Consider the following 144179-nt stretch of genomic DNA (forward strand, 5'->3'; position numbering starts at 1 on the left):
AATATTAAAAGTCTACCTGAACCGAGCAGCAGCATATCTCATGCCAAAAAGGGAAACTAAAATGTCCTGTCACGACGTTCCTTGCACGCTTCTGACAGTACGTAGACGTTTAGAGAAAGTTCTCACAACCACTGCCTACAGAACAAAATGATGTTGTTGTTTGAAAAACTATATTCGTCCTCTGACACCAATAAATGTTAAAATCACCCTGTGTTCTTCCTCATGTTCTGTGCCGTGTATAAGATGTATTTAAGCGCCCCCTCTGTTGGACTGTAGAATTGCAGTAGGGGGAAAAAGTGTACATTTTAAGGGGAGAGGGTTGGCACACTTTTGGCTATTCCGAATATTTAAGAGCATGATTCTTAAATTATTAAGCTAATTTCTTTAAAGCCACCCACCTTAAAGTGTGTCGAACATTTCCACTGCAACTATACATTTACATAAATACTGTCCATTGAACACACATTGACCTTGTGACAACATACAGGTGATGAAATGAAATTAAATCTGTCTATTTTAACCTTTTTAATGAAATGTTAAATATATTAAACACTCATTAAAATGTAAAACAATTCTTGACACAACAAATATAAAGGTAACATAAAAGCCATACCATTGTTTGGACTAACAGATGTTGTAATTAATAATTGTATAAATAAAATGAATGATAAATAATTCAATTAAATAAATTACATACTATATTAATTATATATGTGACATTTACAACACATGACAACTTGCCCCAACTAGCGCTGACCTGACAATTATTCTTAGAACATAGTTCAGGCAATTATAGTTAATCTGACTTCATTATATAGTTGACTCTCACCTGTGCACTGAGGCGTCGCTAGGGATAAATATTCAGGGTTCCAACCTCGACCGACCCACCCCATACTGCCAAAGGTCCAGAATTTAAGTCCTTTTTTTTCTTCTAAATAAACAAGTGTTCTTTTAAATAACGACATTTAAACCCATAAAAAATATTAAATACCTAAAAACATTAATTATAATTTCAAGAGGTCTTAAATTTGGGGAAGGAAAGACAAGAATCGCGCTAGGATTAAATGTGCTAGTCATTACTATGGTAGCCCGTTTCCGCCACTGAACAAAAAATAAAAAAAGCTAATTGTGACTTTTTATCTCACAATTCTGACTTTTTTTTCTCTCAGAATTGCGTGATATAAACTCGCAATTGCGAGTTATAAAGTCATAATTGTGAGATATAAACTCGCAATTGCGAGACATAGGCCCGGTTTCTCAGTCGGGGTTTAGTTTAAGCTAGGACTAGGCCTTAGTTCAATTAAGATATTTAAGCAGCTTTTATGACAATGCCTTAGAAGAAAACGTTACATGTGTGCATCTTGAGACAGAACAATGTAACTGACATATTTTAAGATAAGTTTGAGCAAGATATTTTCAGTTGAGACAGCTCAAACATGCATTTTAGTCTGGGACTAGCCTTAAACCTGGTCTGAGAAACCGGGGAATAAAGTCACAATTCTGAGAAATAAAGTCAGAATTGCGAGATATAAGAATTCTGACTTTTTTAATATAAACTAAAAGATATAAAAAAGTCAGAATTGCGAGATAAAAAGTCGCAATAACCTTTTTTTATCTTTTATTCAGTGGCGGAAACGGGCTTCCATACATTTCCGCTAGGAACATATTCTTGTTTTACTGTAACACTACTGCACCATGGTATTGTGGCAGAAATGAGGGATATATCGAATTGTATTGGTATATTTTTAATGTAGACATGTATTAAAGGAGTTAGAGTAATGGAATATAATTACAGTATTTTGTGATTAAGCTAGTTTGTGCATTTATACTAAAAGTATTAGACCACTATTCTTCATACAAATACCTAGAACCATGTCCAAGTTCATTTTTATACCATGGAATTGAGGTGCTATAGGCCTGTGTTTTGACTGGTTATCATTATGTATGCTATATGGAAGGGTTCATTTTAATAACTCAAAAAGTCAGAATAATTACATTTCACCATATAAAAATGAGGTTGTTATATTTATTATCCACCTTTTTCTTCAATGCGGAAGTAAGCCTATGTTTGAGTTGTCTGGTTCATTAGTCGCTATAGGTAAATAATGTGCAGTAAATGGTAAAACTGTTTGCACTGCAAACTAGTGTGTTCATAATTAAGACAATACATTAAAATAATATGGTAAAACACACCACTTTTCAATATCAAGCAGCAAAACAAACTGTTTTGTATAGCTAAAAATAGCTAGACGCGGATGAGACCGGAAGTTAGACCCATAGAATTTACAAATGCCATGCCCATTTTTACGGGAAGAAAAAGGTGGATAGATGTTACTTATTTTGATAATGAACATGAATTTACATTTGCATCCTAACAGATGTAATCCTGCATCCTCAAGCTACTGTCAAATGTGAATTTTTAAGAGACAAAAAGTAATATTACTAATATTGCAGCCTGCACTGCAAACTTAGTTCCAACTTGCCTCAACACCACCAGCCAGGAAATTTCTAGTATAACTAGCAAGACCTTGATTAGCTGATTCAGGTGTATTTAAACTCTGCAGGACACCGGTGCTCCAGGACCAAGTGTGGTGGTGACCAAGTGTGGTGGCAAAGTTTTAATGCTATTTTCATTTAATGCCTGATAAAGTAGCATTTATGAACACTGCGCCTCTTTGCGTGCAGCCGAAACCGCTGTATTTCTGCGTCCAAACGATGCCAGAGACCTATTGACAGAGAATGAATGTGCATTTGCAATAAGCCTGCTTGTTGAGGAATACGGAAATCCACCCATGATTTTATGCAGCAAACACGCAGAGCTGTACATTTGAAAGAAAAAAAATGGTTTAAAGGCTGAAATGTGATGTTTATTTTATAAAACTTTTTTTTTTTTTTTTTTGTGAAAACCTGTATCTGAGCTGTAAATCATGATATCGGTTTAATATGTTACTAGACATTACTCTATCCTGCTCATACCATAGAAATTAAATTTCTGCAGGTAACAAATTGACCCTGGACACCCCTAGAGGGAAACTGGCCCACCCACCACTGCCTCACTAAGTCTTACATGAGCATGATATGAAAGTTACCTTCCTTAACCACATTCACACAAACCTTGTATTCTTCCGCACAAGTGGGTGGTGTGCATTTATACTTCCTTTGTCTTACCAGAAACTGTTTATCTTCTAAATAGCCCTTGCTTTTTTAAAACCTATTTTTAAACACTAGCTATTGATGTGTTCACATCCTTTAGAAACATTTGAAGGTGTAATAATATAAAAGTATTTGTAAACCATTAAATAACATGCAAGCCAGCATAGACATGCCTGTGCATGCATGCAAGAGAAAAAATGCTCTGACAGGCCAATTAAAGGGACAGCTCACTCAAAAATGACATCTACTGATCCTCATGTTGTTCCAAACATGAATGACTTTGTTACACACACACACACACACACACACACACACACACACACACACACAAAGAGACTTTAGATAGAATATTAACCACTGACAGTCTCAGTCACCATTCACTTCCACTGCATCTTACGCAACTCAATGAAAGTGAATGGAGACTGTCATTCTGTCTGTCATCTTATTCCGTATTTCACAGCTTAAAGAAACTCATACAGGTTTCGAACAACATACATTTTTGTAGTATCCTGCTACTGAAATACACACACGCTCGCGCCACCCAGGTGCTTCCTGGTGTTTTATTGCAGGATCACAGGCAGGGGAACCGAAACGGTCCGCAGCGCGTTGAGGAAGCGTCGCCGACACAGAAAAATGCAGCAGTATCCGAGACTCTCCGTCAGGTAGCCGCGAAACTAGAAGGTTCGCAGGCAGCGCGCGACGGTGTTTTATTTTCCCGCCGTCGGCGCGAGCTGCTGCTGACGCTATGCTTTAGCAATGGACAGCAGGATAAAGTAAGTCCACACTTGTTTACATTCCTCCGGTTTGTCACGCTAAGCGTTATCAGTCTCCGTAATAAAAGTCTCTTGTATGGTTGAAATGAAGATAGCGGATATTGCAAATCCATTAACGTTAGCTCATTTGGCTAATGAGAGGAGATATGACAGGTTAGCTGTTTACCTCAGACATGCTAACTAGCCTAGCCGTATTCATTTACAGCCATTTAAACTTGACAGCTGCACATATCTCATTTTGAAGGAATTAGACGCTGTAAACATGTCTCACTATTTGCATTTATTCATTTGTTGTGTAATGTAGCACACTGAAAGACTATATCATGAATTCTCAGGAGCATACTGATTACATACTATATTCTCTAATGACATGTCGAGCTTTTAACGGGGATATGTTAGTTCACGCAGTTTTGTTGTATGGAAAATATGCAATGAGAGTGAATGGGGACAGAGACTGTCACTTTTTTGTATTCTTAACAATTGGTTTGGAAGAACACGAGAGAGTAAATAATAATTTTGTGCGAACTGTTTCTTGAACAGTCTCAAATAGTTGTTTTTAAGTTGCTAAGTTAGTGAGTTCGACTTGTATTTCCTCTTTCAGCGAGAAACCTGCGAGAACTTTTGATTTGGCACTTCAGATTGCTTGTCCATCATCTGAAAATGAAGGTGAGCCTCCATTTCTCAATTTGTTATTTGTTTTGTTAGTTAATTTGCTTCAAAGTTCATAAACAGTTATGTTAGAGAGACATGTTTATGCTTTGAAATGGCATGAAAGACATGTTTATACATGCTCATGTAACACTGCTCATATTTCATGGCTTTTAAGTAATATGTGGTGTTTGTGTTTTAGAAAGATGTATGACCATTTTGCCATTTTTCACAATTTTAAGTTTAGCGTCAGTGATAATGTACAGAGCAGGGTGACTGATGTATGATATAATGGCAATATACATTATGCAATACTGTCTAATAATGCAGCAAATGAGACAAACAACACTTCTGAAATAATAAAAAAACTTTTATTATGAATACAATTATAAAAATTCATAAAAAGAGACAAAAATGGTGAATATTCGAATATACGTTAGATAATACCATCTCAAAATGAGGCAAATGAGACGAACATGTTTTGTATGTGTCCCTCTAGTTTTGGGCTGATGTGCTTAGCTGTTTTCCGTGGTTGAAATGGACGAGTAAATGTTGTGTTTTGTGTTTAGGGGAGTCACAGGAAGGAAATTATTGCTGTAGATTCTTAAAGTGGCCAGATCTGATGTTCAGATCTTCTGATGGGCTGGCTTTGGTGCGTTTCCATTTTAGATCAGCACTCGTACGGTTTGCATTTACCTTGTAGATAAACCTGCAGATGTATTTGGTGTAAGAAGTAGGTTGATTGGCAGTGATATCGATCTCGGTTTGTCAATCTCTTCGTATACTTTGAGCTCTGCAAGGTTGAATAGAAACCACGCAGCTTTAACGGACCGAGTAACGACTGCTGTGCTGTGAAGTGAGACCATTATGAAAGAAACATTCCCATGTTTTGATTCAATAAGAGGTAAATCGATATGAAAAACTGCTTGTTATATGGTCAGCATATCTAATATCACCAATTTTTGTTCCTACACAGCAAAATCAACTGCTCAGATTACATATTGTCCCAATCTACAGTGTGTTAAAGTAACATTGAAGTAAAGTTACCACTGTTGAGGATTATGAGAAGTTTTCATGTCTAAAAGCCAGAGCAGTAGTTGTTCATCTTCAACATTGTTAACAGCGGGTTTTCTTTTGTAATGCTCAGGCATCACTTAATTAATCGCTTAATTATCCCATTAACTTTAACTCTGCTTCAGTGTTACTTTAACACTCTGTAGATTGGGACAATATGTACTCTGAGCAGAGTTGATTTAACTCTGGGGATTTTGTTGTGTACCCTGAAACTACCATTATTCTTTCTGTTTGACATTGAAGAGGTGAGGAGCAGGTGGTTCACAGAAGCAGCTGTTGCTCTGACCGAAAAAGGAAAATATTCCCGGTCCAGCCGCTGACGTGAAAGTTGAAATAAGCTATAACCCACTTCCCTTATCATCATACGTTGGCGATCGTCTCATTTCCTGACTCCGACTCTCAGGATTACAGCATCATTTTAACCCTCATGTTGTGTTCTCATCATTCTGACCCAAAAGGGATTATTTTTATTTTTTTATTGCATTGGACTAAAGCCTACTGCCTACAGACAACAACTTCCTAACTTGTTTTACGACTTTTGTTTTCCCAGTCAAAAATGGCATGCCTACAAAATTGCTTATGATATATTATTAATATATTATATATTTTTTTAATATTATTACAACAAAATATTAGATTCAATCATTTTGTCAACTTGTTTCTTTAAATTATCACAGGCTTTATATTTCTTTTTGGAACTGACTGATCATAGGCCTTATTGAGGTGAGCTCATTAGGGGTTGACTGATATGTGTTTTTCAGGGCTGATACTGATTTTTACAGATCAAGTAGTTGATAACTGATATTTTGAACTAGGACTGGACAATATGGCCGAAATTGACTTACCTTATTAAAAAACATGTTGCTGGAGACGGGCTTACTGAAAATGCAAAATCATTCTCTGCCAGCAGGAGGCGCTTTTGTAGCAGTAGTTACAGTGGTTTCCCCGATATCAGCTGTATACAAAGCAGCTTTCCACTCATACACGCTGCTTTATCAAATAAAATGAAAATGCCATCGAAATTTTTCTGAAGACAGTTGGTTCCCTTCAAAGATACAGCTATTTATATAAAACAGCCGTTCTGCGTTTTGATTCTGAAATGTGCAGTGCTCATCATGTTTACTCGAAGTCAACCGCCACAAATAAATCAATGCATAGGAAACACTGGTAATGTATACCGAGATATTGGAAATGTGTTTAAAAATCATATCACTGTTATTTAACTTCTTTTTTTATAGAGATATATATTGATATTGAATAATTGTCCAGCACTATTTTGAACCAATATACAGTAGGGCTGCATGATATATCGCATGCGACATTTAATGTGCATCTAGTCAGTAAAGCCGGTTCTGTAAACAGTGGTAAATTTCCATCACGTGCGTGATTTCACATGGATATGTGTAGTGTAAAAATTTAAATTAATGTCAAAATGACAAGTGCTCTGAATTTTTTTTTTTTTATTATCCAATTTTAAATTATTTGAATAATTAATTCGGTCTCTAAAAAGGCCAATCTCAAAAAACTGATCTCAAGAGGTTTGGCACGACATGCAGCGGCACAGTCTCAGTCTCTGTCCGGGGCGGGCGAAATAATTATAATGCTGAACGTGAGGTACAATTCATATTTCTTCATTAAATAACTTATAAAGTAATTTGAAAACTTTCTGTGAGGCATAATTTCAAAAAAGGCCTTTTTCTCTCTCAAAATGTGCAAATGGCATCAAATGGCATCTGCATTATAAGCGAGCTGCACAGTTGACACAGGAATTGTCACTTGCACAATCGAGGCAGTGTCGCATTGTCAATAAAGTTTATAAATTGCATTTCTTTTTAATTCTTGCCAATGTTAAACCATTCAGAGCTCGCTTGCTCTCCTGGAGACTGTGCGCACATGCACACTCGCAGTGCACACATGTAATGCCAGGTTCACATTACTCCGTTAGCAGTGCGTATGTGGTGCATATTTTTTCCGCGCTCATGTTAACGGTTTAAAGCGTTCGCACTGCACACGGTTGCGGTCTGACACTGTGTTCCAGGAGTGGTGCGTCTGCTGCAGTGCAGAGATCGTTTCCACACCGAGTCTATTTTTACTGTGCTGCACGTGCTGAATTAAAGTAACAGCGCATTGTTTGTGGTAAATATGAACATGGATTGACACGAAAATGTAGTAATTACACCATAAATACTTATAATTAAAGTCTGCTGTGTTTCACAGTCAACACATATGGCTTTTTGGCTAGGTTTAAAGAAAAATAACACTTTTAGATAAACAAGGCAATAATAGATGGCACTCGTGGAGGTATAGGAAAACCAAGTTCTTTGAACCGCAGGACTGCTTGTAATAAAGATTTAAATGCTAAAGAAAAAGCAGTAGAACGGACTTTTTCTGTCAGAGGTACGTTTTAATTTAGAATGTTTGTGATAATGAAAGAAAACTAGTTTAAATGTTTTGCCAATTGCTTGAGCAACTTAAAATATAAATCTAGAAGTAAAAAGCATTGAATAATGTGTTTCTCATATTTATAACGTTTTAAACGCGCCTATGAATGATTGTATAACTGGACTGAGTAAAAAAGAAAAAAGCATTTTAAGCAGCAATGTTTGGATTTGAAATCAAAATAATGGATAAATGTTGTCTGTAGTAAACAGCCACGGATCAGTTGCATATGTACTGCAAACGGAGTATGTGTAAACCTGGTGTAGGCCACCTCACATACAGCTCATGAAATCTTGTGCTGTGTGTAAGCTATTGTGCAACAATTGCACGATTGTCAAAACAAAAATGCAGTGCATGATCAAACATTTAGGTGAAATAAATATATATTTTAGAAAAATGTCAAAAAAATGCCACCCTCCAGCCCTCAAATTAAAAAAATCCCCTTCACAAGTCACCTAAGAGGGGAATTCATTTTCAAAAATTTAATTCAGGCCCTGAATAAATGTCTAAAATCTTGATTGGATCATCACTATAAAAAAATCTACATAATAAAAATAAGGCTTTAATCAGATTGGTATCGGTGATCGGATCAGCAGATACTGCTTTCTGTGGTCAGCGATTGGTGATCAGCCTCAAAAATCCTGATCTGAGCACCCCTAACCATAAACATGCTTAATATTGGTGCCGATAATCGCCTCAGTTTTTGAATAAATACTGCAAAAATTATCCACAAATAATGCTTTTTTCAGTCAAAAACTAAGGTGCATAAACTCAGCTCAATGAAGCATATGATCAGTCAGTTTCAAAAAGAAACTGATACAAGATATACAGGTCCTTCTCAAAACATTTGCATATTGTGATAAAGTTCATTATTTTCTGTAATGTACTGATAAACATTAGACTTTCATATATTTTAGATTCATTACAACACAACTGAAGTAGTTCAAGCCTTTTATTGTTTTAATATTGATGATTTTGGCATACAGCTCATGAAATCTCAAAAAATTAGCATATTTCATCCGACCAATAAAAGAATGGCCATTATGTTCATTTATGCACTCAATACTTGGTCGGGAATCCTTTTGCAGAAATGACTGCTTCAATGCGGCGTGGCATGGAGGCAATCAGCCTGTGGCACTGCGGAGGTGTTATGGAGGCCCAGGATGCTTCGATAGCGGCCTTAAGCTCATCCAGAGTGTTGGGTCTTGCGTCTCTCAACTTTCTCTTCACAATATCCCACAGATTCTCTATGGGGTTCAGGTCAGGAGAGTTGGCAGGCCAATTGAGCACAGTAATACCATGGTCAGTAAACCATTTACCAGTGGTTTTGGCACTGTGAGCAGGTGCCAGGTCGTGCTGAAAAATGAAATCATCTCCATAAAGCTTTTCAGCAGATGGAAGCATGAAGTGCTCCAAAATCTCCTGATAGCTAGCTGCATTGACCCTGCCCTTGATAAAACACAGTGGACCAACACCAGCAGCCGACATGGCACCCCAGACCATCACTGACTGTGGGTACTTGACACTGGACTTCAGGCATTTTGGCATTTCCCTCTCCCCAGTCTTCCTCCAGACTCTGGCACCTTGATTTCCGAATGACATGCAAAATTTGCTTTCATCCGAAAAAAGTACTTTGGACCACTGAGCAACAGTCCAGTGCTGCTTCTCTGTAGCCCAGGTCAGGCGCTTCTGCCGCTGTTTCTGGTTCAAAAGTGGCTTGACCTGGGGAATGCGGCACCTGTAGCCCATTTCCTGCACACGCCTGTACACGGTGGCTCTGGATGTTTCTACTCCAGACTCAGTCCACTGCTTCCGCAGGTCCCCCAAGGTCTGGAATCGGTCCTTCTCCACAATCTTCCTCAGGGTCCGGTCACCTCTTCTCGTTGTGCTGCGTTTTCTGCCACACTTTTTCCTTCCCACAGACTTCCCACTGAGGTGCCTTGATACAGCACTCTGGGAACAGCCTATTCGTTCAGAAATGTCTTTCTGTGTCTTACCCTCTTGCTTGAGGGTGTCAATGATGGCCTTCTGGACAGCAGTCAGGTCGGCAGTCTTACCCATGATTGCGGTTTTGAATAATGAACCAGGCTGGGAGTTTTTAAAAGCCTCAGGAATCTTTTGCAGGTGTTTAGAGTTAATTAGTTGATTCAGATGATTAGGTTAATAGCTCGTTTAGAGAACCTTTTCATGATATGCTAATTTTTTGAGATAGGAATTTTGGGTTTTCATGAGCTGTATGCCAAAATCATCAATATTAAAACAATAAAAGGCTTGAACTACTTCAGTTGTGTTGTAATGAATCTAAAATATATGAAAGTCTAATGTTTATCAGTACATTACAGAAAATAATGAACTTTATCACAATATGCTGATTTTTTGAGAAGGACCTGTATGTATACAAGATATGATTTAAAAGGCCAGCCATTTATGACTGGGAACACTGGGAATTGTTTTAACACCGCACAAGGGTCAAGTGGCTTTAGGGCCAAACAGAAGTTCTTCAAGGACAGGAACCAACTCCAACCTGAGATAACAGACAGGTTTTTAACCTTAGACAATATCTTGTTGCAAATTTAATGTTGTGGTTTACACAATAACAGATCTTTTCCTGTTTCCAATTGAAGCATGTGATTGACTGCTCTCTGCCCAGTTCTTGAGTTTCATGCTGTTCAAACATGAGGGATCTTGGTTAGCATATTCCTGTAGCCAAATGGGGTGATTCTAGAGCAGTTGTGGTAACATGAAACATTCAAGGGCATTTGTTGTATCTCATCAAACATTCTGCCTCTGTACTCACCTCATGTGTCATAAGGCCTAATTTGATATTTGATCAGCTCAGTTTCTCTAGAGGAAAAGTGAAGCCAGACAAATCAAATGGACCTATATGTACATTTCAGTTGCATTATATGTCATTTTATCAGTTCGTGGGACTCTAACCCTTGACCTTGTCGTGTGAGCTACAGTGACCAATAAAAGTGGTAGGGTGTTTTTTGGTGTTTAGTTATGGCGCTTTTCCACTGCATGCTACGACTCAGCTTGGCACGGCTCAGAACAGCATGACACGGCTCTGTTCGGCTCGGGTTGTGCTTCCACTGCAGTTTAGTACCGCTTTACAGTGGGCAGGATTATTCATATGTCGTTATAGTTGCGCCGCCTCTACTGCCGTGACTCCTGAAAAACCTTTTAATTCCGCATCGCTCCATTAAGCTTTCGCTGGATCCGCTCCTTGGCTATCAACGAGAGGAACGTCTGTACTTCTTCAACAGACAAAGAAAGGGGCGCTCATTCAAAACAGTTGCGTTCGATCCTTCACTGGCTGTGCTGATTTAAATCTAGTGGGTCTGTTGTGTCTCATGCTGCAAGTTCAATGACGCAGGCAGTGACGATTTTCTTCGGCCAATCAGTGATCAGCAGAGTTTACACATCATGTTTTGGTAACGGTACGGCTCGCTTAGAACCTCGGCCGAGGTGTTACTAAAAAAAAGTACCAGGTACTGTACCCAGTGGAAAACCCCCCAAAGTGAGCCGTACTGAACCGTACTGTGCTGTACATGCAGTAGAAAAGCGCCATTAGTGTTGGTCAGTTTATTACTAGATGCTAGCATGGTTAGAGGAAACCACCCTCTGCTTTTGTGTCATCTTTCATTTCCCTTTCTGTCCACACAAGTTTACTCTGGAATGCATTTTCTAGTAGTGATGCATTTCAGTTTCACAACATCATGTTGTCTTGCAAACTATATAGGGAGTTTTTTATTTTATTTCAAAGGCTGGAAAAAAATAGTCATCTAAAAGTTTGACGTTATATATTAGTTAGGCTGCTAGACAGTGTGTACAGTGAAACTTTTGTGTCGTTAAATAAAATTTCCCTTTAAAGCACCGCTGCTGCAACAATACACTTAACCACTGTGTTGCATCTTGCACTTTTTCAGCATCCTGCTATGAACAATGTGTTTGAATTGTCTATTGAATTGTCACATTTTCTAACATTTTTTTAATGCTGAAGTTTGAGGTGGATAACATTTGTTTTTGAAGTCTCTCTTGCTCACCAAGGCTGCATTTATTTGATGATGAATTAGAGGTGACGATTAGATATGACGATTTTTGATCGTGGACGATAAAAATGTCTCCACGATCTGCTTTTGAAGAAATATCGTAGTATTGTGCTAAAGCGCACATTGTCAAATACAGTTCTGGCTCCTCCGTCTCTATATACTGTACAACACGACATACAGCAGTAGAGTTACTCTGACAGGACACTGCACTTATTCGTGATCGCAAAAGTACATTATTTGCACACAAGCCTTGCTGGTTAAATGTTTCATTCGCGCGCTGGTCTGACGTGCACTTTTTCTGAGCGCAAACACCTGAAGCACGCGCACTAAAAAGCCTGTCTAACAGCTCCTGATTATTCAACTAACTTATTTTTTGCGCTAATACTGTCAAAACGCACAATGTTTACATACAGACTCAGTTGGTTATCTCTAAAATGAAAGTAAATAGTTAAGAGAGAAACGGATGCGTGCCTGTATATTAGATGCGTGCAGCTCTTAAAGGGGCAGGACACTAAACATGCTGTCGACTGTCATTAAAGGGATAGTTCACCCTAAAATTTAATTTCTGTCATTGTTTACTCACTCACATGTTTCCCAAACCTCTATTAATTTCTTGTGCTGAACCCAAAAGAAGATATTTTGAAGAATGAGGGTAACCAAACAGTTGCTGGTCTACATTGACTTTGATAGGAAAGAAAAATGAGGACCAGCAACTGTTTGGTTACCCACCCTCTTCAAAATATAATTTATGTTCAGCAGAAGAAAGAAACTCATTCAGGTTTAAAACAACTTTTGAGTAAATGATGGTATAAAAATAAAACATTATGACAGAATTAACAGACAGATGACTATTGGGGGAACTATTCATTTAACGTTAATAAAACAACAAAACGCAAAGAGAAAAATCACTCACTATATTCTTGACTGAAAAACTTTAATACAGTTGCTTTAGGAATCAGTCTATGTAGTGTTTTATTGTTATATTTGGTCATTGAATTTCATTGAATGCTCTGCTAAATACACCTATTGTACCTGAAAATAAAGCACTGTTTGTTCTATTTGTATATTATGTGTATCTTTGTTCTTATTTTTTAATAAGAAAGATAAAATGATGACACAGATTTTTATCTTCGCCCACTTTGGCCTAAATATCTGCCATGTCTTTTTTTTTTTTTTTTTTTTTTTTTTTTTTGTTACCTTGAAAGGCTTTGTCTTTCTAGTTTGGCTGTAATGCTCAGACAACTTGTAAAACCAAAATAGTAAAACCAACATGAAGAATTGTGAATCGTGATATTTCAAAAAAAAATTGTGATATGATATTTTTCCCATATCGCCCACCCCTATGATGAATACAGTAAAAAGGGTAATTTTGCAAAATATTATTACTATTTAAAAATAACTGTTGTAATTTATTCCTGTGATGCAAAGCTGAATTTTCAGCATCGTTACTCCAGTCTTCAGTGTCACATGATACTTCAGAAATAATTCTTATATGTTGATTTGGAAACATTTCTTATTATCAATGATAAAAACAGCCAAGCTCCTTAATATTTTAGTGGAAACCATGATACATTTTTTTTAGGATTTTTTGGATGATCATAAATTTCAAAAGAACAGCATTTATATGAAAGCATAAAAATCTCTGCTGTCACTTTTGAAAAAAATAATGCATACTTACTACACAAGTATTAATTTCTTTAAAACAAAATCTTACCCCAAACTTTTAGGGTCAAGTGAATAAAAAAATTACCTACTTCTACAGGATACTTTAAGGAGCCGTTTACACTAGTGCGTTTTTGTTTTAAAACGCATAACTTTTGCTATAGTTACGCTTATCGTTTACACTACTCCAGTGTTTTCGAGGTCGAGAACTGAGACTTTTGAAAACGCTGCAGACCCCGTTTTAGTTTGAAAACTCCAGGGTTGCGTTTCAGTGTAAACGGACCAAAACTGAGACTTTTGAAAACGATGGCGTGGCTGCCCACATTCGCACTGCGTATTCTTGACGACCGTGTAAATAATAACTTGCTCATTGTTGTACTCCTAGATATGTATGGGTAGATTCCCCATTTGACCACTCCAAGCACAGAGACGTGTTCGCCATCTAAAAGGGCATCTACCTATACATATCTGTGGTTTTACCTGCATGAATGGTCATGTGACATGCATTTTCGGTTGTGTAGTGTAAACAGAGAGCGTTTCTGAAACGCAGTGGAAACGCCAGTGTAAACGTTGATAGTTTTCATTCTAAAGTGCCGTTTTAATACAAAAATGCGCTAATGTAAACGGGGCCTAAGACAGTTGAGCAACCAACTGACTAATTCATTTAGAAAATATGTGTCTTTGCACATAAATAAAATGGCATGCATTTAGAAACTATAATTGTTTGAAGGATACTGTCATAGTTTCTTTCTCCAACACAGGTCTGGGGTTGACAGGCCCAGAGACTGAGAAGGTGACTTATTTTAGCAAACGTTAGAAGATGAATACTTTGCCAGATTGGATTAAGCATGACTGCCACGCTTGTGCTTGGCACTAGTGAGCCGCATTGATGTTTTTCATGCCCTGTGCCAAAGTCAGCAGATGATGCTGACTGTGCCAAGGCAGTAGGTGGAGACAGATGCTACCTGTCTTGCCTCCTCTTTTCATCCAGATTGCACCGAGTAATAAAGCAATAAAATATAATAGACCTGAAATTTACAACTACACTTGTGCTGCAATTAGCAAAGTGATTATCCACCGATGACCAACAGCTTTATTTCTCTTTCACACAGGCCACGTGTGTTTCATTCATTGGTGTTAAAAACCAGTTTGGCTAGGTGGTAAACTTTGGTGCTAAAACTTTTTTTTTTTTTTTTCGTCACCTGATGTAAAATGTTCCATTTATATAAAGTGTTATTTTTTCCGAACTATTTTTTAAAATGTTTTATTTAACTTTTTCTTTAGAAAATGTTAGTGCTTGTGGACAAGGGATGCTAGGGTGTTATGTGGCATTACTAGGTGATTGCTTACTGGTCAGAATCAAAAATTGTAAAAAGTAAAAAAATATAATATTTTCTATGATATTCTGGTCCCTAAATATGGGATTCTTAAATTCAAGTTAGATCAAAAAAAAAAAAAGGTGCTGTACATTTTACTGCTTTAATAGTATCATGAACCTGATCAGGAATTTCACGGAAGAACAAAATTTTCAGATTTCGCAGCAGGTTCAAGTTGATTTACAGAAAGCTACTTGGTTTAAAAGTTATTTTTTTGTATATGTGTTTGTGTGAGCTGTGATTCATACGTTGCTACACGATAAAAAATTGACAATGGACTATTTTTGCCTGTGAAATTTGTCAAAAGTTTGCTAATGTGATGATAGCACCTTATAGGGATAGTTCATCTCGTCAGTAAAGCCGGTTCCGTGATTGGCGGTAAATCTCCAAAAATCTCCTGTTTTCAGATGGAGCGGCAGTTAATACACAGAGCCATAGTTCACTGACAAGCTACGCGATATCGCGTTCATAATCGAATGCGATTCATCTGCGATATTGAACGCGATATTGCCTAGCTTGTCAGTGAACTACGGCTCTGTGTATTAACTGCCGCTCCATCTGAAAACAGGTGATGGAGATTTACCGCCAATCACGGAGCCGGCTTTACTGACGAGATGCGCATGAGAATCACATGCGATTAATTGCACAGCCCTAGAAGATATTTTGAAAAATGTTGGTAACCGAACACTTGTCTGTAGCCATTGACTTCTATAGTTTCTGCCATGCTATGGTAGTCAATGGCTACAGTCAACTGTTTGGTTACCAACATTTTGTGCTCAGAAGAAACAAACTCACACAGGAGCTGGAACAACATGAGGGTGATTAAAAATGGGGATGACAGAATTTCGCAGAACTCGACAAACTGTATAATTTGTGTATCGTTACATACAAAATGAAGTTGAATAATCAGGGTTCGTTTTCTTTACTTTCAGAATAATGAGCAATAGTAATAATGAAGCTTGTTTTAGCAAACATCTCTAATTGTTAGGTAAAAATAAGGTGATCCATGTATACGAGAAGTAGAGAGTTCCATCGAGATAATGTCCAACAAATTCACAGTCCAGGTTCGTCTGTCCATTGTGTGAGGAGGATTCCAACAGTTGGAAGGAAAAACATCTATCCCCAAGTACTTCAAGTTTTGAACCAATGGAATAGATATAGAAAGGGACATGGAATCAATTTTAGAATTGAGGGGTAATGTAATGACTTACTCCAGTTAATTTTAAACCCTGAGAGAGATCCAAAATTGTCAAATAAATTTAGCACATGAAGAATAGAATGTGACGGCTTCTCCAAAAACAATAAGATATCATCAGCAAACAAAGAAATATGATGATGAGTATTCCGTATATTTATGAGAGAAGTAATTACGGGCAACCCTGACGAGTACCTCGATGTATAAAGAATGGGTTTGAGCGAACAGCACCTGTGAGAACAGTGGCTGCTGGATTGGCATACAGAACTTTTATCATATTTATGAAACTCTATCCCAGATCCAGATGCTGTAGAACCGCCCATAAATAGTTCCATTCTATCTGGTCAAAAGCTTTCATCACATCTAGAGATAATACTGCACAAGGAGAGGACAAACTATTATTTGAATTAATAATATGATATAACCTGTGTACATTATCCGAAGCTGAGCGAGATTTAATGAATCCTGTTTGGTCATGATGAACTAGCCTTTTCATAAATTTCTCTAGACGAAGAGCATATAATTTAACATCAGTCCCTATCAAAGAAAGTGGCTGGTAACTAGAACAGGAAGTCAGATCTTTATCTTTTTTTAGCAAGAGAGAAATAACAGCTATATTAATAGATGGGTGAAATGAGCCTAATACAATGAAATGAGAGAAATACAATATTCCTATTCGCCACTATTGTTTTGTGTGTTATTCTACCATTTGTATCACAACCTTTCTCTAAAATAGTAATATTTAAAGTCCTCTGGACCAATATTAGGACACCCTTGGTTTTAGTATCCGAAGATGAGTGAGATACCACTTCATAAAACTTATTATTACACCTGCGTATATCCTCCTCTTTCAAATGGGATTCTTGAACTAACACTATATCAGTCTTTCTTCTTCGCAAAAAATCCAGAAAACCTGTATGTTTGGGAGGGCCATTTAGCCCATTAATATTACAACTCAGAATATTAAGGTCAGTCATAGGTATCAAATAGAATTACTGTATAATAAGACAAAATACAAGTTTAAAAATAAAACCAGTTGAGTCTACCATTAAACCACCCTCCACCCTCCCCGTTACCATTCAAAAAAACATAAACACATTCCCATGAACTATGGCAGATCAAACCTTGATCTGCCAGCACCCCTTAATATGGTCCGTGGCGTCAACAAAAACCTGCACATTACTGTAGCACCAACATTTGGCCCCATAGTCACATATTGACTAGGTAGTATTTCTATTTAAAAATAAAAAAGAGAGATAAAGAATACAACTAAAACAAATACAATATCATAATCAGTAAGCGATACTGTATGCACAATGAACTATGAATTAAGAAGTGAACATTAAAGTGAACAGTGAAACACAGTCACCTAACCATTTAGAGCATCTCTTCTCCGATTAGACAGCAAATGTCCAGCTGAAGCTTACTGAGAGTTGGTGGATGAATGGGATCTGAGGAAATCTCTTGCTTCTTCTGGGGAGTGTAGCATTTTAGGTCGGTGGCTTGGATTTCTTCTTAATGAAGCTGATGAAGACAACTCCAGGGCCCGTATTCATGAAAAGTCTTAGAAATGTGGGTGATTCCTCTTAAAATTAAAGAAAAGATCCTAGTAATTCAGAAAGCATCTTAACCCTTAAAAGAGGTCTTAAGGTCCAAAATTGTTAGGAGTACGGACGAGGACTTTTAAGGGGCTTAAGAGTTTCTTTAGCAGCAGAGAAAATGGACGAAACACGAAGAGCGAGAATAAATGTGTTGCACGCAATGCATGAATGTGAGTTAATAAGACGCTACACATTAGATCATGCAGGGATCATGCTTGTGACCGATCTTGCTAACATCTCCGACACTGCGCTGAAATGCCATAGCGCCAGAAATGGACGTAATCACTACATTAACATATTTGGCAACTGGAAAAATGCAACTATGCAGCAGTGATGATTTGGGTCTGCTACAGCACTTATTATGTTGCTGTTCATTTCCTATAAAATACATTAAGTATGACAGCATGGTAAATAAAAAATAAAGAATATATATACATATATAATGTGTGTGTGTGAGAGAGAGAGAGTACGGTAAAACAGGAAAAATTACAAGTGAAGGCTTATAATAAACCCTACTCTTATAAGCGCTCTTTTATTTCCTTTTTGGACAACAAACCAATCACAGTCTTCAAAAGACTGTGTCATAGCTAGCAACGGGGTCAGCCCCGCCTCCTTACTAAGATAAAAGTTTTTGTCTTTTCCTCGAGTTGCTCACAGATTGGGCCTGAATCACTTTTAAGCTAAGTTAAGTCCTAGTTAGAAATTTTTAAGCTAAAAAAAGATTCTTAGAATCTTTAGGAATACGGGCCCTGCTGTTTACGACTGCATGCCATCAGGTAAAGCATCACCAATGAATAAAACTTAAAACAAAATGAAAAAATCAGCAAAAAGAGGCCAAACGTACGGAGCTCTACTCGAGTGCGACTAGGTTCATGAGCACGTCACGTGACTCCCATTTTAAAATGTACCTGTAGCTATTTTTTTTTTCAAATGAGTGTCCTAGCACATTTATTTCCCTGACTCAAGTTTCACACACCAGCTTATGACAGGTCTGCGAGCCAAGGGTCTTTTTTTTGCCATTTGACCCCCACCTTGTTAAATGACCTGATTGGCGCTCAGCTGTGTCTTGGGTTCAGTGCCTCATGTGCTAACACTATGCTGGGGCTCCGCTGTCAGACTAACAATGCCGCTGTGCCTAAGATGGTGTTGATTGGTCATTACTCATAACGGCTACAGGCTAGTTTGTGCATGATTTTCTTTTACTTTATAGTCATGCAGATTCAATTCGGTTTGATCTGCCCTCATTATACTTGGGCAACTTCATCAAGCCTCCCCAGTCATCACCCAAAAATATAGCTTAATGATGGAAAAAACTTTAGTTTGAAGCCACGGAATAAGTTATCCCACCCACCCCTGCTCAGAAGTGAATTCAGATTGACCTCCAGTTCTGCAAGTTACGGATTTTCACTTCATGCTGCTTTTTTCTCGTCTCGCCGTGCTGAAGAGTCTCGTTAGTTGTGAAAAGTCTGAAGCCGTTCCACTGGGACAGTGAATATATGAATTTAAGATTATGATGGAAGTTTTGCCAAATTCACCAGCTCTGGATGGTTCGGCAGTTACCGATTCCTAAACTCCTTCATGTTGCAAATGGAGAAGCTTTTCAAATACGTTTTTTTTTTTTTTTTCAAATGATTGATTTTGATTGATATTTTAGCATTTTTTGCTCAGCATTTTTTACTACAGCTGGATGGCAAGGCCAGTAATGTAGTGTCCGGTGCTGGCGAGTGAAGATCAGCAGATGTGACAGGAACCGTCAGGCCCTGCAGGGTGGCGGCCTGTTTCTTCTCAGGTGGTTTGACCCACACAGCCTCCCTCTACACGGGACCGGTGTTTTGCGTGGACAAATCTGCTGTGTAATCTGAGAGGCAGCACTCCCAGCCATCCAGACTTCCTCGTTTAAGTGCAGCGTTGCAATCAGTCTGCTAGAACATGGAAAGACTTCTTGGGAAAGACATCTATTCTTGGGGTTGTGTAATGACATCGAAAGTGAGGATGTGGTAAATAATTAATCCTGTTGATTTAGATTTTCACGTTGTGTCATTTCAAACGCTGGAAATTGAACCGAGGGAAGAAGTTTGCCTTTACTTCAACAAATACCGAAAAGGCCAACTCTGAACAAAGATCTGCTAAAAGTTGCTTAGGTTCTTATTAGAGGTGTGCGATATGACGTTTTTTGATCGTGGACGAGAAAAATGTCTCCACGATCTGCTTTTGAAGAAATATCGTAGTATTGTGCTACAGCGCACATTATGTCAAATACAGTTCTGGTGCCTCCGTCTCTATATACTGTACAATACAACATACAGCAGTAGAGTTACTCTGACAGGACACTGCACTTATTCGCGATCGCAAAAGTACGTTATTTGCACACAAGCCTTGCTGGTTAAATGTTTCATTCGCGCGCTGGTCTGACATGCACTTTTTCAGAGCGCATACACCTGAAGCACGTGCACTAAAAAGCCTGTCTAACAGCTCCTGATTATTCAACTAAGTTATATTTGGCGCTAATACTGTCAAAACACACAATGTTTACATACAGACTCAGTTGGTTATCTCTAAAATGAAAGTAAATAGTTAAGAGAGAAACGGATGCGTGCCTGTATATTAGATGCGTGCAGCTCTTAAAGGGGCAGGACACTAAACATGCTGTCGACTGTCATTAAAGGGATAATTCACCCTAAAATTTAATTTCTGTCATTATTTACTCACTCACATGTTTCCCAAACCTCTATTAATTTCTTGTGCTGAACCCAAAAGAAGATATTTTAAAGAATGAGGGTAACCAAACAGTTGATGATCCACATTGAATTTGATAGGAAAGAAAAATCCTATGGAAGTCACTGAGGACCAGCAACTGCTTGGTTTTCCACCTTCTTCAAAATATAATTTATGTTCAGCAGAAGAAAGAAACTCATTCAGGTTTAAAACAACTTTGAGTAAATGATGGTATAAAAATAAAACATTATGACAAAAATATGAAAGAATATTTATTTTTGGGGGGGAACTATTCATTTAATGTTAATAAAACAACAAAATGCAAAGAGAAAAATCACTCACTATTCTTGACTGAAAAACTTTAATACAGTTGCTTTAGGAATCAGTCTATGTAGTGTTTTATTTTTATATTTGTTCATTGAATTTCATTGAATGCTCTGCTAAATACACCTATTGTACCTGAAAATAAAGCACTGTTTGTTTTATTTGTATATTATGTGTATCTTTGTTCTTATTTTTTAATAAGAAAGATAAAATCATGACACAGATTTTTATCTTCGCCCACTTTGGCCTAAATATCTGCCATGTCTTTTTTGTTTTTTTTTGTTACCTTTCTAGTTTGGCTGTAATGCTCAGACAACTTGTAAAACCAAAATAGTAAAACCAACATGAAGAATTGTGAATCGTGATATTTAAAAAAAATAAAATTGTGATATGATGTTTTTTTCCCATATCGCCCACCCCTAGTTCTTATAGGCTGCTTTGAGTAGAAAATGCATCGTATAATGATAATAATAATATTGATAATTGTGTGATTTGGGTATCACACACTACTAATGAAAATAATTATTTACATATAATAATGATTTAGGTAACGGTATGTGATATTTATTATTATGATGATATGTCTGATGATATGAATGATAGTTAATAACTCATATTAATTATATGTGTGTGTATGTGTGTATATATATATATATGCACGCACGCATGCACACACTCTCACACACACACACATAATGTAACCAAATTAGTGCTGTCAAATGATTCATTGTGATTAATTGCATCCACAAAAGTAATGTATAATATGTGTGTATGGTGTATATTTATTTTTATTATACATACACACATGTACAGTATATATTTTGAAAATATTTACATGTATATATTTATATTATATATAAATATATTTAATATAAAAACACAAGGTATTTCTCTGAAATATATACATGCATATGTGTTTATGTATGTATACATAATAAATATACACAGTACACAGATAAATTATGTAAACAAAAACTTTTATTTTGGATGTGATTAATCCTGGTTAATCGTTTGACAGCACTAAACCAAATGTGTTGTTATTACTAATAATATCAACAATAACAATTGTTAATATAATAATTGTTTAATATAATATATATTTGGTGTGTGTGTACGTAACATGATCAAATTTAGTGTTATTAAAATTACTACTACTAATAGTTACTTAAATAGAAATGTATTGGTATTATTAATGATTAATTTTCATCAATTTATATTATTAATTGTTAATAATTGTTTTATATAACTTTTTCAATTTATCCCTTTGAAAACGCCACTGCTACAGCCATACACATTCAGATGGACATCTTTGACCACTGCGTCTCACACTTTTTTTATTTGAGAAAGAAGTGTTGGGCATAAGTGTTGTGTCTCTGAGACAAAGTGTGAAGTTAGAAATAATCCAGTTTTTCTTTTTCTTAAGACCTTTAGTGTGCTGTTTCATTCTGTTGTGGGTTTAAATGCCTGTTTGGTTCATATTAGTTTGGGGTTTGGTTAAACTTACGGCTTCCTCTGTGAAATGTGAAATATTTAAATCAATTGATCTTACACTAGATGGATAATTTGTCTGTCTCTTTATTTGCTTATTTTTGCCAAACATTTGTAGGTGTGCATCGTTATATATGATTATTTTCTTGTAACCTTAAAAGCAGACTAGGCTTGTTGCATTAGCTCAGTTCTCATTTTTCAAACATTGCAAAATAGGCCTACCTCGGCTAAAAATGTTCCCGTGCAGAGTGACTTGTGGCAATTTTTGGTATCACAGTGCTGGCCTCTTTTTGGGCTCCAGCCCACTTTTCACCACTGAATGTAGGTCAGTCCCCACTGCTTGTCTTTGTGAGGGCTTTGCTGTGCTATTTGTCATTGAATATCATGTGACTCATCCATGAGGTCTTTGTTGTCACACATGGAACCGTGGTCTCTCACTTGATTGGACCTCGGCTCCTTCTCTGTCAGATGGAATTAGCATACAGTACTCTCATTAGTTAAGTACGTGAGCATGCCTCTCTCATCCTCAAACCATTCATCATTTCCTGTGAGAAATGCTTGTTAATGACGAGTTACACTAGCATTCTAAAGTTTAGGGTCGGTAAGATTTTAATGTTTTTGAAAAGTCTTTTCTCTATTTGATCAAAAAAACTGTAAAAATAGTAATATTGTGAAATATTATTACAATTTAGCTGTTTTCTATTTGAGTACATTTTAAAATGTAATTTATTTCTGTAACGCAAAGCTGTATTTTCAGCATCATTACTCCAGTCTTCAGTGTCACATGATCCTTCAAAAATCATTCTGATATGATGATTTGCTGCTCAAAAAACATTTACCGTCATTATCAATGCTAAAACATTTTTGTGGAAACTACGTCTTAATTAATTTTTTTGATGAACAACATTATAAATGTCTTATACTATCAATTTGATCCAATTTAGCTAATCTTTGCTGAATAAAAGTATTAATTTCCTTACAATAATTATTAAATTGACCTCTTTGTAGTTTTAAAATCTCTTGTTGACAATATTAGAATGTTGGGCATTCAAAATCTTACACATTTGCATTTTTTTTTTTTTTAAACACAGTTTGTAGTCTCCTTTAAATGCAAAGTTCCAGAGCACAGACCAAAATAGTCTTTAACTACATGTCATATGAACAATCAATCACTTATCCAGACTTAAGGTTCACAAATCTTAAAATACACAACATGTGCATCATTTCATGACAGCAATCAGTAAAAGTAATTATAAGTTGAAGTTGAATGAAGTGAGTCAGATTGATTCATTAACCGCTCTGACTGATTCAGTGATTCATTCTATGAAGGTCTGATTCAAGTCGGTCTTTAGAATGATTCACTAAAAGAATCGATCATAAGAGTCATTTGCTTATCAGACAGCATAGAACAGAAAACTGCTGTCTTGTTTTTCATAGTACCAAATCACATTCAGTTCAAAATTAACACTTTTGCTGAAACGAATCGCACATCATAACATATCACAGATACATCAGTTCAGAAAAATTCACACTTTTCTCTGTTTTTATCCCGGAAGAGTCGGTTTCCTGGAGGTCACTGCTGATCGCCTGAAGGTATAGGCACTACAAACGTGTACAGTACTTATAAAAACACCTTCTCTGTCCAATGCCTAATTGTCATATGCTTTAATAGATAATTGAGTTTTTCCTGCAAGGTAGCCCATTTTTAGATGTGTGTATGTGTTATGTGTGAGGCAGATGGTGCGAGCATATGGTTTGCAACTTGTGATTACCTGCTGCAGCCCCTTTCCAGCTTTTCTCCTCACGCACCCAAACCGGAGTCGCGGCTGCCCCCCTTTAAGAGGTAAAGACATTTTAATGTCCATGAGATGTAGCCTAGCTTGAGATAAGGCAGTTTGATGACTGATGTGATTAGCGAGCTTGGCAATACCTCCAGAACCCCCCCCCCCCCCCCCCTGCCGTGTCTGTACTGTGCATATAAATTACCCTTGAGTCAGGAGTTAAGGTGTGATTTGCGGGGCAGATTGTTTGAATGTTGTTTATTCTCTTTGTGGTGCGCTGGCTTTCTTTCCCGGCGTTGCATGCTAGCAATGAGCCCAACCAAATGGTATGCAAAAAAAAATTAATCTTTCACATGCAGACAGTTGATAAACATTCCCGCGATTGGACATGTATTGTGACAGACTGCGCTAATATACAGTGATATGCCGGGACTGTCACATAGCCGACATCCATATGCTGCTCCACTCAATCATGAAGCTGTGAAATTGGGTTGCACCCCAACTAGCTTCAAGATTTGTTTTTTTATTCCTCTCTCTCTTTCTCTGTGCTGTTTCCTAGCTGTTTTCTGAACTCTATAAGTGTATGTAAAATATGCAAATGAAGCCGCACAGGCTTTTGACAAATTGTCACACATTGCGATAAAACACGAGAATAATCAGCGTTTGATGTTTGCTGGAGAGCCCATTCTTTGCCTGGTTGGTGTATTACACCATACCAGTAACTGATCTGTATCACCTTTTAATCATAGTGCTTTAGGATTTATATATAAATATTATATATTTTATATATAAATGTTCACTTGCGTACAAATGAGACCGAATCGCTTTAAATCCATGGTTTCATATGACATACAAATGCAACATGCTTCAGGTTCACTTTGATATTAGTGTGATTGCGTCTTTGGGCGTCACAGGTGATTATAAAAAGCTAATGACACACAGAGGAGATTATGATGATGGCATATCTCCAAATTTAGAATGAGGAGCATTTGTTGAAAAATTAGCAAAATGTTTCAGCTACAAATAGACGCAATGCAGAATGACAGCTCGAGGGGTTTATACGAACCATCTTAAAATGTCACAAGAAATTAGGACAGGAATATAGGCCTATTGCTATTGCATAATACTGTATAATGAGTAGGGCTGTCAGCGTTAACGCATGCGATTTAATTATTATTATTTTTTTTACGCAAATTAATTGTTTGTTAAAGGGGTCCTATTATGCTTTTTCAATTTTTGAATTTTAGTCAGTGTGTATGTTTGGGCATAAAAAGATCTACAAAGTTACAAATCTTAAAGTCCACTCCAAAGGGAGATATTTTGTTTTTAAAAAATCCCTTTTCAAGAACTACAACGAATGGCTGGTTTGGACTACAAGGTTGTTTTCCTGTATTTTTGACATCACAAATTGGTCCATTAGAATATCATTAAAATAAATCTGGCCTACAGACATTCGAATGGTTGGCGGGCGGGGAGAACGCTTGGTTGAGCACTGCACGTTTCAAAATCGAAACACTTTGCTGGTATTTTTATATCACTGTATTCCTGATGGAAACCGACTGTTTTCAGAAAATTATGGATGTAAATTTAATTTAATCTTGCATGTAATGTCTGATAAAGCAGTGTTTGTGAGCTAGCTCTGCTTTGTGTACAGTGTTACCGGGGAAACCTCACTCTCTACCACTCCAACAGCGCCTCCCGCTGGCAGAGAATTAATTTGCATATATATATGCCGCCATAGTGTGTCTGTGGGAAACACTGGACTATGGTATGAATAAATTCTACTGTATAACAGTTTCACTGCAATTCATGTTATAATGTTAGAATTAAAGAACAATAAACAATGCATTACCGTTGCACTTATCTGTACGTAGTAAATGCAGTTATTGTAGCTGTTGTTGACATTCTATCTAAAACGCGATTTAGGCAACAAAAAAAAACAATAACGTTACCACTTCATTATGTCTTGCAATATCCGTGCGTGCAAAGGTTCTGCGCGATCCTCTTGTTCAATATTCTCGGGGTCTGAATTGATGTGGCAATATTGACGAACTTGCTGTTTTGGAAAGGGGCGAGGCAGTACTGAAACACCGTCTAAGCTGTTCGCCAATCACAACGCACTGAGACAGCTAACCAATTACAACACGTTTAATTTTTTTCTTCATCAAACCCAGAACTAATCGAGCCGTTTGTCTCAGACTGGGGAGAGAGGTATTGTAATAATGTAAATTATGTGACAAATAGTGCGATTTTTGAACCACCAAGCATGAGAGCATGTTCTTGTACACCCCCAAAACAAAATCAAGACTTTGTAAAAGGGCATAATAGGACCCCTTTAAGGTTTGACCCCAACTTCTTGCCATCATCGCCGCGAGGAAGGTAATCCATCATTTGCCTGCGTCCCAATGTGCACACTATCCATTCTAAATTCTATGTGATATTAGTAAGTTTCAGTTCTATTTAGGGAAGATAGGGTGGATATTATGCACATTGGAACGCAGGTGTGATTATGAGGCGCCGGGCTAGACAAAAGTGAAGCGAACTCAGAGAGCGAGAGTGAGCTTGTCCGAGAGAGAGAGCGCAACAGTGTGCGAGAGATATGTATACTCTTATGTGATAAGGGTACAGCGAGCCAGTGTTGCCAGGGTCGCGGTTTTCCCGCACAATTGGGCTATTTTGAAAATACAGTCGCAGGAAAAATTACAGAGCTGTGGGTTGTGGTTTTTCCTCACTGGGGATCTGTCTCTGGGGCTCATCTCAGTGTCCTGGTCTCCGCTGACGTTCAGGGCCGTAGAGGTCGTCTCTGGGTGCTGATCCACCATCTGATCTGGATACGGACTGGATCTGGTGACTGCAGTGACCATCTGGGCTGGATATGGACCGGATCGGGTGGCTACGGTGACTAGGGATATGTCCCCGGGGCTCATCCAGGTGTCCGGCCTCCCCCGACGATCAGGGCCAAATACATCATCTCCCGGCGCCGATCCACCATCTGATCCGGACACAGACTGAGAAACAGAATAGAAATAGACAAATATTAGCATAGATGCCATTCTTCTTTTGATGTAACGAGTACATCATGTGTTATGGGGAGTGTTCCCGGTTCCGGTAGATCTAATTAATGCAGCCTAACAATCCTTTAACGGATTTGAATAATAGAAGTGTATTAGTGTGTTATGTGTAAACCAGGTTAAAGAAATGTCTTTAATCTAGATTTAAACTGACCGAGTGTGTTTGCCTCCCGAACAGTATTAGGTAGATTGTTCCAGAGTTTGGGTGCTAAATGGGAAAAGGATCTGCCGCCTGCAGTCGATTTTGATATTCTAGGTATTATCAAATGGCAAGAGTTTTGAGAACGCAGCAGCCGTGGAGGACTATAATGTGATAAGAGCTCGCTCAAGTACTGAGGAGCTAAGCCATTCAGGGCTTTATAAGTAATTAACAAGATTTTAAAATCTATACGATGTTTGATGGGGAGCCAATGCAGTGTTGACAGAACCGGGCTAATATGGTTGTACTTCCTGGTTCTAGTAAGGACTCTAGCTGCTGCATTTTGCACCAACTGTAATTTGTTGATCAAGCGTGCAGAACAACCACCCAAAAAAGCATTACAATAGTCTAACCTTGAGGTCATAAACGCATGAATTAGTATTTCTGCATTTGACGTTGAGAGCATAGGTCGCAATTTAGATATGTTTTTGAGATGGAAAAACGCAGTTTTACAGATGCTAGAAACATGGCTTTCAAATGAAAGATTGCTATCAAACAACACACATAGGTTCCTAACTGATGAAGAAGAATTGACAAGCACAGTAACACCATGGTCATTGAACCAGCTTTTGGTACCTTTGGCGTGTGGGCAGGTGCCAAGTCCTGCTGGAAAATTAAATCATCATCTCCATAAAACTTGTCAGCAGAAGGAAGCATGAAGTGCTCTAAAAGTTCCTGGTAGATAGCTGCGTTGACTGTGGACTTCAGAAAACACAGTGGACCAACACCAGCAGATGACATGGCACCCCAAATCATCACTGACTGTGGAAACTTCACACTGGACTTCAAGCAACATGGATTCTGTGCCTCTCCACTCTTCCTCCAGACTCTGGGACCTTGATTTCCAAATGAAATGCAAAATTTACTTTCATCTGAAAAGAGGACTTTGGACCACGGAGCAACAGTCCAGTTCTTTTTCTCCACAGCCCAGGTAAGATGCTTCTGATGATGTTTCTGTTTCAGAAGTGGCTTGGTAGCCCTTTTCCTGAAGACGTCTGAGCGTGGTGACTCTTGATGCACTTACTCCAGCTTCAGTCCACTCCTTGTGAAACTCTCCCAAGTGTTTGAATCAGCTTTGCTTGACAGTATTCTCAAGCTTGCAATCATCCCTGTTGCTTGGGCACCTTTTCCTACCCAAATTTTTCCTTCCAGTCAACTTTGCATTTAATATGCTTTGATACAGCACTCTGTAAACAGCCACACCTTTCAGTAATGACCCTCTGTGACTTACCCTCTTTGTGGAGGCCGTCAATGTTCGTCCTCTGGATCATTGACAAATCAGCAGTCTTCTCCATTATTGTGGTTTCAAAGAACAAGAGATACCCAGAATTTATACTGTAGGGATGGTCATTAATTGAAACTCAAATGTAAATATTCTAATATTTTGAAATACTGATTTTTGAGTTTCATGAGCTGTAAGCTCTAATCATCAAAATTAAAACACAAAAACTTTTTAAGTGTTTTACTTTACATGCAATGAATCTAAAATATATGAAAGTTTCACTTTTTGAAATAACAAGAAAAAATTTACTTTTTCACGACATTCCAATTTATTGAGATGCACCTGTATAAACACACAGTATTAAAATATTAAGTATTAAATATTGTCATGAACACAGGCAAATACTTAATCAGACTTATGTGTATAGAGATGAAGTCATAATCGTGACAACAGACAGCTTCAATCGCTGCAACTTCTTGTAAACTTCCTAAACTTGTGATCTTGGCAGTTGCATGCTCAACTTCCAGGGTATATGTGAATTTTTGGGTTTCTCTTTTCACAGAGAAGTTCACAGGCAGTAAATGATCAGTGTGATACTTTAAAGAAGCATATCATTGCTGTAAAGCATATCCTTTTTTAAGGCTGTTGCCAGCTAAAGTAGCATGAAATGTAATGCTATTTGTGGCGTGTGAGGGGGAAAAAAAAACACATTTTAAAACGAGTGAGTGTTTTATTTCAGTTCAAGCTTGAAAGATGCCTGCTAATCTGCTTACCCTTTTAATTGTGAGATCTGGGGGCAGAGCTGCTCGAAGCTAGAATAAAGTTACTGATCCAGAAGTAAACTGATGACCACAGTTATTCCTTGCTTTTGGCTTCCAAACACTGGCCTCCCTCCCCTCTCCACTCCCCTTCATTCTGGAGGGGAAGAAAAAAGCTTTTTTTTTGCCATATGTTCGGTTGACATCTTCATCAGGTTCACAGCGGGTTACCTTAGTTAACGTTCACTCCACTGCTTGATGGGATTTTCTACCAGTTCCTTGAGTAGCTGGCTCAAAATCTAGACGAGCCCCCAAAGACAACCAGGACCCTTCCAGCATGCTAGGCACAATGGCATTATTGTGGACATCGAGGAGCTGTTGCTTCCTCTTTACATGGACCTGTTTGGGCACAAAGACAATGGCTTTGTTCTGGGGCATGGAGTGGGTTAATCCAGACCTCTACATACTGTGAAATAAATCTTTTATAGATGAGCGAAAAAAGGAGCGGAAGAAGAAAAGGTTTTGCCAAGGAGGTTGCGAGTTCAGCATTTTAACCTTTTGGCCGAGAATGAGACGAGAAGAGAAGGAGGCAAAGAGGGAGGGACAAAAAGGAAAGGCAGACAGGCAACAGATAGTCCTTCATCTCTGGATGAAGACAAAAACCACTGGTTTTCAGTGGGTTTGCACTCGTTTGTCCGGTCCAGAAGAGACTTTACTGTAAATATCTTGGATGCTTCTTACAACATGTAGCTATTGCAGTGAGTTAGTCTCATATGTTAAAGGCATCTTTTACCCCAAAATGTATTCATTCACTCACCCACATATACATATATAGGTTGTACATATTTAAAAAAAAATGACCCATTGTCCAGTGGCGACCCCTTTGGCTTTGATTTCATGGACAAAAACAGTCAAAACATTCTCTGGTGTACTTTTGTTTGTGCAGAAAAAAGAAACTCATACAGGTTTGGAATGATATGAGGTTGATATGAGTAAATGATGCCTTAATGTTCAAGTGTGGGTCAACTATCCCACACTTTGTGTGGGTCTTAAAAAGGTCTTAGAATGTCTTAGAATCACTCTTTCACAAATTAAGGCCTAAAAGGGTCTTAAATCGTGCCACAAATTAATATACGTCTCAATATTTTTTTGCTTTCCAATACAAATATCTAAACATCTTTAAATCAAGAGACGATCAAAATGCAAATTGGACAGATGAAGTCTTGTTTTCTGAGAAATTTAACAAAATTAAGGGAGTTTATGCTTAAACCAAGAACAATTATGTGTCAGTGAGATATGAAAACTTTGCTTTGAATTAAGCTAATTTTTGAGCCCATTGGCAGATATTTATTCTTGTTTTAAACAGAAACTCACTTCATTTTGATGAAATTCTCATAATACAAGACTTCTTATCTCATGTCATTTTGCTTCTCAAGTAACTGTATCTTAAGTTAAGAATCTTTAGAGATTTACTCTGGAAAACAAGACAAATAGATGAATAATGTCATGCTGTTGCAGTGTGATCAGAAGGTACAGTCAAAGTTATTTCCATATTCTAACGTTTTGTGCAATTAATTAAAAAGTAATGGAGATCTGTTGGAAGTTTAGTTTTTAAACTTTGAAGTTTTGCCAATAAAATACATTTATATTTGCAATATATATATACAATATTTGCGTATTGTCTTCCAATCGATATATTCCTTAAATTTTATTTTCTTAAAACAGTTTAAATTTACGTCCATAAAAAAACTGTATCCCTTTAAGACAGCGTAAAGGCCTGTTCACACCAAGAGCACTATCTATAAAGAAATGACAATAACTATATCGTCCACACCAACAAATAATATGGTTCTGTTTATTATAACCATGTGCTGCCGTTTTGTTGTCTGCTGCTTTAAATGCTTGAGCTCTTCAAAGCAGGGTGGATTCTGATTGGTTGTTAATATTGAAGCTGAAGGAGAAAAAAAAAACGTGAAAATAGTTCCAATGATAGCTGTGGTGTGGACTTCCTTATTCTCATAGAGTTAGAATGGTAATTAAAACCTTACAATTTTAATTTGTTATAGGTACCGTCCTTGGTATGAACGGGTCTTAAGAGGACCGTGATATGTAAGAAAGAATTACAGCCTTGTTTACATTGCCATACGATAATCATTACATTAACGAGTAATTTGCCTTTCCACACTGACAACGCAATGCTTTGATTCACAACAAATTAACGGCCAATCAGATGTTAGATATTAAGTCATGTGGACAAATGTCCTGTCACTTATCTTGCAGACTTTGTCCTCTTAGCCAGGTGCTAAAATCTGATTGTTTTGTCCTAGCCATTGACAAGTAATTTGTTTGTCCACACTTAGCGCACAAATTTTGCACATTGCGCCACAATAACAGCCAGTAAAAACGTATTTGATGTGATAATCAGTAATGCAGAGTGTTTTGGACGCCGCTTTTGTCGCTCACTGACTAGGACACCGCGTTATATTTAGTAATTTGACAGACCGTCTGCTTTGCCCTGCGGGTTGTACAGTTTAGACTCTACTTCGATACTACTTAATACTATGATTATGACACCTCACGTATTCACAATACTTGTTGACACAGTTTATTAAACACAGTTCGATCCCAAGGAGCCATTAAGGTATGTTGAGCTTTTCCATCAGTATACGATGACAGCTTGGCAACTCAATCGGCTCGGCGTGCGTTCGGTGTATTGGCTCTACACCCATCCCGTTCGCAGATAGACAGACAGAGGTGGTAAAAAGTGGTGTCAGCTGTGAGCTCTTTCCACCACTCACCTATTAACCTTCTTCCCCCCGGCCTCGGCTCTATCAAAGCGGCGTGTATCGACTTTTAAAGACAAGCATTCCCGGGACGTCAAAACATTGATTTGTGACTGACCCGCGCTGTCTGCGCTCGGGGCGGCGGCGTGTTGCCACGCAGCGGCGGTCCTGTCGAAGGTTAGCCGTGCACGAAGCCCAGGGGGAATCTCTGGAAGGGCCCTCCCAAGCCTGCCATCACCCACGGCCGGCTTCACATTGGGTGCGAAAGTAAAAAAGAAAAATAGCTCACTCCTCCGAGGTGATTTCAATTCAATTCTCACCCATTAGCTGGCGTTCGCTCCGCAGTCAAATTACTTGCCGGCTCTGATGCGAGCGGGCGAGATTGTTTTCCTTGCCGTCGACAGCAGCCGATGAGGTTTTAGACTTCTTCAAGGTGTTTTCAATGGTGGTGAGAAGAAAACAGTGACGGCACTACATTGAGCTGCCACCACCTTGACGTGTTACATCAGATTGAAAGTGCTGAGATGATTGGTAAAAGACAGTTGTAAACAGGCTTATGCTTTAAAAGCGTCATTTGAGACATTTAAATACTATTGAAATTCATCTTGTGTCTGTAGACTGTTTACCGTATGTCTGTCCAAGGTTGAAGTTTGGGATGGGTGGTATGACCAAAATCAAGTAATTTTCACTTGTATAGCTATTTTCTCTTGTAAAAATGCTGTTGGATATTAAATAACTGTGGTCATGATATTTACAAATGAAATACTTAAGCCACTGTAAAAGCCAATTGATTGCAGCAGTCCATTTTTTTGCAATTTCCAAAACTATTATTTTTTTTCTTCATTAATTTCCTCAAAAAAAGTAATTAAAATCAAACCGAAGCAAAAACGTATCTTAATCTTGGGAAAAAAGGTACAAGACTCTGTACTTATAATATTTTTACATGGGGAATAAAGCACAGTGAACCACAGTCCAGTGAAGTAATACAAATTACATAATCAAAGGAATCAAAAAAGATAAAAGGGAGACACAATAAATTTAGTTGTGAAGTCTTTTGTTGAGTATAAAAACAACATATTTTGAATTTATTGCAAAATATTCTAACCTGATACCACCTGATTAGTGTTATTTTATAATTAATTTATATACTCTTATAGTATTGATTTAATATTTACAAGTAGCTTTTATTTCTGTATTTCCAGTTATCATTTTAATTTAGGTTTTAGTGGTTGTTTTCCTTTTTTTCCATGTATTTCTATTTAGCTTTAACAGTTTTTTTTTTTATTTTTTTTATTTCAGTTTTAGTCATTTTGGTGCTTAAATTTGATTTAGTTGCCAATGCAACATTTCTAATTCTCATTTACTTTATTTCATTTACTTAAAACTTAAGTTTAATTTTAATTTTATTAAAACATTTTTTTTTTTATCAAAAACTATTTTTATTCTGTTGTATCAAGGTCTCAAAACACATTTTATTATAGTGTTCTGCTTTAAATGACACTTGAAAAAAAATAAAAAATACATGGCTATTTTTTACAAATGTTTCTCCTGTGAAAATATCAATTTTTATCAAATATCAAGCTGAAATATAATATTTTTTTATTTATTCACCCCCCCCCCCCCCTTTTTTAAATTGTATACAATTGAATCATTGTTATTTAAACTATTTTAAATATTGTTATTTTTTTAGGTTTGCCATGTATATAGCCTTTGATTCAAATATGGCATACAATGAAATATAAATAAATAAATGCTTCATAGGAGTGTGTTTGCTTCAATCCCCTGATTGGTGGATGATCTTTTTAGGATTATGGGTTGTGTGGTTCTTCACCTATATGTAAAAAAAAAAAAAAAGAGAAAAACAGATATCCTATCACGTCAGAGCTCACGGTACACCTTTCTCCCAGGGATTATAGAGATTCCTTAAATATCAAGTTCTCTGTGGAGAAAATGAGTTTCATTCTCCATACACACACCTGTGACTACGCATCAGCTGAATTTTATATGACTGTATGCATTGTGCCTAATACCTTTTATTCATCTTGATTTATATCACACATTAGACACATCCGCCTCTGTATTTCACATTTCTTCGCCAATCTCTCTACCGACTGACACGTTTCTCCCACTATATGTTCTATACTGCCCAGCTCTAGTTGAAACGTCTGTCAAGTTAGTCTGCCCCTCTTCCTGAGTGTGTGTGTGTGTGTGTGTGTGTGTCTATCTGTCTGTCTGTTTCCGTGTCTGTGTGTGCCCACTAGCTCGGGGTGCTTCGCAGACCTGCTGGGAATAGGAGCGGCCTCAGTGTGTCAAGCCCAGGAGGGGAGGCCGTTGGGGAGCGAGAGGGGCGAGAGGGGGATTAAGCAGCCCCAGGTCTGTCACGGTGACATTTCTCTCCCTGGCTCAGCAGCAGGGGTTGGGTTTACCCTCCTAACCTTCAACTTTCAGCCTTAACCCATTAATCCCTTTGTGTCTGCCCGCCCCGCGCAAACACACTCACAATATGGCAGCAGGAGGCTGTGGAGGCAAGGAGCCGGGGTCCCTTTGACAGCTTTTCACCCACAGACAGGGGCCTTCATCTCTCTACATTCCCCAGTGTACAAGCCTCCCCCCTACCAAAAAAGGGTGACAGTTGGTCAGCCAATCGGTCATTTTTGTACATTTTTCCAGTTTTGAAAACTGCATTTGGGAGGTTAATTGCTAAATAAGCTCATGTTTGAACGGAAACCCATCTTTATTTCTGACGTTGGTTGGAATTAGTGTTACCTGAGCGCGCTAGGTGCTGTCGTCTTTCTTAAAAAGTGACAAAACGTTTACATCTCCTCTTTGAATACTCCTACTAGATGGCAAATATTTGATTGCATTGCTCAGATTCGAAGCCGGATCTGGCTTGTTGTAGGGACAGAGCGAGTGTTAATAATAAAAGAGCTCATCTGAATTTTTGGGGCTTTTCATGTGAGCCCCCCCGTTATTCCAAAATCCCACCGGGATAGAGATTTGCAAGTCCTTTGCCTCTGTGTATGAATAAGCATGTGTCTCAAGGTATTTTTGAATCCGTAAGAACATGGGAGCCTTCAGGATATGCTGCACAGAAGGTGCGTGGTTGGAGGGCAATGCCCCTCTATTACCCCTCCCTCTCACCTATCGCTTTCTCTTCCCTCAATTTATGGCGTTGCATCTCTTTTTATTTATTACACTTTTTATTGTCTTTTCCCTCTTCTTTCTTTTTATATCAAAGCAGTTGACTCAAGAGCATTGACCGCAGTGTCCTGCACTGTGACATCTGTTTGAACATCAGTTTTCTGTCTTGTTTCGCTGTCATGCAGTTTATGATCACATGGTGTTGTTTTCTACCGTTCAAAAGTTTGGGAATTTATAATGTTTGAAAGAAGTGTCTTATATTCACCAAGGCTGCATTTATTTGATAAAAACACAGTAAAATTGTGAAATGTTTAACAAATTTAAAATAACGGTTTTCTATTTTAATATATTTTAAAATGATTAATTTATTTTGGTGATGCAAAGCTGAAATCGCTTTCAGTTTTGGTAAAAATTATGCATCTTTGCTTAATGCTTGCTTAAAACATTAATTAAAAAAAAAATAGTTGTCGGCGCTGATAGCCTTGTGGGCAGCGTGCTGACATATAGCGCAGTTGCACTTAAAGGGTCACGAGTTCGAATCCCATCTCGTGGACCTTTCCCAATCCCATCCCTCTCTGTCTCACTCGCTTTCTGTCAGATCTCCACTGCCCTATCAAGAAAAAAGTAAAAACGGCAAAAAATAAAACAAAACATTCTGACCCGAAACATTTAAATGGCTGAATGAATGGTGAATGAACAAATTAATAAACGAACAAACAAATGAGTGACTGAATAAAAGAGAGAGAGAGAGTAGAATGAATTAAACTGGCTCACAATTATGAATTAAACTGGCTCACAATTAACTGATTAATTTATTTGTGAATTGTTGACTCTCTGTATGTGCGAATTCAATACAAAGTTGCTGTTTTATTATATTATTGTCAATTTATTATTTTGTTGTCTCTCCCATATTGGGCAGAGTTCCAATCCTAATCTAGTTATTATGTTGTGATGAATCACTTTGTTTTGAAGCTTAACAGTGATTATGTTAAAAAAAACAACCCAGCACTTGGTGAAATATGGACAAACCCAGCGATTGGGTTAAATGTTTAATCCAGCCTTCTGGGTAGTTTTAACCCTCTGATGGTTTTCATTTCTGTCCACACTTGTTTTTTTTGGGGTCTCCAGAGACCCCAGACAATAACATTTAATTTTGTAACAAGATAATAGGTTTTTTTTTTTTTTTACAAATGTAATTTTACCCTGTTTGTTAATGTTTTTACTCAACATTTGTGCAGTTTTTGGAGGATTTATGATATCTTTTAAATTTCTATAAATAAATAAAGAAACATTTATTTAAATAGGCTTTTTACAAAAAAACAGCATTTAACTGTTCACTTTATAAAAGTGAACTTTTATAAAAACTTTCATTCATGGGGATAACATGGATCATTTTAAATGATTTAATGTAACATTTATACCCATTTTTTGGAAAATGCAGTTTTAAAATAAAAAAAATCACTTTAACCACTAGATGGCTATAGAGCTCCACTATATGCTATTTGCTATTTGACTACCTGAAAGATATCTTTTCACAAGTTGGATTCAGTTGGATTCATATCTAAATATTATAAAAATCACAATTATAACAAAAATAAAATATTTTTTGTCAAAGTTTAGTATTTTTTGTACTGAAAAACCCCCAGTTTTTCAATAATGTTACATTATAATTAGAATCAAACCTGAACAAAATGTTACAAAGAGAAATGTTGGAGTCTTAAGATTTTATCATTTATTTCAATTATCTATTTTTAATATAATTCTACAATTTTAATCAACATTTCAGTTACTAACTGTAACAGAACAAAAATGAACAGAAATGAACAGTTATATTACATATGAACACATGAACTGAACAGCAATAACAAGTGAGCAAATAAAGCAGTAAAAAGATAAAATTTAGTAAAAGAAATCAGTAAATGGGGAAAAAATCTAGCAACGAGGAACAATAAGTGTGTGTGTGTGAGAGAGAGAGTGTGTGAGTACACATTGTCGGTGTCAGTGTCACCACTTTATATTTGTGTTGGTTCTGCATTTTGTATGATTTTATTTGACAAATTATAGCCTTACAAATGTGTGTGTTTGTGTGTTTGTGTGTGTGTGAGTGTGCACATTTTCAATGTGTCAGTGTCACCAATTTATTTTTGTGGTGGTACTGCATTTTGGATGATTTTATTTTACAAATGATAAGAGAACAGTTTTTATAGTCTCAAAAATGTGTTCCTCTATATGTGTGTGTGTGTGTGTGTGTTGTGAGCAATATAATTTAGCATTGTGGATGTTTTTTGCATTGGTGGAAGTGTGCCACTTTATTTGTGCCATTTCTGTCGATGTGTTCTGCGTTGTTTCTGATTTTGATGATGAATTTTGTCTATTTTGATTGCGGGGTCTCCAGAAACCCCGAAAACCACGAGTGTCACAAATTTTGTCACGCTAACATAAAAACAGATATCATTCCAATTTTTTTTTTTTTTTTGTAGATCTAGAAAGTGTTGAGAGCCGTAGAAGGTTTCATACCATTTGGACAAAGGGAACATTTTTTTTTTAAATTGAGCAAAAGTCATTTGCGGGTCAAAAAGACCCCGCAAACCATCACAACTATTTCTTAAAAATTACTGTATTTCTTGCTTAAAATGAACCCAAAAGAGGTTGGAAATTAACATGTTCGATAAATTAACATTCACTAATAAGTTGAATAAATAATAAAGTATTAAACATTTTTTTAATTGCTTATTAATAAATGTTCAACTTTTGATTATTGCTGATGCCTCCATATAGCAATTTAGGCAAGTTAAATAAAACTACCCAGAAGGTTGAGTTCAGCATTTAGTCAAAACAACTCAATCGCTTGATTTGTCTATATTTCACCCAGCACTGTGTTGGTTTAACCAACATTTTTAAGAAGGTAAAATAAATAATGAGTAGTCACAGCATTTAAAATATACACTGTCATACATAGAAATTTTAACCTAAAATGTTAAAGATGTTATTGTCAGCTACCCATCATTCTCTCTGTCTCTGTGTGTATCTCTTCTTTCTGTTCTCTTTCCCTCTCTGTCCCTTGTGTTCTTCTTTCTCTCCCTGGCAGTGGTTCCCATCCTCTCACCCATAAAATCAGCATAAAATTGACCTGACTCTGCCAGATCAGATGGAGGAGTTGGGCTTCAGATCCCTGGGGAGAAGGAAATTCAGTCTTTGTAAAAATATTATAAGACAAGGTCCGTGAAATCTCACAATGGGATTATGTAATGCACCTTTGTCAGTCTTTTCACTTTCCCCCCCCCCTCCCTTTCCTCTCTGAACTCTGGTCAGCACCGGTGGAGAATATGTGGGCATATTTATGTTTGCCATGCAGTGCAGCAACTACGGTGGATTTGGAAGATACAAAAAAAAGAAAGGGTTGGGTTATGAAAAATGGAGAGAATCATCCGGCGAAGGAAGGTTGGAGGTTGAAGTTGGGTTCATGCCCGACATGCTAAATCATTAGAGCGTTCATTGTGCTAGTCACTGGTTCATCTGACATCAGTTCCAGCACAGCAGAACTGAATCATCAGCACTGTTGCTGTGGATTAGATCAGAATGCAGAAGTAAGACTTTCGGTTCAAATATGATGGGAAGTTCATATTGTTAGTCTCTAAATTGATGCTGACATGAAAGAGGAAACAGTTAACATGCAAATACTCTAAATTTAACTCGACTCATTGATCTGGTTCATTGATATAGCTGCTGTTTGTTTGTCGATATAACCTGAAACCTAAAAATATAAACTGCTGCAGCTAAATTTGGTTGTCAATTTACCTTTTAGTGCTTAATCCTGTTATGTACACACAGTTCAGTAATTTACAGGAGTAACATCCGCATTCTACAAAAGAACTGTGGAAAATGTAGGTAGTGGCAACCGCTTTTACAGAAATTCTACACAGCGTGTACAGAACCGATCTAAACAACGAGTTGTTTTTTTAAAAGCATATCAAAGTTGTATTTTTCTATAGATGTTTTTCCTGAATGTGGAAGTCCAAGGACGATAACGATAAAGATAACGATAAAGATATAGTTCTAAATGTCCACACTACAGCTGTAACAAAGGCACCGAGAAACAATATAGTTAGAATCACTTCCAGAACGATTTTTTTTCCAGCTGATGAATGATACAAACTTTGACACCCAATGAGAATCCATCCTGCTATCACAAGCTCGAGAATTTAAAGCAGCAGAGGAGTGTGCGCTTAGAATAAACAGACATATCGTCCGTTGGTGTGAACGCTAATATAGTCATCTTTATAGTTATCGTTCTTGGTGTGAACGGGGATGCTTTGCATTTCAGGTCTCCAGTGTTTCTAGTCATATTAGCGTATATTCAGAGCTGATAATCTAATGTTAAACCTATTAAAATATAAAAAAAATGCACATGGCTCCATAGCGCTATCACTTTACAGTGTTGCCATTTGTCAGTGTCTCACAAGTTTAATGAGTGTGTAGATGACACGAAGCTGGCACAGATGTTCACTATTTGAATGGGTTCCTATGGAGACCGAAACAGAAGAGCATCCAATCGGAAGCTAGAATTCGTAATGACGGCGCTCATCATTTACTCAGGAAAAAGGTCTATATGCACGGCTCAAGAAATCTCAGTGAGGGAAGCATGTCAAGAACAAGCCCCTAATCAACCAAAATTTCGTGACCTGCATGTGCCAGTTTTATTAAGTCCATAAACTGGTTTGCTTTATGAGCTGAGCCCAAACAACAAAGCCCAAAGACGCATAGTAAGCGTTGCTTAAAATAAGTGGACATGGCAACCCTATACGAAGTAGCCTTCCAAACATAAAAAGAACATTTAAAATCTGAACATAAAAACCCTTTTGTTGCTGTAATGTTACTTTGGTCAAAATTCGCAAATACTAAAAGTGAGATGCCAGATAATTGCTGTAGCAACCAGTGTCAATTTCGCAATTTCCGTACAAAACAGTTATTTAGGGTATTCACTCTGAAATTCATTCCTGAAACTTTGTATGTATGAGGCACTGCTAGAGTGTTCTAAGTGGTTTCTAGGTAGATTTGTTTTTGTTTTGTTTTTTGTATTTTTGCTTTAAGCATACTTTTAGTCCTTGCTTTGTTGGCTTGGTCTTAAGATTTCATATTATCAAAATTTTGGTGAAATTTTGCATTAAAAAAGTTCATTATCAACAGTGTAGTGATCTATGTAGCCGAGCTCACACACAAGTCACTTTCAAAGCAAGCAGCTTTCCGTTGGTTATCGCCCAAATTTGCTTGATCATCATGAAGTCTTTCACCCTTATGCAAAACTCCCAGTCGCATGATTTCTATTGACTGGATTCGCCTGTGCAATTTTGCTGAGCAACCGTAAATGTGACCACACATTGAGTCCTGCTTCATAGTTGTACTAGTTCTGTGTGACCATCTGATCTCTTGTAAGAGCATATATATCTTTCATCAAACAGGATATTTCAACTTCCTGTAACAGACCGGTCTTTGATGCAGGGTCATTCGTACTATAAATATTAACTCCCCTTAAGAAGATAACAGAGTGATGTGTAGCTATTTGCAGCTTTCGTTTTGGTTGCCAAATATTTTGTGTAGTTATATAGCAAACTGTTGATTCACTGTGTTTGATTCATTGATTCGTCTTAACTGCTTCTTTTGTATCTTCTTTTCTAAATTAAGAGTAAAGTTAAGAATATTTTGTTTCTTTACTAAAATGTTTCTTAGGATTGTTCTAAAGACAAAACTGCATTCCTGAAAACAGTATTCTTAAAAATATTGTGAATATAAGTTAGGATAACCTCCAACTTGTCTTAAATCCCCAAAGGTAAGATGTTAAATGACAAGTCAAGCCAGTAGTGATGTAAACTATGTGCACACTTACTATGATTATAGTAATCGGTGGACAGTGGACAAAGAACTGTTCTTCTGCAGGAATTGGCATGCAATCTGAAAACCCCAAAGCTTGTCATTTTTCTTTTCTTAAGAATAAAATTTTTCAGAACTTCTTAAGAATTGCACTTAGGAACAAACTTCTTAGAATGTATTTAGAAATTCCATAATTTCTTTCTTTAGGAGATTTTCACGAATCTGTCCCCTGGATTGATACATACAATAATTGGAATTCTAAATTAACAGTTAATATTCCTAGTTATTAAAAAATGTATGCTCAAGGGGAAAAAAAAGTTGCAAATAGAGGTGATTTCTTTGCAGTGTTTATAGCACACAATACTGAATAGAAATCTAATTGAGTTGTGAAGAGAGCAAATATTTTCACCGCTATTGTTATAATATGGAGGTGCTAGATCAGAAGTACCTTTCACACCCCTCATATGAGACTGTTTGTGTGGGTCTGTGCACAAACTCATTGTCTAGTTTCAGGGTCCTCTCGTTGACCTTCAGCAGACATTGAGTTGTTGTTTTGTGGTCCAAGCTGATCTTTTTAGAGTGACTCATAGCGGAGGTGTCTTGTGTGTCACAAGCCGTATTGTTTTTAAAGTCTGCACACAGTTATTTATGACAGATTATGGCGTTAAACCAAAAATCAAAACAGTTTTGAGCTGTCATGGCTATCATGATACTGAGTTAATGTTAAGTTAGTAACTCCTAAACCGTGGTTAGCACACATGCTGTGACAGATATATGTACCTTTTAACAAAAAGAAAGCTAACTGGAATAGTTTTCATTTTAATTAAACAAAGAAAATATATAAATAATTTTAATGTAAACTGTATAATATTTTAAGATTGAAATATAAGAAATATAATAATAATAATAATAATAATAATAATATTTTTTTACCCTGCACATATATAAACAAAAATGCTGTATAATAATAATAATAATAATAATAATACAAATTATAATAATATTATAAAACGTGTTGTTCAAATAAAAATCCATTAATTATAATAAGAATGATTATTAATTTATTTTATGTTTTATAAATATATTTGCATTGCATATAAAAATTTCAAATATTAATAATTATGAATCTTTCCTCTGAAATGATACATACAATGATTGGAATTTTAAATTAACAATTAATAATCCTAGTTATTGAAAAATATGCTGTGAAAAAATATTGTTACACACGCGCGCATAGGTGTATATATTTATATATATGTGTATGTATATGTGTATATAAATAATATTATTATTACTACTACTACTAATAATGTTTAAAACTAAATAAATTAATACATTATTATTACTAATATTACTATTTTATTTGTTTATATATAACTATATTTTACGTTAAAAATGAATAATAATCAAATAATTCAAAATATAGCCTATAACATAAATACATTTATAAATTAATTTATGTTTTCAGTTGGTACATTATTTTTAATGACTGCAGTAAAGGCTTTCCTTTTAACACATTTAGGTGTGAAATATTAATGCAGCGCCACACATCTGCTGTTTCTGCAGGTAGTGGAGTATTGTCTGTGTCTCTCTGAGTTTCTAAAGGCCTCTATCTAACCGGATGACATTTGCATATGCAGAACGTTCCATGCCTGCGCTCGCTGCCGCGGTGTGCCGACACATTGGAGAATCCACCCTTGCCCCCACCCCCTTCATTAATATGTATGTGTTCTGAACGGTGCGTGGTTGCTGATTAATGCTGTCTGTCAATTTCTTACAGATCCGACAGTGCTATGGAAGTTCCCTCAGGACTTTGGAGACCAGGTTGGAGACAGACGAACTTTTTTTTTCTTTCTCTCCGTACACCCCCCCCCCCCCCCCCCCCCCACCAGCACCACATCCACGACCCCTCCTGCTCCTAAAGGCCTCCCTCCTTCCTCTCTTCCTTCCTTTTCTCTATCTCTCTCTCTCTCCCTCTGCCATGCGGTGTGATGTTGCTGATAATGAAAAGCAGTGAGCAGGTCTTCAATAAGCGTTGTTCTGGTAATTATCAGCTGGCTGTGATGTGAATGGGTGCGGATTGAGCAGCTTCGTACGCCCACCGCTGTATCTCACACCAGTACAGCTGTGTGTCGCTTATGAGTTGGTACTATATCACACTAGTAAGGCATAACAATATTTACTGAAAAGAAACTAATAAACCAGCATAATCAGTTGATATTTGGCTGTTTTGAGATTGTCACATCTCATTCTACCTAGTGCGACACACGGGTAGAATGAGACTCAAAAAATATATAATTTTTTAAAATTGTTAAAAATATATTTAGAAAATATTTTAAAAATAATTAAATGAACATTAATAGTTTTTATAAAGGCATGCATTTTAAAATAAATATGTTAAGAGTTAAAAATTAAACAAATATATCATTTTCTTTGAATGCTATGTAAAATGTATTGATTCAGCAGTTTTGAGTACATCTTAATAAATAATTACATTGGAAATGTAAAGATGGATGGACATTTTCTTTTATTTAAATGCTTATTTAAATATGAAATGTTACAAATATTCAAATTATTATTAATGCTTTTCATTTTTTACAGCTTTAAATATCAGTATTTAAAACATTTAAATTAAATGAAATCTGTAAAATAAAATGTATATACTTATTTCGATATGTTAAAATTAATATCTATAAATAGATGAATATGTATTTGTAGCTAAAAGTGTATGTTTATTTATATATATATATATATATATATATATATATATATATATATATATAATCTCTCTATATATAATGTTCTATTATATTTTTAATTTTTAACATGTTTAAATATCATTATTAAACATTTACATGAACTATATGATATATTTTATTTTATTTTAAATATCTTTACTTATTAGCATGTTAAAATATTTGTATACAAATATAAAATGGATGAATTTGTAGCCAAAAAGATATATATACTAATCGAAAGTGCTTTAAAAACCTGAAAATCTTTCGAATTGATCAATTTATCTTCCTCTTAATTACACTTTTTTTTTTTTTTTTTTCTCTCTCTCTCTCCAAGTAGGCGTTGCAAAACTTGTAAAACTCTGATCAGTAAAAGAAGAATTGGGATGTTTGCATTTGTGTTGTTGGCTGGAGCTTGAGTGCAGATCAGGTCATGTGTGTTCTCTGCACAAGGAGAAGTGGGTCTGGTCCTGGGCCATAGTGCAGCGCTGCGGTTTTCACACTCTTTTTTTCTGCTCGCTCTGCCTCAAAGGTCTTCATGTACAAGCCTCTCCTCTTGCGCAAAGCAAATTGGACGCTTCATTACGAACTAAAATGAGAACGCAAGAAAGAAGACGTGACCATGTGCACTTTGCTCTTCATCAGGCTTTTGCAGCGATGCTTCAGAAACTCTTTCTTGGCCAGCAAGAACAAAAAGCCAGAAGGGTGATTTAAATAAAACGACTAAGAAAACTCTAGTCCTTGTTTGGTGACAAGATCGTATCTGGTTTAAGATGTGTACAGATGGATCGGCCTTTTCCACATCGACATAAAGGCTCTCATTGAGTCGCCTCATTACCAGGATTAGGCTCTTTTCGCCTCTTTGTACGGCTGCTCCCTCTCTAGTCGCTGAAATCCCTTTTTTCCCCCAAGTTAGCCAGCATATGGCAGCAGCAGCTCCGATCTCTACAGGCCTCCTTTGTTTATCCTCTTATTGTTGCGGCGCGTAATGACAGTTGTAGGCCGTAGATCAGGGTGGAGGGGTTACTTTACCCCAGGGGAGCGCGTGAGAGAGAGGGCGAGGGAAGAGACGGAGACAGACAGGACTGTGGATTATGGAAATATGAATTGATTTTTTATCCTCCTCTCTTCCACTAGCCGCTCTGCTCGAATAGGGACTCTAAATGAGGGGCGAACAGACTGGAGGCTGGCACAGAGGGCGGCGAAATATGAAGTGCGATCCCTCGGCCCCAGAGACTCGCCGTGGCCGCGGTCACCTACAGCTGCCATGTGGAGCGGCTCGAGCGCCGTATATATCTGAATCACAAGGAGGCCATTTTTTGCAAATGAAGCAGACAGATGGAAAAGCGAGACTTTATCGCCCCGATCCCTCTCAGATCATTTTCCGGATGTCAGTTTAAAGGGAGAAATAAAAGAAAATAAACAGATATGCATATGCGGGTTATTCTCTCTTTTTTCTCATTTCTGTGCTTGCATTTATTTGACATTATTTGAAGTTATTTGAAAGGATTTGCTATGAAGCGCCTCATGTTTTCATTGATGGAGGATTAAGGAGAGGCAGCTTGTAAATAACTGGAGATATTAGCTGTATTTGTCGTTTACAGTGAAAGTGCTATGAACCCTTTATAGTTTCGTGTGCTCGCCGGTTTGTGGTCGGTGTATGATCTCAACAGGAAGTTTCAATTATTGAGCAACACTAAGAAATCTCAAATCACTTTTTTTCTTGACGCTTCATAGCAGCGTGCAGCATATTACTGTTGCTTTTTATTAACAGGTGCAGTTAGGGTTATTAGCAGGCCCACATGGAATCTGTGCTCGCAGAGAGCTTGAAAGATTTCCATAGTATTTGTCTGTCGTACATATATTTTTACTCATTTTATCATGCTTTAAATATTAATAATATATTAAATAAGCTTATTTAATGTGTTCATTTTGTACATTATTGTTATTATTGTAATAGGGCAGTCAAATCGATTAATCGTGATTAATTCTATCCAAAATCAAAGTTTTTGTTTACATAATACATGGGTGTGTGCTTTGTATATTTATTATGTATATATAAATGCACACACATACAGTATATATTTTGAAAAAATTTACATGTATATATTTATATTCATATATTTTATTATTATTTATATAAATATATTTAATATGCAAACATAACATATTTTATATATGCATGTGTGTATTTATATAATAATAAATATCCACAGTACATAATAAATATACACAGTCCACACACACATTATGTAAACAAAATCATGTTTTGGATGCGATTAATCATTATTAATCGATTTGACAGCATTATATTATGTTGTATTATTATATTATTAATTTAAAATCAAATAATGATTACACTTAGCTTTATTTTTATTGCAAGATACACTCGATGGCGAACATGAAATTATGTGGAGAAGAGAAAGACATGTCAATACATTATTTAAAAGTAAATGATAGATAAATAAATCTCAAATTAAAATGTATTATTATTATTAATTTAAAATTACATGATCATTCCAGTGAGCTTTCCTTTTTAAGGGTAGGAAATGATGAAGAAAGTTAATAAATCAGACTAAACGCGTCATCTGAAATCTGATAGGGTGAGCCATTTAAAAAATTGTTGCAAAATAGCCCATTTCCAATGGCCACACATCAGACATCATGTTAATGTTGCTGGTTTCTACATGTGAGCTGTAATGAATGAGTGTGTTTATTGAATATTTATATCTACCATAGCGCTGTTTTATAAAAATAATGAACCATCAGAGGTCATGTTAAACTAGATTTGGGGTCAAGCAGGACCTGATATTCTGCATCTAGAAGATAATCATATCGTCTTGTTTATCTATCTCAAATTTAACCTTTAACCTTGACCTTATCATGCCCATCCTTGAGATCTACACAGTTCTCCAGCATTGCTTTCTATTCCACCGGGAATAGCGCAGCACTAACATCACATTCCAAGCCACCAGCAGAGTGTGTTTGACCTGATGGATGTTGGAGAGTTTCACAGGAGCCTCCAGATGTCACTCGGCCCTCCATCTCCTTAGTTAGGCGGCGAACCGGCATGCTGAGTGAAGCTACAGCTCATGTAACAAAGCGAGAAACTGCGTCCCCCGAGCCTCGCTGCGCAAATATTTGTCTAGTTTTGACACAGTGTACAATCATATGCCCCAAGCCTGACACTACATGATTGGTAGCCTTTCCCCCCAGCTTCACCCCCTCCTCTGCAGGACACGCACCAGCAGCCCGGGGGGGAAGGCCAGCCAGCGGTGCATCATCAAGGAGCACGAAGAGCGCCGTTGTGGTTTCAACGCTTTAACATAGAGGGCATGAGCCGTGATTGAGGAGAACATGGAGGAATGGTAAGGGGGGCCATGCCTTGCTCATGGGGTATCCCTTACTCGTCTCATTTTGGAGATTTTTCTTCAGTTCAGATCTCCAGAGAGCGGGTAATGTGAGGGCCGGGCCCAGTTAGCTGGCCTTTGCGTGAGGCTAGTCGAAACTCCCTCACTAAGGCCACGCTGTTGCCCGTGGCGTCTGATTACCCTGACCTTAGGGCTTTGAGAAAGGGAAAAAGCATTCTCCTCACGGTTTTATCTGTTAGCGGTGCCAGAAACGCTGGAGGGTGCTTGTAGGAAACAGTCTTCATTACATCGGATGTCTCAGACGTTGACTTATTCATCAAGAAAGGGACATCTTGCAAAAAATAAAAGGATATTTCTCTGTCACACATCCTCTTTTAATGTGGAACGGGATGATTGGTCACACGCCGGTTTTACTTCCCTCTGCAGCCACAGTTTCGGTCCACCTACTGAAGCGAAATTAAGAACTACATGGTGACCTTCCATTTTTTTAAACGTTGTCGATAAGTATCTTAAACAAGAGGTGTTTTTTTTTTTTTTTTTTTTAAGAACCTCAATCGAGGAAGGAAATGCTTGTCGTTGGTCTAAAGTGGAGGATGTCCTGGTTTGGTGGAGGACGAGATAGACGGAGAGAGAGAGAGCGTGAGGGGGTGGTGGTTGCGTTTCTCAGAGACTCCACACGCTTGATGTAGCTTCTAGCCACAGCTGAGAGAAAGATAGAGAGAGAGAGAGAGCGAGTGATCACGCGGTCCAATGGGAGTTGACAGCTTAAACGCAGAAAATCCCCCAGGCCACTTGGCACTCAATTAATGATGTTTCTGGCTCTGCGGTTCTCGGGCATATGTAGCTGAATCTCGGCTTGGCCCAGTAGAATATCAGTTGTGTATTCTGAAGAACAAAAAACGCTCATCCGTCACATTAATGTATTCATTTTAGAGCGTTTTGGAGAGTCTATCCTCCTGCGTTTGTTTTCAAAATTAAGCGAAACCTTGTTGTTTGCACACAGTTTTAGTAGCCTGAATATCATAGAGACTTGTGGATGGTCTTTTTCACTTGAACCACCTAGAAACGTCCTTCCAACTACGTAGTTATTGATTGCGCAAACTGGCTAATGAGCTAAATTGGATTGAATTTAGGCATTCATTTGGAATGTTAGGCATTAAAACAATTGTACACAATTTTTCCTCATTTAAATTTTACTACTTTTGTCTCGGAGGCCAGTTTTTGTTTTTCACACTATAAAACTCTGGTTTCTAGTGTCCACAGGCCTAGTGAAGTTGGTGTTGCAAGGCTTGGGGTGGTTAACGTGGAGGTTGTGTATCTACACTGCCCCGTGTCTCGTCCCAGCGGTCCTGTCACGCACTTGTCAGTTCTTTAAGTGGGCAGAGGATCAATACATCACCTGCTACATTTCCTTAAGCAGTCTCACACAGACGGCGTGTTTGCGCGGGAAAGAAATAACCTCTGTGCCAGCACACCGAATATTAGCTTCTTACCACCTAAGGGTCAGCGCAAGAAGCCGCGAAAATAAAAGGAAGACGAAAGCTAAAGAAGAGAAATCAACCACCTCCCGCTCTGTTCGGCTCGTTTCAAGTGAAAATGTAATGCCCTGTGTCAATTTGAAACTCTGGAAGAGCTACCCCTTTAGCACTTTTCCTCGGCCCAGGGGCGAAGTCGGCACTTATTAAAGGCGCGTAGTGCAGGGTCAAAAGTGGCAAGCCAGCAGCATACGATTAAAATGTAATGAAAGGAATCTCGGTTGGAGATTTGAGGGTCCAGAGAAGGCAAGAAGATTATTTTATCCCCATTGATGTGCTGTTGCATCAGACAGCGTTGCTAATAGAGAATATACGCTTTAAGCTACAAAACCTCAAAACTGCATGACCATTATATGGGTGGACCTGGCCTTGTGTGCTCATCTGGAATTAGGCATTATTCATTTTAGATTTTAATTTAAAGTTATATTTTACATTTAATCATTTAGTAGATGCTTTTACCCAAAGTAACTTGAGGAGAACAATAGAAGCAATCAGACCAACGAGAGAGCAACAGTCTAGCACAGTACACGCAGCTAGTTTTATTTTTTAATTTTTTATTTTGAATAGGATAGGTAAGTGCAAGTATTAATTGGCCAGGTGCTGGCGAAAAATATGTCTTTAGACGTTTTTTGAAAATGGTTGCTCAAATTTAGATAGGCAGGTCATTCCACCAGCTAGGAACAGTCCAGGAAAAGGTCAGTGAGAGTGATTGTGTGCCTCTTTGGGATGGCACCACAAGGTGTCGTTCACTTGCAGAAAGCAAGCTTCTGTAGGGCGCATAAGTTTGAACTAGCGAGTTTAGGTATATTGGTGCAGCGCCAGTTGTTATCTTGTAGGCAAACATCAGTCATTTGAATTTGATGCGAGCGGCTATTGGCAGCCAGTGTAAATTGATGAAGAGAGGTGTAACGTGAGCTTTTTTCGGCTTGTTAAAGACCACTCTCACTGTGGCATTTTGGATCAGAAGCTTGATAGTACATGCGGGAAGGCCGATTTAATATTATATGGTTGGCGATATAAAGTTTATTTCTAAATTGATTTTAATATTTGAATTTTAATTAAAGATTTGGTCTTTTTTTAAAATACCAATCTTAAAGACTAAAGAATAAATTGGCAGTTGTGCCAAAAAAGTCTTAAGTCTGATAACTAGTCGAAACAGGTGAACTTACAACATGCAAGGAATAAAGTTGCAAAAAAGGCATTGTGCCGAATAAAGTTGCAAATTTGAGTAGGTACAGTTAACCTTAATTAATTGTTTTTCTTTACCATTAATAATAATACAAAATAATACATTTTATTTATTTAAAAAATACATTAAGTAAAATCGCAATTGTGGGAAATAAATGTGCTTTTTTTTAAGGCTAAACCTTAAAGCATAGAGAATAAATTTACAGTTGTGCAAATAAATATTTAAGCAAATAAACTTAAATTTTAAAACTTAATTTAATTAATAATAAAAAAAAATCGCAATTGTGGGAAATACATTAGATTTGTTGTTGTTGTTTTTTAAAGACTAAACCGGCATAGAGAGTAAATATACAGTTTTGCAAATAAATAAGTAGACAGACAGACAGAAATAAATAAATACATCAAAATCATAATTGTAGGAAATAAATTTGAAATTACAAGAAATTTAGTCAAAGAAATGAGAAATGGTCTCGACTGTTAAAGTAGCGTTTCTGAGAAACAGCTTCAGTTTCGAGAAATAAAGTTGCAATTGTGAGAAAACACTGTTAAAAAAAAGTTTTTTAGAATTAGAAGCAATTTTAGAAATTTCAAATAGTCACAGTTGATGTTAATTAATGGTTTGAAGTAGTTACAGTTGACCTTAATTCGTGGTTTTTCCCTTAACCTTGAAGTTTTCTAAAGACATTTAGGCAATAAGAGTATTGATTGAGTGTTCTGATACACTGAGAACACTATATTCATATTGCAGATAAAAAATGGCATTAAAATCCCATAGATTAACATTGTAGGTGGAACCAGAGTCATATCTAGACCAAGATATCAGTAACCACATAGCGCTTTAAAACCACACCTTAGCAACAACATTCTAGCATCATGGTGGCGAATTTCGCACAGACGAGCAATACTCAAGTTTTCTTCTGAAAATGTAGAACTCTAGTTTTTATATGTAGTAGTAGTAGTAGAAGATGCATTTGATTTTAGACCCAGTAGCGTTTTCGTCATCATAACCACGGGGTGCTTCATGTGTTACGCCCGCATTCTCTGACACCCAGAGAGAGAGAGGGACATGGAGAAAGAAGCAGGGCTTAATTGGGGTTTGGGGGTACAGTGAACACTGACCTGTGGGGAGATTTGGTTTGAACCTGTCACTGGGATCTCGGTGCCGTCAGCATGGTGGCTCTGCCAATCTCTGTCTCTCTTTCTCTCTCTTTCCTCACACATACACAATCACACACTTCTCCCCTGCTGGAGACAGTTCCATAGCGCCGTGTAGACCTGCTGGCTGGCAGAATTTTTAAAGAGCATGGAGGTTTAAAGATAGAAACCCCTGGGGAGGAATCCCACCAGCTTGGAGAGAGAAAAGGGGGGAGTTTGCTGTCTCTCTCTCTCTTTCTCTATTCCTGTCTTTCTCTCACCTTATCTCTCTTTTCTCTATCTCCGTCTGTTGGTCTGTCTGCCTGGATGCCTGCCTGTCTATATCTCTGTTCTCATGCTTTATTTCCCTTTCCTTCCTTCTGCCTCTTTCTGTCCTTTTCTTTCTCCCTCTATTTCTCGCCACATATCTCTCGCGCCCCCCTCCCTGCTTCATCCCAGTATTGACAGAATGAAGAAATGCTTTTCACTAGCTCATCCGGAGCACCGCTTAGTTCCCACTCACAACATCTTTCTCTCTCCCTTTCCCTTTCTCTCTTTTTCTCCCTCCCTCCCTCCCTCCCATTCTTGTCTTGCTGTTCCCATCTAAATATTCAACTCTAACATTCACATCATCTAGTAACATTGGCTATGTTCATGCTGCAGCTGAATGTGGCCCGAATTGGATTTTTTTTCTCTCACAGATGTGACAGTTCAGGTTTTTTTTTTTTTTTTTTTTTCATGGAAGCCCGATTCGGAGTAAAAAAAAAAAAGTGTAGTTGTGGGAAAGTCGTGGTAACAAAAAGTTGTCACAATTGTTCGATAAAGTAGCATGTGTAAGAAACAGCTGCAATTATGAGAAATAAAGTATAGTTGTGAGATAAAAAGTCTCAATTAACGGAAAATTAACATTACATTTGTATAAAATGGTTTCAATTGTGTAAAATAAAGTCGCAATTGAGACATGAAGTTGAAATCATGAAAAATGGTTGCAGTTACCAGAAATAGGTGTAATTGTGAGTTATAAAGTCACAATTTTGAGAAATCAAGTCTACAGTTTTTACAGGACAGTTTGAAGAACAAAAATAACACTCAATATGGCATTTAAAATAATTCCAATCTGCCAATTATGAAAAAATAGGTTACAGTAATGTGAAAGTCACAATTGTTAAGTAGTTTATTATTAGTAATTGCTAAATTGATAAAGTAGCATTTATGAGAAACGGCTACAGTTGTGCAAAATATAGTTAAAATTTTGAAACATACTGTGCAAAAAATAAAGAAATAAAAACATTGCATTTGTGCAAAGTAGGTTTGAAGTTGTGGAAAAATAGTTGCAATTTTATAAAATAAATTTCCAATTGTGAAAAATAGTCGTAATTGTACAAAATGAAGTTGCAATTGAGAAATAGTTACAATTAGCAGACATAAATTTGCAATCATGAGACACATTCACAATCGCCAGAAATACTTGCAATAACCAGAAATTTTGAGAGTTATATACAATTTTGAGAAATAAAGGTGCAGTGTATATGTATACATTTATGTGTATATATATGTATATATATGTATATGTGTATAAATATATGTATATATATGTATATGTGTGTATATATGTATGTGTATATATATACTGCTTTCATTTTAGAAATAAATTGCAATAATAAAAAAAAAATCTTTATTTTTATTTATTTTTATTTTTTTTCAATTATTGTGTTGATCTAACTACTAGATGTTCATTGTAATTGCACTTTTGAAAGCAACTTTGTAGATGTCCTCAGGTATTTGAAGACCCTGTGTCTGTGTTGTGGTTTCACCATTTCTGGCTCTGATCGTGCACCCATACCATCAAAATCGGGCAGTTTGGCTTGGGGTAGGAACGTCATCATTATGCAGAAGCTGAGTGAAGCAGCACATCCCCTGATATCTGCTGCTGCTGCTGATGCCAGTGCTGGATCTTCTGCTCCCATCCAGCCCAGGAGAAGCTCCCTTCCTCTGCAGGGAGTTCAGAGAGGGAGCGGTAGTGTCTCCCGGTAGCGTGGGGTGGTAATAAATGCTGCTGGTGGAGGAGAGAGAGATAGTGATAGAGGAGAAGCTGTGATTGCAGGCCTCCGCAGTGGGACCAGGGGGGAATGGAGACTGCTGTCTCATTGAGTGATATCCCTGTCTCAACAGTAAATAAATAATGCAGCCTGCAGAGTTCACCCTGCCTCCTCCAGTGAGTTGTAAATGCATTAGCTGTTTTATATTCTTTTGTCTTGGGAAAATGGTTGGGAGGGAAGCAGGGAAAGGGGAAAAAACAGTACAACCAAACAACAGGAACGATAGTAACTCACGTTACACCTCTTCACACGATCCGAATCTCCTCCCAGAGCTCACTTTGGTATAGTCCCCTGATCACTTGAATGAATAGTAATAAAACGGTGAGAGGAAAAGGTGTGTAATGCTCATGCACACCAAGATTTAGAGCTACTAAAACATTATCGAGATCGAGGCGAATCGAGATAATTTTTCACTTGGATGCCAATGGATATGAATGGATTTGAAAATCACTTGTCAACATGAAATCAAATAAGTTTCTGGTACTTTTAGTATTTACATTTAATCTAAAGGCTTGTTCACACCAAGGACGATAACTATAAAGATAACGGTTAAGATATAGTTCTAAAAATCCTTCTCAGTATTAAAGAATAGCAATGACCACACCACAGCTATAACGATAAAGACACAGAGAAATGATATCGTTGGAATCACTTTCAGAACGATACAAACATTGACATCCAGTCAGAATCCGTCCTGCTATTAGGAGCTCGTGAATTTAAAGCGGTAGACGCGCGTGCGCTTAGAATAAACAGACGATAGCGTTCGCTGGTGTGGTGTTTGGCTGACGTTATCAATCTTTCATTCAAAGGGACGGTTAAACCAAAAAATGGAAATTCTGTCGTTTGCCTGCCTTTGTGTCATCCTAAACCTGTGTGACTGACTTCTGCAGAACGCATGTTTAGGCCCATACAATGAAAGTCAATGGGGTCCAATCTTGTTTTGGAACACATTTGGTGGGTTGCACCAACAAGGATTAAATTAAGCAAAGTTTAGAGCTAATCAAGGATTTGTTGATCTGGGTTTTATTTTAAACCGAGTTGTGTTGCACCGCTTAATCTTAAACTTAGATTAACAAATCGGTGATTAGAATTCTAACCTGCGATTAAAACCTCAATCTTCGATTAATTTTCTCTGCCTTGATGGATTTGTCATGGAATTAAACAGCAACAATGTTAATATTCCTTATCCTATGTCTCTGACAAGTTGCTTTTGTCGATAAAGGAAATAAACTTGTAAAAGTTCCGTCGTCTTTATAAACCTCTAACGTTATGTAGAGAGACCGTTGATCAAACAATGAAAACTTTGAAGCAGTGCATACGGATTTTAAAATCTCGGAAATATATTTAAAGTATCAATTAATGGTAGGGCTGCAACTAACGATTATTTTGATAATCGATTAGTTGGCCGATTATTCTTTCGATTAATCGATTAATCGGATTAAAAAATATTGACCAAAAAAAAACACTATTCCACATTCTGCCCAATGTTCTACAAACAAACGTGACAACTGAATGCTATGAAAACATACAGTGCTTAATTTATTAGAGCACTTATCATAATAAAGAGAAAACATATTTTAGAAATTTGTCAAAAATTTGTTTAAATTTAAAAATGTTATTGTCATTTATTGGACATAATAATAAAAAATGTCCTCATAACAGCTTGCATTCTTGCTGGTATTGTTTATGTACTTTTTGACTGCAATTGTGTATCGCGAAAAAAAATACTCAAATAAAAAATACAAAAAAAAATAAGTGCTCTGGTTTTCTTTCATAGATAACAGCAATAATGATATTATAGCATTAAAAATAGCCTACTACTGTTACTAAAGAGCTTACACATATTGGAGTACTAACCAGTACAGAAAGCCGAAAAATGATTTTGGTTATCACCAATACTGTTACTTTAGAGCAGCAGTGGCACAAACCTTACATAAACATATTGTTAAAAAACTTACATAAATTTGTTAAGCATTGTAAAAATTGAATATAGTTTAAACCTCTATTAAAAATTAAAATAATAAAGATAATAATAAAGACGAATAAAAACACAAACTCAGTGTTAACCAACAGGTAAGAGTAATGTTCTGCAGGAACTACTTTGATCACAGTCACCTCGTCATTTCTTTATCCTGTAAAAGGCCGTTATGGAGCGTCTCATGTTTATATTCAGACAGACAATTACACGCTGTTATCCCTTTAAAGTTCCTACTCTCATAAAATATTTTAATTTATTTTAAACCTTAAATTAACTTTCAACAACAGATAATTCAGCACAATAGATATGTTTGCGCTGAAAAGCCTATTAATTGTCTCCCTCTCTACTGTGTTCTGTCCGTCTGACGCGCGTGCGCGCGCCCGCCGCGCCGGCGCTCATTCGGTATTTTAAACTTAACACAGACTGTCAGGACGGACCTTTATGCAAAAATGGAAATGCTCGCGTGAATTTGTGGCATTTATAGATAAGGATATGACCGTAAACTGAACGTTTTTGCGCTGAGGACGCACACGCATCTGTCAAAGCGCCTGACAGGGCAAGCCATTACTCTTATGCATTAACTTAAAGCTTAAAATAAAGAATTATCATGTTTTGGGCAGCTTAGATCACGTGCTTCTCCGGCAGAATCTCATTCTGTTTCCTCCACTATTTTTAGATGCATTTTGTCCATAGAAATGCAGTATTCAGTGCCGTAATTTGACTAACCAGCTGAAGTTGGACGTGCACTGTGGGCAGACCCGATTAATCGATAATGAGAATCGTTGTCGATGATTTTCATAATCGATAATAATCGATTTTATCGATCAGTTGTTGCAGCCCTAATTAATGGAGAAGGCTATAGCTTATGACAAACAACCGAGATAAGAGAAAACAACTGCTATGATTCGCGGAGTACCTCCGCTCATGACGCTCCAGCACGCGTATGGAGCGGCCGTGAGAAATGAGAGGCGCAGCCGCGATCCTGTCGTCTTTTCTTTGTCGTACACTGAGATGCACCGAGATAAGCGACGGATTCACATCCCGGACTCAATATCAGATGCAAGTTTACCGCCACGACCCTCACAATCTGCCGGCTCAGTGCGCTTTAATTTTAATTTATAATAAACACCTCTCTGAGACCTGACAACACACCCACTTTTTCTGTCTTTGTTCATTCTGCCACATATTGTAACTGTAGATGAACTTTATTTTATTTAAACCTCCTCACCTGTAAATTTTAAATGAATCCATAATAGAGATTTAAATCGGAGTATTAAATTATGGCGCAAGAGGATTAAAGTTAATCTGTTTTAAATATAAAATAAATCCAGGATCAAAATGATGGTTTAAATATAAACCTGCTTATTTTTAAACAATGTTTAAAGTTTGGTGCAACAGAATTATTACATAAACCTTGATTTAATCTAGATTTAAACTTAATTCTTATTGGTGCAACCCACCCATTGACTTTTATTGCATGGACAAAACATTCTTCAAAATATCTTATTTTATTTTCCTCTCAGTTTGTCACATAAAGGCAGCTTTTTAGTTAAAATCAAGAACTGGAAACGCCATTTTATGTTGACGTCGAAGGTACCTAATAATTAATAATTATGGATTGCAGTTATTTATTTTTTTAGACCATTTTATTTGCATTATGAATGCATTCATTCAGCTTCATGTTGTTACAAATATCACCTTCCGTCTAGTCCGAATGCTATTTCCAGTGTGAATTTCATTGCAAGTTCCTGTCAAGCAACTCGGATTGACAGCAGGGACCAGCGCTGACTGGCGTCAAGCAGGCCAGACCCGCGACAACTTCTGCATCTGCGAAGGAGACAATTTTATTTGTGTAGCATCCGTTTGCATGCGCTTCTGCAAAAGCGTGGCAAAGCTTGGCATAAACACTGGGGGGGAGCGCCTATAGGAGTTAATGATAGTAGCAGTCACATACGGCAGCATCAGGCTTGCGTACGCGTGACAGCTTTACTGCCGTAGTCATCCGCCGCACCACGACACGGCGAGGATGTTTCTGCCGCTGCCAACGTTCCTCTCTCGCCTGCCAGAGCCTTCAATCTCCTCGCCGCTCTCTGTATTACATACTAACTCTCTCACTCTGTCTTCCCCCATCAGCACCACCGCCTCCCACCCAGAAAAACAGCAACCAGTCATCATCCGTGCCTGCATATATACGCAAACAAAAACAGACACCCTCGCACATATAGGCACGTTGAAATGATTAATTTCGTTTTAAAGGACATGTATGGGTATGGAAGCTGCATTTGAACTACCCAGCTGCCCCCAAACACTTCAATGCCATTCATTTGAATGGTCGCAGCTTGTTATACTTTGAGCAGAGGATCACTGGCAGTTCCTCATGGCTAGTCTACAGTACAGGACTGGCCAGACGTGGCTAACCCATATGGCTGTGGAAATCCATATGCTGCTGGTGCTAGGACTCTCCCTTTGGGGCTGTGCGGGAAGGTAAAACCCCAAAGGCTGGGCATCCTTTTGCCCCTCCTTCCTATCCTTCCCGCACCTCCTCTGAACCCTGGTGCTGCTCAGCCATTGTTCCAACAATCTGCCGTCACCTCCATCGTCCCCACACCTCAAGCGAAACGATCAATGAGCTAATGGCCACTAATTATTTTAGCCTCTGATCACCCTCCCTTTTACGTCAGTTTGATGTCGTTTCACTTTAAATTCATTTGTTTGCCAGCTACTGTTCTGCATAACGAATAGTTATTTGAATAGTTATTTCATTAGTTTGCTCTACAGATTGTGCAGTTTGTTGTTTTACTCTTCTAATCAATTTAGGATTTTCGTCTGGCAGACAAAAATCATGAGAAAATCCCTTAAACCGTACATTAGAGCCATATCTAGGGACCAGAATATTATAGAGATGTTGAAACCATATGCAGCTACCAAGCAACCACTTAGCAATGCAATTTAATTAAAACAACTGGCAGTGCACTAAAAATTTAAATATTTTTGTTTGGGGATTCGTTTGTCAGCTACTTTTCTACTTAATGTAGATTTAGCTGAAATGAGAAACCATGGAGTTTGAGAAAAAGTGCGCTTTTACGTTTCTAAACGATTGCACTTTCGTCTGGCGGACGAATCCCTTAGATTTACATTAGAGCTGTATCTAGGGACTAGAATATCATAGAAGTGTGGAGTGTTGTGGCTTTTTTGAATTGAGACAACAATACTTAGCAACCATTTAGTAATGTAGTTAAAAAATAATTTAATAATGTAATTCGTTTGCTCATTTGTTTGCCAGCTACTTTTCTGCTTAATAAATATTTATTTCAAACAGAGCCATTTGATCTGATTAACAGTTAGTACTACAAATCATGCAGTTTGTTGAGAAAAGATGCGTGTTTACTTTTCTAATCAATTGCACTTATGGTTTTCATCTGGCAAACGAAAAACTGGTGGCAAATCCGTTAGACTTACATTACAGCTGTATCTAGGGACCAGAATATCATAGAGACATGGATTTGGAGCTGTCTTTTGACTTGAGACAATACGCAACCATGAAAACACTTCATCAAATATTTTCAATGCAATAAAACATTTAGCAATGCACTATTAGCTTCAGTTCCATTTGTTTGCAAGCTTTTGTTCGGTTTTACGAGTATTTTTATTGCAACTAAACTGTTTCATTGGATTAACACAGTTTGCACTGTTAGCATGGATAATCCCTCAGATCATGCAGTTTGTTAAGAAAAAAGTGTGCTTTTACTTTTCAAATCAGTTGCATTTACAATATTTGTCTGGCAGACAAATGTAAAAACCTTTTTTTTTTTTTTTTTTTAAATTAGCATATTATGTCACAATCCTCTTCATCACATCATAGCCCGTCATAACCATTAATTAAGGCTTATCTTTGAATTAAATGTTTAACTAATATCAGTTAGTGAACAGTAACTTAATTTGAATGGCTCTTGTTTTGTTTCATTCTAGGAGGTCCTGCAGACAGTGCCTAAGTTCTGCTTCCCATTTGATGTCGAAAGGTAGGACGTCCTTCATGCTTCCGGAAAACAAGTTAATCGATGTGTGAATTGGGAAAATGAGGATGTTTGTTTATCCAACACGCATTCACACACACACAAGAGGCTGTCGTAAATAAATCACAGGGTGGAGCCGCACACCTCCTTTGCTTCTACTTCTGTTTCTAATGTCAGACCTTTCACTGAGAGGTCCGTAGAAATAAAGCACCTTTATAGAAATTAAGGGCTCCGCCCCCAGTAAACAATGTTTGTTTGCTTGTCTGTTCTAACTGGCATGATTGTAGACACGTCTCCTGAATAAATGTGTTCTTCTCACAGCGGTGTGTATGTGCGTGTGTTGGCTTGTTTGCTCTTGGAAATGAAAAATGGAAAGCTCTGTTGTATAGTTTATGTGCTGTGTGAGAAGTTCACTTCCTTCCAGCTGAAGCTTTGTTGCTGCCATCTAGTGGAGATAAACTACACTTTCACCCTTGGTTTAGTTTTTACAGCCTTAAATGTAATGTAAATTAAATTAGTGAATGCACGGAAATTTTTACAGCCTGTTATTAGTAACTTTTCAGAATTTTTACTCATATGAGAGTAAATTTGGCTTTTGAATGTGAAAATGCTCAAAGTTACAGACAATGTTTAAACACAGTGTTTCCATCAAATATAATTGAAGTTTATACTTTAATAATAAAGATTAATTAATTTTTTTCCCCTCTCTGTTTGGTGGGCTGCAGAGCGTCCCAGACTCAGGTGGGCCAGAACTTCACATTTGTGCTCACAGACATTGAGAGCAAGCAGAGGTTTGGTTTCTGTCGGCTGACGTCTGGCGGCAGGGTCTGCATCTGTTTGCTCAGGTAAGAGATCTTTATTGATGCTTTTTTATTCATTTATTTATTGCACTTTTTTAACTTTTGAAGTAAATTATTTTCTGGATTGCAATCATATTTTCATCTGCATGAATAATGGGAGATTTCACGCTCATAATACACTAGTAATATATCACAGAAATCAAGGGATTTGAAGCAAACAATACTTCACTTTAATGAAATAATAATAAGAATAAACAGACAGGAATGCCCTTTTTGTTTGTTTTTTACATCATAATATGATGGCAAATGCTTTCATATTTGCAGTCTGAGCTGTTCCACTGAGAATGGAAAGCTGGAGATTGAGGACTGCGTGTTACATAAACGATAAACCAGTGTATTTAATAATACAAATACATTTAGTAATTCAGAGCAGCTCAACTGGGAGATATCACATATTTTTTTCTCTCCGTCTACATGGTATTGATGGACAATCGCAGGTTTATCATTGTCATTATGAGCTCCTGTCGAGATCTCTCCTCCCACCCTGGCCAGGATGGCCTTTGTTTTTGTGTGTGTGTGTGTGTGTGTGTGTTTCTCTCTTTCTCTCCCCTCGTTATTCAGGCACAGAGGCATGCCGGAGACGGTTCACCAATAATTATGCATGAAGCCCTGCTGCCAATTAGCAAGAGTCTCCCCTGTCCCTTTCACTGAGTTTTACATGCTAATTCATTTGACATATGATGTATAAAATTCATTATGCATTCTGAGTAGTTTGCATGACTTCCTTCATTCATAATAAGAAATGCATTCAAAGTTTTGTTCCTTTTTTTTTTTTTTTTTTTTTTTAAGACCTCAGACTTGTTTTGTTTATGTCATATATTTGGAAAGAACATGGTCAAATGTAACAAAAGACCTAAAGAAAGTCCCCCCCCCCCTCTACAGATGGATAGGAAAATTTTATTATTTTAAGTGTATTTATTATAAAAATGTATGTATACATACGCGTGTGTGTGTGTGTGTATATATATATAGACGGTTGGCATGTTATGTAGATTTTAAAAATTATATATAATTTCTCTCTTTTCGATCTTCTAAGAACATAAATAACTTTATAAATTGTACAATTTTAGGTTTTTTGTTAGGGAGACTTTTTTCTTATTCACACACATTTACACTCTCTACCAGAATATAAAAGAAAAGTAATTAAAACAGTTTGTGTCCTTGTGATTGTTGAAGTGCTGGGACCGTAAAATTGTCACCTAAGCTTACATGAGGAAGTTGCCTAATGAGAGGGACAGTTTTATGTGGACAGCCCTTTGTAGCTTTGCAGGTTTAGCCCAGGCCAAATAGGCCAGGGTTCCTTCAGGCCAAACCACTTCAAAAACACAAGCGTTCCGTTTTACCCCACCCTCGCCTCCCATCCGGCCTTCGGTCACTCTGAGCGCATAGCCTTCGGACATATGCGAGACCCCAGATGAAATAGACCCCCTCTCACTCACGCTCTCTCGCCCGTTTTATTTGATGGCTGGGACCCGACTTGGCGTCTTCCTCAGACAGCAGAGGTTTTCTTCAGTTAGTGGCCATTTAGCGATATTTCTTTCCCTCTGCTGAACATAAAACTAAGGAAAAGTCTGGGTGTAATCGTATCTCATCTTGGGAAGGATACAAGGTGCAAGCTGACTTGCTTTTAAAGCTCCTAAATACCTCCAATGATTTAGGATGCATGTTGATTTAAGGGCCGATTAGGTCCTACAAGCGTATAAGGCCAGGCATGGAGTTTAAAACTTCAAAATAAATGCATAATATGACTTTAAACTGATTTATAGTGGAATTTTGAAATTTGAGACCACTAGTGAGATTTTTTTTATTTTTTTTTCTAAATCAGTAAAACACTTTTTTTTAATTATTATTTTTATAAAAAAATTATATAATCAGAATAAGTTTTAAAAATTAATTTTATGATTTTTCCACCCCTTTTGCTTTAATGACTGCAGCACTTTTCATTTTGATTAGTGACCTAGAAATAGTAAAGAGTGTTTAATTTTGTAATATTTTTATTAAAAAAAATATTTCCAGGTTTTAAATCCCTTATTTTCAGACTTTTCATTCTAAAAATAGATTAAAACCCAGCAGCTGTCTTGACCAAAGTTAAGTTTCGGCTCAGAAGTAGTACTCAAGTAGTTCACACTTAATTCTCGAAAACACAAATCTTTTCTAATCATGTCATGACCTACGCATTCTCTCATTCACTAGTGGTCAGTTTCTGTCTTTTTTTTTTTTTTTGCTGGCTATCAAACCATTTGCTGGAGCTTATCTGATGCTTCTGGCTGTGGAAGCAAGGAGCTCGAGTTTGTTAGGGATTGCCAGTAAGCCACAGATAAGTTGGTTTACTCTCCGAATAAACACGGCGCTAGAGAACCTAAAAGGGCCGTTGAGATTGGCTCGTCTCAGCACAGTTCAGCATGATGAATGTTCCTCTATCAGAGGATTTGCCGAATACAAACACATTTTTACTTACTAGCTGTGAAGAGATTGTGCTGGGGTGCTGTGCTCCCCTCTGCCTATTTATAAAAAGTTAAAACAAGAAGAAAAATTATGTGCTTCTGCTTTATGATTTAAAATAAAAAAAATTAATCGTGAAAGGTATTCCTCCCTGGATGTCTTCATAAACACAAGCCTGCTGTTTATAGAGCGGTGATTTATTTGACTTTAAAACAAAAGATTTACATGCTCTCATTTAAGAGTATAATGAGTGTTTGTGCTCTCTAAGACCTGCCGTGCCTTTCTGACAAGCAGAGGCTCCCATTTAAATCCCCTTCACATGTGAAAAATGAAGGATTATCATCCAGGAGTCTCGCATTTTAAACAAAGAGCGAGCGAGAGCGAGAGAGAGATAATGATTTTTCTTTGTTGTGCGATGCAGCTTGAGCAAGGTGTCGGTCGATTACGATATTTCAAACAACACGTCATGCTTACCAAAACACGATCATTTTTTTTTCTTTCTCATTCGTCTAGAAATTTGCATAGACGCGTTTAATTTGGAATAGTGTGACCTGGTTTACGAACGTCGTCGTACACGTCAAAATATTGGCATGTTAAGAGATGATTGTTTTAGGTTAATGGTCACCCAGACTTGAAAGTCTCATGCTTGAGCGCACATCCCTGGGAACTGCCGTACCACTGGCCCCTTATGGATTGGCAAATATGAAAATTTGCATTAGATACACTTAGTTGTGTTTTTTGTTGTCTGTTAATTCCAGTCTGCTGGAGAGCTCACTGACCCATGGAAGGATAAAAAGGGAAAAAAACTAAAAAACTGCTATGTGGTTCAACTGGGATCAGACGATAAGCTAGTTCTTCTTTCTTAAAAAGTACCGCATCTATTAATTCAAGCTGCTTCTTTTGCCAATTAAAGTAATCAAGCATTAGCGACAAACAAAAGTCGAAGTCCCGCGTTTGAAAAGAATAGCTGATGTAATCGCTCTCGGTTAAGTGTTAGATTTCAGACCGAGTCGAAATGCATGTTGTAATCACGCCTACATACCGGGAAAGAAAAAAGCCCACTAGCAGGCCGCATTTTTTTCACTAGATTGCATAACTAAATAAATGGTGTGTGTTCTTACAACCTTCAAGCCAAAACAACACATTGGCCACGTTCCATCTTTAAAGGCCTGTCAACTTTGCCAAGATTCTGTCAGGCGGCAACGCGCACAATGTTGCAGATACTCTTGGCTAGTCATTGTGCGATTAGTTAATACACATTGATAAGGTGTGAATTATTTCTTGTACTCCTGCTAGGAAATTAATTCTAGGGAGGAAAAAAAACAAAAAACGGTGACATATGTAGTACGACGATGAGGTTCAGGTTGTGCATCTGGGCGCAGCATGCTTGTAAACCATCCCATCCCTGGTTTATTACAGGCTACAGTGGACCACTCGTGTTTTTGTTGAAGAAACCAAATACTTTTATTTAGCCCGCTCCGTGGCTGGAATGTTTAAAATGCAAGTGTCAGCGAGTGCAAAGTATGTGATAATAAGGTTCACTGTAGCCAAAAATGCTCTAAAGCCAACCAGGTTAAAAGTCAAGGTGAGGAAGAATTGTCTGTGGTGGATTTGAGAAAATGATATCCACCCTTTTGACTGAGGCTACAGTGTTGTTTTATAGCTTTATCTTGTGAAGTGTTGTAATAAATAAATTAATGCGTTTTTTCTTCTCTTTTTTTTTTTTTGACAGCTATCTCCCATGGTTTGAGATTTATTATAAGCTGCTAAATTCCCTTGCAGACTACTTATCAAAACACCAGGTAAGTTAAGGGAAGTTTTCAACTTCTCTTCACATGGAAAAAATGAGCAGGTTTACAATACACAAGAATAAAAAGATTTACACAGAAATTTGCATTAAATCTTCAGTCATTTAAAACAGATAATTAATGTGATAATTTATTTAATAACAGATTTATGAACAATTTAGCACATTATCACATTTCATGCAGATTTTTCATGCAGTAACTTTAACCAGCTAGGTTAAAGTTACACATTTCTGAAAATTGTTTTATTATTTACACAAGAATATGCATTAAATGCTGCAATTTACACAGTAATTAATTGTTAATAAAACCGTTCTTAAATTATCACTTTTAATGCAAAATTTGAAATACTCTTACCCTTGGAAAAAAAGAGCAAAATTACAACACATAAGAATGAGTTTTTGAAAGGTTAACACAGACATTTGCATTAAATCTGATCGTTTATGTAAAACCATTTTTAAATACATTATTGCGTTTAAAGCAGATTTTTAAGAACAGCTCATTTGGAGTCTTCAAATTGTCCTCAATGAGCGCATATATATATATATATATATATATATATATATATATATATATTATTATATTTAATTTTTTTCTTATATGCCATTCCAAATTTCGCAGTTTATGCAAAAATGGTTTGCGATTTACACAAATTTGCATTAAATGCTATACTATAAATCGTTATGTAAATGTGTAAAATATGTAAAATCATTCATAAACATTTTTAAAATATCAAATTTAATGTTAATTTCTAAATAGACTACTTATCAAAGCATTAGATAAGTGAAAAGAAGTCTTCAACTTCACATGAAAAATAATTAGCAAAAATACATCCATTTATTAAATGTTTACACAAATTAATAAGTACATTAAATGTCACAATTTTTGTAAAATTAATGCACATTTTTAAATACCCGTGCAGATGAAAACGTTAGGAGACAAAACATAAATTAAGAGTTAAAATTTGAATATGTAAACAGATCAAACAGTATCTGTAGTAACTGTAAAAAAATAAAAAGTTTTCTCTGTGAGGTCACTGGCTGATTGCACCGTGCCGGACCCCCTATTGAGCTAACGGCTAATTCACAAATGGCATCAAAATTACTCATGTTCCTACCATCCAGCCTGTGAGCCAAAAGTGCCACTGCAAAGCAAAACTTGAGTGTTTTGTTTTGTGTAAAAACAAAAGAAAAAGAAAAACGTCATCTATAATCCGTCTCAGCGAAACAGGCACAGTTGGTTGGTTGCGCTTTGCTTTGCAGTGTTGTTGACATTTAACAGACCGAGCATCGAACAGGAAGTCAGTCCTTATGATATACGGGAAAACAAATTGTCAGGAAATACTGTGCCAAATCATTTTTTTTTCTGAAAGTTTCACAGCAGTAGGAGACGAAGAAAAGTTTGAATTAGGAAAAGGGGTTGAAATTATTAAGCTAACATCAAATGAAAAACAGAGTCTGTGTGGAGCCAGCGTCTAACTGAAGCGTTCGGAGTTTCTCTATCAGTCTGTTATCGTTCAGTTATGTGTAACGGAGCCGCTGAAAGAGAAGTGAGGAAGTCCAAGCCTCCTCTACACAAACAAATCATGGGCTGAGTACACTGGGAGTCACAGGGGTCGGGAATTAAGCCGTTAGATCCTCGGTGTCATCGACCCGTTCCATTACCAAAAGTATGCCTTTTAGTTTTCCCTCAGTCTTCACATTTCATTTTGTTCATTGTGTAGTACATTCTCTGTATGATTTTTATTTAAGGAATTTAGCAGATGCTTATTCAGTGCAACTTTCAAAAGTCATTTAGCTTCATTTATGAGACTGTAGCAGTCAACAGATGGTAAAACTGCAATTCAGAAAGTTTTCTTTTGGGAAAAGATACAAATAAACACAGTAAACATAATACAAACACATAAAAAGCCAGTAGAATATGTTTCTAAGCAGTAGGCACAGTGTATTGTTTAACTGTGCGATAATTTATCTACAATTGACTTTACAAACAATCGGCACCAAAATTTGCACTAAATATGAAAATCGATTTAGAAAGGATTTACATTATAAATGTGTACATTCGCATTGTTTATGACGATTTTATGTCAAAAATGTTTTTGGGGGGTACTATTTATTCAGACATTTGCGTTAAATGCAAATATTTATATCAGAAAGACATTTTTTGCTAATTATTAGATCAGAAATGTATGTAATATTTTTATTTGAATTTGATTTGTATCAGAGAATTTTAAATAAATTGTTTTTGCAAACAATTTAAACTGAAATTTGCATGAAATTTAAATAAAAATAAATGTGACAATTTAATTTAAAAATGGGCCTTATTCATGAAATGCGAACACAACAAATTCATAAAACTATTTTTAAATGCAGAAATTTTGATAAGAATGAACTTGCCCAGTGCTTTTTACAAACTATTTAGATAGACATTTGCATTGAATGTCAATATAAGAATGTTTTTGCTAATGTTTCAAGAATGAAACTATTTTAAAAGAATAATAATGAGAATATGTATTTATGTATACATGTTTATTTATTTATTTGCCAGTGTTTGGCAGCAGAGTAATAGACTAGTTAACTAAATCTGAAAAACAAAACTGAAACAATACAACAAGAAAAACTATTTTGGTACATGAAATAAATAAACATTACATGAAATAAAATATAAAAACTTCTTTATAGTAATTGCCAAGGCATCATTTCTGTTTTTAATTTTAGTTTAACTTGATGTACTAAAATAACTAAAACTGAAGCTGAAATAAAAAGTAAAAAAATAATAAAAATGTATGTAGACTAAAACAAAAAACAAACTAAAAATGACAAATATAAATAAATAAAAATAAAATAATTGCTCATATTGCAATAAGAACTGATTTTATATATATATATATATAATAAAATTGGACTTTTTTTTTTTTTCTTCCCTTACAAACTGTTAAAAAAACAACCCTGAACTCTAATACGCATAAATGAATTGTTTAAGCGAGTAAGCATGATCGGGTTGACTTTTGTCGTTGTATTCCAAGTGAGGCAGCTTTGACTGATGAGGAAGGACAAGAGCGCTGAAGGTTTATTGCGAGGGTAAATGAAGTGTTTCCTCAGGCTGTGTTACTGACCATGCGTGTGAGCATCCACGCTCTCGTGACAGCGACACACACACGCGCACACGCACACACACACACACACACACACACACGGCCATACATGCTGCAAGCTCTGGCCACACAGCTAATCTGGGAACTTGCTTACAAGGAAAGGGCAATCTAAATATGTGCCTAACTATTTGATGTTATAACGTGTTTTAACGGCAAAGGCATCGCTATTCTCCAGCAAGTTTGAGAGGGTAAATTGCACTCTTGTCATAAAAGCTCGTAAAAGCTCAGCGTTATCATCCTGAGGCCTGTTTTGTGGCAAAGCTTTTCTCCAATGGCTTCTTAAAGCCGCCCGCTCTGAGCAAGGACCTTTGGTTAATTACGAACAGCCAATGTTCGCCATAAATCATCCCCGGAATAATAAGCGTCTGCCGCAGCCTAGCTTACCGTCTCTTAACCTCAGGATCGCTCGTTAAATGTGTCAGTCGGATATATTTCTCTTCTGCAGACTGCTGTAGGAATACTTTACGCCGAGCACTTTAAATCATGGAAGCGCTTTGCTGTTCCGTTGTTTTTCTTTCGTGCTCCTTTGGTTGTGTTTTTTTAATTTGTTGGTTTTTCATATTTGCCTTTTTTGTCCTCACAGGAAGACGACTTGAACAACATGTTGGAAACGCTGCACAACCACCCCGTGCCAAAGCCGAATACGCCAGTGAATCTGAGTGTGGTAGGTGCTGGGGAGGACTGACGGTTTGTTTAGAAACAGAAGTGGGACCGCCGGCCTCTGGCTCTGATAGCAGACGCTGGACAGAGTTACACATGATCAACACTGCTGTGATTCATCAAACACCGCAGCAGCAATAGTGTAGATTCAACAACTGCCAGTCAATGACTATTTAGTCTGTCTGTCTATTGTTTAGTCATTCTATCTGTCTATCTGTCTGTCTGTCTGTCGTTCTATCTATCTATCTATCTATCTATCTATCTATCTATCTATCTATCTATCTATCTATCTATCTGTCTGTCTGTCTGTCTGTCTGTCTGTCTGTCTGTCTGTCTGTCTGTCTGTCTGTCTGTCTGTCTGTCTGTCTGTCTGTCTACCGTTCTGTCTATCGTTCTGTCTATCGTTCTGTCTACCGTTCTGTCTACCGTTCTGTCTACCGTTCTGTCTATCGTTCTGTCTATCGTTCTGTCTATCGTTCTGTCTACCGTTCTATCGTACTATATCTATCTATATCATTCTATCTATTGTTCTATCTATCTGTCTCTATCTATCTATCGATCTATCTATCGATCTATCGATCTATCGATCGTTCTATCGTTCTATCGTTCTATCTATATAAAGTTCTATCTACTGTTCTATCGTTCTATCTATCGTTCTGTCTCGTTCTGTCTGTCGTTTTATATTCATCTATCTATCTGTCTGTCTGTCTGTCATTCTATCTATCAATCGTTCTATTTATCTTTTTATCTATCGTTCTATCATTCTACTGGATCTATCATCATTCTGTCGTTCCATCTATTAATCATTTTATTAATCATTCTATTTATTAATCGTTCTTTCATTCTTTCTGTCCATCTGTCATTCTGTTGTTTCTTTCAGTCTGTAATTTTATCCTTCATTCTTTTACTCTGCATCTCATCCCATCCATCTGTCAATATTTTGCAGTCTATGTCAGTTTATTTTTTTTTATTTTTTTTACAGTCTGTCTATGTGTATGTCTGTTTGTCTGATCTCTCCATCTAATCCGTCTATATTCTTTCCTTCATTTTTGCAAGAGCAACCACTTACATTTTGCCAGTGGGCAAGTAGTGCAGGATCCAGGAAGCAGACAGTCGGTGAGTGGAGAGTGAGTGTGCTGAAGGGAGAGGGATGAAAAGAAAGAGAGAGAGAGAGAGAGAAAGGGGCAGTTCTGAAATTTGGAGCCGCTGCCCTAATCGCATGGGAGACAGCTCTCCAATTTTGCCAAATAAACCAGCTCTATTCTTTTTTAAAAAATATGGCAAAAAACCCATCCTGGTTTTTTTTTGTTTGTTTGTTTTTTTTTCTTTTCTGGAAAACAATCAAACTTGCTAAATGATTCATGCTCTTCCACACTGCTGTATTCTCTTTTCAAATATCAAAAGTTTTTTTTTAATTAAAAGCAAAAGGCAATTATGCTCAAGAAATCTCCTTGAAGCTCTGCCTATTAGCCTACATTTATCTTTTATTTAAATATGGAAAAAAAAAAAAACACTGCACCCTTGAATATCTACTCAAGAACATTGCATTAAAACATCATCCGGTGTTTTTTATTTAAGCTGTAATATTTTAATATCACACTTTAATATTATGTTCTGACTGTAATTTTTATATTTTTGTTCTTTACATTCACTGGATGTCATATAGTTATAAATTAATTAATATAATTAAACAATTAATAAACTCTGCATTATAAAACTAGTTACTGATATATATTTAAAATGTTATGTTTTATATTAACGTAACAATCATATATTGAATAAATCTACACACTACATTAAAGTAAGTTGACTCTAATGAACTTGACATCAATAGTTATAAAGCTTGCTGTTGCTCAGGATTAGTTATCAACAATTTGCCCTTAGCTTGTAATCTAAAAGCCCATCAGGTCATCCAAAGGGGTTTCTTGGAATTGTCTGTACCATCTCCCAGCAGGTGGTGGGTTCACTAATCACCGACATGTTCCTCTTTAACTTCTCTGAAGTTAAAATGATTGGCAACGTGAAATGTTTGTTCGCTATTGGAATTTGGGAAGAGGGTCTTGGTGATAGGAGAGGTTTCCATCAACACTGTGTGGGCAGTAATGTTTAAATCCGATATGTGTGTGTTGGGGAGTGGTGTTGGGTGCAGGGTCTGGGATTCTGATCACACTACAGGGAGCAGCAGACAGAGCGCGGTGATAACAAGCACTCTGATAATGTGTGATTTTTATAAACACGGCTGCAAAGTGTTGGCCACCGCCAGCTGGAACTGCAGTCCACGACACGGAGGGCAATCAGCTGCTCGGTATGGGAAAATAAACACATGTCAGCACATGAAGAAGAGAACTTGGTCAATCTGCTTTATTGATATCTTCAAACTGTTTATATTTGTGCGATTATAGCAAAAGCACTCTAGACACACACACAGAGTGCAGATAAATTGTTTCTGACATTGTACAGCACTTGGTTCGATTGCTGGAGTCATGTGATCACAGCATCCAAGATTAATATTTTAAAGCGGCTTTGAGTATTAGAGGATGCTAGTCGCACTTTGTATTTGTTTGTGGAACATACGCAAAGGCAGCAAAAGTTGAACCTATGTGTGGAGCAACAGATGGGTACTCTTTACACATGACAACTCGCGACCCAGCCTTGGGAAAGAGCAGAGCGCGCCACACAAGCAAACAAAAGTGCTAAAGTTAGCAGGCAGCGTGGGATCTTTGCTTTGGAGCCTCTTTGATCCAGACATTAAACTTGCTCGCCTGTTCAAACGTACGCCTGGCAGACCCCTCTGATACTGTCAGAACAGAGCAGTTGGCTTTTGTACCTTAATAAAGACTTTCTCTCCGATGCGGGGAGCCTCCTCCGGTAGTGTCCACAGGGGATCGGCGTTTGTTGACTTCATGTATCCGTATCTGTTGTCTGTATGTATGATGTTAACAAGCGCTGACATAGTTCAGGCCGATCACGGTTTATTTATTGGTTGTGGAACAGACAGTATGTTGGAGGTTCTATAAACACTAAATACTGGAAGGTTGTGTAATGGTGACCTTATCTTCATATTTTCTTGTCTGTTTTCTGCAGCATTCACACTTCATAGCTCCTGATATTATTGGACTCCCCACCATACCTGAAAGTGTGAGTATGTCACAAATACAGAGGCCTCAAATTTAAACCACACTTAATGTATGAGTGTCATTGCACTATATATCAGAGCAATTGATTATTAGTGAAACAAAGCAAAACGTAAAACAAAATATAAAAACAGAACATTAAAACAAACCACGAAGCAAAACAAAATCTAAAACAAAATATTAAAAACATGAAACAAAACAAAACATAAAACAAATAAAAAATGAAACAATACTAAATATAAAATAAAGCATTGAACTAAAACACAGAATATGAAGCAAAACAAAAGATTAAGAAATATAAAGCATAAAAACAGAACATTAAAACAATATATGACACGAAACAAAACATAAAACAAATTAAAAATTAAACAATAAAAAAATTAAACAGAACATGAAGCAAAACAAAACATGAAACAAAAATAAAAACATTAAAACAAAACATGAAACAAAACATTAAAAACATGCAACAAAACAAATTATAAAACAAAATGTTGAATCATAACATAAAGCATGAAGCAAAATAAAATGTAAAACAAAACATGAAACAAAAAATTAAACAAAACACAAAAAATAAAATGAAAAATAAAACATGAGACAAAATATATAATGAAATTGAATAAAATATTGACTGTGATGGCAATCAAACATTAAGTGTGACTTGTGTAAATACCATAATTTCTCTAAATCAACCATATTTTTTCCTCCTTCTAGAGAAATTTAACAGAGTACTTTGTAGCAGTGGATGTGAACAACATGTTGCACCTCTACGCCAGCATGCTACATGAGCGACGCATCATCATTACCTCTAGCAAGCTTAGCACTGTGAGTTTCTGCTGTCATTCTTATTTACACATCAGACAGCTTTCATGTTACTTAAAATATTAATATACATAGCATTATACATTTATACAATACATTTAAAATGAGTCTTTTGGGAACCACCAGGATTATTTTTGTATATACATAAATGTGTTTTTAATTTGTTTCTAATTAGCATAGTATGTGATGGACGTATTTATTTTTTGCTCCCAGGGCTTGAAACTTTTCACACCATTGGAAAGACATTCATAGACATTATTATGTAGATCTTATTACACTCCCTGCTCTCTAGGGCTACATATTGCCAAGTACCTCATGATACGTTGCACATCATAATAAGTTATTTAGATGACCTGCTTCTCATTAATTAAACGGTAAGAAAGAAAACATTTATACAATAAACTCAAAAATTAATGCACACTGATTCGGTTCTCTCTGTTTTGCCATTTTTTGGGGTGTTTCTCTGGGCTGAAGTCTGTTAGCTTTAAATTATCACTTATTGGATCCCTGACTCTTCCACATATTTTCTGCCTGGCTCTTCTTGCCTGAAAAAGGGAGTGGGCGCTTATCGCACGGGGGCGGACGATGGTCCAAACTTTCACGACAGCCGGTGTAGAAGCGGCGAGTGATGTCATTCGCTCCTTATCTCTCTCCAATTCCCCCCCGGAGCATCTGCGGTGCGCTCGCCGACAGTGTCGGAACAGAGGGGCTCACCTCAGACCCTCTGACTCTGGAGGAGGCTGTCAGAATGACCCTATCCGTGGAGTATTTCACTCCTCCGGGCTGCCGCCTTCATTCCGTGTGCTCACTGACACGAGGGGTTAGAATGTGCAAATCATTAGTCTCTTGGGTAAATTGTTTTTTTTTTTTACTCTCCCACAACTTGATTTACTGTTTTGCAAGATGGGAGCGTGAGCGACCTTGAGTTTATGAAACTAATATGCCAAAAGAGTTACTATGAAGACTAGTGATATTAAGGTTCCACCTCAGCGAAGACTTTCATCATCTCAAATCCAAAAACCATCCGTTGTCTTCTCAAGAGCTTTGGGAGTTCCAAGCAACTATAGGAAGACACACATGGTCAATTTTGCAAAGAATTTGTAGACGCAAGTGTAGACAAATGGCCAATTTCCTGAATTGTTCAGAGAGGGCATATGACAGTGGCCACGGTGTGGTCAGCCTACTACTACCGTTTCTCCAGCGAGCCAACGGGATAAAGACAGCGAAGGAAAGAGGAAGAGAGTGAATGCATTATGCATGCTGTCAGCGGACCCTGAGTGTTCAGGCCCCTAGTGAACCTGCTGTGTCAGTCTAGCAGAACATAGCCGCACACTTGCCTGTATTAGAAAGCAAAAGAATAAGTCATGATCTAACAACAATGCATCAGTTGACTTATTGCTGTTTTGTGACCAGAGGTAAGGAGTGTACCGCTGTTTTAAAACCATGTCGCAGACTCCGGGAGGCAGCCGCCCATGCAGTCTTGTCATATGCCAGTATAATTGTGCTGCATCAGGATCCCTCTAACTAGTCAACTGGGAGGCCCTGGTGCGTTTCATCTGCGAGACCCCCTCGGCCGACCCCGAGTCTTGACAGCCGCCTTCTCATCATGCTGTCAGTGGTATGCTAACAAGACCCGATCCCGTCTTGGCCTGTGGTGCTAGCCACTGAGGTTCCTTTCGGCCTCACACGCTCCGCTTTTTTTTAAAATCTACTCAGCAATGCCGTCTTATTTTCGCTCCTTCTTCAAGCATCTCTCTTACCACACCTTTAATAGACATTTTATCTTCCTCCGGCACTTCCTGTTCTCTTCTTTGTGGTATCGTGTTGCAGTGGGAGATGGATTAGTGGTGTTTGGCGCCCTGCGCCCTACCTCTACCTTTTCTTTTTTTAATGCCACCTCCTTGTTAGCGATACACCTGTGTCGGCGCCCTGCTCGGAGCCGTGCGTTTGTCAACAGGAGGGGAGAGCGAGGCTTGGTAATTGGGAAACAAGGAGAAGGCCAGGGGAGAGAAGTCTCGCAGGTAGCAGGAGTCAGCGCAGACTGCGGTGCTGTCACCCTTGTCAGGGGGAATCGCACCTCTAGTCTCCAGTCTGCCCCAATCACAGATTCCACTGTGAGCTTTGTTGTGCTTATCAAAGAATGGGACTTTTTTTTTTTTTGGTCTTTGTCTATTTTTGGAGAAGTTGCCATGGATATTTTTGAACCCCAGCTTCTGCCTAGATGTAGGGAATATGTTCGTCAACTTGTTTACATAGACAGGGCTCACTGGAAAGATGGTACAAAGCATATCTTTATACTTCATCTGTGGAATATATCTCAGCAAGGCAAAATGGTACAAATGTACTCCTAGAGATGAGTGTGAATGTGGTTTGATTGTGAAGTGAGAGTTCTGTGACTGTCACCTGATTGGGCAAATCCCAAGTTCACTGAACCAAGACAGCAAGATCCTTCTTTTTCCTTTCCTCTCAAGAGAAATTTGTTGGTCTATTTCAGGGCTTCTAGTGTGCTGCTTAGCAGTAAAACATTGTGTTGCGGATCTTGTTAGAGTCTTTCAACTTTTGCCTTGTCATTTTTTAATAAACAGGAGTTTAATTAATTTTTTAACAAATCAGCTCAACCTTGAGTGTCAGGAATTGTATGATTTCTTAAAGAAAATGTTATGGTATTATTAATATAATATTTTTTATATACTGGCCAGTATATGGTAACTACATGGCCTAAGGTTAGGTTAAAGTCCGGGACACACCAAGCTGTCTTCAAAGCACTAGCTGCAACAAAAACTGACGGTGTTGTCACCTCGGGTCGGCAGAGTCTGGATCAAAAAGCTGTGCTTGAACACAGCCGACTGCAAACTAGCGGGTGCGTTCTGCACCTGCGTGAGAAGAATTAGCTGTCTATATCAGCAGCTATTGATAGTATATATTCATTATTTAAAAAGAGAAACAAGGATATAAGAGATCTACGCAGATATACGAAATGTAAACCTATTTTGAATATCAGTTATGTTGGTAACGTTCTTCATTTTAAGCAGCTCATGTTGTTAGGAAAAATTTGCATATTGGAATGGTTGGGAAATATCATGTAACATTAGAACAGCTTTCTGCCTGTGCCGCCTTCATTTACTTGCCCGTTTTCATCACTGTTGCTTTAATTCTCCGGCACTGACTCCTTCTCTAAACTGAACATCCAATCATACCCCTTTTCCACCAAGGCAGTTTCAGTGCTGGTTCGGAGCCAGAGCCTAGTTTCAAACCGGTTCTTTGTTTTTCGACACCCAAAGCACCAGCTCCAAACCAGGAAAAGCGGTTCGTAAGTAGCACCAAAACATTGCTGGGCTAGAAGGAAGAACCGCTTGCGTCAGGGGCTGGGGGCGGGGTTACCGTAACCAACAAGACGAACAGAAACTTTGGACCGCCATATTTGAAATAGCAGCTAAACGCGAACACGTTTGATTCGTACCTAGTTATTACCCAGAGCTAGTCTATCACTAGTATTTGCATACGATAACGGTTTCATTTAGGCATTTTTTTTTAGAGAGATTTATCCTCAAAAAGTGTCTTAATGAAACCGTTGTAGAACAGACATTGCATTTGTTGGTTTTCATGTAAAGACCCCTTTTCATGAAATGATTGTTTCATGTGCTCTTTGGGATTCTTTAGAATGGCATTATGGTTTTTTTTTTTTGGTCTATTATATTTCCAAAGACTGATTCCTTTGTATAATAGAGAAGACCCCCACTTAACACGTCCCCAGCACACTCATTACCGCTAACGGCAGCGGTAGCTCACAGGTCTTGGCATGATCCAGCCCCGCATCCAAACAAACCGTAATCCAGCATTTGTTTTTGCAGATGACTTCTTCATTTAAAGGAATATCAAGCATACCTTGCCTTTTGTCGCCATTTGGCTTTCTTTTCATTTGGCATGTCTTCATTAATTATTCATAAGACCGCCAAATATTTTATTAGGAGCAGCACTCCAACAGTGCATTGTGGGTACAACTGGAGATTCAATGGCAGCGATACAGTTATTCTGAACTTTCTCTTTAATTGTCACAGAAAGGAGGTCATGAGTGATTTTCTTGCAGGATCGCGTACGCTGTGGTGAATCCCTCGTTTGCGAGCAAAACAGCTCGTGTGGGAAAAATATCAAGAGTTAATTTGTTTTTGAATTCCACCTTTTAATGTTTATCTAGGTTTTGCCACCTCCTTTTCATGCCCTCGTCTTTGAAAGAAGATGGCACGGCTTCACTTTCAAGTCAGGAATAAATCAAGCCAATTGGGCTTGTCTGCGGACATTGTTGAATTAATTGGAATGCGCCATTAGGCTTTTTTACTCATCTCTACATGGTACGGAAGGGTTCCCCTCTAAGAAACTAGACGACAGTCTGTTCGCACAGTCAAAGAAAAGTGTTTCTTTGCAGTGCGATGACCTCTCAGCATGATTCATTTATTGGACCTTGAGATAAAGGGATCTCGAACAGAACGGGTCTCAAAGCTTTGATATCAACCAAACTTCAGTTGGTGAGAAATGCCATAAATATTCATTTTTTTCTTCTAAATTGCCCGGACGAAATTAGATCTGTCACAACTAATGCTTTTCCTTTCTTTTCAGAGAACTGCACAACAAATTTGCATATGTTATAATGCACGGCACTAAATTACTGTTAATTAAAGCTGAGCTATTTCTTGACTCGATAGGTCACGTCTTATCCAGAGCAGTTGTGTTCGACCACAATGTCACAGAACTCAACAACAACAACACTCACCCATCACGGACGTATACAGAAGTGATTCGGGATTAAAGCTGAGCTCTTTGAAACTAGCTTTTGTACCACGGCCAAGCTTGGTTGGTTTCGGTGGTCAATTGTGATATTGTGTGTGTCAGTGAGCAGGGGGGTCTCTTGATACTTCCGAGCCATGGTTCACACATTACTGGAAGCTCCAATTGTCAAGACCCTTCTTCCAGCCCCTACTCCCCATGGTATTCCAACAGCTCACAGTCTCTCTTGGCTAACTCATGTTTCATTCTTTGGCAATTTGCCCTAATGAAGTCCCAGAGGAGCCTTCAGACCTCTGTTCTTTTTCCATATTTAATCATGTTATTTTAATCTGGAAGATGAGGAAGTTCCAGCGTGTGCGCGTGTGCCACACAGGTCATTACAACTGCTAGGTAGCCATGAGGGGGAATCAGGGTGTGGTGAGGGGTCGCTTGGGTGTTCACTCATTAAACATCCACACCAGCGTCGTAATTAAGTGCTCGCTTCTTGTAGAGTCTGATTATTTACTGTGTGTGTGTATAACAGTAATAAAGCATCATTAATTTTGTACCGCCGCTACACATTTGACACCTTGTGCTTTGGTGTATTTTTAGGCCCTCGATTGATGCCCTGATTTTGGGTTTGAACCTGCGCATTTAACATCAGAAAAGCAAAAAACAAAAGCGCGTGTTTAAACGGCTTGTGATGTTTAGATAAAACAAGTAACTGTCTAATGCTGCCTGCTCTCCTGGCCCACAATAAACGCAATCCCCTTAAGCATAACATATTAAACGGTGACATATGAAGGAGCTCACATGTCTGTTTTTTTTTTCTTGTCGTAGTTAACTGCATGCGTGCAAGGGTCCACCGCCATGCTCTACCCTATGAACTGGCAGCACATCTTCATCCCTGTACTTCCTCCTCACCTGCTGGATTACTGCTGGTAAGAGCCATGCTGGTCTCTCACACTTTCACAAATGTCTCATTTATATCTCACTCAAGCTTGGGCTGTGCTGCTTTCTGAGCTTTAGAAAGAGCTTTTTTCTGAGCTGATTTTGTGCTTTAGGCATTTTGAGTGAGTTTATCAAGCTTTTACATTGATGTTTGCTTTGATAAGTCTGAATAATTCATTTATTTGTATATTTATTTATTTATTGTAGATTAAATGTTTTAAATAAATGTTCTGTATCCATCCATCTCTCCATCCATCCAATACACACAAAATATTTTTTAATCTGTATATATAATTTATTATTATTATAAGTATGTAAATTTATAAAGTGTATATATATATATATATATATATATATATATATATATATATATATATATATATATATATAAATATAAATAAATAAATAAATAAATAAAACATGTGTATGTGTATATATAAAGTATGTGTATATGTATGTATGTATGTGTATATATGAGTTCATTTGCAAGAACCGATAAACGCCACTTGAATGAGCTGAGTGCCGTACATTATTCTCCACATATAGCTCGATCTGAACCCTAAGCACGTTTTGTCAAAAAAGCCAGTATTTTCCACTTTCAAGACATCGCAAGTTCATGTTTTACTGCAGAAGCCGACAAGCTCCCTTGTTGTTTTTGAACAAAATGAACAAGTTCATTTTAGCGCATTAGTGCGCTGTATTCAGGTCAGGTGACAAGGCTACTTTCATTTTGAAAAGACGTGCTAGCTGAGAGCAGTTTCATCAAAGCTGACTAAAAGTGATCGAGGATGGATAATTTTGACGAACTTGATGAACCTGTGATATCTTCAAGGCAAAAAAGGAAAATAAAAGCTGAAACGTTTTAATGGATCCTTGCGAAAGCAGCGCATGGTGAGGGAAAAGCTCTGTGTATTGCGTGTAATCACATCCATAATCTATGATCACAACAACAACAATGTTTGTCAGGCATCTACATTGTCATCTGAGGAAATTACAAAGATTAAACAAGTTTTTTTTTTAAACTCTAAAACATGAAATGTGGAGTTATCTGCTTTTGCTATAAAACTAACTTTTAATATGTAAAAAAAAAATACTTTCAATGAACTTTAATTTTTTTAATTACCTGTATTTGTTTAAGTTATTATTACTTAATCAAAACAACCCAACTGCAGTTTTAGTGATATTACCTGGAATGTGCAATAAAAAAAAACGTGATTTCTGAAAAAAATAAATAAAAATGGAGTTATCGGTGTGTGTGCGTATGTATGCATGCATGCATGTATATATGTATGCATGGGTATATGTATGCATGGGTATATGTATGCATGGGTATATGTGGGTATATGTATGCATGCGTATATGTGTATGTGTGTGTATATATTAATACAATTTAAATATGAATTACAATTTTAAATAATGTATAAATATGTAAATTGTCCCTTAAAATAAAAAATTCCCTTAAACTAAAAAAATATTTAAGTACAGGAAAATTAAATGGTCAGACTTCTGTTAATCGGCCAAGCAGGTACATTCTCAAAATTCGGCCAAACTTTAGGCCATTAATTGCCCTGTCCGATATATCGGCCCATCAATAGCATGGAGCTTCTGAACATGCAGTACTACTTTCTGAAATACCCCTCATTCTAATGAATATCTTTCACCATGTCTGCGATCTCAAAGAGTTTATGAAGGACATGATTTATTAGCACTAATGCCACCGCACCAAGTCCAGCATGCAAGCTTTTTTCTCCTTTCACCGATCAGGAACATATACGGCTTGAGAGGCAGACTGATTTCAGTATGCTGACTGTGGGCTAAAACCGTGACCACACTCTTAACTTACAGCCCTGCTCTATAGCTACCAGAACACCCTATACCCTTAAATTGACGGACTTGTGCTGCCATGCTTGACACCAGAGCTCCTCAGAAAATATTTGTGGTCCTTGATATAAATACAGCTTTAAGAGTAGCGCTGCTTTCCAGTCCAGAACAGACATCCGAGTCGATTTATCATATTTTAGCTATCTAATTATACAAAAAAAGCATTATCATATTATAAGACTGTGCATCGCTCATAATGAGCGCTATTCGAAATGATGGGAATTAGGCTGACATAACAAAGTTACACTCACGGACAACAATGACGTGACGGGGCTCACCCCGTGCATGTGCGTGCGCGTCTGCATGTCAGTGTGCCTGCATGTCAGTTAAATCCGTGGCCTTAACAGATGCAGGGAGGGAGACTGCAGCTTATTAGCCACATAACCTGATTGAGCGAGCACTGTAACGGCTACCCAAACCTATCTAATTACACGGCCCTGCCTCGCCCCGCTCAAAAGTGACGCTCGCCAATTACACTAATCACCTTCAGCACTCAAAAGAACTCGTTCCGGGAAACGGCCGAGAACGCTATTAAAGTTTCGCTTGTGATGCATGTCAATTTACGGCGATCCTTGTTTGTTATTATTTGCTTCTGGTGTTATATTTGTTCTGTGTTACTTTTTGGAATTATTAGTATTTTTAAAATACAAGAAAGCATTTTTATTTTGCTAATGACTGTGGTTTGTCTCTGTTTCCAGTGCGCCCATGCCATATTTGGTCGGAGTTCATCTCAGCCTTTTAGAGGTACGTCACATAAATCCACTGTCAGCAGCCTAAAATGTTTTATGAAACGTTTGATCAGAAGCACTACTGCTACCAGTCGCAGCTTCCGATATTACATAAACCATCGTTATTTATTTACTTTTTCACTCCGGGTCACTTAAAACAAGCCGTCCCTCTGGATTCAAACCATCTGAGATGCTAATAACGCCCATCTACTTTGATGCATCATCACCGAGCGCGGGGAAACCTACAAAAATTGACACATTGTTTTTTTTTGCTTTTCATCTCCCGGGCGCCCATGAGAAATGAAAGAGCCGGAGAAACAAAGAGATGGTGCGTTCGGTTATTGAGAAATGGCATGTTGGTTGGAGGTAGACCTATAGCTTCACGCGCAGATCTGATAGCGCTGACAGTTGCGGCGGTGCTGGTGTTTATCACACGTTCACCCGCTGACAGTCCCCCCTCCAACCCTCCCTCCCCATTCCGGCTACACGTAATTAGACCAAATCAGCACACGGGCCGCCGTAGCAGCGACTGTCAAAAATGACAAACCAGAAATTTTTTACACACTTGGCTGTTTCCCCCACCTGCACTGGAGGAATAATTATTGGATTTGACGCCACTACCGTGACTACCATTGTGTGGAAGCATTACACCTCTCAACACAGTGGTGCTTCATTCAACGTGCCTGAATAGTTTTATCATTTGGTTAGGCATTATGCATATATTTCATTGTTAAAATAGTTGCAACACTTGTCACAAATAAATACAAAACATATAATGAAATAACAAATGTGTGTGTGTGTGTACACACACGCACATTTTTTATTTCATTATGTTTCATTACACACACACACACACACACACACACATATATATATATATATATATATATATATATAGTGTTTTTTTTTATTTATTATTGATGACCGATTTCAGTAATATATATTTTTTTGACTTTTCAAGAATGATTCTGTGAACCTTTGTGGCTGCATATATGAATTTGGAGTAGGTTTGTTTTATTTTAGAGAAAATAACTCAAACTTCATCAGGTTTCATTTATGAGAATCTGGTTTTTGTTAACGCAATCTATTTAAGTCTTGTCTGCTTAGTCTTTACCTATAGGTTTTGACATTGTTGAAGGAAAAACTATTTAAATAATGTGCTCTGAATTTGTTTAGAATTTAACACTGAAAATTTATTTTAGCCTCACAGTGTTTTTATTCTGCAAAAATGTTAGTTTATTATAAAAATGCTTTAAATAAACTACTGTTGAAAAGAGTATTTATATATCACATTTAGGCTATTAAAATGGTTACAGAAAATAGGAATAGGCAGGGCGGTGTGTAACAAAGTGTGTTGCGTTTTCAGAGAGTAAAGAGCAGATACCTGGAGGATGTGGTCATTCTGAACGTGGACACAAACACCCTGGAAAGCCCCACAGACGACCTGCACAACCTGCCCAGTGACGTGGTGAGTGTCCCTAAACACAAACACACACATTTACCTAGAAATCTAAATGAAGACACCATAGACTTCTACTGTTTTTGTATAGACCTAATTACCTAACTATTACTACAGTTATTATTATACAATGCTAAAGAATGATGTGCATTTTTAGTATTAAAACAATATTTACTTAGAGCCCTTTTCCCAAATGACGACATCCCTAGATGTTCCCAGAATGAGGTTTTGTCAAATATATATTTGACAGAACCTCCTTTTGTAGTAGAGTGAGTAAAATAATGCATATAAATTTTATTTAAAACTAAATAGTTTTGTATTTAAAATTGAAAAAGAAAACATTTAAAAAAACATATCGTATAAAATATACAAATTGAATATAAATATAAAAAATTACTTTGAGGATTTCCCCAAATGGTAAATTTCCCCTAATTTAGCTTTACTTTAAAAGATAAAATTGTTTCCGGAAGTTAAAGTAAACCTACACACACTTACATTACCGATCTCACTGTTTTCTTTTGTTTTAAGCCCACTGTGCGAAACACACACACACAAGAACATGATTTTCATCATTTTCTCTCATTCTCTCCGTCTTTTTTTCACACATTTAAACAAACGGTCTTTCTCTGGTCAGAGGAACACACAGCACCTCTGTCCTCTCATCATTAGCAGATGCAGCCGCGGATTCCCAAAAACCGCGCTCTGTAAACTTGCCCCGTGACGTTAAACGGCTGTCGCAATTCGCCGGCCATCTCTGTGAATTTCAAACTCCTGCCTTCATCTCTTTTTTTTTTTATCTTTTCTTCTTTCTGCCTGCCCAGTGGCACATCTCTCTAGAAGTCCTGGATTTTCTGAAGGCGCGGGGAAGAAGGGGGCCAATTATTAGATCCTGCTTTTCTGCCACCTGCCTGCGCCTTCTCTCTCTAATTAATGTTTAGGTGGCACGGTCAGTGCAACAGGAAGCGCATCCAGCGTCGGGGTCAGAAACACGTCTGTCATCTGTCCCTTTGAACATAAAGAAACGTGTTTGTGTGTTTTTTTTTTTTTTTTTTCTTTCTGTCCCACTGGGGGGGTGTTTTAACACTCCTATATGACTCGGTGGATCCCGCTGCTATCTGTCCAAGCAGAAAAAGCCAGCCTGTTCTGTTATGCCATCTCAGCACTGGCATCCCATTTGTAAATTAAATTGCAAACCGAGAGTGTCGCAAGAAAAAAAAAAAGAGTCGGGTTTTTGAAACTGACGGAGGGGAAAGAAAAAACCTCTTTGTCTTCGTAGCGTGATAAATTAAGTGGCAGCTCCATGTTTGCTTTGATCCTCTCGCGCAATTTTTCATTGACTAATGATAGAACGTATTCTGCATATCATGTTAAATTACCCCACCTGAATGTAAATGTCACCTACAATAATATATTTATCACCGCAAAAATTCATTTTTCTCTCCCTCTGGTTATCATACCTTTGGGGATATTAAAATTCATAACTCAAAGAATGTGTTTAAATCGAGCAAAAGCTCTGGGTTTATTTTTCTTAAATTGTCTGTCACATGGCATTTGCTGCAAACGGGCGTTAAAAAAAAAAAAGTTGATTGAATAAATTAATTTGATTAACTTTTTTCTTTTCATTATTTAAATGCACATTTATTCTAGCCTCAAAAACAAATCAATGCATTTTACAACTATAAAGCAAAATATAATATAACTGACCCTGGAGCGTTTCTTTTTTCTTTTCTTTCCTCCCAAGTCTTTTATTGATTCAAGCCGAACCTTTTGAGATTCATCTAATTAAGTGTTTGAAGGCTTTTTTTTAAACCATGTGGACTTTATTATTCGGGGAGTCTGACCACTAGACCCTCTCTCAGATGGGTCAGGGGTGACAGTTGTCCTGAATTACCTGGCCCTTTTTTCAGACGGGACCCTATGCTGTGCTCTCCGCTGTCTGTCACTTAATGGCAGTTTTTCCCAATTTCACACATAATATTTTAGATTTATTGACTATTAGAAATGCTACCATGCCAGTAGCGATTCCGTTCGGCGCAAACCTACGGATTTTACAAATAGAGATAATAATTGAGAGGATGTGGCGAACGTTCGAGAGTGATTTCAAACATGCCTTTTTATTAGAAACATCAGATAGGACAGGGTTGAAAGTCCACGGATTGTGTTTTTGGGTTGCGCTTTTAATCACTGCGCTTTTTGAAAGTGTCACACAAAGGTTAGAAATAAATTTGACGCTTTAAATGTTACTTTTTAGTGTCGGTGAGTATAAAGTGACTTTGCGATCCAACGTATATATAAATATTGAAATAAAAATCGCTTTCATGTCTAACTTTATTTTTCTAACTAGATTTTCTTTGTTTTAGAAGATATTTGTTGCTGAAGTTTTCTAGTTGAATTTCTAAATATTTAGGAGATTTTAATGACGGGTGGTGGTTGAGTTTGCAAAAAAGCGAAAAAGAAAATAAATTATGTTAAAAGGAGAGTTTGCTCTCTCACAAATAAATGAAGGTGTTTTCCTCCTCAAACATTGTGAAACTGTTTCTTATTGTTTTTTTTATTCAATTATAATTGGATTTGGTAGCAGAGTATGGGGTGTTTGTGCAGTCATTAAAACTCTCTAAAAATAGAAAATTATGAATCCATTGTGCTACCAAACAGCGCTGGAGTCTTATTTGGATGCGATTCTCTGTGTTCACAGGTCCTGAGACAGTTTTGATAAAATATTCCTTTTGACTTTATTACTTTTGTTCGAGTTACGCCAGTTCTATTGTTTACTTTTCTTTGCTGCTTGTGTCATTCCGGTTGTCTCCCTTTTCGTCTCTTCCACACAACTTATATTTGTACTTCCTGCGTTTGATAGTTTACGTTCTCAATCAACAACGAAAATTTGAGTTTGCACACCCACCACGTGTATATTAAGCTACCAAATGAAGGTTAACAAATTAATCAGAGAGAGCGCAATATCCGCGCGCTTCCTCTGAGATCAGCCGGCGTGATGTTTAATTGGGATTCGAGAGAAAACAAAAACAAGCACTACATCAGCTGACACACCAAACAATTACTGTTTGGGGAAAGGGGGAATATTGCGTTCTTCAGCGCTCGTTCTATTTCCAGGGCGTCGCAAATCAAACCCATTCTGGAGCCTCTTAAAGCACCGGTTTGTTGGGCCGTAGTGTGCGGGACAGGTGGGGCTCATTTCCGGCCCGAGTGGACTAATGCAGTGTCCAGCCCTCAAGGCACTGCAGTTATTGGTCTGCTGATGAACAATAACTGTACTAGATTGGCACTTTTTTGCTTTAGACTCTGAAGGCGCTGTGTCAGACTGAAATCAAATGCAGATGTTTTAAAAATCATTCAAATGTACTTTTTACAGTCAGACTTTTTAGCATTTTAATGCAGTCAAAAGCAATAAAAAATACATTTTAGGAGGGTTTAATAGTTTTATTTTTTGCAGACTTGCTGTATATCTTCCACATGCCAAAATCGAGTAACTTGCACGTTCAGCATGCTTATGTTAGCATATGAAGTAGCAGTGATTGATGGAGTAATTTGCTTTGTGAATGCTAACTAGTGAACACTACTGAGTTGTCATTTGTATTACTGCTGCTTTCAGTTCAGTTCTTATTTATTTTGTAACTGTCTGATAAATGTCACATCATATTTGTGATCATATTTAATTTATTTTTGATTAAATGTTAATTTTATATTAGGTTTGTCATGTTATTTCTTATGTTATTTTATATTATAATATATATATTTTAAATGTTAGCTGTTTATTAAGAGACAACGTTCTGTATTTTTATCAGAAAACATTCCTAATTTGTTTAAAAAGTTGTATTTTATATTAAGTTATTTTATATATTTTTTTTTTTTAAATATATGTTGTATATTAATGTAAAAATTTATATATATATATACTTATAAGTATAAAATACTGACATGTATTTTATCAGAAATCTTTTAGCATTTTTAACTTATGTCTGATGTTTTATTTTATAAGTTTATTTTAAATGTGTTTTTTTATTTGTTATTTTTATTTATTTTTGATAAGTTTTATTTTACTATACTTCGTTCGTTCATTAGTTTGTTTGTTTGTTTATTTATTTATTTAAAATCTATGTTGTATATTAAGACGCTGACCTGGATTTTGTCCGAAATCTTTTAGTATTTTTGAATGATGTCTGAAAAAAAAGTTATATTTTATAACAAGTTTTTTTTAGTTTTTGTTTTTTTTTATTTATTTTAAATATGTTTTATATTAAGAAGACGACTCTGACCTGCGTTTTGTCAGCGATCCTTAAGCATTACAGTTGAAATACTGTCTTTGTGTTTTTCTAAAGGATGTGAATTCACTCAGCGTGTACATATACTGTTCAGCCTAGTGCACATCAAAAGAAAGCAGAAGATTTTCATATCTATTTCTTTTTTCTTTGTAGTCCTCTAATTGCCTCCCAACGGCTTTCCATCCCTGGACAGAATCCTTAACAAAACATATTTTTCCCTCTGTCTTTAAAAAAAAAAAAAAAAAAAAAGAAGTCTTTCAGCCATACTCCGAAAGGGTCACAATGTAACCTGACGATATTGTGAGCTGATTTATTTGCGTAATTAAATCATTGTAACTCGCCATTTCTTAAGTGCTTTTCTTTTTTTTTTCCTCATACAATTTTAAGTAATAATTAAAAAATTCTTTGTAAAATTTGTAAAAGCTTTTTTTGTAATATGTACAATTCATTCTAAATAGTCAGGCTGTGAAATCCATCAGATCTGGGATAATAAGCCTGGCAGAAGAAGTGTAAAATATATGTGTGAGGATATGCCTGTGTGTAGTGCCTGTCCACGGCTTGTCCAGTTCAATGAATTAAAATCCCTTTACCACAAACGGCTCAGCTCTCGAGGAGGGCCGGCGTGTGTGTGCGAGCGAGCGAGTGACTGAGTGTCTCAGAAGTGGTGTTCTGTTGAAACTCGGGTGTATAATAGAAGCCCACTGCAGAGCAGATCTCCATGGTATCATCCTTTAGAGCAGGAGACAGTGATGCACCTGCTAATTATCATCTCCAGCTGGTGAGTTAAATGGAGATCTGTTTCCAGGGCCACCTCTGACCCCGTGCTCTTTACTTGACGCACTTCAAACCCTGTTGGGGAGTCCATGCAGTAGAGTTTAATGAGGCCCTGTGTTTGCCCTCCACGGGCTCGGCGAATCGGAGGCTGCACTTTCATCCTCAGCCATCCTCGCTTGATGTAAATTGAAAAGATCACAGCTATGGGGAGAAGACCTATAGTGGAAAGGCCTCTCTGCATAGATTATGAATATCATAACTCAACATAACTCATCTCCACCCCCCCCCCCCCCTTCTCCCTCGCTACCCACCTCCTACAATAGCATAGTTATAATTGGACCCAATGGGGGAGTCTCCCTTTGATCAGATCATAGACTGAATGACTTTACACTAAAAAAATGTCACTGCCAAATAGGTTTATCACCTGTAGAGCTAAGCTCCCCTCTGATGCCCCCCGCTCACATCTCATTAACGTTACTTAAAGTCTAGTGGTTAATTAGTCTGACTGATCAATTATTGGCCACGCTTGTGCCGCCCAATTATTAAATTGAAGTTTATCACCGGCATTGTCTTTGAATTTGTACAGCAGGAATTGATTTGTGAATCAAATATTGACCGAGGGCAAATCATAGTGTAATGTTCAGTAAGAAATTCTGCAAGTTTATTTGAATTGTTTGTATATGTATTTAATTATATGAATAATATGCATTTAACATTGTAGAATATATTTAAATGTTTATATAATTGAGTTATGATGATAACTTTCTGAAAACATGTAATTTAGATATAGAAATTAAATTATTAATTTAAGATTTAAGATTTTTAGGAAATTTAAGTAATCCACAAAGAAATTCTCCATGTTTTTCTTATGTATAAAAAAATAAATAATTATATATATATATATATATATATATATATATACATACATATATATATACATATATATACATATATATATATATATATACACACACATATATATATATATATACATATATATATATATATATATATATATATATATATATGTGTATGTATATATATGTATATATATATATATATATATATATGTATATATATATATATATATATATATATATATATATATATATATATATATATATATGTGTATATATATGTATGTATATGTGTATATATAGAGAGAGATTTTTGTTTTAAACTTTGAAAACGAAATTTAGATATAGAAATTAAGTAATTTTTTTGTTTAAGCTTTTTAGACAATGTACATTACTTATAAATAAATATATATATATATATATATATATTTATTTATAAGTAATGTACATTGTATACATATAATACAATGTACATGTATATATTTATTTATAAGTAATGTACATTGTATATATAAAATATTTTATATTCTCTCTCTTTCTATATGTTTTAAATAATTTAGAAAATATTTAATGTATAAATATTTAAGAGTTTAAGTGATATATTACTACATATATTTTTATTTATGTTATACAGAACATGTATGTTATGTATGATATAGAACTATTTAAAAAATTCTAGATATTTTTATTTAAATCTAATGTAATTTAAATACATATTAAACACGATTTCAATCTGGCTAAAAATCTTAATATTAATAAAGTCAGATTTTAATGTTTTTATTTTATGGATATGACAGAAGTTATTTTTTAATTGTATAATAATTAAAAAAATTTAACAAAGACATGAGAATAAAAAAGAATGCAATTTCAATACACTGTAAAATATTTAAATAAACAAATGAATTAATTAATAATTTTAAAGAAGTATAAATATATTAACTGAAATCTTAAATGCAAAACAGAAATAGTGAAGACGTTCTTGTGCACAACCTTTTGTTTTATCTCCTCTTATTTGCCCACTGGGTATGCTGCATTCTCCTGAGTGTGAGTGGCATTTTGCTTTCTTTGATTCTTCAAAAATGAAGACTGTTTAACGGATTGTTTGGGGAGAGCGAGAGAAGTGAGGGGGAAAAAAAGACAACGTATCAACATGAAATATTAATATGGCGCCAACTTTACATAAACATAAAAGCACTTAGCCAGTGTGAATATGGAGATGACACTTGTTAATTTAGCGCCGCTAAACTTCCTGTTTGATGCTTCTGAGTATTCACCACATCAGCTCAGGGACGCTGTGAAAAAGAGGCATGTCCCAATAGAGACAAATAGAACAAAAGACAACAAAAATGAAATTCGTCCTATATGGAAAAATGCCACAGTTCTTACAATGCAATGCAAAAATTTTCCACAGGGTCAGTGACGATTCATCCAGGTGGTTTTTCTGCGTTCCTAAACCGAACTGTCTCTTGGTATTCAGCCGATCGCCTAAACGCTCTCGTTTATGCTCCTCACTTGATCTTCCCTAATGAAGGAAGCTAAACTGATTATTGATATGCATGCTGCTCGGTGTGAATTGCAGGCGTGCAAATGAATTGCCAGCAGATGGTTATGAGTGAACCATAACCAGCTGGTTATGAGTGAACCAGCATACGTAATCAATTTGGTTAACCTTACATTACCCTGGATCAAGCACCGCTTCATGGTTCATCCCCATGTGTTTGTGCACCGCTGTGTCTCATGACAGGCTTGGATGATTCGATACAGAAGGCTTGAGAGTATGGGGAAAATCTGAAGGGGACATGGAATTCAGATGCTTTTCCTTGATTATTTTATCTATCTGTCTGTCTGTCGTATTTGCAGCAATTTTGGTTTCAATATCAAATAAATGAAATACATTTTTACATAATTTTCCTTTAAATGTAGTTAATTGTTTTTTTTTTTTTTTACAAAATTGTCTGAAAACGTTTTAATGACTCTAAAAATTTCAAGTGCTTTAAACATCAAATAAATTAAACACATTTTACTGTGTTTTTTCCCAGAGTCATTTTGATTTAACTTGAATTAATAAATGTATTATTTTTTAAATGTTCTGATGTCTATGTCAAGTGATTTTAAGATTAAATAAAACAATTAATAAAGTAATTCATAAAAAAAACTTAAATAATACTTTTAAATAATAATTTTGATTTATTATTATTATTATTATTATTATTTAAAAAAATATATTATGACAATTTTATTATGAATGTCTTGGTGTTTTCTTTGGGTCATTCTATTTGAAATATGTCTAAATGAACCAATCTTTGCAAAATTTTATTTTATTATTATTTTTTATTTTATTTACTTTTTTAGTGAGACTGTGTTCTTCCACCTTTTTTCTTTAGCCCCACAAAAATATAAGAGAAAAATGTATTCAAAAACATGTTCATCAATTCCAAAGTCTTATAAAAGGAACTAAGCAGCGAGTGGCAGATAACGGTAGAGTGCATACCATGTACCATGTACTCCATCAACAGTGGAATTATATGTTTGTCGGTGTACATGGCAAAAAAAAGCAAAGGTTACAAGAGCCCATGATTCCCCGGCAAAGTCATTTTGCTCTCCGGCCCCACCCCTGCACACGGCACCATTGCTTCAATTAACAGAGCAGCAGGTGCTCTTGAGAGATAGGAGGCTTTTCTTTATTTCTTTCTCTCTTTTTTAGGGTGGGGGTGACCTGTAAATGTGACACTTCACACTCTGAATGGGTTTGCCTGTTCCGTCACCTATTTCAAAGGTGTTAATTGAACTCTCTCTCTTTCAGGTCTTCAGTCTGAAGAGTAAGCTGAAAAAGCAGTCGACGGCTACAGGCAGCGGGGTGGCTCGGGCCTTTCTGCATGCTCAGGCTGCGCTGTTTGGCTCCTATCGGGACGCCCTGAGATATAAACCTGTAAGACTGTCGCTCTTCACTTCAAGTTCTTTGCAAAATATCACTTTATTTTCACTTTATCAACACTATATATAGTCTTGATACATAATGCAACAATTGCTATCCTGTTAGGCTTTTTAGTGCAAAAAAAGTATTTTTATATTTTTATTTTATTTTTATTTTTTCATGCTGAATATTTCAGACAAGCCTTAAAGAAGTGGCTGGTTTTTAGTTTTGAGTCAAAGGTATTTCAAGGCACAGAAACAGGTGCAGGGAAAGGTGGGCCTGTCTGCATAGCCGAAATGTCAGATGTTCAAAAGCCCGGACAGTTTCTTTGAAGTCTCAGGCCCTTCGTGGTCTTCTCAGACCCTCTAAACTCTTGAAATGTGCCTCCCGGTTTGGTGAGTGGCGTTGAGGAAAACAAGGTGCGCTCTCTGTTTGTCAAATGTGGCCATCTTTGTTGGCAAGGCAGAGAGTAATTGGTTTGTGTAGACCCACAGAGCGAAGATACATTATTGATGTTTCTGCGGTTGTGCACAAACTGTCTTTTCGCCGCTAGAAAAAAATAAACACGCTCGAAGTCAAGTCTGCACAACTCTTAGCCTTCAAAGCGGTGCCTCAATTGAGCACATTTTCTGCAAATCTACATGGAATTTTACTTTTTTTTTTTTTTTTTTTTGGCCCTCAGTCATGCCACTTTCATTTGCTTCGCATTTGCTTTAAAACAAGCTCAAATATGGAGCGCTCTTTTGACAGTCGGCCCTATAGCTCATTAGGATTCTGAGAAGTCGAACAATTGAAAATCAGCCTTTGTGCTGCTTTATTTTGATTAATATTTCACTTTGTTATTACTGAGACCAAAAAACACCCTTCTGTCTTTGAAATGATAGCATTGCAGTGCTATTTAGCTGAAAACATTGCATTAGTTGCAATCTTTTATCATAAAACCCAGTAATTTATGCATCATTTCTCCTGCATGCATCTGAAATGTGATAGTGGTATTTGATTTTACACATCCAGCATTACTGTCATGTTCTGCGATGATGGCTTTTCTTCTGTGTGCTGCATTTCTAAAGAGGTTCCTCCATTTGCAATGAATCATCTGTGTGAAATACCGCTCTGCTTTATGGAGCCCATATGCTTTCCCATCATCGCCTTAGCAGAACGCCAACGTCTAACTGAGCTGTAAATGAAAAAAATGTAGGGAAATCATAATTGGCTCCCATGCAAGAGTCGGCAATCATGGATTTATATAGGTCACTGTAGTGCAATGCCTCATGGGGCTCTTTTGTTATTGACCCCCAAGCACCAGAAGTGATGGTAACAAATGCGTAGATCAGACAGGTTTTAAGCCACGCCATTCATCTGCTGTGAAAGTGAATTACACAAATTTATAATTTGAACAAAAAAGATTGAGACTCGTTCGTTCTGTTAAATTACATGTAATCACACTCAATTCAATGTGATAATTTAAGTAGGAATGGTTTTACGAATATTTAGCATGTTATTTAGCATACAATTGTTAGTAAAACCATTTTATTATTAATAATAAAGTATATTCATTTTAAATTATACATTTAAATACAACAATTTATGTAACAATGAATTTACGGACAATCTACATAGAAACAGACAAACAATTGTGAAAATAAGTGGTCACACTCAGTTCAGTGCAACAATTAATATAGGAATGATTAACAAAAACTGTACGTATTTTGGTGAAAATTATTATAAAAACTATTCTTCGTAAACAGTCACATGCAATTTAGTACGACAGTGCAGTACAACTTGTGTAGGAATAGTTATAGGAATATTTTCACTAGCCGAAACGACAATAACGAAGTTCTGTGAAAATTATTCGTAAATCCATTTTTACATGGTTGCATTCAATGTGACAATTCAATAAGAATGGTCAATTTGCAAGCCCACAGGATCTCAAATCTTTTCCCATTGATGCACACAGACGAAGTGTGGGCTCCCAACAAGCTTTAGTTCTCTCCTGGCAACTACTTTTTTATATTCCGTTCATGCGACTCGGGGAGAAATTGAAATGATGTAATTGATTGCAACGGGTAATGATGATAAACAAGTGAGCGCAGTCAAACAAAACATCTGTCTGCGAGTCTCGGCTGAAGCAACACCGTTTGCAGCCGTTTTAGCCAATAGCGGACTGTCTATAGTCATTAAAGCGAGCTTTCTTGTCCCCAGGGAGAGCCAATCACCTTCTGCGAGAAGAGCTTCGTGGCGCACCGCTCCAGCACCATGAGAAGTTTCCTTGAGATGGCCGTGAACCTGCAACTCTTCAAGCAGGTAGAGTGGAAATGAGTGGACGCAGTTTTCCACCTCAACCATAAATTACTTTGCAGTGTTCCTGTTTTGGGCTTTTTTTTAATGATTTTTATGTAAATACGTCTTCAGCATATTGCACAGTAACTCTTAGGGAATCTTGCTTACACTTGAACCAACGCTCCCTCCAGCTCTATTTATAGCCATGATATCGAGTCTCTTTCCTTCCCCCTCTGCTAAAGTCTTAATTTAAACCCGGAACGAGCTCATTTAATCACATCTCCGTCTTGATGAACCATCCGCCTAACGTTCCCTCCAAAACCCAGATAGTGACCAGCAGTTCAAAGACATCTCCACCTCCCGCCCGTGCAGTAGCTCCGGGAGAGCTTTATCTCCAACTTGGCCGTACTGCAAAAGGCCAGCACTGCTGTGCCCCGTTCTGACCATGAACCACATCCGCTTGGAGGCCAGCCCTGTCTAGAAACAAGTAAAGGCTGGCTGCCAAGAGATTGCGGGGGAAGTCTGTCAACGACGACCTGCTTTCTGTCTCCTAATCCCCCCGCCCCCCCTTCCACGTCTTCCAGCGCCTGATGCTAACTCACGGTCACCCTGCCAACAAGAGAGAGCTCGCAGCGCTCTGGCATCTCCCCATTTCCCTGTCTGCACGGGTCAGGTTAACCGGTTCTTCCTTCAGACTCTCATCACTACCCCCTCGACACCTTCAGACGCAGCGGTTTTTTTGTGTGTTTTTTTTTCAATGCAGCGTAGTTGAATTCAGCAAATTTAGTTGCTTGGAAACGTTTCCCCAGCTAGCGATGCTGCCTTTTATTAGTGTCATAATTGAACGTGAAGATCACAAAGCTTTTATAACACATTATAAACAAGAAGTGGAAGAAAGGTGCTTTGACTAGACGCCGTTTCACGATCCCATTTTTTGAGAGCGAACTGTGTGCAGAAGCGTTACTATGAATTCCCCCGTCATTTGAGGTGTAACAAAGCTAACATTATAAGAATAGTCGGAACAAATTCATTAATTCAACTTGAGTGAGCAGTATTGGGGCCTACTGTCTGTGGCTGTGAATCATCATAATTGTTGCGCATTCTCATTTGTTTGTGGACATGTGCGTGATTTTATGCTCAAGAAAAGCTGTCCGCAAATTGTTCATCGAAGAAGAAAGCTGTCGTATTTATAACTGTGACGACGAGCGATTATCAGGATCAACTAAACTCTGGATTTTCAAAAGTATGTGAAATATTAAAATTTTGCGGCATTGAATCTTTAAAATATGTCCAAGAGTTTTACACACCGGTCTGTTATTGTTGCGACATTTCCATGCCCCGAAACATGATGCGCCACAAAACGAAACGTGATTGGTTGCTTTACCTGTCAGTCAAATGGCCTCTTGGGCGTGTCTTAGCCATTCAAAGCGGACAAAGTTCCCAGACTTCAGTCTGAAAGTCTGGCTACGTGACACTAACCTACCCATAACACCAAACCTGTCCCTAACCTTACCCGTATCCCACCTTAACAGCAGCAGAAATGTTTTGCAAAACAATAAGAACACAATATGTACTTTGTATTTAATTGTTGATGTAGCCTAAGTACATATAGTTAAGGCCACCTAATATAAAGTGCAACATCACATTGTGCTTGACGCAGACTCTACTAAATCCAATTAAAAAGCCATATCATCCCCTGTTAAAAACCGCTCGCCACTGGCGCATGGTGCCACATTCAATGGATGTCTTCAAGCCAACATTGGCTGGGAAGATGTGGAAAGAACTTATAACTTCATTCACTAATATAGTTTTATACACTTACAATGCATTTACCCTGAACATAAACTTTATATAACATTAAATATATTAACATTAATATAACATTAAAAATAAACCGTTTTAGTAAACAATCAGCAATAACTCCCCAAAACAATCAGATAGGTATGAACAGTGTCCAATTAATGGGACAAGGGTGTGTCTGTAACCAGATACTGAAGGATAAGGTTTCGGATAGGTATTAATTTGACCTGATCGAATGCTGTAATTGGGCTGTAGGGTGTCTGAGGCTAAACCCTCATCACTCATTAAAGAGACTGTAATGAAGCTACCCTGTTGCAGAGTCCAATGAAAGGTGCTGACCCCTAGAGATGTCCTTACCCTGTTACTGGGACACCTGAGACCTATTCTGGCCCACTGTTACTACATTAAATGAATGTTTTCAAAAATGGTTCAAAAATCAAGAAGCACATGCGATTTGTTAGTGATGTGAGAGAGATAGACAGAAAGAGAGAGAGAGAAGCATACACTCTTAAAAATAAAGGTTCTTTATTGACATCAGTGGTTCTATGAAGAACCTTGAACATCCATGGAACCTTTCAAATGCAGAAAAGGGTCTTTATAGTCGAAAAAGGTTCTTTAGATTTTTAAAATGTTTATAAAGCATTTATAATTATAGTGTATAAGCATTTCAATGTATATCTTATATGCAATACTGTAAGTTATATACAGTATTTCTCATGTAAACATTTTGTACAGATATAAGCAGGTATGTGCTGCTATTTGTGTGGTCCATTTTATTAGATGTTGAACAAAACAAAGAATTTTTCAAATGCATTTATTATTTAATCAATTTTTTATTTAATTCAATATTTTTAATTTAATCATAACGTAAAAATAGTACATCACGTAGCTGTATTAATGTTGGAAAATTAAACTACAGGTAAACTGCAGATCCTTTTATGTATTCCTTGATTACTTTTATCCTTTAAGTTTGTTTTTGAGTTTATGAACCAAAATAAACTAAATAAATACATATAGAGGTAATATAAAATGATGGTTTACAACAAACCCATATTTTCTTGTTCATATTGCATTGTTCAAATTATTAAGGTGCTCTGTTGTATCTTTTTTTGCTTTAATATCTTTATATAATGTTTTATTGTTAATCCTGATATCTTTAATAAATCTATTATTTATCTGTTGTATATTTATTCTGTAAATTTATTTTATATCCTTAAAATACAAAAATGTATTTATCAAACATATTCAATATGTTTCCACATCCTTCCTTAAATTAAGTTACCTATGTTGCCCTGGGAGCCAATACTCCTTTGGTGACCTTTTTATTTACTTTTAAATGCACTATTCAGATTTTGTTCAGAAAATATATATATATATATTTATATATTTAGAAAATATATTTAAAATCTGGTTATCTATTATTTTGTTTCCTTTTTTTATGCTAGTTATAATTAGTAGTTTCAAAAAGTTTTTCATACTTTTGAAAATAAAATGTCATAGGCCTAGTTTTAATAGGCATATTTATTAGATCCCTTTTATGTCGTCTACGTGACAAGAGAGGAAATTAAACTTCCCAAAAGGCATTGCTCACACAACATTCTCCTCTGCCATGTTAATCCATCACCTGATGTAAATTACACACAGTGACCACGTCTGGAGCAGTCTAGATGGAATTGTTTTGGTGTTGTTCTCCATCCCCCTTCTTCCTTAATAACCTGTGATACTTTAATTTATGTCGGCAGTTCATTGAAGGCAGACTGGCCAAATTAAACGCAGGAAGGGAATTTACAGACGTCTATGAAGAGGAGATCACAGAGGGGCGCTTCTGTAGAAGTGAGTGCCACCTCTCCATCTTTCAATGAGTGAAAACACACTTGGTATGAATTTACTCTCAGGAAACGGTAGCTATAATAACGTTAGGCATTGTGCAATGTACAGTTTTAATAGAAGTAGCCAAAAATGAAATTTGCTTGCTTGCTTCTGTGAAAATAAGAAATATTGAAGAAGGTCCAAACTGCTCTTTTCCATACAAATAAAGCAAAAGTGAGCAGTTGTCAAGCTCTAAAATAAAAAAAAAAAACTCCAATAAGACACATTATATTTTAAAATTAGTTATTCAAGCAATTCTTTTCGTAAACAAATTAGCGGTTTCACCAAGTCATATATATATTTATTTTATTTTATTTAAAAGTTGTCAGATTCCTTTTAGAAGTTATTTATAATCTGTTGCACTATGAATTAAAAAAAGAAAAGAAAATCATATATTTCTGAATATACATACACTGCTATGCAAAAGTTTGGGGTTGGTAACATTTTTTGCACAATTGTCTCTTTATCCTGCATTTGTTTGATTAAAAGTACATTAAAAACAGTAATGTTGTGAAATTATTATTGCAATATATAAAAACAAAAAAAAAACTTAATTTTAATCTATTCCTGTGATTGTAAAGCTGCATTTTACAGTTCATTGTAATATGACCCTTCATAAATTATTCTAGTATGGTGATTTGGTGCTCAAAACAAAATAAAAAAATAATTTCAAAGTAGTTCATTTTTCTTTGATGAAAAGAAACCTTTGGAATATATCTCATGTATTTTTTTCTGAATAACATTTTATTTTGAATTTAATTTCATTTAATTTTTTTTAGGTAATTCAAGGTCTTATCAGCAGTGGATTCACACCAAGATGGTAAGCAGCAGGCAATTATTCGTTTTTCTGCTCATAATGTTAATGTTAATTTTGGCTGAATAATTAAGCCCAAAGCAGCTGAGCGCCGTTATTATTTCCTGTTGGTTATGAGGTGATGAAATGTATCCAGTTGAGCAAATCTCTTGAAAGTGGAGATGCGATGCCAGGGAAGATGGTGAAAACTGTGGCGTGGGACAGTTAAGATGTTGAGACAGGCTTGATATGATGTGACAGCCAGTCATCGGAGATGACACGAGACTTCTGGCAGGAAACACAGCCATTACTCGATAGATTGAACAAAAGAAAAGCCCTCTTTTCTTCTCTCCTTCCCTCTGCTGTCTTCCTCTCACCTCTCTCCGCGCTGTCTCTCGCGCCTGTTTTCTTTTTGACTGTCTCTTTGCGTTCTCTCCCTCCTTTCTATCCGTCAGCCGGAGCTGAATTAGTTCTCTGGAGTGCCTTTTTCAAAAGGTTTTGTGTAAAGTTCACATCCTCTGACTGACACAAATCCATAAGAAAGGGCCACGGCGCCGTCATGTCGGTCAAGGCTGTGAGATGTAAACTCGGCAGCATTCGGCGCATTTCAGAGGTTTAGCATGTTAGCCCTGCAGCATTCATCTGGTAAAAAACTGTGTTACCCAGGAACGAGAGATGAAATCAGACAAGAACAAGAATGAAAGCGTCACTCTCTGGTGCCGCACTCGTATAAAGGGACTAGACCTGGTTAATAGTTTGTTTTAATGGCAAAGGTGTTTCTCATTGCTTTGGGGCAAAACAAATGTTTTGACTTGAGGAACAAGGTGTTTATTCAGCCGTTAATGATTTGTCACAGTAAATGTGTGTTTATTTTATGTGAGATGAATTTAGCAAAAATGTTACGGAAAATGCTGGCACGTTCTGTGGAAATTCATATATTCTCAGCAAACTGTTCTCTTCTCCATAGCGGCAGAGGGCAAAACCAGTCGTGAAAAACCTTCAGATGGTAAGTTCACAGTGGAAAGGGTGTTCTGACCTTGGATTTAACAAAAACAACTCCATATATTTGCTGTAATCAAAAGTGGGATAACAGTATGGTGCTTTATTCTCCCTCATGTCATTTCAAAACTGTATTGCTTTTTCATCTGTGGTACATTTTGTTTAATATTATAACATATACATGTTCCAATGTTGTTTGGTATCCTGTGTTTAAAATATCTTTTTGTGTGTGTGTTCTATTAACCTGATTTTTATACCCTTATTAATTAGTTTTCCAGTTGCTAGAAATGTGACTCTGATATCTTGCATGTCCCTGTATCAATTAGAATTTTGTGTCTTTGGTCAATTTTGAAATTTTGATTAACATAATATTGGGAATATGTGATAGTTTTTCCTTAAAGTGAAAGTGGCCTACATTTAGCGATTCACCAAACTCTTGCAAATGCTATTAATAAGAACTTGACAGATAATTAGGTTTGAATTAATTAAAGCTGATTAAGTTATTGTGTAGAAGTCTAAATATGCAGTCACATTAACGAAATTTAGTCACAATTTTGCCTAAATTCTGTCAAAAATGTTCCAAAATGTAACTGTTGAAAAAATCAATTAAATGACCGTTAAGTCACTTTCAAACCATGCAGCTTTCTTTGGGTCAACCTGGTGAATCTGCATGACTAAATCGAACACAAGTAAAATCTGAGTAGGGATCTTCTTTGCTCTCTAGCAAATTATTGAAATGACTGGATTTTGCCTGCTAAATTTTGCCATGCAATGGTAAATGTGACCACAGCCAAAGACTATAGATATACAAAGACAGTTCACTCCTGTTACTTATGAATGGGAGAAACTGCAACATGCAGTATGGCGGAATATGCCCCGCCTTCTAAATGAAAGAGCCAGTCGCTGATTGGTAAAGTTATCACATCACTGCAGTGGCTGTTAGAAACTCCGGTTCCCATAGAATATGTAATTTAATTGAGTTTGGCAGGCAGTTTTTGAGAATTCTGGATTCTCCTATTTATTTAGATAGGACTTGTCTATCTAATGCCTGAAATACCTGGCTGGAGGCATTGTAAATATGGCCACCGAGTGAACAAACTTTCCTTAATAAATGGCAAAATTAAATGGTTTTCCCTACTTATGTGCAACATAAAAGAATATATTTCGAAAAATGGTTGGAACCAAACAACCTTGGAGCCCTTTGACTTTCATTGTATGGAAAAAAATCACATATATCAGAATATCTTATATTATGTTTCACAGAAGAAATAAAGTCATGCAGGTTTGAAATGACATGAGGGTGAATAAATAATGGCCGAATTTTCATTTTTCAGTGAACGATCCCTTTGATGTGATTGACTTCTTCGTTTTTTTTTTAACATTTCATTGTTGGTTATGGATTGATTTTCCCAGATTTTATAGTTCAGCTACTGAGTAGCTTTTCTCTCTCTTTTGAAAGGCCAAAGATCATGCGAAACGGAAAATACGCAACATGAAGGACAAGATTACACAAAAGGTGAGTTATTCAGAGTTCTCATCCTGTCAGAACCGTACATTGTGTGTGTTCGAAAGCATCTACGAAACCCAGAAATGCTGTCTGGATAGGCAGCTCACCGTCTCTCACATTCACACTCATACAGGCTCATGCACACACACTATTTAAGATGGATCACGTGACTTCACCCATGGCTCGCGCTCAGGGTTTTAAATGGCTTGTGAAACCTGCTTAGCGCTTTGTTCAGGAGTGTACATTTCTAACAAGTGCGCCTCTGGCGATGGGCTGTCATGTCAACCCCCCCTCCCCAGCATCACCTTTCATAATTTTTGCATATTTCATCAGTGAGCGAGTGATTTCTTCAAAGCTAATTTAACGAGATGTATGTTTCCATAACACTGATGTCTTTGATAAGGCAATTGTGGCGAGAACTGTCAGGCCAAGAGCTCGGAAAGGTGGCCCAGAGGAGATGAAACCTCTCACAGTTGATACGCTTCTGCTGTCTGCTTGGCTTCAGCTAAACCAAAACAGATTTGAACAAGACAGCACTCAAATGAGTCTGTGTTATTGGGTGTGCCTGCGTTCGTATAAATAATCATGCGGTACAAGGCTCAAATGGGCTTGGAGCATAGCAAATTGCACACAATAAAACTGGGTACAAGTATTGTGTGATTTTTCAGTAGGATGCTTAAAGGGGTCATATGATGCGATTTCAAGTTTTCCTTTCTCTTTGGAGTGTTACAAGCTGATTGTGCATAGATAAGATCACTGAAGTTGCGAAGACTAGAAGTCTCAAAACCAAAGAGATTTCTTTATCAAAGTTAAGACTTGTCCACGCCCACCTAAAACGGCTCATTCAAACACACCCCCACGTGTCTATGTCACAGTGTGGGGAGATTTTCATAACAAAATTTATACAAAAGAAAGAGGGCGTGATTTTTATTCTGGCTGTAGTATTGTTGCTGCCGCCAGCGCTGTGTCGTGGAGACGCTGGCCTTTCGTGGTGAAAGTGAAACTACTTTGTTTGGGCTTCCAAAAGAGGACACAACTAGAAATAAGTGGTTAAATTGTGTTTAAAACACTGTTCCAGAACAGTTCAACCCAAATATTCGAGTGTGTGCAGCACATTTTACAGAGGACTATTTCCTGAACCTGGCAGGAGTGTAGCCTACAATGCTGGCTTGCTCACAGGCTGTTTCTATAAAGTGGGGTAATTCCAACTTTGCAAGGACAGTCTGGCGCTTCTGACTCACAGCCTGTAAGTACGTTTCTGCTACTGACTATTCAAACATGAGTTTTGAGCTGTGTAGAGTAGTGCTTGTTGTTTGTCGTTTCCCCGATCGCAAATGCAGACATGGTCATTTTTTAAAAATCTGCCCAATCAGAGCACGCCTCGCTTCTCAGAACAATGAGCTTGTAAAAATCGACGCGTTTCAGAAAGGCGGGGCATAGAGGAGTAACAATAATGTACAGTATGTGGAAAAAAAATTTGTGTTTTGAACTTTAAACCACATAAACACATTGCATTACACCAAATACACAAAATAATGTTATTTTTAGCAACGTCATATGACCCCTTTAAAGGAGGAATAGTGTTGTCTCATTAGGGCAATTTTGCCAAAATTTCACAGGCAAAACAATTATCATCAATGCGTGAAGCACATCGTTTGTAGAGAAGTCACTTTTAACTTTAAATTAAATACGGATGAAATCTGTATAGGGAACTTCTTCGCTCTCACTGGACTGGATTTCGCCCACAACATTTCACAGATTTTGTCACAAAATTTACCGCACCTTAATTAATGAAAAATTCACATTTTTCTGTGGAACAAAAGATATTTTGGAAAATGTTGGAAACCTTTTTGAATAAGACACTGATGAATTGCGCAATAAAAATGAGTAGATATTAAGAATATTAAGTATTTTGTGTGATTTCTCAGTTTCCCTCTCATTTTTTTTACTCTCAGCAAGATGCTGAAGTGAGGAAAGATCCGGTCACATAAGGGAAATCTCGATACATTTTAAGAGAAATTTCATAAGCGAAAAATTGTGCGACTGAGTGAAATCTGCTTAGGGAACTTTTTTAACTCATGTGAAGTACCAAATTATGCAAATTCCTATTGAAATTTGTCATATAAGAAGATATTTTGAAGAATGCTGGTAATCAAATCTAATCAGCTGATTGTTCCTATTGACTTCTATACTATTTCTTTCCCTTCTATGGAAGTCAATAGGGACCAACAAATGTTTGGTTCTTCAAAATATCTTCTTTTGTGTTCAATATAAGAAAGAAACTTATACAGGTTTGGAACAACATGAGGGTGAGTAAATGATGACACAATTTTTGGGTGAAATATTCCTTTAATAAATGGCAAAATGAAATTACTTTTCTAGTAACGCACACTGACGAATTGTGCATGATAAAAATTAGCATGAGTATTATTTGAGATTTCTGAGTTTCCCCTCTTTTGTTTGTTTGTGTGTTTGTTTTGTTTTAGTTTTTTTGTTTCTCGGCAGGGTACTTAAATGGAGGAAAGGTCCAGTCACATAGAGAAATGTCATGGAAACTTCACAGAAATTTCACAGGCAAAAAAGACCCATTGTCAGTTGTGTCAGTAGTGAATTCTGCGTAGAGAGCTTCTTAACTTTTACACGAACCCGCCGATAGCGCAAATTCCTATTGAAGTGATTGGATTTCGCCCACAAATTTTCGTAATCTTATACAATGGCAAGAAAATATAATGATTTGAGTCCAAATAAAAAACTATTCTTCTGTAGAACTTAATATTTTTAAAGAATGTAAAGGAGAAACATTGACAATTTCACCCAGTAAAAAAGAAAGTTCTATGCATTTCAGTTTCCCCCTCTCTTTTTTCTTCTCGACAGGACGTTGAAGAGGAGGAAAGCCCGTACTGTGCAGGTTCTCCCACCAGCACTAAAAGCCTCTCACCCAGGAGACTTCAGAAGAAAGCGGTGAGCATGTACACACACTTTCACTCACTCACTCACACACACACACACACACACACACACACTTTCACTCACACACACACACACAGGGAAAGGGGTTCACGGACAGTCCGCCTCCTGAAAGAAGCGTCCATTTGCACACCAGTAAGTCCGAGCCGACGTGGGGCAGCTTGATTGACAGCTGTGGCTAAAGCGGCCGTGTGTAGTGTGTGTCTTGCTTGTGCGATGCAGTGATGTGTTGCCAAGCCCAGGCAGGGAAGCGGTGAGCCCCCCATAGACGCAGGAGGTGGCCTGGATTCATACTATTCACTGGCCTGCCTCCATTTCCAACTGAAATAGGCCGCGGTTGTTTCACAAAACCAGTTTTTTGACTGGCAACAAGGATGGGGCTTTGATGTATCAATAACTTTGTAATTTAAAAAGACTTTATCATATACCTTTCTAGCATATAAAAGGCTATTTTAGTGTTTCGTGACCATTTTTCATCCTCCATCTGGCCTTATGTTAAATTAATGCTTTTTCATATTACTGTAGCTTTAAGATCTATGTTTAAATGAGCACAGTTTTGATTGGAAGAGAGACCCCTGAACTTAAAGATACTGGTGTAGTTCATACTGAATATGTGTGTCATGTATAGATGTGTTCAGAAAACTGCTGTTTTTCATGATATTTGGCCATTAAGCATTTTATTTAGGCTTTATAAATTGCGTCCTAGTTATAGCTGGGCAGCTGTAGGTTTTATTTAACCTAACACACCTTTTATCCCAAAAAGGTCAAACACACATGGACCTTCCTATTCTGTCCCTCATACTGACACCTATAACCATGAGGCCATGCGCCCAGGGACTCCCATGATGCCCTTGCTCCATCTATCTGCCCTCCTCTTCAGCCTTACTTACATACACTTTCTCTTCCTCTCTCTCACTATACACAGTCAAACCAAATCTTATTCAGACACTAGATATGTTTTATTTTTTAGTGGGTGCAGTACATTATCCCCCGGTTTCACAAACAAGGCTTAAGCCTAGTCCTAGACTAAAATGTAAGTCTGAGCTGTTTCAACTGAAAGAAACCCGCACTGACTGATCTTTAAACATATCAGCGCCTTTGTTTTGCCTTTAGATGTACCCCTGTAATGTTTTTTTAAGGCACGTTTATAAAAATGACTTGAATGTCCTAATTAAACAATGGCCTAATCCTGACATAGTCTAAACCCTGTCTGTGAAACCGGGCCTATAGTTCATTTATGTAAGTGAGAATAGCAAAATAAAGCATACTGTGACATGTTATACCCAAAAATTCTTTATACTGTGGACTACCAGTAAAATTTCTATTAATATATAATTAAAATATTAGGACCAAATATTATTCAGACACATTGAGCTGACCATGTTTTGCTTAAGTGTTTTTTATCTTTAATTGCTAATGTGACCTTTTTACACCAGACTGAACAAAATTAAGCATTTCTAAGGGTGGCCCAAGAAAGTATTGATAGTTGCGTAAATATTGTCATTCAGTTGTCTGAATAATTTTTAGTTGATTGCAATCCATTACATACCTTTCTATCAAAGTTATATGACATTATGAGTTCTTGTCATATTTTATTATCATTTTCTTAACTATTGCGAATAAACTGTGATAATGTGAGAAATGTTGAAGGTGTCTGAAATTTTGGTTTGACTGTGAACGTTTGTGTGTGTGTGTGTGTGTGTGTGTGTATATAGATGTGTATATATATTAGAGTTGTGACGGTGAGGGAATTTCCCCACCAGTTAATCGACATGTAACAACACCGGTAGTACCGGTATCAACTTGGGTGTGGTTGAAGGGATGGGGTTCCCCTCTTTTTCACACTTTCTTTCGCTTTTAAATAGCTTGTAAAAACGGGGTGGCCATTTTACTTTCACTTTCAAATTAGTGGCAATTCGTCGTAAATTGTTTGTTGTTAGTTTGAGTTTTCCGTCTTTTCCTCACTTTCCTTCGCTTCTAAATAGGGGTGTAAGAAAATATTGATGCACGTTAGTATCGCAATATTTTGTTTGGCGATACTGTATCGATTCTCCAAAACGGAATATCGATATTTAAAAGAAAAAAAAAAATCATACAAGATTCATGGCAGTTTCCTGAACTTAAACAGTGACAGGAAATACTAGCATCAGGACACTCCACTAATGTTAGCGTTAATATAGTTTGCTGCCAGTAATGGAGGATAAAAGAATTTACATTTATTCATTTAGCTGACGCTTTTATCCAAAGCGACTTACAATTGCTATATATGTCAGAGGTCGCACGCCTCTGGAGCAACTAGGGGGTTAAGTGTCTTGCTCAGGGACACATTGGTGTCTCACAGTGGATTCGAACCCGGGTCTCTCACACCAAAGGCATGTGTCTTATCCACTGCGCCATCACCACCCCCCGAATTGTTCCAGTTCTCGTTACGATGTACAAAGCTGAAGTGTGGCACCATTTGGGCTTTTGTGGTAATGTCCGCCCCGGGACCAAGGCGCGAGCGCAACCTCGGTTCTGCCACTTGCCGCGTCCCGTGTTGAAGAGCCTTTGCTCGGGGCGTGGCGGGCGGTAGAGTCGCCGTGCAGCTGCTGCTTTCTCTCGTAATTCGGGGGTGTTTTGTGCAGTTGGGGCGGTGCTCGCGCCGCGGTCTCGCCGATTCCACGCGGAACATAAATACAAACTGAAAAACCTGTGAAATCCAAGTTAAAAAGTTCTGAGAATGTTTAACATCTGTATTTATTTGATTGTTTTACAATTGTTTTGTTTTCTTTAGGAATCCTGCAAGCACTTTATTTTTCATTGATATTAAGCAGATGTGATTTTTTGTTCAGATCAAATCTTATGACATTGTATGTCACAATTGTAGACTTAAACTGTGAAGCTTTAAAGTAGAGTCTATAAATATATATTTTTGTCTTTTTATAAAATACATTTTATACATACATTTAACTAAAGAATCATGCAAGCACTTGAATATTTCCCCCTTTACTCGTACTGCACAAAAAGTGGTTCAGTCATGTTGAATGTTATAGGGACTGATTATTGCAAATGCAGATCCCAGTGTATTCTGCAGTGTGTTGGTTAAACTATTTTTATTTATTTTTTTATTTTTTGCTAAGGTTTGCATATGGTGGTGTGTTCTTAATGACAGCTTTCTTAAAAAAATATATATCCTATTTCTAAAATAAGAAATATCCCAATATATCGCCTTGCTTACAATATCGCAATGTATCAAAATATATTGTATCGCAACCCCTGTATCGTGATGCGTATCGTATCGCCAGATTCTTGCCAATACACAGCCCTACTTCTAAACAGCTTAAAAGCAGAGATGGGTAGAGTACCCAAAAACTGTACTAAAGTAAAAGTACTTCTAGAAATATTTATTCAAGTAAAAGTAATAGTCTGAATAGTTACTTGAGTAAGAGTAAAAAAGTATTGGATAAAAAAACAGTCACACAGGGCCATGAGGGTTTGGATTTTGTTTTCCCTTCATAAAAAAAAATCCTTCATTTAAAAACTGCATGTTGTGTTTACTTGTTATCTTTGATTAATATTTAAATTAGTTTGATGATCTGAAACATTAAAGTGTGACAAACATACAAAAAAATTAAAAATCAGGAAGGGGGCCAACACTTTTTCACACCACTATCTCTCTCTCTCTATATATATATATATATATATATATCTATATATATATATATATATATATATATATATATATATATATATATATATATATATATATATATATCATTATTTCAGTGATGCAAATCATAATTTTCATCAGCCTTTATGCCAGTCTTCAGTGTCACATAATCCTTCAGAAATCGTTCCAATAGGTTAATTTATTATCAATGCTGCTCTTTTTTAACTTTCTATTCATCAAAGAATCCTGAAGAAAATGTTGCAGGTTCCAAAAAATATTAAACAGCAAAACTGTTTCAAACACTGGTAATAAATCAATATATTAGAATGATTTCTGAAGGATCATATGACTCCGAAAACTGGAGTAACAGCTGATGAAATTTCTGATTTGCATCACTGAATTAAATTATATTTCAAAGTATGTTAATTATGTATTATAGCCTATATGTATATAACCTCTGACACGGAGAAGAGTGAAAAGTCCTCACTTGACCGCTACCGAACATCTGAACATAACGAAACAAATGCACATTGACAGATCTTCTTCCGTCTGTTCTGCAAAATGTAAACAAATGTGGCATATATTTCTGCATGCGTAAATATTGTGAAAATATCAGTATTAATTGTGTCTAGGCAAAGGCATTCCTCCTGGAACAGGTCGCGCGCCGCTGCGCTCAACGCTCTCGATGTTCTTAAACTTTCTGATACAACTCTGAGAGAGAACCGCTTCAGAGACTCAGCGCGTGCGGCAGGGAACTGAACAAATCATTCAAACTGATTCGCGAACCGATTCACTGGTTTGCCAACTGATTTGATCAAGCCTCTGAACAGAATCGACTCAAAAGAATGAATCATTCGCGAATGGGCATCGTTCATTGCCCAGAGAAAGTAGACGGCGCGTTTGGAATATATTGAAGCATTTTTAACTTGTATTGCATTAAGATACAGTAACGAGAGGAGAGTCGCCCACAGTAACGAAGTAAAAATACAGTTTTTTCTCTAAAATATACTTGAGTAAGAGTAAAAGTACCCATTTTTAAATATGCTCTAAAAGTATTAGTTACCCAAAAAATGTACTCAAGTAAATGTAACGAAGTAAATGTAACTCATTACTACCCACCTCTGCGTAAAAGCACATTTTACTTTCACCTTTGAACTAGCGGCAATTCGGCGTCAATTCAAGCATCAACAAAATACAACTTCAAACTCAACTTAGCCTATATATAAATCATAGAACTTTTATTAACAAAATGAATCAAAATTCACCATTCTACAGGCTATGCCTAATATAAAATAACAAATAACTTACACAAAGTTTAAATAGCCTAGGTAGGCCTATACAAAACTGAAAATCAGCAAACACTGTGGAACCAATTATATAAGAAACGAATGTTTAAAAAAAACTTCCAAAATCATAAACGGCGAAAGTCAACAGGCTTTTCAGAATGTGAAATATTGCCAAACGTGCTTTTGCATTTCGTTTTGAAACTAAATCTTCTGACATCGTCTTGTCTGTCTCACCCCACTCTTCTTGTCAGTCTGCTCGACTCGCTCTCCGCGTGAATGAAATGTAATCTATGATGCGACTGTCGTTCGGCACGCTGTATTGAGCAGCTGCGTTCGGTTTTTAATTGTAGTGTCTGTTCTCTAACTGAACTAAATGATTTTTATATGGGACAGTGCCGCAGTGGGCAAGTGACATACCGGTGTTGCGGCTTAGCATCAGTATCACCGCCAATACAGTCTATCGCAGCAAGTCTAATATATAGATATTTATATGTATGTATATATATATATATATATATATATATATATATATATATATATATAAATATAAATATAAATATATATATATATATATATATATATATATATATATATATATTCACAGTCAAACCAAAATGTATTCAGACACCTTCAACATTTCTCACATTATCTATGTAAATGTATTTATTTTTTTATTATTGTTTTAAATACAAGATATATTAAAAAAATTCCAGGTCCATACCAATTATAAATTGCCTACTCAGACACACATTCATTAGCAGTCTGCCAGTATCATGAAGGAACCTTTCCTTAATATTCAGTCTCTCTATTGAGGCTTTCAACAACTGTAGCTCAGCAACATGAATGTTGATCAAAAATGCAGAGCTGAACGGTAGAGTGTTGATTAGCTGTAAAAATATCTCACTTCCGCTACACTTCCGGCATGAACCGACAGCCCTTATGCCCTTACATGCTCACACCTCCACGGCCCGTGTGAGAAGGGCACTGGACAAAAGCCACGGCTGGCCTGATCCCTCCCCTCCTGCACGCCATCGTGACCGCTGACTTTCCATCCAGCCCTTAATTAGCGTGGCTATTAGTTGCATCCTTGTTGTCGGGGAGAGATGGAGAGAACGGAATAGGCGGCGTGAAAAGGTGTGGAGACGGAGGTCCTCCAATTAGGGCTATTCTTAAGGTGGTGGTCGACTCCCTCCACTCACCCGTCCCAGAGGAACCCTTGGGCTTTATCAGAGCTCTCAGATTCATCACATACATGCGCATCTTCTGCTGTTTTTGCACCAGAGTGGATGCGGCGGCCACAAAGAGTCTCCACACGATCAATGAGTAAATCAATCCGCTGCGCCGTTCAGTCATCGTTACCGTCTAACAGAGAACAAAAGAGCACCGGGTGACTGGGGTCTCAGCGCCAGGCCAGCACACTCTTTTCTTTAACGGACTTCTGCTGCTGTTCATTAAAATAGGAGAAATTCTACAGTATAATGAGATCTGAAGCATCAAATAAACTGTGTTCGTGTCTAAAAATATGAGAACGCATGTTGAAGTGCTTTAGTTTGGCATTTTATGATTTAAACAAAACATTTTTAGGATGCATTAAATTATCAGCGGAATACATTTGTGAAGTAAAAAAGGAGATTTTTTTTTTTTAGACTGTTCTTTCTAGATTTTGCATTCGACCAAAAGTAAACCCAGACAAGGTGATCAGGACCCCAATGCAATAAAGACTTTACATTATAAATAAATGGATATGAAATATTGATTTAGGTTGAATTTCTTTCATTATGTGAGAAGAAAGAGAAAGTTACACGGGAGAAATGAAATCAGCTCGTTTAAGAGGGAAATCAATTGCCTGGGGAAACGAAAACTGTTTCGTGTTAGATTGCAATTTAAAGTGCAGAATGCACAAACAACCAATCAGAATTTTAATGCATATTTCTTTTGATTAAGGACTATGAAAATATAAATATATATAAAAAACTATTTAAACAAGATTAAATTATTGATGATAATAATAATAATAACAATTATAAGTAATTATAAATGTAATTATAAAAAATATATATATATTAGTGTGTGTGTATGCATACTTGTCATAGTGTAATTATATATTTAAGTACTGAGTAATAATAATTAACTACATGTACTTACTATATGATTAGAGTTTGGCTTTGGGTCACGTGCATGTTATTATGCATAATTTGTTGTTATTATAATAGTAAGTACATGTAACGTGTAACAAGGACACTTTAAAATGTTATTCTTATTAATATTGTACTATACATGTTTTTGTGATTCTTTTTATTTTATAAGTTCAGTGCACTTTCACAAGCGCTATAACAACACTTGCTGCACTCACAGAAAAGTTGAGCTGTGTTTTCTGAGTCTGGCTCACTGTGCCGAATCCATGCAGCGTACAGTATAAGGAGCTGGTGTTCAGGTCGAGCCTGAGGGCCTGTGAAAGCCAGACTGGGTGTCAGTAGCAGGGCCTGGGGCAGAGTGGAGCTGATCTCTATCTCCTGCTTATTCCCCGCGACTGAAGCTATGGGTGTGTGTGTGTGTGTTGTGGCTGCCTCCTCTGAGTGGCACACAGCCTCTGGGGAATGACTCCACATACACACACACGCTCTGGATGAAGTCGGCAGATGGATCCCCTATAGCCGTGGCCAGTTCAGCAGCGCTGCATATTAAAGAGTCCAAAAAGCTCTATTCAAGTTGTGTATAATTCATACACACTTTCTGCTCCGGCTTATGAGCTTCCACCTTCATTTACATACCGCCCTAAGCAGTGACCACTGTAAACATGGTTACGTTACAGCTGCGGAACTCTTCAAGTCTTGGAGTAAAACCTCATCTGATTTACTTTCTTAAATATTCCAGGTTCAAAACAAGTTAAGATCATTTGACTGCATTTGTGGTCAAAATGTAAAATTTCGACTCATGCCTCGTTTTCTTAAAAAGTAAATAAATAAATAAAAATCAAGGTTACGTTGCAAAACTTGGGGGGATTTAACAGCAGAAATGTGAAGATATTAATCTTATAAATTCTTGTCAACTTGTGTATCATTTGAGCTGTAAAGTCAGGAAAAAAAAGAGATAGTTTTAGGGTTTTAGTTGTTACAATGTCATTAACAGCTAAACAAAATGTAGTTGTCGCAAAGTAAAATTGGATTTAACTTTACACAGAAAAGGTTGGTTGTGACTTTAGTCACACTAACATCATGTTAACACTCACATTTAATGGCTGTACTATTGAAACAATGAGTATTTTAATGTTTACAGATTCCATTCACTTCCGCTGTGTCTCAATTTAACCCATGTTTATTTTGTTTTTAAAGAGGAGTGAAAAAATGTAAATTATGAAATAATAGATGTTATAATCAACATTACGCCACAAGTACTGTCAATTTAACCAATAATATTCTTATAATATGCATTCTTGCACATATTGTACAATATTTCAAAGAAAGAAAACATTTCATCAAAATAATGACTACAATTTTCCTCATTAAGGATCATTTTTCAATCAAAAATGAGCCACAGAAGGAAAAAGGGTTTACTTGAAATTCTCTTAAATGCGTTTATATCTACATCCATGTCTTTTGGTAATGAAATTACATTTAGATATGGCTTATTCTTTAGAAACTCATCTCACGCAGGTTCATGGCTGTTTGTACGGATGCGTGAATGTGAGAACGTGTGAGATAGAGCTCCCAGTGAGAGCTCTGTGAAACCGCGTAGGTCTGGAGGACTGCCAGCGTTGAGATGGATTCGTTGGGTGTCAAAAAACATTGACGTACAAATGGAGAGAAAGCGCTTTTGGCTGGTGGACATTTCGCTGCAAACAGAGAGAAGCCGCACATCTGCATGAGACAACGATGAGACGCAGATGCACAGCTCATAGGAGGGGAGGAAACCCTCTTGGCTGTAACCAAAGTGCCACCTACTGGATGCTCGCGAACGACGCACACATCCAGACTCTTTCTTGCGCTCTCCTGCTCTCTGATATTCGGAAACGTGCTTTTAGCCAGAGCCAGTTGGAGGGAAGTTGCCTGAGAAGGGGTCCTGGGCTTTGTTTAAAGGGGAACTGCTTGAATAGCTCAGCAGATGCTGGCTTAAGTTTTGGCTTGGAGGCGCAGGGGTTTTGTTTGCATTTTCCAGGCATATCTTCCCTTTCCATACCCTGCCAAGCACATGAGATCAGTGCCTGGTCTGAAATAGCATATGAAATATATAATGTAAGCTTGGCTATTAAATCGACGAGACTATTGGCTGCAAGGTAAAGCCCTGTTGCCGCTTCTTACAACTTGGCCACGCTAGAAGCAAAATGGGATTTTCTCTTAAAACGGCCTGCCTTGACAAGAGAGATGAAGTTTTAATGGTTTTAAAGTCTCCGTTGAAGAGCGTGATGTCTGCTCGCCGCTTTGACTGAAGACAGCCCATTTTCCGTGTGGATTTGAACAGTCAGTTTAAGGAGCAGACGCTGACCTGTGGCGGCTCAATATGTCCGTGCTGATTTAGGGTACACGTAAAAGAAGCAAATAGGCAAATGTCTGCTTGTTTTCCAAATCGGCGGTTTTGGCCCGTCTCAGAACAGTGGCTCGAACAGCTTTTTTTTTTTTTTTTTTTTTTCATATCCTGATTCTTTTCCTGCCTTTGACTTTGTTTTACGACTTACTTTGGAAAGAATGAAGTGACGGTGAAGTTTAGGCCTGACTTTGTCTCATTGTTATTTCCCAGCATCCTCTGCTATGTTGTCTTGAAGCGTAATTAGCCATTTGCTACAGCTAGCATTACTATTACTACTCTTTCACTCTCACAACACTAAGTATGAACTTCCTTTGATTAGGTTCAGTAAGAAGCTACCCAAAACACCCTAGCCACTGCCTAGCTACATACTAAAAACGCATTAGCAACCACTAATCAGTGGCTTAATCACTCTAGCACACTAGCTGAAGGTGTTACATAAGCGTTCTACTTATATTCAGGTTTTTTTAAGGTTAAGATTATTATGCAAATGATCTCAAAGCTCTCAGTTTAGCTGAATAAAAATTAATCAGATGAATCATCATTTTTGAATAATTAGCATTTAGCTAACTAGCCGTTTCTTCTGGTTTTTAGTGCAGATTCAGGCCTGGTGTTGCCAGCCTGCAGAGGGCTTGCGCTCACCTTGTTTTAATAAACACCTCTGCTCGTAGAAAGCGCCAGAGAGGGGCCGCTCTCTGAACAACACAGCCTGCTCCGCAACTCAAGGGGCTACATAACTGCAGACAGTGTTGCAGGGCAAACACACACACACACACACACCACCGACCAAATGAATGTGACACAGTTCCGCAGGTGCATCCAGCCCCTTCACTTAAGCCAAAGTGGCTTGCAGGCCAGATTTATGGCCCTGACACAGGAATCCATTAAAGCCTTTTGGAGGATTCAAGGCCTGAACCCCCGTAATCGCTTTCATTATAGCTGCTGGCTACTAGCGAGTGGGGCAATCAGCGCCCGACATGTGTTCCTGTTTATTCCAATGGCAAAGTGTTCGGTACACGCATCTCTTAGCTATTTTTATGGACAGGGTGGCCGTTAACCCATTCGTCAGGCAGCGATACCCAAAATGGCAAGAAGCTCCTTGGCCAAGCCATTACGGCGAGACTTGACCAGATCCACCCCGTCCGGTTGGCAGCGTTGCGTGACGTTTTTCTCGCACCTTGGACTCTTTAAAAGAGCTTTGGTTTAGTAGCACGCTTTGATAATGTGGCAAACGGCAGTTTATGGGCTACTTTAGTGAGTGGCGGCGTGTTTGCGTGTGCGTGTTCGCGTCGTGGATGGCTAGTTAATGGCGAGCCCTAAAGCCTGGGGCCGCAGCGTGAAGCTGTGCCCTATAATGCTTCAATTCTTTAATTTGGCAATTAAACGTGTTGCACAGGTGTGTTATAAAAGCAGAGGGATTAGCAGAATGAGCACCTACGTTGAGGATAAGAATTAATGTTGTCGCTCTGTAATGGGGACATGAGATGCAAGGTTTCTTTCAGGAAATGTGTTGCTTTAGTAGATTAGGTGGGATTTTAACGTGCCGGTCTTCTGTTTTAGCATCAAAATCCAAAGTCTTCTCCACACATGAGCCTGTGTTATCCTGATGGTTATAACAATGACAACAATGACGACACAGCCAGCAGGTAAGGGTTTGAATTCGATTTACAGTATGTTTTCCAAACCTTTTATGGGTAAACAATATCCATTCATCAATGCAACACTGCCCTCTGGTGCTTTTTTTTTCTCTCCCACATGGCTTTTGAGTTAACAACTTGTTCTGTGTGTGTGTGTGTGTAGAATATCCTCTGAGGACAGCGGGGAAGTGGCGTCATACAATGAGGACAGTGATGACTCTGACTTAGAGTTTCAGTCTGAAGTTAGTCAAACGGGGCAGATGAACCTGCTGGAGGAGATTTTGGACTCGCTCAGTACATCCCACATCGAACAAGGGCGACTGTCTGCCGCCAAGAGCCTGGACTTTTTCAGATCAATGGAAGACCTAGACTACAATCCTATGGTGAGGGATTTATTTATTTATTATTTTTATTTAATATGAAATACAATTTAATTTTATTATTAATTTTAAAAATATGTATTTGTCATTTTTGTTTTATTATTTTTAGTATATTTTATTTCTTAATCTTTATTATTTATTATTTTCTGTTTTTCTAAATCTTATATAAAATGTTTTTGTTTTATTTTATTATATTTTAAGTCTTATATTTATAAGATCTTATTATTAGACTTTTAGATGGATTACCTTTTCTATTTTATTTGTATTTTTTAATTTATTAGTTATTTAGTTAATTGAATTCTAATTTTATAAAACAAAAATAATCTTTTAAAGTTTTAATATAACTTGGCTTTTTTAAATTCAACATGAAATAATTCCAAAATGTTACTATTAGATAGATTCAGAAGGTACTATTGGAAGTATATAGGGTGCTGAATTTATGTTGACGTCCATGCTTTGTAGATAAATGTGTGCATGAAAAACGGCATGGCCTTGTGAGCATGTCATTTGTACTGTTTCCAGAAAAACTGCAAGTCCCCACTGGGAAGTAGTCCTGCTCAGGTCAGTTGTGAAGTAGAAAACGGAGAACAAGGCGGATGGAATATGGGTCAAGATGACAGCGCCGTCCATGGTAAGCATCTCCCACCTTCGCCTCGACGCCAAGCCAGCTCCCGTTCCCTTCCTGTCCGTCCTCCCCTTCCCAATGACCTTACCAATGAAGAGAACCCGAGGAACTCTCTCCCTGAGACACCTAAAGTTCAACTCTCGCTACCTTGCGACACAGACAAACCCAGCAGTTCCCAGCTGAGCCCAGACAACCGACAACCAGCAGGCCGCAGCCTCTCCAGACAGAAGGTGTTTTCAAGAAAAATTCAGAGGCCTTCCCAGGAACATGCCCAGCAGAAGGCAGCAAGCGGACAACCTTCGGTCCTCGTTCCGTGGGAAATGGAAAAACAGCCCCAGGAGACAAATATGAAAGAAAGAGGGAACGAGACTCAGGAGAAAGGCTTGCTGGAGGAGATCGAGTCCATGTGTCGCATGAGCATGGCCCTTGAAAGCAACCAGGAGCTCACGCACATCCAAAATAACACCAGCCTGGACAAATCCTGAGCAAACGGCACAACACTCACGTCTAACCTTTCTCTTTTAGTATTCACGCTGACGTCACACCAGCACTCTTTGCATGAAGTGTTTGCAAAGGTGTTTTGTAGTTAATGTGAATGTTCGGTCCTCTTATTTCTTACATTTGGTCCGAAACAACAAACGGTATCATTCGAACTGGTGGTTGGAAAGGACGAGGTTTAAAGGGATTTATGTCAGCATTTAACATCCAGTTTTATTTATTTCAGCAGATGATTGCACTTGTGTAGTTTCAAATCACTGTTTCGATAAATCACTGTGGATGAGGGATGGATTTCCCCCTGTATATTTTACAAAATCGTACAAAAGTATTTAAATAGCGAGCAAATCTCAGCTTAATATAATGCCTTAAACAGATTTAGTTTGCTTTCACACAGTATTTCCTGACTGTGCACTGTAGCTGGCTAGCTTGCTAACTACTATCCCTATCTTTTGCATGCGATTCGTCTTATAAAGAGAGATTTATCTAGGCCAGGTGGACAACTGGTTCTCAATTTGCTATATTTTTGAAAAAAAAATATTTTTTCAAGACAATTCTCAGGTTTATGCTTTTATCCAAGATGAGATGTTAGCATTTCAATTTCTTAGACAAAATCGAAAATACCGAAATTCCAATTATGTTTTTAAGGACTAATAAACTCAGTATATTGATATTTAAGTGTGGAAATTCTGGTGCTGCTGATGCCCAGTGCAAAGAGGAATACTTGTTACTGATAAATAAATATGTTTTAAACCCCTTATTATTGTCTTATTCTGTATGAAGGCCAGTAATATACTCTGCGCAAGAACGCTTCTAGCTAACAAGCTCAATTTCACACAAAGTTGTAAAAATTGTAACACAAGTACATGTCGCATTCTCAGCGTTACCACAAGAGGTGCTGTAACAGCATTATCGTAAACTAGATGCGTCCGTAATTGCATACCGAGTATACTATATTTTATGAGGAACAAATTTTGCAACCTTCAAAAAAGTCTGTTCTCTATAGTATGAATGTGTAGTACTACATCTGCCCTTTTGTCATTGTCATGTGACTTACAATGTTTGCGTCGCTTCACTGCCATTTGCGACTCCACTTCCGTGGCCTCAAGGGATAATAAGTGATCCATTTGAATGTGCACTTCAAAATATTGCAAGTAGTAATGAGTAATCTGGGTACTTTTTGCCTACAGTTTTATAAATGCAACGAATTCAGTCGTACTACTATTTTCATGTACAGTTTTTTGTCTACTATATAGAAGGTGAGTAGGCATATTCAAATGCAGGGCATCTTCATCTATTGCCAGTTTTCTCTTTCACCTGAACTACTTTCATGGTGATTTGAAGTGAATCTTGCTAAACAAGTTAAACTTTCGACTTCTAGCTAGCTAGACATTTGAACATAACTAGCTCCCTTGAATACTAACACATTAATACTCAACAGAACTGCTTGCCGATCATTTTAGCTACGGAAAGATTTGCCTCGTCTTCTGTTTCACTCATTTCATTTAGATCGATTGTCCTGATGAACTGACTGTTCTTATGTACTGTGTCACATAGAAAGCAAAATAGATTGTTTTTCTATATAATGTGTTTGTTTACAGTCATCCTAACTTTTATAGATGTACCATGAGACCTTACCTTTGGTGCACATGAGAAGGGTCAAAGTGACACACGTTAATCTCCACATCTTCACACAGTCCCTGTGTTCACGAGCAGATTGGATGCTGGTGTTTAATTTGGTCCTCTGAGACTTTTACAATCCCTTTTATATAGTTATATAAGCTTCTCAGGTTGCTATTCATGTCTGTCACTCACCTGCCCACCTCTTTTCTCTTAATTCTCCTCCTCCTTTTTTGTCAGCTTCTTTAAATTCTTTTTAGTATATGCACAGCTGTCAAGCAAACGTACTTCGCTGAGAACATTTTTCACAATTTGGCAAATAGTCATTGTTAATCAATTGCAGGTATGTTTGTAGGGTCATGATAAATGCAAACATTTGTGAGGTCATTGTTAGGAAAGTTGCATGTATTCAATTGTAGTAAATAGTAAAAAAAAAAAAAAAAAAAAAAGCTGTGCTGAAACTATATAATTCTTCAGCCTTTGAACAAATCAGATGTCCTGATGAACTATGCAAAATCAGTGTTATCCATCCACTTAAATTGCCATTGTTATTTATTCACTGGGTAAAACCCCTAATAAATACAAACTTTTAGTCAAGTTTAGTTTTTGCTCGGTACCCACAAGACACGCAGGACGTGATTAGAGTAACAATGTCAACACATGATATGCATAAAAAAAATAAAAAAATAAGTAAAAGGTGAAATGCAAGATGTCATGCTTAAATAGCTATTCTACGGAAGCTTCTATCCACCACAGGATTTAAAGGAAAAAAAAGGTAATTGGGATATTTTATCTCACAATTCTGACTTTTTTTCTCAATTCTGCGAAAAAAGTAAGAATTGCAAGGTACAACTTCGAAATTAAGAAATGTAAACTCCCAGTTCTGAGAAGAAAAGTTACAATTGTGAGAGATTTGCTATTGCGATGGAAAAAAGTAAGAATGAGATAATAATGATCTTTTTTATTCCGTGGCAGGAAGAAAAAAACGATATGTAGAGTAGATTAATGTTGATGGACTTAAACTTGAAAAATGCTTTGTATTGACACATTTCTGTGGTTGAAACAAGAAACCTTCTGATGTTCATTCATATTTATTTTGCGCTATAATTAGTAAAGAGGAAGAGATGATTGGTTCGTATGCCGCTTGAACTCTTGAGTCGCTACGGCAATCTTTCACAACACCGTAAAGAGCCACAAAACAGTATTTATTGTTTGAATTTCTTACAAAATGACAAAGTTTGAAAGCTGAGACTTTGTTTCATACCTAAAGTCGCGCTTTGTCCGTTTCCTCTTTGCTCCATGATGCATTTTTCACTGTGTGAGAACTTGATTTGTGGCGGATCTTTGCGAAGGGACAATTGTCAGGAAAAAAGTTTGAATTCTGAGCTAACACAAATTGTGAGATAAAATCGCAATTACCTTTTGTTGTTGTTTTGTTTTAAACCTGTGGCAGAAACAGCAAGCTTCCATATTCTTTTCACTTTAATCATTTTTGCTAACATTGCTCAAAGGTATTTCCTGTAAACGGGAAGAGATGTGTGTACCATTTTTAAAAATCAGCAACTTAAGGGAAGTTCTGAAATGAAATGAACCCCCATTCCTATTTAAATGCAAGGTTGTGCCTTAACTGAGTTCATCTGCTGGAATAATTTTCAAATTCTCGGCAGCTGCCTTCTAACTCATAAATGGAATCTCATGCTTTACTGATTTAACACACTGCGTAGACAGCAGCTCTTTATCTGTTAAGGTGCGGTCAGATTAGCAACATTTTGTGGGCAAAAAAAGGTCGACTGTCAATAGTGTAGCGACGTATGAATCACAGCTCACTCAGATCAACATTTTGAATCCATAATAATAATAATAATGGTAAATATGGCCACACCTTAATGCACATGATACTAAGTTTAGGTTTTTAGAGCAGAGCTTATATGCATTACAGGTACTTTAGTATTTAGTTTAGTGTTTTTAATTATGGTTTCTAAATCACATAATATTGGTACTCAAACCGAAACCTGAAATACTGTATAATTGTAGAAAATCAGTAGTATTTTTATTTTTTTGCCTAATAACCTGTTTGTAGATATATGGTTGACACAAGAAAGACCATCAGCCTGTTGAAAACCAATCAAGTGCGCAGGAACTCAGCCGAAGCATCTCTATTGTTTTTGATACTGTGTATTTAGAAACATGTACGGTTTGGTTTATTATTGTCATCCATGTCTTTAAGTGTGCCCTGTATTTTAAATAACTTCTTGATATTTGTCTTTGGTAATGACTGAAAATTCAGAATAGCTAGAATTTTGCCTGGAAAAGGTATTTAACCCATTTTCTATCTAATTTACGTATTTGTTATTAAAGTAGAGATCATTTAATTTAATGTTGTTTAGCATTATTTGAAATCTGGTCACAGTTAATGTTGAAGCACAGAAACTACTGTTTTTTTTGTTTGTTTGTTGTTGTTTTTTACTGAACTATGTAATTTTTTGGGAAACCTGTTTGAAAACAGTCCTTATACAATTTTGCTCGGTTACATTCAATTTGATCCAGTTACTGTTCACCAGCTGTTTAAATTTAAACACTACTTGAAACTAGAAAGTCACCACGTATATTCTATATTAAGGAAAGTGCTACCCAAAATGCATTTTTGTTGTAAAGTTCTATGATATTTGTTTGGTATTATTTTACAGATGCATGAGTGCACTTCTTTATATCAAAAAAGAAATATGATGTCAGCTTTTATGGTACCATTCACATGTTTTTAGTATTGTGACGTTGTTCATTTTTCGTTTGTTTTGCTCTTGAATTCTTTTGTAAACTGATTAACAAACTGCTGTAGCTGAATCACTGGACTCTGCAAACTGCTTCTGAATGTTCAACACAAGGCAACATATTTTGTCGCACAAAAAGTCTGTACAGCGGATTCTTTTCAATATGATGGTAGACACCAATCATGCTTCATTTTCTTGAATGTTTGCTGGTAGGTTCATGTGGAATCTCCATGTGATCAATTTAGTTTGTGGTGGTTGAAGTGCTTTTGAGTGAATGAAGCTGGATGAAGTCCGCCGCATGCTCTCAGTGCAGTATAGGTCAGTCTGATGTTATTACAGATACTACTGGTACCACTGTGTGCACTGTGAACTGAAATAAATTATATGTCTATACAACTTACCTGAGTTGGTTCGTTTGACCAATATCATGTGTGGCTGGATTTATTCAATAAAATCACTAAACCAGAGTTTAAAGTATAAATCTTTTGTAAAATACAATAAGCAAGTGATCAGTAAAACTATTGTTTTTAATATCGACACAAATCTATTTTCTTTACAGAACAACAGCATCAAATTATAACAAATCCACATTCGTGTTTCTATTCTATTAGTTCATTAAGTGATGATGTTGATCAAAATCAAATTTCTTGACGGATTCAAGTCTTTTTATTACAGAATTAAAGTGACACCATTTGAAGAAAAAACAATCCTGAGACTTTTACACACTTAGGAGTCATTTTTACACACGCACAGTAAAACTAGATATACAGAATTGGAAATATTAAATATCTTCTGATAAGCTGTGATTGTTGAGCAGCATTGTCTTGACGCGCCTTTTATTAAAAATGCTTCACAATTCACCAATCGATGAACCCTAAAGCTCTTCGGAGGAGGTATATATCAATAATAGATGTTCATCACATTATATTATAAATTTAACATCCATTATGAGGGAGATTGTCCAACCAAAATCATTTGTAGTAATATCTAGTGGACGATAGCTGCCACATGACAATTTAAATAATTGAATGAAAAATGTATTTTTCTATCGTCTTGTTACAAGCCACGGACAACATGATTGGTTGATTGGCTCAGATGAGTCTCTCCATTGGTGGAGGCTGCACAATGTTCCACATCTCCACTCTTGAACCGTCCTTCTCCTGTCGACTGGGACTGTAAGTGCCTCGTGTGGCCCGTCGGTTTAGTGTGAGCACCAAAGCTGTGGCCACGCCAAAAAGAACCAATAACAGAGCCACAGACACCAGGCTGATGAACAGCAACAGGTCAGAAGACACATTCTCTGCACTCAGCTGGAGGAAAGGAAGATGGGGTGGAGTCAGCAATGAGAAATAAATGTCATATTTTAAATAAAATAAAGAGCAGACATGCATGGCATTGCAATTTATACACTTAAATTTGATGCTTGGCAACTTAAGTTATATAATCGGTTCAATATAACCCCTGCCCCCCCGCCACCTCACTAGACATTTTCACCACAGTCAAACTTGACACTTAGATTAAGCATTTTACTAACAAAACTTTTTAGCCCATACAAGAGTTCAATGCGAAGCTAATATTGAGCACATTTTAAACGTAGACTTATTGTTCTGAATCAGTGTTTTTGAACAAAGCAGTTGATTGGATGACTCAATTATATGTTCCTAGATATGTCCATGTTTTGAACCCTTCTGTTGAATGACTCGCTCGTACTGTTTCATTCCTGAATAAATCAGTGAACCGAACGATTCAATGACAATTTGGAGCCACTTCACAAATCGGTTGAACGAATGATACAACAACTCACTTTTTGTTTTGTTCCTGAAACAATCAGTGTTTTTTGAGCAAATCTGTTGACTGAATGATTCAATGACTCACTCACATTGTTTGGTTCCTGAATTAGTCACTGTTTTTAAACCAATCTGTTGCCGGAATAATTCAGTGGCTAATTCATACTTTCTTAAATATGTCAGTGTTTTGAAAGAATCTGTTTAATGACTCACTCATTTAGTTCCTGATTGAATCAGTTTTTTTTTATAAATCAGTTGACTGAATGATTTAATAACTCACTAAATTAGAGAGTCATTTGTTTTGTTCCAGAAAACCGCATTTTAAAACGAATCCTGTCGAATGAATGATTCAATGACTCCCTTTTTGTTTTGTTTCTGAATCAGTCACTGTTTTTGAATAGATCAGTTGAATGAATTATTCCATGAATCACTCATCATTATTTGGTTTCCGAAATCAATCAGTGTTTTTGAGCAAATCTGTTGACTGAATAATTCAATGCCTCACTAGTTTGTTTTGTTCCTGAATGTGACTGAATATTGAACTAAGCAGTCAAAGGAGTGATTCAATGACTCGCACATATTTTGTTTCTGAATCAATCAGCATTTTTGAACAAATCGGTTGACTAGCTTATTCAATGAGTCACTTGTTTTATTTCTGATTGAATCAATGTTTTTGAACAAATCGGTTGACCAAACAATTCATAATTCAAACAAATATACAGTCACCTGTCACCACCTTCCGGCTTAACAATGTAACCTTCAGAAGAAATCAAATGAGTTATATCAATAATAGTGATTTATTTTTATAAATATATAAAGTTTTATTTTAGTACATCATACTTGTGCTATAAAAATGATTGTATAGTGCCAAGATTCAAGAATCAGTATGCACCACCAAATGCTGCTTCTCACACACTTTATACTGTAGAGTAGATGGACTGATCTTCAGGACCAAAATTAGATCATCCAACCCAGCCCTTCCCAACACTCGGCTCCATCTGTTGCAGCAGGAGAGACAGGCAAGAAACTCATGGCCACAGAAACTCTGAGCTGAGCTCATCACCTGCTCTGAAGGCGATGTTTTATATGTGTGAGAGAAAGAGAGAGACAGCCGGACTTTCCAGCAGACAAACGACCCTGTCACTGCGATAAGCTTCTCCCGATATATTTCCCCCTCGTTTCTCAGACCTGCAGCGATGCACTGCTGAGTTGCATTTCACACAGAACGCCGCTGCGCCTTTCTGCTGGCCAAGCACTATTCTGTCACTCTGAAGACACAAACTTTCTCTGCAGACGTGGAGCAGAACCACAGACCCACAGATTCCTCACACTGAGACACATTTATGCTTCAGCAGTCAAAAAAAAACAAACTAGTCCTCAAGAGCTGTGCTTGCTTCCCTATCACCTTGCTTCTGAATAAATGATCTATTTTTAAGTTTTTTTTTAAACGTATTGCATTGGTAATAGAACCGTGTGAAATATTTTTAAATGATTTATAATAACCTAGATAAAGTTATCCTGCGAACCAGTTTGCAGCAAATTCCTTTTATTTATTTTTTATTTTTTTACATTTGCTAACACCTGATACATCAGATACAACACTACAGGAACATTTCATTTTTGTGACACAATGCAACTGTCTTTTCCAAGTTGACACATTCCATCCATCCATCCATGCTTCCATCCATCCATCCATTCATCCATGCTTCCATCCATCCATCCATCCATCCATGCTTCCATCCATCCATCCATCCATCCATGCTTCCATCCATCCATCCATCCATCCATCCATCCATGCTTCCATCCATCCATCCATCCATCCATCCATGCTTCCATCCATCCATCCATCCATCCATCCATCCATCCATGCTTCCATCCATCCATCCATCCATCCATGCTTCCTTCCTTCCATCCATCCATCCATCCATCCATGCTTCCATCCATCCATCTATCCATCCATCCATCCATGCTTCCATCCATCCATCCATCCATCCATCCATGCTTCCATCCATCCATCCATCCATCCATCCATCCATCCATGCTTCCATCCATCCATCCATCCATCCATGCTTCCTTCCTTCCATCCATCCATCCATCCATCCATGCTTCCATCCATCCATCCATCCATCCATCCATGCTTCCATCCATCCATCCATCCATCCATCCATGCTTCCATCCATCCATCCATCCATGCTTCCATCCATCCATCCATCCATCCATCCATGCTTCCATCCATCCATCCATCCATCCATGCTTCCATCCATCCATCCATCCATGCTTCCATCCATCCATGCTTCCATCCATCCATCCATCCATGCTTCCATCCATCCATCCATCCATCCATCCATCCATCCATCCATCCATCCATCCATCCATGCTTCCATCCATCCATCCATCCATCCATGCTTCCATCCATCCATCCATCCATCCATCCATCCATCCATCCATCCATGCTTCCATCCATCCATCCATCCATCCATGCTTCCTTCCTTCCATCCATCCATCCATGCTTCCATCCATCCATCCATCCATCCATGCTTCCATCCATCATCCATCCATCCATCCATGCTTCCATCCATCCATCCATCCATCCATCCATGCTTCCATCCATCCATGCTTCCATCCATCCATCCATCCATCCATCCATGCTTCCATCCATCCATCCATCCATGCTTCCATCCATCCATCCATCCATGCTTCCATCCATCCATCCATCCATCCATCCATGCTTCCATCCATCCATCCATCCATCCATGCTTCCATCCATCCATCCATCCATGCTTCCATCCATCCATGCTTCCATCCATCCATCCATCCATCCATCCATCCATGCTTCCATCCATTGCTATTAAATTTCTTTAATTACAAGCAAACAAGTAACATTGAATTAAACATGAAACTTTAAGTAGAAAGACTGAAATAGTATTTTATTGTAAAGTGTACTCTAATAATCTTTTAAAAAATCATTTTATAGCGATAATGTGACAGTTCAGATTTGTGTCGAACTCGAAAAAGCATTGGTGTTATTTTTCGCTATTTTTGTAATATTGCACACTCAGATTTACATCCGAACAAACTGACATTCTTTCACCACAACAATCGCTAAGTCTGATTCATTTCAGTGAATTAGTTCGTTCAATAGAACAATTCACTAATTCATTTAAGGCTACCTTACAGAAGAGTGGTCACAAAATGAGTTGATCAATACTGTGATATGAGTATTTATGAATATAAATCAGTTCGGAAAATGGAAAGGAAAATCATGAAATTAAATGGCATAGAAATGACAGATGAAATGAAACATTAAATCTTATTCTTCCCTAAACAGAAACAAACTAAATATATTCTTTGCTAAAAGTCATTTTTGGGTTGTGTGCCTTTAAGAAAAGAGTGATAACACTTTTTAAATTCAAATAAAATTTGTGATGTATAATAAATAAACTTTGGTTTTATGTGTTGAAAGAACACTATATTTCCTAGGATGCTCTCTATTAGTTACCGAATTGGACTTACGTATGAAATATAGAATGGAATTTATTTCTAGTGCAAAAATGCTGAACTAATAAAACTAATTCAGTTGGCTGTATTAAACTGCAATTCAGTAAATTCCTTCAAATCCTTCCAAATCAAGCGCAGACCTGATTTTATAATCATTATTAGAAGCATTATTCATCTTATATTAATTATTATTAATTGTAATACAAATTTGCAATATGCACAAAGTATTCTCAAAATTATTTTTCCAGAAGTCAAACTATGATTCTCACTTGAACTCACTTCAGTGAATCGGTTCATGTAAATGGTTGCATTGGTTCAATAAAACAATTCCCTAATTCATTTATCTTTAGGCTCCCTGTGCAGTGTCTGTGCACCAATTTATTTTGCAGCCATATCATAGAGCGCGGAAGAATTGTTGGAGAGTTATTTGCACGTGTATACACTTGTATGTGTCAATATGCGCATCTTTGCAAGTATCTAAGTAAATGCAGTAATTTAGGTCTTCAGTGAAAGCAGGGAGCTGAGAAAGAAAACACATGTAACATTAGATCCGGGCAGCTCTTAAAGTGACAGCAGTCTAATATTCCTCCTGTCTGCCATTCATGTTAACCAAGCAACAAGAGAGAGCAAATCTCCCACTGCTCTAGACTAAATCACTTAATAACTTTAATTAGAAGAAATATTTAATTTACACAGTGAAGAATATGCAGTATTTTTATACATTTGTTCTACTGTAGGTTTTTTGTCCTGTTGCTTGTAATTATGTAGTTTCTTATTATTTAATCGCTGACTTGTTTATGAAATTTATATGGTATCAAAAAAAAATTGATGATATAAAGACCTTATTTAAAGCAAAAATAACTAAATCATGATATATCACATTACCGTGAAATAAAATTACTCATATTGTGACACTCCTAGCATAGAAATAGCTTCACAACTAACAGACGTGAACTAAAAGCCACAAAAGTCTTATTTTTATTTAGTGAGGTCCTTACGAAAACACCAAAGCTCAGAGAAAGACAATGTAACGTGTCTTAGCATGAGATAAGATCCTCTCTTCCTCATCTATCCTGTTAGACAGGATTAAAAGAGTGGGATGTGGCTATCTTTAACTTGCACACTGCTCACAAGATGAATATAAAGACATCTTGAGGAGATTAAACTTATCTGGGCTTTTCCGTGCATTCAGTCACAATAACGTTAAGCGTTCTGATATCATATATTTAGCTCAATCACATATAATTTGGTCAATTTATTTGAATATTTGCCAAGAAAAAAACTTTTAAGATCTGATTTGAAATACAAGTCAATCCTTTTTTTTAAGTAGCCTAAAAGGTTTTAAGCCAAGCATTTGCTTCATCAAGTAAGAGTATTATTCTCAAATAAAATAAAAAGATAATTTTGTAAACTATAAGGGTAAAAGCCAAGTGGTTAAAGAACTGAACTAGCAATAGTAGCATCTAATCCCATACATGTGAACTGTAAACCAAATGAATGTGATTCCCCTGCAATCACCAGTGTATCCAATGTATCCTTAACTCTGAGTAAAGCTGTCACAGCAACTGAAATACTGGAAAAAATCTCCAACTTGTTTCAAACTTGCACAGTACACACTTTTGCGTGGTTTCAACATCCTATGGTGTCAGGATTACACACAAATTGCTGACTCAACACACCTGCCATAGGTTTTACAGTGCCGTTGTGTCTTTGATGTGTCACTTGCCCCTAGTTCAGTGGCTCTGTCTATCAAAATCTGTGGCAACATTCTTCAAAACCTGCATGATGTGCCACTGGCACAGTCTCTGGATGTGTAATGACAGAAGAGAGACAGCTAAACAAAACCGACAAAGGACAAACAACACATTGATGATGGATGGGATGGAGAGAAATGTTTTATTTGAAGACAGTCATCTAAAGACAGAATGTGAGAGACACAATGTACACAATCTGGTCATGAACACTAACAGAGATTGACAGACAGATGAGCACTATAAACTATTGGGACATTGATGGTTTAAAATAATTACAGAAGAGTGGTTCATTTTTTTAAGATACAAAATAAGTTGATCAATACTGTGATATTGATGAATATAAATCAGTTCTGAAAATGGAAAGGAGAATCATGAAATGAAATGGCATAGAAATAACAGATAAAATGAAACATCAATTATTCTTCCCTAAAAAGAAATAAACTCAATCTATTCTGTGCTAAAAGTCATTTTTAGGTTGGGTTGGAAATTAATGATATACCATTTAAAATCAAACTAAATTTGTTATATATAATAAACAAACTTTGGTTTTATGTGTTTAAAGACCCCCCCCCCCCCCCCCCGGATGCTTTCAATTAGTTACCGAATTCTAATTATGAATTATAGAATGGAATTTAAAATCAATCAAATTATTTGCTATACTGCAAAAATGCTGAACTAATACACAACATTTGATTGTATTAAAATGAAATTCAATAATTTCTGAAAAATCATTCCAATTTAATCCCAATCCTGATTTCATAATCATTATTAGAAACATAAATCATGTTATATGAATTTAATAATTGTTATTTAATAAATTACAAATGTACAAACTCTATGTAATGCTACATTTAAAAAGTACACAAAGTACTTTCAAAATTATTTTCCCTGAAAATCAGTCTATGATTCTGACTTGAAATACATAAAGTACATAAAAAAAGAATCTTTGAATTAGACACTTTTATGAAAACTGTGTCATCTTAAGGCACTAAAGTGGTTTCACTCATGTCGTCTAAATACTGGATCCCTTGTTTGTCCCAAACCAACAAATAATACTGTCTGTGGTTAACAAATTCATATTTACAAATACATTTACCTAAATGATAAATTGCTATATTAAAATTATATTAATTTAAAATATCTACAGACTTCTATATAACAGTTTTGAAGCAACATTTTTTGAGAGTTCCATTCTAGCTTAATAATGTAGAAAGTAATTACACTAGCCCGTTTCCTAGCCTCCACCAAAGACCTGTTTACTCATTGTCACCCCAGTCTACCTCTGGTTCATCGTCTAAGCGAAGAATGAGGTAGGAGAGAATTTGGAAGAGGTTTTGCCAAAACAAAGTGGCCATGTAAAAGTAAATGTCGCTTACGTCGACTTCGCAGGTCTCGCCGGCGAAGGTCATTTCACAGACACATTGGAACTTGTTGACCATGTTCTGGCAGTAGCCACCGTTCATGCAAGGGTTGGATATGCATTCATCAAGCTCTAGTTCACACCTACGTGACAAATGTATAGTGAAAACAAACCTTATTATTACTAACTTAAATATTACGGCTGTTGGTGTTGTTAATATTTGGTTCTAAATATGAATATTCCATGCATTCTAAAACTGGTTAATAGCATGGCATAATTACCACCCTGAAAATTCATTAACATATGAGAACTTGTGAACAAAGAAAGAATAATAATAAAGGGAATAATCACCAATGACCCGAAAACCCAGGGAGGCAGTCACACATCATGTTGGTGTCAGAACAGTTCCCCCCATTGAAACACGTGTAGTTCTGCTGTTCATCACCACAGATGGACACCGGGAGCTTGGGCGGTCTGGGGATGGGGAGGATGAGGGGAAAGAAAGAAACGTAACAGATGATGAAGAATCCATCCTCTCCTCTTGAGAGCCATTTAAGGGGCTACTACCTACTACCCCCCGCTGCTTTGTCCCGCACAAAAGAGGATTAGCCCACTATTAGAATAATGACATTAGCATGTGAATGGACCTCTGACCACAAGACAAAGAGAATACAATAAACCGTCGCTTTATTTGGGGATTAACATACAGCTAATGCAAAGAATCTGCTGTTGTTATTCTGTATGGATAAAGATTTGATATGACAAATAAAGAGCTTGAATTGTGGTTTTCATATACTTTACAGAGACTGTGTGAAATAAAGGAAAAGAAATATTCTAGGAAAAGAAATAAAGTAAGAAAAAAGAAAGGAATGAAGGAAGGAATTAGAAAGAAAGATATGGAGAGAAAATAAAAGATAGCAAGGGGGAATGAAAGAAAGGGATGAAGATAAGGAAGGAAAAAGGAAAAGACATGGAGAAAAAGTAAAGGATAGCAAGGGAGAAAGAAAGAAAGAAAGAAAGAAAGAAAGAAAGAAAGAAAGAAAGAAAGAAAGAAAGAAAGAAAGAAAGAAAGAAAGAAAGAAAGAAAGAAAGAAAGAAAGAAAGAAAGAATACAGACAGAAAAAAATGAGGAAGTAAGAAAGTAAAGATGGAGAGAAGGTATGAAGCAGGGAAAGAGGCAAGAAACAAGGGCTAGCACGAAGGAAAGTAGTAGTAAGGAGGGAAGAAAGGCAAGGCAAGAAAGAAGGGGTAGAACGATCAAAAGGAAATGAAAGTCAGAAGGATAAAGGAAGAAAGGAATAGAGTGAAGGAAGGAAAGAAATGAGGAAAGCAAGAATGGCAAAAAAGGGGGGTCAGTAATAAAAAAAGGAAGTACAAGGAAGGAAGGGGAGAACAAATAAAGGAAGGATATATATATAAAAAAGAGGATAAATCTAAAAACAAGTCAAGAGTAAAATGGCACTTACATGCTCCTGACAACTACGTACCACGGAGCCTCTTCAATCTGAGTGCTGTTGTGAGACAGAGGGAACAGGAAAGAGACAAACAAACAGCAAGTGTCATTCTTTTTTTTTTAAACAGCAAAACTTTACACCAAAGATCTCTCTAACTCTGCAGTGGGGAAAAGATAGATCTATTATGTCTCCCGGCTGCCTGCAAGGCAGTTTCAAAGGAGTGCTATGAAGCAGTCTGGCAACAAAACATGTTTATGAGATAAATGGCTGCAGACTTACCTTAGATGCCACCCTGAAGGCCTAACGCAACCACTGGAGGATGGGCACTCTCAACAGAGACTATTATTACCATTACTGCTTTCAAATGACACGTATGGCAACAGACACATCTCTGCAGTAACGCTAGCATAAACAACACCATAAAAGCAATTATATGATTTGCATTACCTTTATAAGAAATCAGTCTCTTAGGGGTCTCGATTCATTCAAGTTGCTTGCTTATTTTGATGGGAATCATTGTGTGAGGTTTGTGGTCTGTTTCCAAAGTCTGTACAAAGTCTAAATTTATGTTTTGCATTCTCTTTTCTTTGAAAAGTGGAGTAGCTACTTGAGCTATGGCTTTTTAACACTGGGTTGATTTCATATCTAAGGCAAGTCTCTTTTTGACTTGGTTCAATGTTTTGCAGAAGGGACAAACACTATTCCTTGCAGACGTATCTGTGAATTGCCTTGGCGTAGAAGCCTTAAATCAGGTCTTTGGATGCACACAGCCTCCACAAAATCTGCTAAAGTTAGACGGTAACTCATAAACCAACTCAGCCAACTAGATTCTTACATCGCAAAATTCACCACCACAATGCTACGGTGGTAGCTTACTAGGCAGAAGAGCTCACCTTCATTTCTCAAAGATATTTTGGTCCCTAGATATGCCTTGTGTTCCAATTTTAGGGTAAGCCTATTATTTTTTTTCACCTGTTTAATCGCCCACCCACCAATTCCAAGTGCTTGGACAAGCAACTGCACACTTTGAGAGATCACTTATGTTTCTATCACAACAGGGTATGATGGAACCAGTTACAAGCCAATGTTTAATATTTAGGGTTAGGACAGGATTCCACAAATCTGGCACTGGAGGGCCACTACCTTGTAGAGAAGGGCTGGGCAACTTCAGTCCCGGAGGGACACTGTCCTGCAGAGTTTGGCTTGAAACCCTAATCAAACACACCTGCCTGTAGCTTTCTAGTGATATTGAAGACATTGATTAGCTTGTTCAGGTATATTTGATTAGGGTTGCAGCTAAACTTCAGGCCAGATTTGAGGAACCTTAATTTAGGGGTTTGCTCAAATCCCTAAACCCAAGTATGACCAATAGTAGTAATGAACAAGTCAACTACATGACACAAATTAGAATAGACTCACTTGCAATACGGCCCAGTAAACCTGTCGGGACAGAGGCAGGAATAGCTCTTGATGCCACGCAAGCAGGTCCCACCATTAGCACACTTGTGACCGGCACATACGTCCACTTTCACTTCGCAGTTGGTGCCGGTGTAGCCACTCTCACACGTGCAGCTGTATGAAAGGTCCTGCACACTACAGTATCCATGTTGACAGGGGTTGGAGGCACAGGTGTTTGTATTCAGTTCGCAGCGATCACCGCCCCAGCCAGGTAGACAGAAGCACTGGAAAAGGTTGAAGCGATCGTCACAGATGCCCCCATGCAGGCAGGGGTTGGGTTCACACACCACCTCACCAACACAGCCAGTTTGGACAGGTTCCTCCGATATCTTATTGAACTTCTCTTGCTGTGTACGTGGGAATCTCACCTCAGCAGGACCATAATACGGAAGCACAATACCACCAATCTCAACATTACTCAGACAACCAATCAGATTCCAGCCAGACTCTGGGCCAAGTCCTCCTAGAAGGATATCGACGCCCTCTCGAAGGAAGTCTAGATTTCCGGTCATGGAATCAGATATAGTAGGCTCGTCCTTTTCATTAAGAGGGACCATGATCCACTGGGAGTTGTTAGTCCAAGGACTGGCCATTAACAGCTCTACTACATGCCACTCTCCATCGGCCACTGGTCTTGGGCTGTGCAGGGTTACCGGTGACAAAGATGATGAAGAAGAAGGTCCACTAAGAAGCTCTAGCACCAGAAAGCCATCTTGAATGAATACCGTAACAAAGTCAGACCCACTCTCCGCATGTAACACTGCTGCATTGCGTTTACGTGTTTGGATACTGAAAACAATGCTGGTCAGGTGGCGGGATATCAGCCCATTCCCATGGTATACAAGAGTGGTGTTGTCTTGAAAAGTCACATTTGAAATGCCTACATAAAATAAAAGCAGACATAGTTTACGTAACACTCCAGGGACTTAAGACTTATTCGCAAAACAATCTTAGTTAAAGTCTGCTAGATGCTCTTAACAAGTCTCTTTCCTGAGCCTAGTCAACAACTTAAATATGGAAGGTTATTAATTCAAAATACTGCATTTTATATTAATTCTGTAACCATTAATTTTGACTGAGTATTCAGACCAGTATTGAATGATTATGACTACTGTATTTTATCATTCTGATTTCAGATGTTCTGAAATACTCACATTCATAGCCCTGGTTGAGGGTCCGGCATGTTGCTTGTGGTGGGCAGGGGGTGAGTTCGCACCATCTCACCACCTCACAGTGCTGCCCTTCTGTGCTAGGAGGGCAGTTGCATGTGAAGTCATCCCATAGAGAGAAGCACATTCCACCATTCTGGCAAGGATTTTTCTAGAATGGAAAGACACAAATGACACATACAAAACTCAATTAAATGATCCATTGAATTTTTTTAAATATTATTTATTAATTTATTTTTAATTAAAAGTAAGAAAAGATTTAGAAGTAGTAAGATAAAGTGTTTGGAATTAAAAATAGCTTGTAGCTTGGAAAGCTTTTCCCCATTTTAAAACTACTCTCAAGCTACCTTTTAAACATTGTAGTTAACTACACTACTAGTTGCAAACAAAAGGCGGCTAACTACATTAAATCTATGTCAGGGAAACATATGTTTAAAAATACTATCTTATGATAATATTTCTACAGTCAACACACCAATTTATACATGATAAATTACACAGTGTTGAATACTCAGGGATTTTCATTAACTGATTATTCATTTATTGGATTAGTGAATCACATTGGATCAAAAAATCTTTTGAATTAGCACAGTGTTTGGGATTAGTTTCTTGACCAAAGTGATGGATGTAAATTTTCATCTAGGCCAAGGAGAATTAAAGCCAATTGAGATAAGTAGATTTTGTACATATATCTGCCAGATCTGGTGTAACCTAACCATTTTCCTGTTACATTTGAGAGCTCAAGACAGTTTAAAGGACTAGTTCACTTTTAAAAAAACTTTTGCTGATAATTTACTCACCCCCATGTCATCCAAGATGTCCATGTCTTTCTTTCTTCAGTCGAAAAGAAATTAAGGTTTTTGATGAAAACATTTCTCCATAAAATGGACTTCATTGGGACCCAAACGGTTCAAGGTCCAAATGACAGTTTCAGTGCAGCTTCAAAGGGCTTTAAACGATACCAGACGATGAATAAGGGTCTTATCTAACGAAACGATCGGTCATTTAAAAAAAAAATAAAAAAGTTTAAGTTTTATAAGCACAAATGCTCGCCTTGCTCTGTTCTGTGATGCACGTTCGTGACGTCACGTAATACGCAATGGCGTTGAAAAGGTCACGGTTGACTTAGGCGGAAGTACCGAGTCAGTGTTTACAAATGTGCGGAAGGAGGACCATATACACATATTCAAATGTCTTTATGTCAGTTTATCGTTTAAAATGCCCATTTCGTGTGCGTATCCTGGGTGTTTTAATATTAAAAAGCCTACTGACTCGGTACTTCCGCCTAAGTCAACCGTGACCTTTTCCACGTAATTGCGTATTACGTGACGTCATGAACGCGCATCACAGAACAGAGCAAGGCGAGCATTTGTGCTTATAAAACTTAAACTTTTTTATTTATTTTTGAAATGACCGATCGTTTCGCTAGATAAGACCCTTATTCATCGTCTGGTGTCGTTTAAAGCCCTTTGAAGCTGCACTGAAACTGTCATTTGGACCTTGAACCGTTTGGGTCCCAATGAAGTCCATTTTATGGAGAAATGTTTTCATCAAAAACCTTAATTTCTTTTCGACTGAAGAAAGAAAGACATGGACATCTTGGATGACATGGGGGTGAGTAAAATATCAGCAAAAGTTTTTTAAAAGTGAACTAATCCTTTAAGGGCTCATGAAACATTGTTACTTACAGAGCAAGAGTCATCACTGGTGCAGCCTGGGGTAACGTCAACCATGCGGTCAGGTCTGTATGACATCACAGAAGCATCAAGTGGGAAAAATTCTAGCTTCCTCTCATTGAGCTGCAAGTCTTGTAAGCACCCTTTAAAATAACCACCAAAGGCAGATGTCTCGTGCCCATCAAGCAGTCCGCCAACATAGACCACATCCTCAAACTGAAGGGAAACAGGTTGAACATCCATTGCTCCGAATTCATGATCTGACTCCTGCAGAGTCATCATACTCTCTTTAATGGTGATGCCGACAAAATGAATCTCACCATCGTTAACCACATTTTTACCCATTAAAGTCTTCAAGTTGTTGACTTGCACCATGAGTTTTCCCTTTTCCAGCCACATCTTCAAGTACTCAGTGGTGCTGTTGGCAAGCAGCACCAAAAGACCAGACTCCTTCCGTGTACGCAAGAACATGGACAGATAAAGCATATCTGTTTCCAGTTGGTCAGTGATGGTGAAGACGGCATAGCTTGCAGAGTCTTCCTGGCCAAATCTAGCAGTAACGTACTCTGTATGAGAAAGAGAAGACATACAACTCTTAAAGAGTTTCTATAACTATAACTATTGCAACTTGGACCCTTAGAGGAAACATAAAACGTCTCCCAAGGTTTATCTTCTACATTTATTGCAAAGCTATCAACGTGTCTACAGTACAAGCATCTACGGCGTATCTTGTGCTAAAATAGACAGGCACAACACCACAGTGGATATTTCCAGTGTAGACATGTTATATGGGAGATCAGTCCCAGTCCCTACTCTTACCCTCAGCACAGTTGTGACCCACATATGGTCGCAGACACAAGCATTGGTAACCTTGCCAAAGGTTAACACACTTTCCAAGGTTGTCGCATGGACCAGAAAGGCATCGGTCATGATGTCTGCAGCCTTGCTCGACATTCACCACTGAGCTGCTCAACCAGTCCTCTGGTACCATCAGCTGTGAGTCCACAAACAAGTCCCTCATGCAGCCGATGAATGAGCCAGAACCCCCTCCCTCATCTGATCTTCCAACAAAGGTGCTTTGCAGGGCTGACTCCAGCTCAAGGGCACCGGTCTCTACTTGGGCTGTTGCACCACAGTTATCTCCATCCTGGCATGGCTCCAGTAGTTGTAGCAGCAGGGTACCCTCTCCAAGCACGGCCTCTACCGTGTGCCATTCACCATCAGATACATCCTGAGGCAGTGTCAGAGTCCAGCTGGTTGCGTTTGGCTGAGGGTCACTCCTAAGATCAAGAAGCAGGTGTCTCTCTTGCAGCTCCAGGCTGAGTGTGACCCCTTCGTTGCCCCTCTGAAAGAGCACTGTGTTCTTCAGCACTGTGCGAAAGCTTAGCGTGATATTAAAGTATGTTTCCGCACCCAGCAGCGGGGTCTGCAGGTGCAGGAATCCTCCAATTGTCTCGAAGGAGAATACAGTGGGCATCTGGCAGTAAGAGCCGGTGTAGCCCGGCTGACAGATGCAACTGTAGCCATGTACACCTTCGCTCAGGAAGGGCATGCAGGCTGCCCCGTTCTGGCACTCGTGGCCTTCGCAACCCACCAGGGGCTCACTACAGTTGCGGCCACCATAGAGAATTCCATCTTGGCTTTCAGACAAGCAGATGCACTTGTAGCTGCTCAGGAAGTCCTCGCATATGGCTCCATTGTGACATGGGTTGGTGGTACAAGCAGTGGTATTTTGCTTGCACAAGGCACCTGAAAGGGGAGAGCCCAGAGTGGAATTTAGTTCCTTACAAATAAACATTTAACAAAGATTTTTATCCAAGAATGAATTGTTCTTATTGTTTTTATAAGAGTATATCCTTTAAAAGTATTTGCTGCATTTGTGCCAATTTTGTGTCTGTAACTAAAGAATAGCTCATGCCAGGAATAACAGGGCACGTTTTAGTCAATAATCCCTCAGGACAACAAATATGCAAAGCTGGTTGCATAACTTCATGCCAGTGTGACTGCCAACTGAGTTTTCTTATTCTTAAAAAAGTGCCTGAAATTTTCATTGAATGAGAATTTAGTTACTAAATGAGTTTAAAATGCCTGGATAAAACATTAAGGAGCTGTGTATAATGCATCACATGGAAACCGTGAACAAAAAAACAGTTATACTGATGACTTAAAGTCATTGAAAGTTCATTATATGTTTAACCAGAAAGACTTTTCACTAGCCTAATAAAAGACATTGTTTTTTCCCCCAACACAGCTTATTTCACCACCGAATTCACACTGAGAATGATCATACAATCAAAGTGAAATCTTAAAAAAAAGTGAAAATTTACCTGAAATGAGCAACAGAACTCTCCAAATCCAAACTACAACTTCCATGACATTAGACGTCTACCATTCACATTGCTTTTTGATGGGTCCATCTATAGCAAAGGCCATCCTAACAGACAGCCGTCAGTGTACATTCCTTCCTTCAAGAAAAACTGTAGACTGCAACACTAGCCCCCCATCAAAGCCAGCTCGCAGGGGATTAGCTTAATTCAACCTGAGCATCTTACAATGGCGAAGCCCAATTATAGCCTCCGCCTCTGAGTCATGTCCTGAGCTGGTAACCTGACGTTCAGAGAGACAGACACTTTTGTATAATCTAAAAATTAAAAGTCATTTTGCTGTTATATGTTTAGTTGTTTAGTCTAGGAACCAATAGAGTGAATTTGTGTTGAAAGATGTGTTGTATAATGGATGATTTGGTTTTGATTATGCAAACCGAACAGAATCCCAAGACAGTTCTGATTTACAGTTGCAACAACCTGATGATGCTTATTATATGCTCATTATAGGCAACATTTTGCCAAGAACTTAACCAGGCATTAAAAACGGATTGTGACTCAGTTGTCCATCGGTTATTGACTTTTAAAGACTTTAGAACATTTACAGTGATCTGTTGATCTTCTTTAGACAGTCCTGGATTTTAACCCCTTCCTTATTTAAACTATTTCTTTCAAAAACGGTTGTATAAGAAAATGTGAAAATGAGATATATGTGTGGCACTAACACAAACCTCTGAAAAAAACTGAAATTTGTCTTGATCCTAAATTTACAACAGTTTCATATTTGGTAAATAAAAGTGTAAAACAAAAACATTAATGGGGCTGTGAGGTTGCAGATACCTGAAAATCCTAGTGGACACTTGCAGATGAAGCCGGAAGCATGCCTGGGGTTGTATCGAGTAGGAAACAAGGGCTCAGTGCCATAAAGTGTCTTCCAAGACAGCTCAATGCAAGTGCCTTCATTCACACAGGGACTGCTATCACACTCACCGATGTCTATCTCACAGTTACGACCCTCGAACCCTGATAACAGATAAGAGAGACAACCTAATGAAGTTTAGTGTCCTAGTTTGCCTAAATTATTTAAAGCCTTTACCATGATTTCTAAAATAAACAAATGAATATTACATCTATATTGTAGCACATATATTGTAAATACATCTACCAATCATGTGCATTTTTGTTTCCAAAAAATCACCATATTTCATTATATTCCAGTTTACACAAATGAGCCCTTTGTAAGTCACCTGGCCAGCAACTGCAGGTGTAGTTCCCATTTTCATCCTCACAGAGAGCACCGTTGAGGCAGGGTTGAGACCAGCAGGGAGGAGGTGGGATCTCACAGCGAACACCAGTAAAGTTAGTTTGTGAGCAGTCACAGCGGTAGCTACAAGATTATTTCAAAATAGATATGCATATGTTATTTCATTTCGGGTAAACTCTTTTTCAGTACGTTCACAGAATGATTCAGCATTTTATATTTTAGACACAGCAATATAGTGCATGTTGTTTACCTACTTTCTGTGTGGTAAGGGACTAGTTTTATCAATTATATATTGTTGATAATTTCATTTAATAAATACAATATTTTTTAACCCCCCAAAATAATATTGGATAATTGATTTATACTAATTACTAATATTTAAAACTATTAAAATATAATTATATGTATACTTATAATTATTAAATAAGTTAAATTAAAATAAGTTGAACTTGTTTTTAAAATTTTATGATAGATTTCCTAACATGGATGGAAATGTATTGTACCTGTTTATTTCATCCACACACAGAGCCCCATTTCGGCATGGTTGGCCACTGCATTCATCGATGTTCGTTTCACAGCGCTCCCCCTGGAAGCCCACCAGGCAGGTACAGGAGAAGCCATTGATGTGGTCATGGCAACTGCCGCCATGGAGACAGGGCTGTGATTGACACTCATCAATCTGAACCTCACATCTGCTACCTGGAACATCAGAGACAGTGGTGTTGAGCGCAAAGATGCCAATCCGCTTTTTGTCGAGATCTCTGCATGGCTTATTACACATGCCATCTGAACAGGCCTCAACCTGGATCAAACAGACTGTAACTGGAAGCTTCCAGTCAGTCTTTAGGGTTATTGATATGCTGCCCACAGCTTTTCCTTCACTTGATCAAAAATGTTTTTCAAGTAGATCTGAAGAGTCTGTGGCTTGTTGTCACACAAGGAAGTTATCAAAAGTTCGATTAAACAATGCTGCCATCAACTGTTTGATTACCCACATTTTTCAAAATATATTCTTCTGTGTTCAGCAGAAGAAGAAATTCATAAGGTTTGGAATGGCATGAGGGGTGAATAAATGAGGACAGATTTTTCATTTTTGGGTGAACTATCCCTTTAATATTACTTAGTACTTATTTATGTGATTACACTGTAACCTTAAAATTAGGTGCAAATTTATTTAATTACACTATTCTCAAATAATTATTAATCAATTCTTCCTGAAAAAAATAAAGATGAAAATGTATTATATTTTTTATATTCACCACTGAGAATATACTCTTTAAGGTAGGTGTCTAAACAGAAATTGGCTTAAAAAAAATAAACCCACCCTGTAAATATTCACTAGGGTAGCAAACTAACCCCATTCTCCCTTACTCAGTATATCATCAATGAAATAAAAAAATATGTTTAGGTTTTAAACAAGTTTAAACTTGATATCTTCTTTAATAAGTTATATTAAACTAGATCTTTGCTTGTTTAAAAGCAAATGTGAACAGTCTTCCATGATAGAATGTTAGGATATTCTCCAGGGTTGCATTTCAGGCTCCAATGCCATCATTCAACCACAAGATGGCAGTGGCTGCATTTGGCACCACTCGAGACATTCCACATGTCAGTCTAAAACAGGTGAGTCGCACATGGCAACAATGCATCCGACCCTCCCTCCCTTCACTTACCTGTGTATCCAGGCCTGCAGAGACAGATGTAGTGCCCGATCTTATCCAGACAGGTGGCTCCGTTTCTGCAGGGCCACGACACGCATTCATTCACCTCTATCTCGCAGTGTTTACCCTGGAATCCCGGCACGCAGAAGCAAGTGGGGCCGTCCCTTCTGCTGCGGCAGATGGCGCGGTTGCGGCAGGGGTTGGGGGAGCAGTGGTCCACCTTTTTCTCGCAGGAACTCCCAGTGTAACCCTCTTGACAGATGCATGCGTACCCCGGGCTCCTGTCTTGCACCGCCAGACATAGGGGAGTGTCCCCACACAGCCCCTGAGCACAGAGCTGGGCACTGGTATGACAGTCCTGCCCCAACAAGCCGGGCTCACACTGGCAAACTAGTTCCCCCGGGTGAGCGCTGGTGGGCTGACACGTCGCATTGCCCTGGCAGATGGACAGTTGGCAGAGCGCATTGGAAGAATCACAACGCGTGCTGGGCAGGACTAACGCAGGCGACTGACACTGGCACAGGAAGTCAGATGGGGCTTCCTTGCACTCTGCCCTGTTTTGGCAAGGCTTGTCCAGGCAGAGTGTTGAGGTCCTAGGAAGTGTTAAACCTACAAGGATTTATGAAAGAAAAAAAAACACTTATACATGTGCTGAAAGTTTTCCCTGCTTCCCTAATGAACCGGGGATAAAATGCAATAACAGTTAGTGGCTTCGGAAAACTTGCCCAAGGTTGATGATACATGGGGCAACTTTCCCACTGAGAATGGGTAACACATTTCTATATGGATATTGGTCGTGGGCCCTGTGTCTCACCTGGTTGCCCGTTGACGCCAACATTAACCAAAATTTTGCCCTGTGTATCATCAGCCTAATGCTAACGGTGTGAAATTGCACACTTCTTTTTTTCTGCTTAAAAGTTTGCTACCATAAGTATCCACCTTATTTTCCAATGTGGAAGTAAGCTATTTTCTGTGATTGTATGAGATTTCTGGCAATATAGGTAAATAACAATTTTTTTTTTGCTTTACAAATCAGGAGGTTTATGATTGACAATAAGTTAAAATAATATGATGACAATTAAAGGTACAAAAGCTGTCGCTGGGGTAGTACCCTTTCAAAAGGTACTAATATGTACCATTTACATGCTAATGTGCACCCTGTAGGGACAAATATGGAACAATATGGTACAAATCATGATGTTATCCTAATATCTTGCAGCCTTATAGTTGCCTTCAGCAAAATTAGAGCTGGCCAATAATATAGTTTACATTTTGCGAATATAAGCAATCAAGCAGGTCAGATATGCTGTATAATATTTATTACCCTATGCGGGTATACTGTATGTACTGTATGTGGCTAGAGCTGGACAGTTTAAGTAGCTAGGTGATAATATCGCTACATTTTGTGACACTATTTGATCAATACGATTATTTCCTTTTGTGACAAAAACAGCATTTCAGATTTGCTACAAAGTAACTTTGCTATAGAGTAACAATATATAGCTTTTTATGCTTAACGTAAACGCATAGCCTTTCAACCTATACTTTATTTGATTGTACGTGCAAACATAAGTATCCAGTGTCTGCAGGCACAGAAATTGCACATATCCCCTTTAATTTTCCCCTGCAGTTGTTTGCTAGTGAAAGTATAATATTTATTTATTGTTATCAGTTAATTTGATAAAGAGTTGTACAGAGTTGTGTGAAACTGACATAGTAGGCCAAAAAGTCAGGATTTCATGTTTCGTAGCATGCTTGCTAACAGTCACATGGTCAATTAGCAAAACACAGACCAAAACAAATGCACTCTCAGATTAAATGTAGTCCAATACTGCATGTTTCAGTTCATGTCTCACAGCTGTTTTATGCTACAACACATATTAATTTTCCTAGCACACCATTCTCTCAGATTAGCTCACAGTTAACAAGTAAGAGGTGTTACTCTTTAAACCATGACGCTTAACAAGAAGATTTCAGGACCATAGTTGCATATTTTGTGTCTTGCTGTCCTTGAGTAATGTCCTTCAAACAGATAACATACGGCCAACAAGCATTGGAACAAAAGACCAATCACTTGAGCATTTGAGAAGATATTTCATTCCCTAAAATCATTGCATTCACACTGAACTGTTGCAAATAGAGATTAAATGTTTAGAGCTACTATAGAAGAAATCTGCTTAAATTGAAATATGTCATTGTCTATGAGGCCAGGTTGGAATCATTGTGTGATTTTGTGCTTAATTGTATATATTTATAATTGTGAATATGAGCTTTGAGCACCCATAATCAGATCATGCAGTTAATGTGACTGCATAGGATTAACCTGTTAGTCCTATCCTATCTAGTAAGGATAGCGATGGTTAAGAGCAGAGCAAAGCAGAAGCCAATGCCAGACAAAGCACTTTAACTTGATGCGGTCAAATAATTAGTTTTTATTATAAAACTACAAACTCAGAATGGGGTCTATAAAAAAGCGTAAAAGTGTATGCTTTTTACAGTGTGCATTTCAATATAAACAATTTTAATGCGTTTTCAAACAACTTTCTGTAGCTACAAAAGTTATATAAGAAATTATCCAGAGTGGGCTAACTTTTTTAATGAAGCTTGATCTTCTGGTGAAATGACAGATTATTCTATAGTGAAGTATGCAGGATTTCTCCAATCATTTAGTCTGCTTAAAGGGATATAGTTCACCCTATAATAATATACCCTCTTGTCGTTCCAAACCCGTGAGACCGTTGTTCTTCGGAACAGAATTTAAGATATTTTTGATAAAATCTGAGAGCTTTCTGACCCTGCATATACAGCAACACATCTGACACGTTCAAGGCCCAGAAAGGTAATAAGGATATCGTTAAAATAGTCCATGTGACGTTCAAGTGTATTTTTATGAACCGCGAGAATACTTTTCGTCTGCAAAGAAAACAAAAATAATGACTTTATTCAACTATTTCTTCTCTTCTGTGACAGTCTTCAATGCGTGTTCACAAACATTATCACAAAAAAAAGGAATTGTTGAATAAAATCCTTATTTTGGTTTTCTCGTAGATTTATAAAATGAAAGTTGAACCACTGATGTCACATGGACTATTTTAATTATGTCCTTTTTACCTTCCTAGGCCTTGAACATGTCAGTTGTGTTGCTGTCTATGGAGGGTCAGAAAGCTCTCGGATTTCATCAAAAATATCTTAATTTGTGTTCTGAAGATGAACGAAGGTCTTACGGGTTTGGAACGACATGAGGGTGAGTAATTAATGACACGATTTTCATTTTTGGGTTAACCATCCCTTTAAACTCTATCCCTTTCTTGAAATGGTCAGCAAACTCACATTCAGATCTACCTTTGTCAGTAAACTAGTGGTTTGAACCAAACCCTTGGACTGCTTTTTTTTCTTTCTTTTTTTTAATAATTTGTTATATTTAGATGTATGTCACAATATGGAAGAAAAGATCTGTCGCTACTTCCGTTACATTGCAACTTTATGATAATTTGGTTACTACACTGCGGTTACAAAAGATAAACCTAAACCGGCTGTGCCCACAAATTCTTACAAATGTCTTATCACTTTAAAGTTACGAGAAGGTATTTAACATTAAAAAATGCCACACTTCCACTTCAGTGTCAGTTAACGTATATACCTGACTGGTCACACACCTACACACCACAGGCCCTGCTGCTTTAGATAAAGCACATATATAAAAGCCTCCTTCCTGTATTCAGCTGGTCATTCTCAGAAGTGCCAGAGGAAACAATGCCCTGTTATCTGTCCAAAAAAATGGCTTAACCTCTGTGACAGCCCTATTCACGGTGCTCACAGTGCAAGGACGTTTGCAAACTTTGGAGTCTCAACAAAGCATCAAATTATGTCCCCATAGCAACCAATTCCACACTTCCAGCTTTCCTTTTGCAGGGGCTGCTATGGTTACCGGCAACAGCCATAAGTCAGTCATTTAGGGGGTGTCTAGAAACCCCATTCAAACCGTGCAGTCTGCAATGTCTTTTTATTTCAGACTGTGCATTGAGACAAAAGCTAATCATGCAAGCAATCATGAGCGCAATTTGGTTGCAATGTTGTTATCAGGATTGCCTCTCATTCACATTCAGGGACCATAGGGAAGACATGCTTATAGATATTAACTGATATGTTGGTTTATTGCATCAAAAAGTATCAAAAGCCATGTAGTCAATGACGTTTGAGCATGTTAAACACAACATTTATTTTACTTTGAAATCAAATGTCTATATTTGAACCTGTTCACCAGTTGGGACCCAAATTGTCTGTTTTGACGGATTTCGGTAAAATCAGCTTATAGGAAGTCTAGACCAGTGCTCAGCATGAGCCCACACTCATCCCAAAAACCCGAGGATGTCAAACCATATGTTCATATAAACAGTACTCTACAATTCCACTGTATCAAACTCAAATGCTATACTAAGGTAAAAATGCACACATTTAAATGCCATTTTCGCTCGTGATGAAAGCAAACCCAATCCTTTTAAATGTGCCTAGTGTCTAGAAAATGAAAAGAGCAGGTCTATTTTTAAGTGTCTTTGATGCAAAGCCTTTTATGTTCTTAAGTGCCACTGCGGCTGATGCGTTCGGGGTTACGATGCCCCTGACCACTCTCATGCAGAGCCGTTTCAAAGCAAAAGGGAATAATATCAAGCTATCAGATAGGCTTTTTCCATCAATAAAAGAAGAACATTTGAATTTAGTAAAT

The 144179-nt window shown here is 37.4% G+C and overlaps 3 protein-coding genes across 5 annotated transcripts; 1 reads left to right on the forward strand and 2 right to left on the reverse strand.

The window, feature by feature from the left end:
• The first annotated feature begins 3637 nt into the window (after positions 1 to 3637).
• On the forward strand, positions 3638 to 117952 carry LOC306867728 (DENN domain-containing protein 1B-like). 3 transcript variants are annotated; one of them, XM_079413566.1, is made up of 23 exons: positions 3638 to 3926; positions 4528 to 4592; positions 43104 to 43147; positions 59333 to 59382; positions 60102 to 60221; positions 64411 to 64480; positions 68221 to 68301; positions 69354 to 69413; positions 71382 to 71435; positions 72143 to 72253; positions 77852 to 77952; positions 80542 to 80587; positions 81938 to 82039; positions 90745 to 90870; positions 93058 to 93159; positions 96678 to 96768; positions 97584 to 97624; positions 98565 to 98603; positions 100056 to 100112; positions 102978 to 103064; positions 114087 to 114172; positions 114327 to 114546; positions 115066 to 117710. In XM_079413566.1, the coding sequence occupies exons 1-23, from the start codon at positions 3910 to 3912 to the stop codon at positions 115651 to 115653; spliced, it is 2358 nt and encodes a 785-aa protein (XP_079269692.1). In that variant the 5' UTR covers positions 3638 to 3909; the 3' UTR covers positions 115654 to 117710. The 3 variants fall into 3 exon arrangements, with proteins under 3 accessions (XP_079269692.1, XP_079269693.1, XP_079269694.1); XM_079413567.1 differs by lacking the exon at positions 69354 to 69413 and having other exon boundaries at positions 3645 to 3926; positions 115066 to 117952; XM_079413568.1 differs by lacking the exons at positions 69354 to 69413; positions 71382 to 71435; positions 72143 to 72253 and having other exon boundaries at positions 3645 to 3926.
• A 9255-nt stretch (positions 117953 to 127207) lies between these two features.
• LOC306867247 (protein crumbs homolog 1-like) lies at positions 127208 to 136779 on the reverse strand. Its single transcript, XM_079412852.1, has 8 exons — positions 136535 to 136779; positions 135027 to 135956; positions 134220 to 134773; positions 132517 to 132682; positions 131324 to 132242; positions 129917 to 129961; positions 128802 to 128924; positions 127208 to 128593 (listed from the first exon to the last, which is right to left on the reverse strand). The coding sequence occupies exons 1-8, from the start codon at positions 136578 to 136580 to the stop codon at positions 128347 to 128349; spliced, it is 3030 nt and encodes a 1009-aa protein (XP_079268978.1). The 5' UTR covers positions 136581 to 136779; the 3' UTR covers positions 127208 to 128346.
• LOC306867298 (uncharacterized protein) lies at positions 136700 to 140233 on the reverse strand (the record flags this gene model as incomplete). The annotated part of the gene is made up of 6 exons (XM_079412900.1): positions 136700 to 136814; positions 137372 to 137554; positions 137779 to 137918; positions 138299 to 138490; positions 139465 to 140065; positions 140182 to 140233. 6 exons carry the CDS (start codon positions 140231 to 140233, stop codon positions 136795 to 136797), a joined length of 1188 nt encoding a protein of 395 aa, XP_079269026.1. The 3' UTR covers positions 136700 to 136794.
• Between the last annotated feature and the right edge of the window lie 3946 nt (positions 140234 to 144179).

This window comes from Barbus barbus (assembly GCF_936440315.1).
Source record: "Barbus barbus genome assembly, chromosome: 49".
NCBI classification, from domain to species: Eukaryota; Metazoa; Chordata; class Actinopteri; order Cypriniformes; family Cyprinidae; genus Barbus; species Barbus barbus.

Excerpts from the sequence above, each read along its gene's own strand:
- LOC306867728 (XM_079413566.1), top strand. Across the intron at positions 4,593-43,103 it reads TCCATCATCTGAAAATGAAG|ATCCGACAGTGCTATGGAAG; the intron begins GTGAGCCTCCAT and ends AATTTCTTACAG. Across the intron at positions 97,625-98,564 it reads AGTGGATTCACACCAAGATG|CGGCAGAGGGCAAAACCAGT; the intron begins GTAAGCAGCAGG and ends TCTTCTCCATAG.
- LOC306867247 (XM_079412852.1), bottom strand. The coding sequence starts at position 136,580 with ATGGAAGTTGTAGTTTGGATTTGGAGAGTTCTGTTGCTCATTTCAG. Across the intron at positions 129,962-131,323 it reads TTTACTGGGCCGTATTGCAA|CACTCAGATTGAAGAGGCTC; the intron begins GTGAGTCTATTC and ends GTCTCACAACAG. Across the intron at positions 128,594-128,801 it reads CCTGGGTTTTCGGGTCATTG|GTGTGAACTAGAGCTTGATG; the intron begins GTGATTATTCCC and ends TTTGTCACGTAG.